This window comes from Crotalus tigris, unplaced genomic scaffold (assembly GCF_016545835.1).
Source record: "Crotalus tigris isolate CLP2741 ecotype Arizona unplaced genomic scaffold, ASM1654583v1 scf7180000017536.10889498, whole genome shotgun sequence".
Lineage (NCBI taxonomy): Eukaryota > Metazoa > Chordata > Lepidosauria > Squamata > Viperidae > Crotalus > Crotalus tigris.
In genome coordinates this window covers 3762701-3868302 of record NW_024096460.1, presented here as the reverse complement: position 1 = coordinate 3868302, position 105602 = coordinate 3762701, and the positions used below count along the sequence as shown (strand labels likewise).

Sequence of the window (105602 nt, the reverse complement as noted above, 5' to 3'; positions counted from 1 at the left end):
AAAGACGCACCACTATCAAACCTCGGAAATTGCAACCGTGGCGTTCTGGCTTGAAACTTCTGACTTGCCGTCAACATTTTCAGAAAGCTTCCGTGGATCAGATCCATAGCTTTAGATATGTCAGCCTACCCAACTTTACAGCTACAGAGCCACCTTTTTTGTTATTTTAGAGCTCTCCTAACGTTTATACCTATCACCAAAGCAAGATTTACAACCGAAATTTTCGAGGGCTGTTCGCCACTTCGTTATCAAACGAAGACGGCTGAATGACTCTGCTACCTTCTAAACTCTATTGTGACAAGAGCGACTTTCCTCTTGGCATTGAGCGTTCTCTCTTCATTATTTATCTCTATGTCCAACTTCGCACCTCCTCTTCCCGGCGTTCAATGCGCGAGAAGGAACAGCTGGCCCGCGAGAGAGTGTTAGGCCGGAGGCCGGGTCGGAATCGGGAGGGCTGACTCGTCTCGGGCCCTCGCTGAGATTCTATGCAGTGTCGGTCGGCTCCAGAGCCGGTGATTGCGCCCGAAATGTCCGGCCGGAGCCATTCCGAGGAGAAAACTTCCGGGGAGGAATCTGACGAAATGACGACGCGGCGCTTGATCCGCCAACAGTACCGAGAACTAATTTCTACCGTTCAGCGTAAGGTTCCTCCCCACCGAACAGGAGAGAAATGGCGCAAATTAATCCGGGATGAGGCCTCCATTGATCCAGGAAACTTGCTTGGTGGCCTCGCATCGGTCGCTGCCGCTTAACTCTGTCTACATGGCGGGGATGATGGGAGGGGGGGATAAAGAGGGAAACTCCTGACTAAGTCTTAGGATCGAGGGTTCCTTGGTGCCCTCTGAGCTTGGTTGTTTTCTTGCAGATGTTTCTTTGCCCAAACTAGGTAACATCATCAGTGTTAGACTGAATGTGCCTTAAGATCGTGCGAGACAGCGGTGCAGTACATAAATATGTGCTCTTCTCCTGTTTTGGGATCCTTTTTCTTGTCTGTGGAGATGATGGATGGGGTGCATTCCAGTCATGCATCTTTTTCATTCCCACTTTGCTGTGACCTGGAGGTGGTGGAGTTTGAAAGCTCCCACCTTTCTGAGATTTCCCTCCCCCCCCCAAACCTTCATTCTTCTAATGAATGAAGTCTAAATACCTCAGTGGGGTGTGTGTGTGTGTGTGTGTGTGTGTGTGACAATCTTTTTTTATTAAAAAAAATGTAAAATGTTTTTAAAATCTAAATCGTAATTGGAATCTTTGGGCATGTTGTGCTTCAAGAAGTGGAACTCTGCCTTGCAGATTGGTGCATATACTGGTTTTAATGAGGTGGCCTTTTTGGTTAGGTATCTCAGTGATTAAATATGTTTTTTCCCCTGTTTTCCTAGAGAACCATGAGCTCATGCTAAGCACCAATAATGATAAATTGACAGAAGCTCTAGAAGATGCTGATAAACTATTTACTGGAGGTAAGATGAGAATTGCCCCAAATACTTACCATTTCTTCAGTGCTTGATTTCTTTCTAGAAATCGCTTCAAATAAAAAAAATACTGCTATTTTCTTTTTTGATTGATAGGCATCAGTGTCATTTTTATTAATACTTCATGTTCGGTGGGCAGTATATATTACATCAAGTGATATAATATGAATATAAAGTGATGAAGTATGAAACTCAGCACTAAGAATAATTCTTATTGTTTTAAGTATTAAGAAAAACCCAAAGCTTGCTTTTACAAGACAATAATGTAATAATGAACATAGTAGTCACCCATAGGATAAGCAAGCAATATGCTAAGTGATATAAATGAAAAAATGTTACCAGGTAATATCAATAAAGAAATAATCTTTGTTGCCTTTTCAGTTACAAATGGCTATATAGTTCTGATTGATAGTGGGCTTTGTTTGGTCCTTTTTGTAATGACACTGTAGTGCACTTTGGAGACAACCCTTAATTTGTAAACCTCAAAGCTTAAGCTTCAAGGAAGGATTTTTATTACTTTCCAAAATATGTGAGGGTTAGGGAATTTAATTTTATTTCTTCTTAAAGTCCAGTACTGAGAAGTAGCTAGCCTCATTAATGTTTGGAGATAGTGTCAGAGACACAAATCTGCAATTTTTCAGAGGCTGTTGAGGCTCTGTAGCTCTATCCCTTAACATTTATTTCATTTGGAGAAAAATGGCAGTTTCTAGTATACCTGCATGCTACTGTTTTTAGCCAGTAGATTACACTGTGTTGCTGATAGAATATTATAAACTTAATTGTGAAATGTAATTTGTAATTCTTGACACTGCTCTCCATTGATTCACTTTGTTAGCTTGAAAGGTTTAAAAATTGAATTTCTGAAGTTTAGGACATTTTCAAAAAATATAGAGCTTGGTGTTTGTGAATCTAAGGCCTTATTCTAATCTTATCTGAGATTTTTTAAACAAATCTTGGTAATGAGTCAATGCCACATTGCCATTGCCATTAAATCATGATTTAAATCACCAGTAAAAAGGCTTGATTTAAATCAACTTGATTTAAATCATAATTTTTAAAGAGCAACTATCATCTCTGTCCTGCAGCGGCTCATCCTCTGACCTGCTGTTGATTCACAACAGTCCCATTCACTTTAATGGGACAGCTGGTAATGTGGCAGTGACACAACAAGGTGAGGGACATGGCAGGCAGCAGGTGAGTGGATGCCCACTAACAGGCGCTGCCATGATGGATCTGAAATGATAGGTGCTCTTTAAATGTAAAGACTCATTCTTGCTGGTAGTTACAATCTATAATATTATTATTTGCAAACAAAATGAAGGTTTCCTATTTAGAATAACAAGCTGTCTGGTTAGTAAAACAGATATCACAACCGATTTTAGGTTAATAGATTAATCACACATACCGTGTTAACCCAAAAATTAGACCTACCCCCAAAATAAGACTTATTCTGATTTTTGGGAATGGGCCTACTCTAAGCCCTATCCCAAAAATAAGCCCTAATTAGGACCCTGCCCACTCCATCCCATCTCATTGTAGCAATGGGGCAGGAGAGTGCATGTTGCACCGCTGCTGCCACAAGGCAAAACAGGTGGAGGGTGGAGTTGCCCCGCACCCGCTTACTTCAACCCCCCCCAGCCAGAGCATTTCTTGATCGGTGACTTTCACTTTCTTGATCGGTGACTTTCACTTTCACTCCCCTTCTGAGCCAGACTACCATGCTATGGAGGATGGGTGGGATAGGCCCAGTCCCCCTCCACCATTTTGGAGCCGGAAGGAGTGATGGTGAAAGGCTCTGCTGCTGCTGTTCGCCGCTGAAGAGGCTTTCTTCATGCTTCTCATCATAGCTCACCTGCCTGGTGGCAGCTGCTGCCTCCTACTCCACCAACTCTCCTACGGCTTGCGCCAAGATGGGGCAGCGCAAGCGTCCCCTGCCGCCTCCCTCCGCCAGCCCTCCCTCGCCACCACTGGAGAGAACGGGGAGGGGAGTGGCTTTGTGCAGTGACGCAGAGCAAAGAAGAGCAGTTGCTTGCCGCCCTGCATTGCCCCGCATCGCCATTCTTTGTTCTGGAAATGGCAGCCTTGTTTCCTGCCGCTTCTCTTCCTGGCGCTGCTGTAGAGTTTGGCGTACCACCATCCAGCTCCTCTTTCTTCCCGGAAGCATTTCTTCACTAACCTGCTTTTCAGCTGTGGCGCGTTTTTCTCCTGCTGCAGGGAAACGGAGTTTGTGGGACTAAAAAAAACTTCGATCAGACCTTCCAACTTCTCGGGGAAAAAAAAAAGATCTCGCAAGAAGTTGGACTGTCTGACTGAACTTTTTTCTTCAAACAATCATACAGTTTGTAGTGTACATAGATTTGAAAAACAATGGGATAAAAGAATATTCCTGAACTTTGTTTTACGATTTATCTCATGGTTACTGTGAAATTATGTAATGCATCAATGCAGTGCATGTTATCTCAGGTTGCAAAGCTTGGATTCATTGAATGAGTTTACCAAAGTGTAAATATTGCAGAATATATAGCCTCATGCTACATAACTAAGCTCTATTTCATGCTGAATAAACTAAATTATTAATGTATCTTAAATAGAAAACTATATTTAGATAGATTTTTACTCCACAAGCATTTTATTAAAATAAATTTGATTTAAAACATCCATTTTTTATTTTTTTTAAAAAGTCATCAATTATTATCCACCCTGCATAGACAACATATTTCTCTCACAAAAATGCACCTTTTCTTCTAGCCCATTACATTGAATTGTTAACTTAATCTTATTTAGTTAACCTAAACAACAGGCATCCATCAGAAGTTGGATATTAATGAAAATTACGTTATTGTGTTCAATTCCCTTTGAATCTAGCAAAATATTTTTCTTCTTTCAAAACAGTGTCCTTTGCAAGGGAGGCCGCTTTGGATGCCCAGTTCCTAGTTTTGGCATCAAATCTAGGAAAAGAAAAAGCAAGCCAGTTACACTCAGATATGACAGTATTTGATCCATCTGCATTTGCTGAAGATTTAGTAAGTTTGCAATGATGAGCTGTATAGTAATATAAGGCTTTTCTGTTTTATTAAATAGAACTTGAAGCTGTATAGTAATATAAGACTTTTCTGTTTTATTAAATAGAACTTGATTATATATACTGTATAATGATCCCATCAACATTTCATGATAGTAACTCATCATGTATTCATTGTTTAAATGGGAAACAAAATATATTTTTAGCAAAGCTACTATCAGTATTTAGAAGTATACTTAAATCTTTCACTCATATAAGCTGAAATACAAGTTTTAGAGACTGAAGCCAAAAAAAGTATGCCGTGCACTTGAGGTCCTGGAGTTCATGAGAACCAGACTATTAGCTTGCTGTTGCATTAATAATATTTTTTAGTAGGAGTTAGAACCCCTTTGCTTATTTTAAATGTAGGCTGTAACTCTTGGGCTATCACGCTCTATAACCTCTTCCCTGGTTTTCTCATTAATTTCAAATTAGTGGATTCTTGCATTATTGAAAATTAAAGTATTCTATATCAAAAATGTAGTGATCTAGATATGCTTTTTTGATCCTGCAGAATTATTTTGCTGTGCTGGGTAGTTAGAATCGTAAGCCATGTGTCACAGTTAATAATTCATTTTTGTTCCATCACCAGTCATGAGCCAAAGAAAATTAAAAATTACTGCTCAGGTTTCTTTAGACTTTCATTTTTTTTAGTTGGCATCACAGACCTGGGTTTTGAAAAAACATATTTGTCTGCTTATCTTGTCTGGAATCACATAGTACAGCGATTCTCAACCTGTTGGTCGCGACCCTTTTGGGGGTCGAACGACGCTTTCACAGAGGTCGCCTAAGACCATCGGAAAACATATTTCCGATGGTCTTAGGAACCAAGACTCTAGTGAGAATTTCTGCTCAAGGCTAGCTCCGCCAGTCAGCTTGGGCAGACAGGAAAGCAGCCGCCTCAGCAGCATGGCGGGGCTGCGCTACCCATTGCAGAGCAGCTACTGCGCGTCGCCACGGCTATGAACCTCCTCCTCGGCATCTTTCAGGTCCTCTTGCCTGGCTTCTGTCTAGGAGAAGCGCAGGGCCAAGGTAAAAAAAAAAAACCTTGCGAAATACTCCCGAGGGGTAGCGTCGATCTGTAGCGGGAGGTGAAGGGGGCGGGTGGGTGGTTGGGGGTCGACCAGAAGGGAACCAGGTCTGATAAGGGCGTCTCTGGCCGCTGCCTTCCCAGTTACCGAGAAAGGGAAAAAAAAGAGCCGTGAGCGAGTTCCCCTTTCTGCCTCGTTGCTGAAAGCTTTTTTTTTTTAAATGACCACCCGTTCAGAACTCCTCGGGGCTTGTTTGCATGAGCTTGTGGCAGATCAGTAAATAAAGGGGTGGGGGAGCCAAACCGTCCAAGGTGTTTGCACCCTAAACATGTGGACGCTGCTTTCAGGACTTGCCACCACCACCCCCTCTCTTCCAACCCTGCTCGGGCAATGCACTGCTGCTGCTGCTGCTGGCTGAGCTGAGCTGAGCTGTGGTGCCGAGCCGGTCCCCACGCCTCCTGGTTGCCCAGCCGCCCTCCACCCCAGCTGCTCTCCGTGCCGTCCCGGAGCCTCCCCGGTGCCACCTGGCCCGCCCCCGTCACCATCTGTGTGTGTCTCCAGACCTTACTGGACTGCCATCCTCAGCAGCCCTAAAAAGCACTGTGGAAGAGTGGGGAATGCTGGGAGTTGCAGTTCATCACCATCTGGAAAAACATGACTCTCCAAAGATCAATCCATCCATCCATCCATCTCCTTCCTTTCCCCTTCAATCTCTCCTTCCTTCCTTCCTTCCTTCCTTCCTTCCTTCCTTCCTTCCTTCCTTCCTTCCTTCCTTCCTTCCTTCCTTCCTTCCTTCCTTCCTTCTTTTCCCCCTCAATCTCCTTCCTTCTCCATCCCCTTCCTTTCCCCTTCAATCTTCCTTCCTTCCATCTCCATCTCCATCTCTTCCCCTTCAATCTCTCTCTCTCCTTCCTTCCTTTCCCCTTCAATCTCCTTCCTTCTCCATCTCCTTCCTTCTCCATCTCCTTCCTTTCCCCTTCAATCTTCCTTCCATCTCCATTCTTTCCACTTCAATCTTTCTCCTTCCTTCCTTCCTTCCTTCCTTCCTTCCTTCCTTCCTTCCTTCCTTCCTTCCTTCCTTCCTTCCTTCCTTCCTTCCTTCCTTCCTTCCCTTTCCCCTTCAATCTCCTTCCTTCTCCATCTCCTTCCTTTCCCCTTCAATCTTCTTTCCTTCCCCTTCCCTCCCTCCCAACATTTTTGAGCAAGGAAGAGTAAGCTTCTCCAGCGAGCATTGCTATATTGTTTTTGTGATTAATCATTATGCTTTATGTTCAATTTGTAACAATGAAAATACACCCTGCATATCAGATATTTACATTACTATTAACAACAGCAGCAAAATTACAGTTATGAAGTAGCAACGAAAATAATTTTATGGTTTGGGGGTCACCACATCATGAGGAACTGTATTAAAGGGTCGCGGCATTAGGAAGGTTGAGAACCACTGTTATACTAGCTAAGACAATTCAAATAGTTCTTTGTATCACTACAAAGAGAAAATTGGCTGCCTCCTCAATTTAAGTTATGTAAATAGTTCTGCATTTTTGGAGAAGGTGGTGAGTGAGGAATGATTTGTGCAAAGGGATAACATATGCCATATATTTTAAACTGAATTTCCTGTTTAAAAAAAAACAAGATAAATTGATTAAGATGTTGTAATTTCAGATCAAAGTTGCAATATACTTTATTTTGAATTATTTAATATGCAATTAGTATCATTCAGTATAGATTTAGACATGAGTGTAACTCCGTAAGCATGATGTTGTGTACCTTAACATATTTCTTCTTGAATTCTAATTTAATATTGTTATGCATTTTGTATAAAAACACAAATTGATACCATAATATATTTCTCCTACAGTTATCACTTATGGGTCTAAATCGTTTGGAAACAGAAGAAAGTGATAGTGAAGAAGAACAGGTTGCTAGTGGATTCTTACCTCATAATGCTTGGCATAAACTTGGTGAAGAAGCAAAAAAATACTTTAGGAGGGCACCAGTTTTCCATTTCATGTGAGTTTATTTGTGGTACCCTTCCATTCAGTCTGGTGTGATATCTTTCACAGGAATTGTGCTACAGATTTATTGTAGATTGGGACTTGAATAGCACAATTAAAGCAGCTTGCACAATATAATTTGAGATGTGTTTCTCTACTGCTGTCTTTGAGCTTTGATAGCAGCACTTGCACTTGCACTTTCTGAGGAGTTGTTGAAGTGAGCAAAATAAACTAAAGACCTTTTATTAAGTTATCATCCCTATATTCCATGTGACATACCTCAAATGGGTTTGGGGCAAGGAGGTTTCTGAATAAAAAATGCTGTTGACCCTAATTTATTCTGTAATTGGAACAAATTCTTCTTACCAACAGTGCTTTAGAGGTCTTCTATAAATGTTTCCTTTTGTTGCTCTTAGGTAATAGTGTTTTAAAATTTGAAATAAGAAATGTGTATAGTTGAGAACAACCAGACTAGGATTTTGCATTCATATGCATTAGTCTGACATGACTCTAAAATTAAAACATTATTAGGTCTGAAGGCATGAAGCTGAAAGAAATTCTAATCTCTCAGCAGTTCAAACACCAGGTTGTTGTTTTTTGAGGCTTATGTTGCTATATCCTTCTAGTTTGTTAGCCATGTTTGCAAAATAGAATTACAGTGTTGTGTTTTCAGATTATTTGGAATGTTACATAAGGAATTTACAATGTTTTCATTGGCTTAGGTTGGGCACATTTACTCCTGATCCTCCTGTTGAAAGGCCACGCGTTGAAAGGCAACGAAAGAAGGCAACTTCAGATGGAAACAGAGTAATGCCTGCACAAGTGAGTTACCTGTGATAAAGCCTAATATTACTTTGGGGATGAGAAACTTTCAACTGAAATTCATAGCACAGTAACAGAAGAGGAAACATAAATAGATTTTTTTGTCATAACAAAGCATGGTGAACAATGATTTTTATGCAGATGTTTGGTTCTGGCTTAATAATCTTCTAATATAAATACATGGAAAAATATTTATTGAATCAGCTGATTTTTGTAATTTGTAAATGGTTCATAAAACTTTAAACTCAATTTTAAAAGCTTGTTTTTCATACCAGTAGATTTATTTCAGCTCAGTACTATTTTTGCACGTTCTCCTATTTTTTAAAAAATACATTTCATTTATCCCAGAAATCAAGTTTACATTGATAAAAGTATTGCTGGTTATGAGGCACCACAATAAAATATGCTTTAAGGAAAACCACAATATTTTTAAAAGAAAATCAGAATATTATAATAGAACAGGAAGACTGCTATAATATTGTCATAAAATATAGCTATATTAATAATAGCTTGTTAAATTAATTCCTTTTTTAGTTAAAGAAAATGGAAGAATCTCATCAAGAAGCTACTGAAAAAGAAGTAGAAAGGATTTTGGGATTCTTACAAGCCTATTATGCAGAAGAGCGTAAGTTAATGGATTTCAGCATTCTCACAGTTGCCTCTGTTTTAAGTATTGTTATGGGGGCTAGGACAGAAAAAGTATGATATTGAGAATGCTATGTAAGAACACAAATATTTGAGCAGAAAAGATCAGTTGAAGTTATAAAGAGATTGTGTGCTTCAAATATTTAGTTGTATTTTTTCTGCAGTTAGCTTAATTTTTAAGGTGATATACTGGAAATGCTCACTTATATTAATTTGATTCCATATGCACATATTTCTCAATCTGATGTTATGATAATACTTCGCTCTAGGAAGAATCATTCAGACAGTATATAAGATTTGTTAAGAAAATTTAGTTTACATTTCTCATTCTGCTGCCAACCATAATTAAATGTCTTTAAATAAAAAAAAATTGAATAGTAAAAATATTAAATATGGGCTTAGGATTTTTTCCATTCATATATGAATGATAGCTAAATGATATTGAACATAGAAAGTAAACTAGAAATAGACTGAATAGCTAAATGAACTTATCAGTATCAAAACTATGTTATTTTTACATTATAGCTGATACACCAATATCTTTCCTTGAGTTTGTGACAGACCCAAATTCTTTTGCACGAACTGTGGAAAACATGTTTCATGTCTCATTCTTAATAAGGGTAAGGAGAAACAATTTGCTCTCTTAATTATAAGCAAAATGTATTGTGTCACAAATATAAGCACAGGATCTGAACCATCCATGTTGAAGGGCTGCTATTGACTAATTCTTATTTCATCACTTATGTAATACAAAGTTTGATGTGTGTTTATAATTTACTAACCCCCTCCCCCTTTTATATACTAGATTTTTGTCCTTTTGACAGTTGTAATAAATTTATTTTGAAACAAGCTTGAGAATTATAAAGAATTTAATATATTTAGGCACTTGAAATATGGATCATGCTTTGTTTTTTTAAAAAAAATCTGATTGTTTTTTCATAATGGAAATAAGTTGGTTTTAAGTCTTATATCTATCTACTGTTTAAAAGATTAAAACTGGAAAATTAATTCCTGAATGACTGGGATTGCTTTTTGTACTAAATCATAACAATCATGGTTTATTTCATATACTATAAATGGCTGTAATCATACAATCCACTTAATCAAAACCAAACAAATAATAGGTAGCTAAATTTGTTTACCATTCTTATCACTTGAATTCAGCTCGGTAAACGTATTTCAGATTTCATAACTTGTTTTTGAAAGGTTTGCTATCTTAGAAGTAAATTGAACTTTTTTTTTTCTAGGATGGACTTGCAAGAATAAAACTGGATCAAGATAAGCTTCCTGTAATAGGTAATGTTGGAATATTTAATACTAGGAATTGTTTTAAATAAATGTCTTTATGTCTTTTAATTTGATATATACTTGAATTTATATTGTTTTAGTGAAATGGTATTTTTGTTTTTTAAATATAACTGTGTGTCCCCAAAATACAATATTTTATTAGAACCTTTACGTCCAGAAGGAGTAGAAAATTATGAGGATACTCACGCACGAAAGCAAGCAGTCATATCAATGAGCTATCAAGAGTGGAAGGTATAATTAAATATTTTATTTCCTGAAGTTATTTTAAATATCTCTGAATTGCGTTTCTGTGCCTAAAATGCTGCAACTAGGATTAGCGCATCTATATTATTCAACTTGTGTATCACAATAAGATGGACTGACTGTTGGTTAAAGTAGTAATGTATTTCATTCATGAATTTTGTACAGTCTCCCATCTTAAAAAAAAATTGCAGCACTTTACCAGAATTTACATTGTAAAAGTATGATAAAAATAAATGCTAGTCAGAAGTTCTGTTAATGTGTAATATACATAACTTCACATTTAACAGCTTAATATTTTAACTAATGCTGATTGAAAAGGTAGATATGTTTATTAATGCACATTTTTATCTATAATACTATGAATTAAAGACATTAATTTTTTATTTTCACATAGAATATTGTGGACATATTTGAAATTTCACAGGCAATGATTCCACCTGCTTCACAGTCACAGACATGAGATGAAGCTGATCTGAATGTAAGGTACTATTTTTTGTTTAATTTCTCTGATATCGTTTTTGTTGTTGATATTCAAGCATAATAAATGCTAGTTTGGACTGATTTGAATTCTATCTATTTTTTGCAGATTTCAATCTCACTCTTTTACACAGGTATCCATAGTTCTGTAAAACCAGACTGATCTTGGAAGGAGAATGGAAACGAGCAAAACTTTCCTGTTTAAGTATTGCATATTTGCTTGAATAAGGGGAGTGCTTCCAGGTTTTCTAAATAACAATGTTGTATTATACAACATAATGTACATTGTTTATTTGCTGTAACAGCAGATTAATCTCAAATTGTTGTAACTTTTATGTTCTGAATGTGCTTTGTCTTATTACAATTCATTTGGTCAACATTATGTTATTTCAATTTGTATTTCACCTTTCCACAAAGCAAAAAGAAGTTAGCTAACAATAAAAACAAAGTATGATTTTCAGTAAAAGAAGACATTTGATCAGTCTTCAGAGGTGGAAAAGAGCGGTGGCTTGCCACCGCTCCCAAGGGTGTTTGCTCTGTATTTTTGGAGTGACCCAAAATGTGCCTTCTTTTATGTGCCTGACAAAGACAACTTTAAAGGTCCTTTAATGATTCATACTGAGAGTCACAAACAGTTGTGCCTGAAACCATTTAGATGTTAAAGGAGTAGAATGGTACTATCCCAGTTCCTTTGGTGTTGCAGCAGTATGTGTTAATTATATTTTAGTTTAGGAGAATATGCACTTTTATAAAGCTTATTTATAGTTCCGTAGCTAAATTAGCTTTTGAACCTCATTATTTGTGAATGATGGTACAGAGAAGAAAAATGGGGAGTGGAAATGCAAGGCCGAGAAGAAAAGTACATTAGGCTGTCTACATCATAGGATGTACTCATCTCATTGAAATACTTTGCTTTCCTCCATTATACTATTTTGGTGTCATTCTGCATTTAACACAAGCATTCAAATGTTTATAGTAGAATGCCTTTGTGAAATGGCATATAAAAACAAAATAGCTTCTATTGTGGATGTCATTCCGTGTTATAGATTATTGAAACTTGGGCAGAAGCATCCATTTGTAATTAAAACACTTTGAAACACTTTTCCAGTGGTTGTATGTTTCAAGATTAATACTTTCAAATGTTTCTGTAGTCATTTTTGAGTTATGCAAATGTGTTAATCTTTAAATAATATAAATATTAAATATAGATAACACGGAAGCTTTGGCTTTGAAAAGACTACTTTTTGGACTAAAGATGCAATCTAGTAGATTCTGGGAAGCTGCCCTGCACCTTATAAATTACTCTTTATAAGTATTTTCTTGGAAAGTTGCACGAGATAACAAAGTATAGGTATTATATACAAAAAATATGTGGAACTGGGTTAGTTGTTAACTTATAAAATTCTATGGTGTTCTTTCACCCCTAGCATATATTATTCTGTCACTGGATTTCTAACAGTAATAAGCATATGGGCATCATACAAATCATACATACTATAAATGCATCAAGGAGATTTGTTTTTCAATCCAAATGATTTTAGACAATTGTAGCCTGACTGCATTAATAAGTGCAGAGAATGCAGTCTTGTCAAACTAAACTATTCAGCTATATAAGGCAGTAATGTAGGATTGTGGGAAAAATAGGAATGATCCCTCCTAGCATGCATGTATGTATACCTACTACAATTATTGGGAGGGGGAATAGGGATGAGAGTCCAGCTAGTCATAACAATAATAACTTAATCGTGGGAACCCAAGGACATTGGGCCCAGAGCTGTTAGTGTTTTGGCGGGCTAGAGAGCTGGGGAGAAAGCCCGCTAATTGGGGAATGTGATTTATGATTGTTTATTGGAGGAGGGAATTGCACTTGGTTACTTTGCATCCAGAGGAGGGGAATTTAGTTTCTGGTTTCAACTATGTAGTGCCGATACTTTGTTTCTCGAATAAAAGATTCTTTAAGGTAAACAATGCCTCGAAGTTCTTTTGAAGAGTTTCATCTATCGGAACTATGACAATTATGTTAAATTCAAGATCATTGCAACAAAAATCTATCAGGTGTATAAATAAAATGATAGATCTATAGAATGATGTACCAATGCTAATGTGTTTCCGGCATCTTTTTTAAAACAATATTTTCTACTGTCTTTCCCCACTGTTAATTATTACCCTTATGTTTTTAATGGATGATTTTTTGTTTTGTTATAGTATAATGTATTACCGTTATATTTTATTTCAGGATATGGATATGTATGGTGCATATTTTCAAATTATATTTTAGCAACTTGCATAACAAAACAATTATAATCTTTGGAAAAAATTAGATCAATTGTTAAATATTATACTTGTGTATAATGTATGTGGTTATACTGCAAATATTAAATGAAAATCTTACACAGGTTCTATACAACCCTTTGTCTATGGCAGGTGAGGACTTGAATCAAGTTTGGCCAATAAAGGATACCTATCCTGCCTAGTTTTAATAGTATGGCTGATTACTTGAAGAATAAATTACTGGAATATACCACAACTATCCCTTAAATATGTTTCAAAATTGTGAATGGCCTACAGTAGAATAGCATTGGTAGTAAGTGGTACCTCTTAGAGGTGCGGTATCATTTCTGTACTGAAACAATTTACAGTGGATTGCCAAATTGCTTTGTGAAACAATTTAAAGTGCTCCCTTTGATGTTCAAATCCTTCTATGACTTAATCCTAAATTATTTGCAAGGCATGCTCTCTGACTTTCAATGGGGCATTTCTGGACATAATTGTGGTGAGATGTGGAGCATAAAATTCTGGATTTTTTTTCAGCAAGAAGGGAACCTTTTTTTTGGAAGACAAAGAGTTGGAGTTTAGGCAGAAAGCCTGATTATAGCTTAGAAATAGACTTGAAATCTTAGTTAGATCTTCTAAAATTCATTTACTGCTGATTTGTAATAATACAAGTGGTCCTCGACATATTAATGGAGCAAGGAATTATGGTCACAAGTTATACTACTTAAGTAGGTCATCACGTGATTGTGCCTGATTTTGTGACCTTTTTTGCATGGTCTTTAAGCAAATGGCTGTTATTTTGTTGGAAACTGGAAGTAAACACAAGTTAACAGCAAAAAATGTTGCAAACTGATCATATGACTGGGATGCTGCAAAGGCGGGCCAATTGTCAAGAATCCAAAATGACCGGAGGGGGGGGAGACAGTCAGAATTTTGAATCGGGTTGTAAGGGGGGGGGGGCTGTGGTAACTTTGGTTGTAAGTCGAGTGCTATCTGTATTGTGCCCAGGTCATTTGGGTTGGGTGATATATAAATTCCATCTCAGTCTTTAGTATAGCTCAGGGGTAGGCAACCCAAAACACTCAAAGAGCCACTTGGACCCGTTTCCCACCAAAAACAAAACACTGGGAGCCGCAAAACCCTTTTGATATCTAAAATGAAGATAACACTGCATATATCCTTTTTTACCTTTATTATAGGTGTGTGTATGTGTGTGTGTGTGTGTGTGTGTGTATGTGTATATGTGTGTGCGCGCACACACACACACACACACACACACATATACACATTAAAAATAAAAGTAAAAATATGACTCTTGGGAATACCCATACTATTAAAACAATGATCACCAAGAGAATGCTTTAAGAGAATAAAATTACATACACACAAAGGTAAAAAAAGGATATATGCAGTGTTATCTTCATTTTAGACGTCAAAAGGGTCTCTCTCTCCCTCCCTCTCTATCTGCCCTTGGTCTGCCACTCCTCTTCTCCCACTCTCTCTCTCCCCCCCCCTCTCTCTTTCTCTCTCTCTCTTTCTCCCCCCCCCCTCCTATCTGCTGCTCACCTGGCAAGCTTCAAGCTGTTGTCCAACAACCTCCGGGGTAGGCAACGTCATCTCTTTTATGACTCATGGACTTCAACTCCCAGAATTCCTGAGTCAGCCTAGCTGGGCTAGCTAGCTCTCTCCTGCCCTTCCTGCTTCCTTCAGAGACGCAGCAAAGGGAGGAGCTCCGCCCAGAAAGCTTTTCAGCTCCTCGGAGAACACTGTGAGTGCACTCTTTTACACATACACACACACACACACAGACACACACACAGAGAGAGAGAAAAGCAGGGAAGTGCAATTGCCTCTCTCTGTCTCTGTCTCTCTCTGCAAAGGCAGAGGAGGCTGGGAGCCACAGGGGAAGGCCCAAAGAGCCGCATGCGGCTCCGGAGCCGCAGGTTGCCGACCTGTGGTATAGCTATTACAACATATTTATTACAACATATTACAGCATCATATGAATTCAAAGTACAAAGAATATTCCATCACCTTTTGTAAATATTGAACACATCTCTTAAATATCTTACTCTGAATCTTCACACCTAGAAAAGTATTTCTCTCTTATAAGTAGAACAATTAAATAAGGACCAAATAATGGATTAACTAAAGGCAAAAATCTGTGTGGTTGTTAAGAATCAACAGCAATTTGATAGCACATAATCAAAAAGCCAGTAATTTTGAAGTACAAGTAGCCCTCACTTAGCACCAAGTGACATGGTTGTTAAATGAAATGTCACATAACTGCTCGACTTAGAGAGGGCAGTTCTGACAATCATTGAATGAATCCCACATGGTTGTTAAGCGAGGACTCACCTGGATCCAAGCCATTCTTAGAAGAAGGGAAAGGACTGCCTCCAATTCTTCTCAGCAACCTATTTTCCCCCTCCATCTCCACACTTTTGGCTTCCTGCCGATCCACCAATTATCCTACCCCCTGGCCGTCGGCTGCACTGCCTATCACTACCACCTGGGTCCTTCTTTTGTGTGCTGGCCAGGGTTTCCTTTCACAACTGGCGCAGCCAGGACTGCCATTTGTACCAGCTCCTTTTGTGCTGGCAGAGCTCGGTTGTTTTGTGAAAGGAAGGCTTGGCAAGTACGTGAAGGATGCCCTGATCAGTAGTTGGATGCGGTACAGCACACACCTGCCTATAGTTCTTACCTGCTGGTCTATAGGACATTTCTACAGCATCTCCCCTTGCGTGGCCAGGATGATGAACTCAGCAAAGACAACAAAGGTCAACTGTGGGAGGATAGTTGTAAACATGGGCAGGACTGAATTTTGTTTACATGACCCCAGGCAATGGCAAAGGCCAGAGCCTAGAGGACTAATCATAAGGCGTTTTGTTCAGTCCCATCATAACTGAATAAGTGCTGAATGAAAGGTAAGCAAGGACTACCTATATATTTCATTCTCTTTGTGTCTATAAACCCATAACTGATTGCATTCTATGACAAATGAGTATGTACATATCCTGCCATATCCAGTTTCTGCAGCATATCTCAGAAGTAAATAATAAAAACTAACAACACATTGGAGTCCGAGTGTCAGGTTCAAATTATATGAATATTAATGCAGTCAGAAAAAAATACAAGGAATCATCTCCCTATGCACACATAACATAGATGTATATAGCAAGAAAACAATGATTTGGGAAATCATTTGAGAAAAATGTTCAACTCCCAGGTTAAAGACCCCAGACACATGTACATGCAAGGTATTCTGGTTTCTTCATTGTTTTTATATGAACAGATATGCTCTGAAAGGATGAAAAAAAAAGTTTAGTGGAAACCAGCAGACAGTACCATTTGATGTGATTTATTGCTGCTGTACTGAAATTGATAATATTGTTAAATTTAAAACAGCAGCAGCACCATATGTCCCATAAAAGTTAATTCATTGTCCTGAAAAGATCTTAAGAAATATATTTAGTGCTGGATGATCTCCCCGCCCCCAAATGCACTTGTACAACAAGGCAATGAATCCTCGACTGTGAGCTGAAGCAGGATGAAGGTTGAGAATGAAGCACATTTACTTTCCTGAATCTGTTGAAAATACAGGAAGAGAATATACAGAAAGTATGGAAAAGCATTTCCTCTGAAGACAGAGAATTAGGCAGTTGGAAGGCAATGACTGTTTATTTCCTAATGCTGAGAGAAGCTCCACAATGGATCTATTTTTATAAGGGTGCAAAAAAGAACCTCCAAATGACCATTCTTCTCTCCTACGTAACAATCAGCAGTGACTATTTGAGCAAGTACCAAGCAATTGTCTCTTGGTTAGCAAATGTAGCCAGAAAGAAAGATGGAAAAGGGTACATTAATTGCCCATCTGTTAGCCAAATTTCTCCTCCAAGGCTTCATTAAAAAAGCCACCCAATGCCCAACAAGACGATCAGCCTTATCAATAAAGAGTGAGTTTAGAGATATGTGCTACCAATCCAAGGGCAGATAAGTTAACATTACAAAAGCACAAACATTATTGCAATATGCTCTGGCTTTATTGATTTAAAATTAGGCTTTTACTAACAGGACAGGGATTTTCAAATGTTCACTTGTAATTTCTGCCTTTAGGATATCCTAACTTTTTTTTTTTTTTTTTTTGGTGTTGGAGGAAGTACAAGAAATGGCATCCCTTCAGAGCATCTTGGCACCCGAAGGAGAAAAGGCCTCAATTTGTTCCTGGTTCCAGTAGAACAGTAACATTACCTTTCATTGTATTTACTTAGCTGAAGATAAAAGTTGACGTACCACAACCCTGCAACATTTTACTTTATGCTCCTTTGAATAGAGGGACCCCGTTATTTCTAAAACACTGCAAAGAAGAAGTAGAAGAATTAGTAGTTCCTGAACTTCTAATATGTATACGTATATAACACTCCTGAATAGATAGACAGACACATTTGAACGTCACATTTTTAAAAATAACCTGCACTTGTTTCTGTGGAATTCTGCCTGTCAGAACGTTTTTGAAGCCAAAGCCCAGTAAGGCAGCTGTATCAATCTGTTGCAGGCTAACACTTTTATTATAGCTTCATCTTGCGGCAAGATGAGCGACAAACAAATTTAATAAATTAATAAATAATAAATAAAACCTGCCTGGTTATCTTGAACAAGGATGCGAATCTTCTGCAGGCTGTCACACCGAAGCATAGGGATAAAAACCAGCCTTTAATGAATTTTCCCCCTTTCTAGCTTCAGGTTTGGCCCCGCAAATGGAAGCTTCGTGCTTTGCCTTTGGCAACCGGAAGATGGGCTTGCAAGTGGGGGCCCTCCACGTCGCTCGATCGAGCCGCCTTCTGCCCTTCGTTAAAATGGCGGCCGCAGACGCCGCTGCTTAGGGCGCTCGAGAGGTCCCTGGCTAGGCTGGCGGACACGAGGTTATCAAAAGGCGGAGGCAGCCGGCCGGGTGACTAAGATGGCGGGAGGAGGATTCTTGAGTATCGTGGAGTACTTGGGGGGAGACGGTGGCTACCGCTGCGGCTATTGCAAGAACGACACCGGCAACTTCTCCCACGGTACGAATCGGATACGGGAACAGAGCAGAACGCAGCGCCGGAGAGGCGAGGAGAGCCGAGCCTTGCCATCTTTTGCCTCAATGGCGAGTCTCTTGTTGCCGTTTGAGGCTGCGATATTCCTTTTAAAGGGTAGGCCGTGGAGGAGTCGGAGCGGGACAAGTTCAGGCCATGTTAGGCTTCAGCCGAGGGCAAAAGGCAGTCGGCGCTCGGTGCCTCCTATAGCCCGTTTCTAGGCGCCTCTCGAAGCTATCCTTTTAAAAACAGTTCACGGAGCGATGTCACAATTCTCAAAAGGTGCCGGGCCCTGCCTGGCCCATCTCTAGTTCGAGCCCTTGGCTGCAATTTAAGTTATCAGAGTGAGAATGAAAAACAGCGAGGGAAACGAAGCACCTGTTTGCTTTTGACAAGGACCACGGTGTCGGTTTTCAGGGCACGAGGTACAAGTTATCTGATGCTTTTCTGTCTTAATTTTGTGCCCGGTTCCTCTCAGTGTAGCCCTTGGCTACCAAAGGACATTCCTGTCCCTGAATTGGAAGAAACTGCCTTGCATAATAAGAATCACAGGGGTGGGAGCCAATACAGCTGGTCCTCAACTTGCAACCATAATTAAGCCCAAAGTTTCTATTGTTAAGTGAGTTATACCCTATTTTTACGATCTTTCTGGTCATAACTGTTAAGTGAATCACTGCAGTTGTTAAGTGAAACTAGCTTCCCCATTGACTTTGCTTGTCACAAATGACTCAGTTGCCAAGCGTCTGAATTTTGATCATGTGACCATGGGGATGCTGCAATAGTCGTAAGTTAGAGAAACAGTCATAAGTCACTTCAGTGTCTGTTATAACTTTGAATTGTCACTGAATGAACTGTTGTAATTGGAGGACTACCTATACTCAGAGTCTAAAAGCACATTTTATAAAAACCCATAAGTCTTTGTAAACCCCAGCACATTTTCTCAGGACATGAGTACAGATATAGAATGGGTTGGGTATGTTTATGAAATATTTGTTGTTATTATTATTAATATAAAGATGCATAACAGAGAGATGGGCAAGAAACCAGTGGAAATTAATAGAAATGTGTAGCATTCCCACCATCCATGGAACTATAAACTAGCCAATCACCAAATGCACTCAGATTGTGTTTATTGTACTTTTGTGTTTCATTGTTTTGTGCAACCCCCAATATTAAAGAGAATAATAGATTTTAAAGAAAGAAATAGAGTTGTATGAATTTGTTGTATGGAAACAAGGTAACAGTAGAATAGAGGATAACAGAATAAATAAACCAGTGACAGATATTTACAATAATATAATTGTTTTAAATCAAATTTAAAGGAGTCAAAGGAGGTCTTGTGGGAAATACTGTTGAAGTAGATGGGGTATTGAGCTGAACTGCATTGTTAGATCCACTGACAGCATCTTCTGCTACATAAGTACTCTTCAGAAATAAGAGCATTAACCCAGATTTTGTAGCAATGTTCATGCTGGTTGGCAAATTCTGGGAGTTAAAACTGTCATAACTGGAAAGTGCTCAGATTCACGAAGGCTTATTTGAGAGCTGTATTTTTGCAGCACACCAAAATCCATGGCATATTTAATAGACCCAATTGCCTGGGTCATCTAACACATTGAATTATAAATTCATTGGCTGAAATCACAGAACATATTTATCTGATGTATTATATGAAGCCAGACATAACAATAAGTAATCTAATGAATGAAAATAAGTACAATGTGATGAGGAAGCCATACATGCTTGTAGCAGAATATAAGGACACATTCCTTTAATGTTAATTATGTATTTTACTTATAATTTTGAAAAGTTTCAATCATACTTTTAAACATTGGGTTATTAAGACATGTATATGGGGAGGTTTCCACAGGGGCAGATTTTTTCATGATTCAAAGTAAAATTCTTTCTATATTTTGTATGAATATTTTCTATATGAATATTTGTACCAGGCATGTGGGCTCATTCACTGACTGTTCAAGACTATCAGGATCTTATAGATCGAGGATGGCGAAGGTAAGTGATTAATTGAATATTCCTGTTCTGATCCTTATTTTGGTCCCAGACTAGTATAAATAACATGGGACCATAACCAATCAAATACTATTTATATCCTATAAAATATATAAAATCACTAAGTACCTCCATATATTTAGACATTACTTGATACCAATTGCCATCTTGCTACATGAAGTAATTTTCCAAATATTATACACGTAATTACAAGAATTTTAGAAGTGCAGTGTAAAATAGAGAGTAAGAAGTTATACCAGCATGTATTTTAAGTATTAACAGTAATATAAACAATTAGCACTCTGGATAGATCCACATGTAATCTACTGCTTCTTATTTGTAGTGTGTTCTAACAGAATGAATATTGGAAAAGGGAATGCTTGATAGATCAACCTGCCCCAGCTCCACAGGCATGGGTATTCCAAATACCGGATCTTCTTAATTGCTGGTTAAATATTTAACCACAACTGGGGGATCCAGGTTCAAGTCTACCTCAGCTATGGAAAATGGACATTCTCTCTGAGCTGAAGAACTTACAAGGTTGTGGCTGAGTTAAAATTGGAGAAGAGAATACTTGTAGATTCCTTTTAGCCACGGCAGGAATGTTGTGATATAAGTCAACCAATGATAAAATTTGGGGACTTTTTAAGATATGATACACTGGCACTTTGTATCTTTGATTATCAGGGAATGGAAGTTTGGAATGGAATCCTATCTAGATTATGAAGTTTATCTCTCTGTATCATATATTTATTGCTTCATTAGAGAGAAAATCTTAAATTCCAAGAAATTTAAGTAAAAGGGAGATAGAATTTGATATGCTGAATTTGTCATCCACATCTTTTTCTATATAAATAGGTAGTCCTTGACTTACAACAGTTCATTTAGTGACCGTTCAAAGTTACAGTGGCACTGAAAAAAGTGATTTATGATCATTTTTCATCTTACGACTGTTGCTGCATCCCTATGGTCACATGATCAAAATTCAGACGCTTGGCAACTGGTTCATATTAATGACAGTTGCAGTATCCTGGGGTTATGAACAAGCTTTTGTGACCTTGTGACAAGCAAAGTCAATGAAGAATCCAGATTCACTTAAAAAACACATTACTAACTAAACAAATGCAGTGGTTCACTTAACAACTATGGCAGGAAACTTCATAAAATGGGGCAAAATTCACTTAACAAATGTTTCACTTGGCAACATACATTTTGGGCTCAATTGGGGTCGTAACTGAAAGATATCTGTAGTTTGGAAAATGTCCATTAGAGTTAGAAGAGCTAAATTGCTCGGGTCTAGGATAACTAGCCAATATTTGTATAGCCATCCAAAATATTATAATATTGTAAAAATATCAGGAAATAAAGATGAAGACATTGTTTTTGCCAGCATCATTTCATCAAAGGGATGATGAGATTGCTTAACATTATAAAGCTCAAAAGATTTATGTGATGTATATTCATGCATGAAAGATTTGAATGGCTTCTGTACAGCTTATACATTTCTTGTATAATTAATTATATAATTGTGATCGTTTATATAAAACTTTTTCATCTCTAAGTATGATGTATATATTTAATTAATATTTATTAAGTATATATTTTAACTTAAGAACACTGTAAGAATTCATTAAAATATGTTCATCTTTTAAATTCACAGGAGTGGAAAGTATGTTTATAAACCCACTATGAATCGGACATGTTGTCCTCAATATACAATAAGGTAAGACATGCACAATACTTAATATTTTTTCTAATTCACTATCTGTGTTGTGCAATTGATAGATTCAAATGTCCATTTAGCATTACGTGTTTAGCAAGTCCCAGCCTAATTTGCCTTCTAAATGAGTCAGCAATTATATAGCAGAATGGTTTCTAATTAATAATTCCCACAGAATGTTGTAAGTAATCGTTACATGAAACTGCTTTAAGAAGCCTCAAATCTTGCAAGATCTTAATATTTTCATTCAAAATACCTGTGAGAGTTTTGTATTCTTAACTAAATATCTGCAAGATTTCAAAGAGGACTAACTGAAATATTGTTAGATTTGGTGATGTTTTGAGATTATATTTGTTTTAATTATTAATAATAAATTTTATTTAAAATTGGGATTCCACAGATTTCATGTTAGAGCACATGTGCCGTGTTAGGCTATGGGATGGTTATCAAAGACTTGCTATACGATGAAAGTTTGCATTAAACTCTTTATAAAGGCAAACATACTGTTGACCTAGCTAGTCAAGAAAAAAATATTTAATTATTTATCAAACTTACTTGCCTCAGAATTTTAAGACTTACATAAAATTAAATGAGTAAAACCAATGCAAAACAAACTACAATAAATCAACTACCATACTAAGTAGCTAATTTAAAAAATTAGAAATAAAAACTGACTTCAGATGGTGCTCAATCTGTCCCCAAGGCTCTCTGGAACAGCATGATCTTTACTACATTCCACTGGGGCCACATTGAGGGAGCTTGTCTAGATATATGGAAGATGTTTCAGAAAAATAGCATTTTTGACCCCTTGATGGAACTCTCTTTTCCAGCCTTGTTATTTTTTTCATATTAATAATTTTCTTACATTTTGCTCGTCTTCGGGAAGATGCTGCACTTTGCCCCCCTTCAACAGTTAATTGCATTGTGATGGTGAGAGCAGAGGAGGGTTATCCATCATCCTGAAGGATGCATGATTTCTATACTAAACCTAAGACAAGATTGGAATATTTTGTACCTCATTTACCAGTTCATTTACTCCTGCTTGTAGTTTCTTTCTATCCACAGAGAACAGATAGAGACATTTACATCAGATTATTCTGTGTATACAGTGTTAATAACGTGCTTAAGTAGCCTTTTGTCAAAATGCTGTGTAAATATTGATAATATTGTACATTAAAAAAACATATTGAGAGACTGCATACTTCACTGGATTTTAATTCCAGAAAAAATGCAGTTGTTTAAACAGGATTCGTAATTCCAATTTATGCAAAGAATAATCACAAGTTTTGACACTAATCATATGACATATATTACTAATAACTATATCTACATAGCTTTATCTACATAAGTGTGCTTAATTATTATATTACTTAGGGCATACCTTGATTGCACTTATTCTTTTTTTCCTTTGAGATGCCAAGTATTACACTTCCAACCTTCCAAATCACAGAAAAAAGTTTTGAAGAAGATGTTAAAATTTTTAATAAAAGGAGAACATTCTAAAGCAGATGTTGAAGGTAATTTTTAGTGTCCTTTAAGTGTTATTTGTTGCTGTATTCTGGAATTTTTTGAAAAAGCAGGTAGTTTTAATTGACTCAATAATATAAATACTGTACAATATTTCTGTATCAGTTTCAAGTTAGAATTTGGGGAACATTTTATAGATTTTTTTCATAATTCTCGTTGTGACTTGTTTCTTTAAAATTTTCGTCCATTTGCAGTTTTTATGTGTTCTGTCTCTGCCATATCTGAGTAACTGTTATTATGTCCCATTAAGTCATTTTCAAGTCCTAGCAACCACATAGATAAATTTTCTCCACGATGATTTATCCCTAATCTGTTGAACATCTTCTGTTATTATTTTATTTATTAATTTTTTTGCAGCCTATCTCACCATGGGGCTACTCTATGCAGCCTTATCTAAGGCATTCATGGCTTTCTATCAAGTATTAATCTCTGGCATATTTCTTGACTGTTTGTTCCTTTACTGCTCATGGTTGATGCTAAGGCAGAAATGATCCACTATTTTGATACTTGCAGTGTGTGTTCTAAATATACACTCTTTAGTAAGTGGAATTGATTTTGTATGAGCATTTTAAATTCTATTTTTTTTTAGAAGATCCCTATCTTTTGGGGTCAGTTTTTATTCTTCCAGCAATTTGTGTGTATAACAATCGTGGTATATTCCCAGTTTTAATGAAATTGTTCTTCATTTATCTTTGGTATACAATTCCATCAATAATTGCCAAAATAGACAAATCATATAATGCTGAAAATGCCTTGAGAGAGAGAAGGAACATTTTATCATGTGTGGTAGACCAGGGATCCCCAACCTATGGACCGTGGCCCACTATTGGCCACCAGGCTGTATGAGGGGCTGGCTGGTGTGTGTGTGTGTCCGTGCACATGAGTGTCATCATTTACAGCCCCACTCATGCAAGCATTGCGAGTGCTCCCAGCCCCACTCATGTGAGTAATGGGTGTTCGTGCGCACACATGCATTTACCCCCCCCCCCAAAAAAAACCCCATCCCTTCTTTCTCCCTTCCCCTTCACTCTGGGCCTCTAACCCCGAAAGATTGAGGAACTCTGTGGTAGACGTGTAACAAAATACTCCTTAAAATATTGGAACAGAATACATAACATTATTCAAAACATTTTAGAAGTCAAATTATAATTGCTTTGACTGGACATAATTCCCAAAACATATTAATTAAAAGATCACATTGTATTAAAATACATATTCAAGGCTGCAAAAATAAATTTAGCACATCATTTGCAAAGAGATATGTTACCAGTGATTGGGAATTTAAACTTGGAGAATATGCTGCAGTGTCAAAATTAACAGGATATATTAGCAACAGAAGCTTAACAAAGTTTAAGCAAGAATGGCTTCCAAATATTTATATATTACACAGCAAAGTGTAATATATGAAGTATTTGTAAGTATAGTTTTTAAAGAGAAAAAAGAACTGCCTAAAGAACTGAAATTAGAAATTATAAAGATTTATAAACTGTAGATTAGTTGAGGTTAGAGTTAGGGGATGTTAGAAACCAGTATTATTGTATATTATTTTAATAGATTATGAGTCAAATCTTTTTTCACATTGTTAAAATAATTTTTATGTTTAATTTCTCATCATTGCCACCATTGTTAAATGAATCACTGCAGTTGTTAAGTTGGTAACCCGGTTGTTAAGTGAAACTATGCTCCCCACTTACTTTGCTTGTCAGAAGGTCACAGAAGATGGTCACATGACCTTGGGACACAGCAATGGTTATAAATATGAACCGGTGGCCAAGTGTCTGAATTTTGATCACATGATCTTGGGGATGCTGCAGAGGTCATAACTGTGAAAAACGGTCATAAGTCCCGTTTTTCAGTGCCATTGTAACTTTGAACAGTCGAACTAAACGGACTCTTGTAAGTTGAGGACTACCTGTATTTCTTGCCAACTATTTTTTTATCTTCATAACAGAAAATATTTCATAATGTAGAAGTTAAGATATCAGCTTATTTTCCCAATTGGGACTTAAAAAGAACTGTTATTGCTTCCTGGTGTTTTTTTTTTTTTTTCCAGAAAATTTGAGTCTTCTTTGCTTTCTCTGTTGCTGTATTCAGATACAGTGGGGCAAAAAAGTATTTAGTCAGCCACCAATTGTGCAAGTTCTCCCACTTAAAAAAATGAGAGAGGCCTATAATTGTCATCATAGGTAGACCTCAACTATGAGAGACAAAATGAGAAAACAAATCCAGACAATCACATTGTCTGATTTGGAAAGAATTTATTTGCAAATTATGGTGGAAAATAAGTATTTGGTCAATATCAAAAGTTCATCTCAATACTTTGTTATATATCCTTTGTTGGCAATGACAGAGGTCAAACATTTTCTGTAAGTCTTCACAAGGTTGGCACACACTGTTGCTGGTATGTTGGCCCATTCCTCCATGCAGATCTCCTCTAGAGCAGTGATGTTTTGGGGCTGTCGCTGGGCAACACGGACTTTCAACTCCCTCCAAAAGTTTTCTATGGGGTTGAGATCTGGAGATTGGCTAGGCCACTCCAGGACCTTGAAATGCTTCTTACGAAGCCACTCCTTCGTTGCCCGGGTGGTGTGTTTGGGATCATTGTCATGCTGAAAGACCCAGCCACGTTTCATCTTCAATGCCCTTGCTGATGGAAGGAGATTTGCACTCACAAGCTCACGATACATGGCCCCATTCATTCTTTCCTGTACACGGATCAGTTGTCCTGGTCCCTTTGCAGAGAAACAGCCCCAAAGCATGATGTTACCACCCCCATGCTTCACAGTAGGTATGTGTTCTTTGGATGCAACTCCGCATTCTCTCTCCTCCAAACACAATGAGTTGTGTTTCTACCAAACAGTTCTACTTTGGTTTCATCTGACCATAGGACATTCTCCCAATCCTCTTCTGGATCATCCAAATGCTCTCTAGCAAACTTCAGACGGGCCCGGACATGTACTGGCTTAAGCAGGGGGTCACGTCTGCTGTACTGGCACTGCAGGATCTGAGTTCCTGGTGGCGTAGTGTGTTACTGATGGTTGCCTTTGTTACGTTGGTCCCAGCTCTCTGCAGGTCATTCACTAGGTCCCCCCATGTGGTTCTGGGATTTTTGCTCACCGTTCTTGTGATCATGTTGACCCCATGGGGTGAGATCTTGCGTGGAGCCTCAGATCGAGGGAGATTATCAGTGGTCTTGTATGTCTTCCATTTTCTAATTATTGCTCCCACAGTTGATTTCTTCACACCAAGCTGCTTGTCTATTGCAGATTCAGTCTTCCCAGCCTGGTGCAGGTCTACAATTTTGTTTCTGGTGTCCTTCGACAGCTCTTTGGTCTTCACCATAGTGGAGTTTGGAGTGTGACTGTTTGAAGTTGTGGACAGGTTTCTTTTATAGTGATAACAAGTTCAAACAGGTGCCATTAATACAGGTAATGAGTGGAGGACAGAGGAGCCTCTTAAAGAAGATGTTACAGGTCTGTGAGAGCCAGAAATCTTGCTTGTTTGTAGGTGACCAAATACTTATTTTCCACCATAATTTGCAAATAAATTCTTTCCAAATCAGACAATGTGATTGTCTGGATTTGTTTTCTCATTTTGTCTCTCATAGTTGAGGTCTACCTATGACAATTACAGGCCTCTCTCATCTTTTTAAGTGGGAGAACTTGCACAATTGGTGGCTGACTAAATACATTTTTGCCCCACTGTAGTTGCCATGTTAAGAAGTCATATATGTTGTTAGAATTCCACTTTAAAGGTAGCTCCTTTGTTACAGCAGGTTGTTGTTCAGTCTCCTAATAAAATGTGTGAGGTGTCACCTAAATCCATTCTGTATATACACTCTGTATGTACATAGCACGGGTGAAATGATTGTACAATTTCTCTTGACAGTAATGTATTTTTCTTAGAATCTTGGGAGTCAGTCGATACATAAATTGAATTAATTTATTTTGAAAGTTCAATTATATTGTGGGATCATTTATGTATGCTAAAATTGCAGTGAAAATTATAATTTGTTCATGTTAAAGTAGAAATATTAATCTTTTATTAAAGTAAAATTTGAATTTCCCTACTTTGTATGTGTGTTTTCTACATTATTATTTACAGTAGATCCCATGGAGTCTCATAACAAAGAAGCTGACGGCTGTAGTTTTCCCTTAAAAAATCCACCTGTCAGAAGCCAATCTGAATTGCAGCCCCTCAATACTGACACCATGGAAGAGGAAGAGATGACAGAAGAAATAAATGTAAAGGAAGTGGACTCAAAAAATTCTGAATTGTGTAATGCAGAACTGAATGCCGATTCTAGCAGGTCATTACAGATAGCAGACATTACTCCCAAGCCAGGTAATGCCTATTTTATGCTGTCTTTTACCTCTTCCAAGACAGTGAGTAAAACAGAGGCTAATAATTGCATGATGAACCCTATCATTTGAACGTTTTTTTTTTCCAATGTTGTCTAAAAGGATGGGCTTAGAAAATCCTCTTTTCCCAAAAGGACATATTGGTATTGTTATTTTACGTGAGTCTTTACCCGGTATTAACTAAGTTAGTTAGAACAGAATTTATTGTAGCTGTCTCTCAGCAAAACATAAGAAAATGTATTTCATCCTTTTATTAATTTTTTTTCTTCTTTTTGCTAGAGAAAAAAAATATTAGAATTAATTGTAGCTGTTTAAACTAACTTAAGCTCTGCTTAACTAAGTTCTAACATTAAATGTGTTATGCCTCTTTTATTTATCAAGAAACTTGCTAAAGATAAAGGTAAAAAAAAGAAAAGTTACAGTATAGCAGGGGTTCTCAACCTTGGCAACTTTAAGACTTGTGGACTTCAACTCCCAGAATTCCTCAGCCAGCAAAGCTGGCTGAGGAATTCTGGGAGTTGAAGTCCACAAGTCTTAAAGTTGCCAAGGTTGAGAACCCCTGCAGTATAGCTTGGCTATCTTCACCATTTCATTAACTCCCTCAGGTAAGGTACTTGTAAGTTTGTTAGTTCACGGTTCTCAGACTTATTTCATTATATTGGATACATAAATTAGCATCTTTGTCTGGGTTCAACAAATAACCTTTGTGTTTTTTACTTGTATTCAGCAGGCATTCTGCCAGAGCAGTGTTTCTCAACGCAGCAGCTTAAAGATATGCAGACTTCAACTCCAGAGCTGGTGGGAAATTCTGAGACTTGAAGTCTGCACATCTTTCAAGGCCAAAATTGAGAATCGCTATACCTGAAAAAGGAGGAAAGTTTTCATTTGCCAAATAATTTTTGCGCCTGCTAAAATATGCCCCAGATGTGCCCATTTCCCTCCCCCAACTAGCACAGAATAACACTGATACCTTTTTTTTAGTTCTTCTGATGGCTGTGGTGTTGCTTCTTTCGATCCCCCCTTTTTTAGGAATATGGATTTTGTTATTCAACAGTTATATAGTTGATCTTGTATATGAATTTTTGGATATAAACCTGACCGTTTAATGAAATAACTTAGAGCAGAAAAAAAATTCTTATCCTCTATCAAGGCTGCAATATAATCTTGATCACAAGATACTTTTTTCTGGATGGAAGGCAAGCTTTCTGTTGTATCAAAGTCATAATCATTATATAGTCCATTTTAGAGTTAGATTGCGTACAGTAGCTTGCAAATATAATAATAAATAAGAGGATACTAGAACCTTAACATTTCCATGGTTAGTGGTATCGCAACAATCAAAGTATTACCGAATGCCTAACTTTTTTTAAAGAAGTGCTTTCTTTGTAGACAGTCATATTAAAAGTAAAATAAAAATAAAAATAAATGAGCGTGACTTCCTTCAATATATGCTTTTCCCATTGAATAATATGTTGGCATTCTAGGCAGAGGAGCTGACTTGAGCAAACCGCCATGTCGTAAAGCAAAAGTCATACGGAAGGAACAAAAATTGCAGAAAAAAAACCTGCAGTGCCAGATGTGGCCAGTTTCACTTGAATCAGGGTCTCAGAGTTTCACCAGTCAGAACTGCCGCCCTAAAACCAACCAACCAAAATCAATCGAAGACTTCATTTTTGCCAGCTTACCTTCCGAAGCTCTGCACCAGATAGAGGTATTAAGATATTTCTATTGCTTATGGCAAAGTATTTTTACATTGTTTGCTAATGCTAAGCAATACAGTCAGCAAAATAGGAAAGTTGTTTGAAATACAAAAGCAGGGAACACTGCAAAGTTTTGAATTAGAAAAACATAAATAGTGTTAACTTGTACAGGTAGTCCTCAACTTACAACCACAAGTGAGTCCCAAATTTCTTTGCTAAGCAAGATGGTTGTTAAGTGAGTTTTGCCCTATTTTACAACCTTTTCTGCCACAATTAAGTGAATCACTGCAGAGTTGTTAAGTTACAGTAGTGACCAAAATTGTGGAAACCTTTTGGGAAAAGTGTACAGTAGAAATGCCATCTTTGATTACGTTTCCACCAATTTTTCTTCTAATTTCTTTATAACTGTAGTCTTGTTCACTTAATAATACTATTTTACATCACTTTCTAGGAAACCAGTCAACTCTTTGCACCATTACTTTAATTTTATTACGTTTTACAAGCTCACTAAATGAAAGAACACAAAAAATCCCAACCAATTTGATAGCGATCACATAATACACTGACAAATGTCCTCCTCTCAGCTTCAATTTATGACAACAATAACTGAATCCTACTGTGATCTGATTGGCTCTCTAAACACTCATGCTCATTGGCTACAATTAGATGAAGGAAAGCTACCTGATACCAACCTAAGCAAATTGTGCTTCCTTTTTCTGGTTATTTGGCTATAACCTTTCATAGAATACAATACAGATAATTGAACAAACTTTGTTGCATTACATTCTTGATTAAATTATCTTTCCATTGATACATAATTTTATGGTACTACTCCAAAAAAAATGGTGTTATTAGCCATCAAACCTCAAAAATACACTTTTCCCGAAAGGTTTCCACAATTTTGGCCACTACTGTAGTAACATGGTTGTTAAGTGAATCTGGCTTCCCCATTGGCTTTGCCTATCAGAAGGTCACAAAGAGGGACACTGCAACTGTCGTAAATATGAGTCAGTTGCCAAGCATCTGAATTTTGATCACATGACTATGGGCATGCTGAATGGTTGTAAGTGTGAAAAAGGATCATAAGTCACTTTTTTCAGTATCTTTGTAAGTTCTAAAGATCACTAAGCGAATTATAAGTCAAGGACTACCTGTACTTGAAAAGTTTCATGTTCTTTGCAGAAACACAAGGGGGTGCTGTGGTTCCATCTAAATGAATGAAATGCTACAGAAGAAAGATATTGATACCTATAACTTTAATAAGAACCTAAAATGTACCATCCTTGGAACAAAATTATAAAAAGTATATTTTCAACCATTTGGTGAAGCCTGGAATGAAACATTTGTCTATGAATGTAGGCAATTTTTAGGTGATAATGTCCTAGCTTAACTAGATGTGTAAAATTCTGTGTATTATATACTGTATCCACTACTTTTGGAGAATTGTTAATCATACTATTGATTTAATTAATTTTGGGTGATGTCCCAAGTTATAACTAGGAGGAAGGTGTTTTGATGGCAGTTTTTTGTTATTTCTTTGAATATCAGAAAAATAATGCTTGTGGGAGAAAGACTTTGCTACTCAAATTGGTGATTTTACCCAAACATAAATATTTGTAAACTTGATAAGAAGAGAACATCTAATTGTAAAGAAAGAAAATTGTAAAGAAAAGAGGTGATCAGTACCTTTAATAATGGAAAATTTCCATTTTTACTAACATGGCAGGCATTTGTTAATGTTAAATATGCTTTACTTAAAGAACTATTTTAAATGAAGTTTTCTTAGCAGTTATGCCAAAGTAGTAAATGTTCAAAGAACATAGTTTAAAAGAGTGTCTTGTTAACTTTCAGTATCAATTTAATGTTTTTTTTTAAAAAAGAAGATATATAGCCACCCATGTTGTGACAGCAACCCTGGGAGGCATAAAAAACATTAAAACCAACTAATCCCCTCAAACCAGAAATTAAATCACATAAAACTCTACAAAAACTCATGGCATCATGTTTACCATGTTGATTATCCTTTATTCCATTTCTAGTCTTCTATTCCTTCCAGGAACTTATTTCTTGCCACATTATTTTCTGACACAATTCCATTACTATGTGCTGCTTCCTGGATTTCACCTAGTCTTGTTATTGTTTATGCTGTCTCTGAACCAAAAAGATGCTTAACCTGAGTTTCTTGATTGCTGCCAAGCATTAATGTGACCTCTGTGTCACTTGCTGTATTGATTTCTATCTGCCAGGACATTGGGACTCACTGTTCAGTGTAGCACATGACAACAACAACATGTTTGCTTGATCTTTTGAATCTTCATTGTCCATAGCCAATGCCATGTTTTCCAGTATCAAAACATTGCTTTTGATAGAGCGAAGATAATCCAAAGGGCACATTGGTTAAATTTTTAAAAGAATATTTAAAATTTTTAAAAACAATATTGTAGAAACAACTGATTCCAAACATGAGGTTTTTTGTGCTTCTAGGACAATAGTCTTCAAACTTGGCCCTTTTATGACTTGTGGACTTCAACTCCCAGAATTCTTCAGCCAATATGCCTGGCTGAGGAATTCTGGGAGTTGGTCCACAAGTCATAAAAGGGCCAAGTTTGAAGATCCATATTCTAGGATAATATAAACTTATGCACATGAATTAGCTAATGCAAGCCTAAACAAATGTATTTTGCTCACCACTTAAGTTTGTGAGGTTTCACATTAAACGTGTTAAGGAATTCACCAATATTGTATTTTAGTACATTCAAACTTTAGTAGGTATCCTTAAAATAATCATCATAAATCTAAAATACAATTAGATTTAAGAAAACCTATAAAAAAGTTGTGTTTCAAAATAGCATGTAAATGTTATTTGACTACCAAAGTCCAAACTAATGCTAATACGATTGTGTGTGTGGTATGTGTGCATGAACATATATGTTACATTTACATTTACTTTACATTTGAACATCGCATGACTGCTTCAGATCAGATTTTGTCTACAATCTTTTGAAAACATTTAAATGAAGGGCAGTGTGGTTGGAACTTGAGCTTTGAATAGTGACACAAAATAAAGCTAAATGTTCTGTTTATGAAAAATATATATACAATGTTGGGTTAAAATATGAACAAGAATAACTGTTTAAATGTTATCTATATTGCTTTCAAACATTTAGATCCATGATGTATATTATTGCAACAACTGTTTTTAATTCTTTGGAAGGTGAGGCTGGTGCGATCATCTCCACAAAGTTCCCAGTTCAAAGCCACATTTCAGGAGTCTTACCAGGTTTATAAACGTTACCAGATGATTATTCACAAGGACCCTCCTGGTAAACCAACCATCAGTCAGGTCAGGCAGCATACTGTTTTAGTCTACTGTGAAAACCAAAAGCTATTTTTTTATGTATCTTAATCATAAAAATTATGAAAATTATCTCAGTTATACTAAATTGAATATCCAGAAAACACAAGCAGCCTTTCAAACCCATGAGTGCCACAAAATACATTTAGAAGGAAAAAGAGAAGCAATTAATTTGTCATAAATGTTAGTAATGCTGTCTAAAGAGGAACTCAAGTGTAGTACACTGTAAATTTTCTAAACAGGGCATCTAAGATTTTCTAGACAGTATTTATGTCGCTACTGTGAACTGGAATTATATTCAAATAATATTAATACGAATGCAGAGTGCTACCATTGGAAAGTTTCCTTGGATTGAACTTGTGATGAAGGTCCTGTTCATAAAGTATATTTCACAGTAAAAGCATTAGACAAAGCAGGGAAGGAATATCTGAAATATTTTCCAGACGAATGTATCCTATTGTTCTTTCTTTCTTTCTTTCTTTCTTTCTTTCTTTCTTTCTTTCTTTCTTTCTTTCTTTCTTTCTTTCTTTCTTTCTTTCTTTCTTCCCTCCCTCCCTCCCTCCCTCCCTCCCTCCCTCCCTCCCTCCCTTTTGCCATCTCAAAGAACTGGCCCTGAGTGGTTAACAACAGTTCGAAAAATAGCAAAAAAAAAAAGTCACAAAAATGCAAAATAAATAGACAGTCGGCAGCTGTGATTAAAAACAGCAACGTACCCAACCACCAATATAAATACAATACAGGTAGTCCTAGACTTAGAACAGTTCATTTAATGACTGTTCAAAGTTACAACGACACTGAATAAAGTGACATATGACCATTTTTCACACTTAGAACCTTTGTAGCATCCCCATGATCGTGTGATCAAAATTCAGATGCTTGGCAATGGTCATACTTGTGACCGTTGCTGTATCCCAAGGTCATGTGATCCCCTTTTGACAATCAAAATCAATGGAGAAGCCAGATTCACTTAACAACCGTGTTACTACCTTAACAATTGGAGTGATTCGCTTAACAACTATGTCAAGAAAAGGTCGTAAAATGGGGCAAAACTCATATAACAAATGTCTCACTTAACAACAGACATTTTGGGCTCAATTGCGGTTGTAAGTTGAGGACTACCAGTGCAGATATTTCAATAAAAGTAATTCACAGGTTCCAGCAAACTTCGACCCCAAGTTCAAGCCCATGTCTTGTGAAAGAGTAAGCGAGTCGGGGACAATCTGATCTCCAGGGCAGGTGCTGTTGAAAGGAAAGGCTTTCTTCCTGGATCCTGCCAGGTAGCTCTCTTTCATAGTATATCTCTTCGGTCAGATTTGATGGAACGGGTAGTCATGTTTGAGGAGAGAAAATCCTACATATAACCTGTTCCCATGTCATGGAGGATTTTGTAGATAACCACCAGGATGTTGAATTTGACTCAGAAAGATACTGGAAATAATGTAACTTATGGAGAAGCATCTATAACTGTCCACACTGCTGCATTATGTACCAACTGAAGCTTCTAGGTATTATATAAGGGCAGCCTTATGTAGAGCACACTGGAGTAGTCCATTTGATAGGAGACTAAGATGTGAGTGATTATTGGGAGAGCCTTCTCGTCTAGAAAAGGGTACAGTTGGTGCACCCTTGATTTTTCTGATTGCCTACTAGGATTTTTCATTCAAATGCTGCTTTGTTAGTTCTTCATGGGTGCTATGAATGTTTCATAAGAGTCACAGATTAAGGCAGGCAAAGAATAGAACCTATAGTTAGTATTCAGTACCTGTAGTCCCTGACTTATAACCATTCCTTTAGTGACCTTTCAAAGTTAACAAAGGAACTGAAAAAGTGACTTATAGACCTTTCCTTGCACTTATGTAACATAGCCACAGTCACATGATCAAAATTTGGATGTTGGCAACTGCAGTGATTTGTTTTACTAGCATGACAAAAAGGTTGTAAAATCAAGTGGGACTCACTTAACAACCCCCTTGGTTAGCAATGGAAATTCTGCTACTATTGTCATAAATTGAGGACTACCTATATTTTTTCTTAAGAATCCTGCTGGTGGTAAATGATGCTGTTTTGTCCATAATGCAGTTTATTATTGTGCTTTCTTTCATTCTTTAACTATTTCTTCTTTTCATCACTTTTCTGTTGTCAGCCCATTTTCATCCTACATTATGCTGTCTCTCTCATGTGACAGAATATGTAGATTCAGTACAGAAAAAAACTTTTAAAAAGTGACCTGGTAAACATTTTATAGCATGCGAAAATTATTTGAGAAAATGTTAGTGCTTTTTAAGGTTAGTTGAATTAAAGCCCTTTTAAGGTAATGATTGGTATTGTGTTAATTGTGTGATAGGCGAGGGTCTGCTAGAATGACTGGTTACTAAAGATGTGTCACAGATTATAGATAACTCCTTTGGCATTAAGAGCATTCATTATCAGCTCTTATTTTGGCACATGAATGGAATAATGGCAGAGGTTCAGAAATTACTAGAAATTGACTCTGACAATTAACATTTGGGTTGCTGCCCCAGCTACGTTCCATATTTTTGCTTATAGCTTGTTCTTACTGTACAGCTCTATAAAATAAGAGAAAGAGATGATTGTGTCTTTTGCTCTCATTTAAAATTATTCATTTTCTTTTGGAAAAAGAAAATTTTTTTTGAGAAAAATTTATGATAGCAGCTTTGATTGTTGGAAAATTTCAGATAATTTCAGTAGCTCAATAGTAGCAGAGTCCTTAAAGGCAGAATCAATTCACGTGTTAGATGTTGTTCCGTGTGTGAACCGGGATATTCCTTAGAACATATTTATCACTCATTGACAGGTAGAGAATACTGATCTCAGTGAATTCACATCACAACTTGAAAACTGAAGTATAAAAGTTAACTGTCACAAAACTTTACAATTTCATCTGTGTACAAATTGTATTTTATTATTTCTGCGTAGTATTTATTTACATTTATAGAGATATTTGTATGCTGCCTGTTCTATGGAGTCTAGGCATAGACTGTATTAACATGGCAGAAACAAGTTAGCATGTAAAATGGGAGGGGGATTTGTGGTCATTGAGGGTTCCTTGTAGGTCTCCGTGGTAGAGGCTTTGAAATGGATCTGAGGAGATGATAGCCTGGCCTACCCTTCAGGAGTGTAAGGACAACTTTAAATAAACTGTTGTACTTTCCATTGCTCTGAAGGTGAGGTTAGTACCAGTTTCTTTTGAGGACCCACAGTTCAGTTCATCTTTTACTCAGTCTGCCACTTTATTTGCCAAGTATCAGATGACCATACACAAGGATACTCCTCTTGAATGTGACGAGGACCAGGTACAGTTTACTGCATGTATTTTTTTGTCCATATTATTAATATTGTCATCAATAAACATAAATGGACTTATTTCCAGTCATTTAGATCGATCCAACCTTTTAAAACAATATTTTTCCCAATCTTGCTTAAACTAAAAACAGGAGCCCAAATAAATCCTGGTATAGAATAAAGTCCACAGAGTTTCCAAGAGTAACAGCATCAGTCCCACCTTGTTGTATCTAATCAGAAATGCTTTGGATAATATCTGGATGGGAGATTGACAGGGAAACCCAGGGTTCAAGTTAGAAAAATAAAGAAAACAATGTCATAGTATTTTCCTTACTGTTACCAATAAAATTTATCGTCTCCATGAAATCATTAGGAGCTGAACTCAGTTTAAGTGATCTTTACCTAAAACAATATATGAAAATATCTGAATTATTTTTGAACAAAACCATCCAATACATGTCATACATCAATAACTGTAAATGTTGAAATCAGTTAAATTAGATATATGCAGCCCTGAATCTGCATGAACGTGACCTAAAGAAGGAAATAAAACAAATATTCAGACTGCAGCTGGGGTAGATCTATTCAAAAGATACCTTGTGGTCCTATGGAATTAATAGAAATTAATTCTGAATAGACATATAGAGAATTGAGGAAAATTGTACTGGCCCAGATGGTTAAAGCAAACAAGTAACTTTGAATAACAATACTAATTGCAAGAAGTAGAATGGTGATTCCTGTGCTCTGTGGTTAGATTCAAATTAAATGAGATGATCTATGATTTCAATAAAATTTATGCAATTGAAGTTAAGTTAATTTTATATTAATTAGACTGCTGTTTAGAAGACCAGATCCTGAAGTTGAAACTCAAGTGCTTTGGCCACCTAATGAGAAGGAAGGACTCACTGGAGAAGAGCCTAATGCTGGGAAAGATTGAGGGCAATAGAAGAAAGGGATGACAGAGAATGAGGTGGCTGGATGGAGTCACTGAAGCAGTAGGCATGAGTTTAAATGGACTCCAGAAGATGGTAGAGGACAGGAAGGCCTGGAGGAACGTTGTCCATGGGGTTGCGATGGATCGGACACGACTTCGCAACTAACAACAAATATTAATTTTAATGGAACTTAAATGTAATTAACTGCATCACTTTTTAGTAAACTGAGACCTGGAAAAATAAGCTGTAAGGATATGATAATCCTATGTGGATTTCACTTGTAACTAAAACAGCTTGAAAATAAATGAATTATTAAAGAAGTTCTACCAGATGGGTGACAATAGATAATGGATGAATGAAAATTGGGCAGCTAATGTGACCATTAGCCCCTGGTATCCTGGACCAAAATTTTTCCCTACAGAATGTCCTTAGTGAGCACAGTTGGGAATGGAATTGGTGTCACTAAGTGATTTTGTCATGGTTCCGACAGATGAAACTCTTCAAAAGAACTTCAAAGCATTGTTTACCTTAAAGAATCTTTTATTCAAGAAACATAGTATCGGCACTGCATAGTTGAAACAAAAAACTAAATTCCCTTCCCCTGGGTACAATGTAACAAAGCACAATTCCCTCCTCCAATAAACAGTCATAAATCACATTCCCCAATTAATTTGAAGCGCGAGCTTTCTCCCCAGCTCTCCAGCCCGCCAAAACTCTATCAACTTAGGGCTCAATGACCTTGGGTTCCCACGGCTGAGTTATTGTTATGACTAGTTGGACTCTCATCCACATTCCCCATCCCAGCATCAACTAATTCTAAAAGCAATAGAGGAAAAATGGCTGCATTTCCATCTGTTGTCAAAGCAAGGACATCCGATGTTAGCAGTGTTGACAGATTCGGTAGAGCGTGACATCATGTGACTATGCTGTTTAGCAATGGAAATTCTGGCACTCCTGGTTGCTGTTAACAAATCATTGTGAGTCATTAAGTGAAAACATCACGTGATCATCATTTGTGATCTCTTGCCAGCTTCCTCATTGATTCTGCTTGTCGGAAGCCAGCAAAGAAGATTGCAGATGGCAATCACATCACTGTGAGGTTGTTGCAGAAGCCAGAACTCTTGAGTACCCATTTGTTCAGCACATTGCAAGTTTGATCACTGAACAAGTAGTCATTGAGCAAGAACTACCTATAATGCAGTTATTTTAAGAACTGACAGCTGAAGACAGATTGTTTTTTATAGATGTTTCATATCATTACTAGAAATTAATTGAATTAATAGAAACAGCTGCATCAGTCGCCTTAACTCAACCCCGAATAGGGACTATAGGGTCGTAAAAAGGGAGGTAATTGAATTAATAGGAACATTTATAAAGTACACATTAACAGCTACAGTACATCAGAATTTTGAAATAGTTCTACTGTTACCTATCCAAATACCTTCCCTGTTTTCTTAGGCAACCCATGCCTGTTTTAGTCACCTGCATGTTGTCCCTAGTCTTTCCCTTCATCGATCTTGGAGTTCACATACTAAGTGAGTATCAGCAAAAACCTTTAGTCTCCTTGGTCAGATCTGTTCTGCAAATAACACAAGAGTTTCTCACAGGCAAACTATTAAACTTTGTTATAGTACTTTGAAGGAATGGGGTTTCCTCTGAGATGGTACTATAAGCAACGCAGGGTTACTTCATGGTGGTCAGTGTTTTTACAGTTATTTACAATTTGTGTTTGAAAGGGTTGTACTGAGTGCTGGGTGCTATACATTTTACCAAAGGTAGGTGTATTGCTCTGCGGTTTACTACTTTACTACTCTGGAATGATTCATTAACACCACAGAGATCCTTTATAGTATAAAAAGAACATTAAGGTTGCATTGCTAGTGTATCATCTGTGATGGACCTCTAGATCAGGCATGTTAAACTGCCGGCCCGTGGGCCGGATATGTCACGCTGAAACTGCGTCGACCCCATTGCCAGCAATGGGGAAAAAGTCCCAATACGTTGTGTGACATCACATGATGTCGCAAGTTTGATATGCCTGCTCTAGATGATGATAATTCATCATAGGCTTTCAAAATATGTTTAAGGTATTTTTGTGCAAATATTGAAGATTTCAGGTATCTGAAATGAGCTCACTTTTCATTCTCTTTCTCCCCGCCCTTTTACTTTTTCAATGAAAATATGATCAAGGAAATAACATTAAAGGGATTGGGTATGTAGAAAGCTTGAATTCTGATTAATACCTTGTTTCCTTTTTTGACACCTTTGTTAATTTTAATATTTATGATCTTAACATTTTAATTTTAACATTTTGCTGTTTTTATAAGCTGCCTCTAGGCAATACGGGTGACATATAAATTTAATAAATAATAATAAAGATATTCCCGTGCAGCTGGACAGTATGACCTTAATTTTAAATGCTGTTTGCTTCATTCTGTCAAGTAAATTGAAAGTTCTGACACCACCAACTACGTTTGTTCCCAGAAAGCCTGACTTCTTATTAAAGAATACTCTACAATTTGCTATGACTGAACTGTTTGTAATTCCATCTTCAGAAAAAACTTTAGCTGGAGCATATAAGCGGAATACATTTAGTATCCATGTTGCTATATTGTAGTGCTGCTTCTTAATGAAACTTTTAATATGGGATGAAAGTTGTGCTACTGCTTGAGTTGATTTAAGTGTGCTGAAAACTTGTATCCAATTACAGATTTTTTTTTAAACCTTAAAATATATTTCTGTCTTCTTTAACTGCATTTGATAATACAGTGTTACTATTTTGGGGCTACCATACACAGCTTCTATAGTATTTCTGGTTATTAAGACCTTTTATGGTGCTCTATGTCTTCTGAATAAACAGGGTAACCAAAGCAAACCAAATGGCAGTTGCACCAGTTAGAAAACATTTCCAGACATGATCATAAGTTGGTGGGTAGTTCTCTTAAATAACCACAGCAAACGATTTTATTGCAATACTTATTTAATGGAGCAAGCATTTTCACCGCCACTTTGGGTATATTTCATAATGACAAGTTTATAGGAAAAAAAATACTATGTAACTCAGTTTCCATTGCAAAACTGGACAAGCTCCTTACCTTGAGCTTAGTCAAATATTTGTTTTGGAGGGAAATTTATTTAAAGACCTGCAAAATATTCTCTGTCCAAAACGCTGTACCAGTGTGACTGAACTGGTTATGAATAGTCCTTTCCTTTCTTCAGTTACTCTTACCCACCCCCACCCCCAACATACAGTTGAGTTTAAAAATATTTAAAATGGGAAATGGAACGTAAAGGAAAAGAAAGCAGTTGGGAGTATGCCGCTCTGCGTAAGAACATATTTTTTCCTCTTCCCCTTTAGGATAGAAATATCTGAAACAAATGTGCATTTTCAAACATGCTTTCTTTGTGAACTATTAGCAATTGGTCCAGATATTTATTTACTATACTTTGATTCTGCTACATTTACAGCAGGTTAATGATAGTATATAAGATACAGTTATATCACAAAACCAATTAATAGGCATTTAGATAAGAAGTTATAGTTAAGGGATCTCTCTTTAGGAGACAGATCTAATTATAGTATTAAATAATTTGTGTGCTCTCAAGAACCATGATTAGATGTTATAACTTTCATATAGTTATCTTAACAATAAATAGTGAAATACTCTTGCAAAAAAGACTGTACTGTATAATCTTGAAGATGAGCAAATATTTAGATAATGTGGTAACATTTATTGAGCAATTGAAATTTAAAATTAAAATCATTGTCTTGTGGAAAAATAAAGCCTTATAAAATATAAGGACTTTTACGAAATTCCAGAGGGTGAAAGAGAGAGATTTTTATTTTTGCGCAAAAAGGTTCAGAAGTGATTTAACAATCAACAAATTTCTGAACAAGGGGGAGGGTCTAAACTAAAGCTTTATAGGTTTCTTTTTCTCAGGAACAAAGGAAGCATAGATGGAATCTTACATTGTATATGGAATCTACTTTGTGTAACATTCAGATAGTTTCTCACAGGTTAGTTCCATTTCTCATGGGAATACAATGAAGGCAGTTTTTTACTTTTATACAATGTTTCTAAATCTGCATTAGGTCATTCATTTACTGTTAATACAGCTTTTGCTAACACAGCTTTCTTTCAGAGATTATGCAGACACATGATTTTTGCTTTTAGTGATTTTTCATTATTATTATTATTTTACTTTATTCTTCTTTATTCTATGTTATTCTATTTCTTTCCCACTTTAATTGGAAGGTCCTCCAGTGTCAAAAATATTTCTAATGGAAAAAATACTATTTAATTACACTGTATTTACAAATTGATTTTATGTATAATTAAGAAATTACCAAGTTTACAGAAAGCCAAGCAGTCAGTTCCTACTATAATAGACTATATCTCAGATCTGAATGGATTTTCAGGAAACTGTTTTAACTATTTTCAAATTCAGGAGTATAATTAGAATAATGAAACCAACAATTTTCTCTTAAGTTTATCATACAGCTTCAATTTATTCGAGCTTTGGAACAGCTTGGTTGTGAATGCATGAAAAAACTACCTGTGGATGCCACATTGTTTCATTGTCTTCAGGACTGATTTAAGTTTATAGAAATCTTCCATTTAATTGCTAAATAGATTGTAAATATTTACTATTCCTTTGTAGATTAATTGTATTTTCTTTGGGTTGCAAGAAGAATAAAAATGGCATCGGAAAGAAATACTGTTCTTGGGAGGATTTGATTCTTTAAAATCTCCCTTTCAATGCAAAAGTAATGGTGGATGCCATGCACTTGTGTCAGTTTCCACTTATTTCATGGCAGTTGGGATTCTTTCAGAAAAAGTGGAGTGGTACCAGAATTTTTGGCCATGTTTGTATCTGTCATTTGGTATATCTTAGGGCAGGGGTAGGCAACCTTGGCTCTTTTATGATTTGTGGACTTCAACTCCCAGAATTCCTGAGCCAGCCATGCTGGGAGTTGAAGTCCATGAGTCATAAAAGAGCCAAGGTTGCTTACCCCTGTCTTACTGGGGAAAAGTATTTATCTGCACAGTTAGGCTTCCTTTGATTTTCTTTTTCCATTCATTTTGTCTGTTTTATATCATGAAGTTAATAGGTAATCTCCTTTTGCTTACCTAGTTACAATTTCTGTAGCATGAAATTGCAAGCGTACCTTGGCTTCATGTGGTTTCTGGCTTCTGCTTACAGTACTGCCATAAAGAGAAGGCCGAGGGGTGACATGATAGCAGTGTTCCAATATCTCAGGGGCTGCCACAAAGAAGAGGGAGTTAAGCTATTTGTCAATGCTGCAAATACTGTATATTCTTGCTTTGACAATATGCAGAACTGTCTGGTATTTTTAGAGTTAATGCATAGCAGAAGAGAGAGGAAGGAAACCTTTGACCTTCACACTAATTGGATAATGTGATATATGACAGCTAATTTAGGGAGGGAACATGCTGATAATTTAATTGCTCAGGGAAAGAGAATTTAGATCTTGGCATATCTCTGTTATGCCTGTGCCGACATTTTGTAACAATAAATGACTTTTAGGAAAATATGCCTGGAAGTTCTTTGAAATGTTTCATTAGCCAGAACCATAACACCATGCCAAGATCTCAAATCCTTTCCAAACAACCTGGGATCCTGAACTCCATTCACTGCCTCTAACCTCGAGAGGAGCTGGTAAAGATTCAGGGGAAGAAAATCTATCATGAAAAAAGGGAGTTTGCTTGAAGACCCAGCAGCTACTGATAATCCAGAGTGGGAAGCAACAGACAGCATGCTGTGGGAAGATGAATTCTGGCAGACCTCCCACCTGGGAGCAAAGACTTCAAAAGCAGATTGGTACAGAGCTAACGAATGGCCTGCTACTCAAACTTTGGGTGAATCACTGGAAAAATATCAAACCCCAGATGTGAAAAGCAGAAATCAATTCCTGCAGAGAGAAACCTACAGCCCCTCCCTCGTAGATCAGACCCCAGGTTCCCCAACCAGGGACTGCAGTCCTGAAGACAGAGGGAATCCCAGACTGAGGCCTCTGCAGCAATGGGCAGATTGGCACCCCCCACAGATAGATGATTAGCAGCAACTGAGCTTGCCACAACTAACAGAGGCCTTGGAACAGCTTGGGGTGGTGCAGAAACCAGGAGATCAGCAGCTAGTGGGAGACCGACCACAGCAGGGAGATTGGCCACAGCCCCTGAATGTGCAACCCCTGGACATAAATCTGCAGCCAGGATGGGCCCAGCAGCAACAGCCTGTAATTGCACCACCTTTCAAAGCAACCTTCGATGGGGACCCAGAGAAGCTGATTTTTTTTCCTCAACCAAGTGCATTCTTACTTGAATCGCTGGGTCTATCTCTATCGGGAACCAGGTGCCATGGTCGATGTCATTGCGTCCAACCTAGAGGGAGAAGCATCTGAATGGCTGAACAATCTATATAGTGAGCAAGCCCCCGAACTGGGAGATCCCCACCTTTTCCTCCTAGGACTGAGAGAAAGATTTGAGGACCCATCCATAGGCCTCAAAGCAGCAGAACAAATCCATAAAATAAAACAAGCCGGCAGGCCTGCCCTGGAGTACATGCGAGAGTTCCGCAAGATAGCAGGCCGAATAGAGGGGTGGCCAGAACAATCCCTGATTCAATACTTCATTGAAAGATTAGACGATCACCTCTCTCAGTCCTGCATCTATCGAGAAGTACCTGATAGGCTACAAGAGTGGTACCAGACAGCAGTGAAGCTAGATGTTAAGCTCTCTCACTATAAAAAGCCTCCCCCACACGAACCCGAGCAGCAACCAGAGCTACCCAGACAGTAATCACCCCAACGAAAGCCTTCAACTGCTGCAATGGCTGAGAGACCCAGGCCACCTACAAGCCCTTCCTTTAAGTGTTTTCGGTGTGGACGAAGGACATCGTGCAGCCACCTGTCCAGTCCTTCTTGTAAGGGGGTCCGGATGTCAACGCTGCAAATACTGTATATTCTTGCTTTGACAATATGCAGAACTGTTTGGTATTTTTAGAGTTAATGCAGAGCAGAAGAGAGAGGAAGGAAACCTTTGACCTTCACACTAATTGGATAATGTGATATATGACAGCTAATTTAGGGAGGGAACATGCTGATAATTTAATTGCTCAGGGGAAGAGAATTTAGATCTTGGCATACCTCCGTTATGCCTGTGCTGACATTTTGTAACAATAAATAACTTTTAGGAAAATATGCCTGGAAGTTCTTTGAAGTGTTTCATTAGCCGGAACCATAACACCATTCTCCAAAGCATCTGAGAGCAGGACAAGAAGCAACAGATGGAAACTAATCAAAGAGAGAAGCAACCTAGAACTAAGGAGAAATTTCCTGACAGTTAGAACAATTAATCAGTAGAACAACCTGCCTCCAGAAGTTGTAAATGCTCCAACACTTGGAAGTTTTTAAGAAAAGATTGGACAACCATTTGTGTGAAATTGTATAGTGTTTCCTGCCTGAGCAGGGGGTTGGACTAAAAGACCTCCAAGGTCCCTTCCAACTTTATCATCATCATCATCATCTTCATCATCATCATCACCACCACCATTATCATTATTATTATTATTATTATTGCATGAATAAACAAGTGGTATTCTTCAGATTTTTTAATTTTTTTCTCTAAAGATGCATCACTATCAGGCAATACAACATTTGAATTGGATATTATTTTTTTCTAACAATATATACAAACAGAAAATTTTTAAGTTATTGCATGTTACATCCTAGTCTTCATGAATGCACATAAGATTTATGGCTGCTATTGTTGGAAAATTTTGTTTGCTGAAGAATTTGTATTCTGCTCTCAAGATTTTGCTGAAATAGCTTTCCTGAATGTATCTGTAAATTCTTCAGAACTATTTCTACATTCCAGTTAAATGTGAAACTCCATCCTTTTTAAAAAGTATGCTTCTGAATGGATTATATTGCTTCTTCTGTCTTGCTTCTGTGTAGAGAGCCACTTTGATCTAGAGCAGGGGTAGGCAACCTTGGCTCTTTTATGACTTGTGGACTTCATCTCTGGCTCAGGAATTCTGGGAGTTGAAGTCCACGAGTCATAAAAGAGCTAAGGCTGCATACCTCTGGTCTAGAGATTAAGGCACCGGGTTAGAGAGCAGAAGACTGTAACTTTAAGTTCACTCTTATCCATAAAAGCCATCTGGGAGACTGTAGACCAATCACTCTCTTTCAGCCCAATCCACCTCACAGGGCTGTTGTGGGGAAAATAGAAGGAGGAATGTATGTTGGATATGTTCACTATCTTGAGTTATTTGTAAAAGTAATAAAGGTGGGATACAAATAAATAAAAACAAGGAAAGCAGGAGCAATAAGCTGTTGAGATCAAGGGAAAGGCATGTTAATTAGTACAGGTAGTCCTCAAATTATGACCAGTTGTTTAATAACCTTCCAAAGTTATGATGGACTTTTAAAGTGCTACTTATGATCCATCTCAAAGTTACAACTGCCCCGCCTACGGTCATGTGATCATGTTTTGGGCAACTAGCTTGCATGTATGACTGATTGCAGTGTTCCATGCTCATATAACAATGGTTTGTGGATCATAAGTAGCATTTTAAGAATGAGGAAAAGGCATGTTATAAATTCCAGGTGTTATTGTGGTAGTAAGTCAAGGCCTATCCATAACATCAGAACTTTGTCTTTCAAGCAAAATATTAAAACTCATTTTCAGCATTACTGGACTATAGAAGCCCACACAGCATTTCATAGAGGATATCTAATAAATATCCTTTTTTGACAATAGTCCTTAAAGGTTTTATGTGGTCCCAGTTTGTTCATCTGATTGCCTCACAGTTTTGAATTTGTAATAATATCATAAAATATTCTTCTGTGCACTGACTGAAATAAAAGCCACTTGAGTGGTTTTAAATGCATTTGTTAAAGTAGAAATACCAAAATATAATCTAGTTCATTGTGCATGAATAAGACAGCAGGCAGCAGTTCCAAAACAATAGATTTTCAAGACCTAAATTTACAAAAATGTTTGTTTGTTTGTTTGTTTTTTTAGCTGCTCATCTGAACAAGTGACTTTTCTTGTTAATATTCAGACAAGAACTGTCTCTCTTATTGGTAATCTGTATTGATAGAAAACTTTGAAATAAATTGTTGATTTATTCTATCAATTCACACAGTTAATAATAGTAGTGCTAGACATCTTTTCAATGATATATAATAATGCATTGCAAACAATATTAACTTATTTTATTCACTTTGTGTCTTTCATTGTTTCATGTTGATCTGACTCTTCTGGTGATTTGGACTTCTGATAAATACACCAATGACAGTTTACGCGATTTCTCTGTGATTCACCACTTGAGGTATGAAATCACCTTTAACACTAAATCTTTATATTATTTAAATACAATAAATAGTTTATTTTCACTATCTTAATGTTTGCTACTATATTTATAATAGAGAAAATGAAATGTTCCCAATTTCATTAATTTAGCATTAAATTAATTTTGTTATTGTTGATTTAATTCTTTGAGTTTCACTTGAAAGAAATTGATGAATTTTATTTTATTTTTGTTTATTTGATGAATACATTACTTAAGGTTGAAGTGCACATTCTTTAGCTTCGTATTTCTGTCTATCTGTGAACAGTTGATGAGCTTTTTAATACTTGACTATTTTATTTTATTTTATTTTACATCCATATTGCTGTCAAACGATTCTGGACAGGTCACAAACATAAACTAGTGATGTGTTAATCTGACTTCAAAGTTAAGCAACATAGGTGATATAGGTGTATAGGTGATTTCTTAGGAACTGTAAACAGAATTCTATGACATGCACAAGGGAGGGAATGTCAAAATGAGTATTACATCAGTGCAATATGACCTGCCCCTTTTGCATTTATATCATAAAATGACAAGCACATTGTCAGATTCTGCAGATTCCTCTAACTGAGGAATCTGATGAATACACGTTCAGTAAATTTTATTTATCTGGAGCTATAATTCGATATAGTCATACTATAATAATATTACAAATTAGCAACAATGGTATATTGGAAGATCTGCAAGAAACACTATTTGCCTGGAAGCAAGAATTGGTGGAATCATAAAACAGACGAAGTAATACAAATATAGAAACCAAAGTGCTCTGGGACTTTAGAATTCAATAAACACCTGCCACATAATACTTCAGACTTAACAGTTATTGCAAAGAAGGACAAAAAAGTTTGAATAGTGGACATTTCAATACCTGGAGAAAATCACAAAATACAAAGATCTACAAATAGAAGTAGAATGAGTGTGGCAAAGTAAAACAAAAATAGTACCAGTAGGCACCATTTTGAATACCATCGGCATTGACAAAATCACCATTACTCAATTGCAAAAAGCAATTTGCACCTTCAAACAACAATATTTGTCTGTACAATTTCCTTAGATACACACACACACACACACACACACACACACACACACTATTTGTCTTCTCTGATCAAATTTAGTCTGTTGTATCTCCACAATTAACGCTAACATGGGTTTGACTGATGTCAGTTTGCTGATCAATCTTATCTGCATAACATTCCTATACAGTTATAAGTGGCTAATTTAAAGTTTGAGAATAAATTGAGCTTCTGAACAAGACATTTCTACTGAAGTCCTGCTAATGATGTTACCTAGTCTAGTAATGAAACATTTGGGAGCTAAATGGCAAGCTGGGAGAGTAAACCAGTGCCAAAATTGAGTTTCTTTCAGCATCAAGACCGTTAATTATTTTTTCAGATATCATTGAATTTTGTTTGTTTGTTTGTTTGTTTCCATTTGACTGCCTCTTGACTCCATCCAACTCTGGCCAGTTCACAACAATAAAAGCATAAAAAGGAGAAAAATATAGAAAATTAGCCAAAACAAGTGTAAAAATTACAAAATAATCACAATCCAGCAATAAAACAGAATGTACATAAAACATCACAAATGTCCCATCCAGCCTAGCCCAGTGACTGGATAAAAAACTAGATTAGCAAGGCTTTCTAGAATATCATTACAATGGGAGTTGAAAGGATATTGGGGACCTCATTCCAGAATGTCACATTACTAAAAGGGAGAGAGAGAGAGAGAGAGAGAGAGAGAGAGAGAGAGAGAAGATCTCCCCAAATTCTGGCTGCATTTTCACTCTGCCAACTGCAGTATCAGCAGCCAAAACTACTAAAATGCAATTCCCCAGGCATTAAAAGGCTGTCTGGCTCTGCTTCAAGGGCAAGTACTGGACTCTGTTTAAAAAGCATTGTAACTTCTTTTACAATATTGTGACCAAAATACATGGAGGCAAAGAATAAAGCAAAGAATAAAGAATAAATAGATTTAGTCTGTTCTATTTTGGAAAAGATAAATCTGAAGTTCACAAAGCAGAACGGAATCTATAAGAAGTCTTATACTTGAGCACTTTTCTTTCTTTTTTTAAAAACACAAATATATAAATCAAAGAAGGCTAACAGTTTCAACATTGTTTTTTGCTTCTTGAAAACAGAGAGCCCAGCCTGGAGAGTTAATGCTAGTTTAAGGTCAAGGCTCCTGATGACTTAATATCTAGTGGTTAAAAGAACTTTTTTGTAGACCTAAAGAGTTAACTACCACATGAGTATAATGAAATTGTCAAGTTACAGTAATTGCACCGGTAATTTGAGATGTTGCATTTTGAATGAAGCCATGTGTGGAGAGTTTGTTGTTTTCCTTTGCTGAATCTATCCTTACCTTTTTCTTTCTTTTTTAATATTTCTCCAAGTTATGAAGGCTAGTCAGAATCATTAGACTTAATAGAAAAAGAGCTTTTATCACCTCGTCAAGTAAAACAGCAGATCCCCATTATTTTCCTTCTTTTGTATAGCTGTAGGGTTGCTTATTTGTACTTGGTTCTATGTGTATTTTTAACTTATGAATCTTGAATTGAATTTTGTGTGGCACTTCTTGCATATGTTTCTGATTAGATGTAACTAAATAAAAAAGGGTTACATATTCAAGGCCATAAAACTTTTGAACAAACTACATATGCCAGTTAAAAAGGGTACATCTCCCTCTTTTTCAGTATAATACATGCATGCAAACACAAAAGCAGCTCTGAAAACTTTGGAGGGTACAGAGTTTAAATGTTAATTTGAGACTCCTTTATATACATCCTATTTTCTTATTGCATTCCCTTTTAGAATCATTGTTTTCAATTATCAGTAGCTCAATTTCAGCAATTAGTTTTCTTACCCTTAATGGAAAAAAAAGGTGAATTCGTGATCATTTCACATTCTGATCTTCTCCAAGTGTGAGATTCAGGGCTGTTTCACATACCTTAGCATTGTTTGGCATGTATAGTTGTATCAATTATACATTTATTGGACAGGAAAGGTTCAAAGTGTAATTAAACTGAAAGGTATTTTTATTGTTCCCCTTCAATTTTAAATGAAAGCTAGTCAAAAATAGTTTTAAATAAACACATATTACTTCTTAAAAATTATCAAGTGCCCAATATAATGTTATGTGTTATAGTCTTGGAAGTAAGTTCTTCAGGATTTCTTAGAGCCTGCATCCAAAGGAAGGTTCACAAAATTTTAGTTAAGACAGGCTAGAGTTTCATTGTTCTGATCGAGATGTAAACATATTTTAATAGGAGATCAAAGGATGAATATCAAAAGAAAGGTAGAAACCTTCTGAGATTAGTGGAGGAAAGGAAGGTTTTGGGTGGACTGAGAACAGTGGACTGGTAGGATATGCTTCTGTCAGTGACTAAGAGTAGGGAGGAAAGGGGCTGAGAAGATTGTATATACTGTGCTAATCAGTTGACAGTTGCTGAGGGAAGGGGAAAAAGCTACTTGGAAGCTTGGATGTGGGTAAGCTGCTGGAATATACTGCCCTGGAAATACATACTAGCCTTGGTTTACATGCCCTGTCCAGATTTTATTTTATATGAAACCTCAGTCAGAATGTTCCCAAGTTTTCCACCAAACCGGCTGACCTGAATGGTTTCTCCAGATTCTGAAAGAAAAAATTTTCTTAAGTCATAAGAGTTATAAAAAGGCAGATTTCAGTTGAACGTTAGGGAAATGTTCTAAAGTTCAAAGCAGTTTGACAGTGAAATCAATTTCCAAGAGAAACTGGTGAGCTCCTCAGTAGCTGGATCATTCAAAGAAATACTGACCACCCATTTGTTGAGATGCCTTAATCTGGATTACTTTGCTAAGTATGGAATTGGACTCAGTGAGTTGGACTCACTGCTTAACTGCCTCCAGTAACTTAACCAGATATAATTTAAATTGTAAAGATATTGCCTGATATAATAAATTAAGGATTTTTTGATTTTTTTTTAAGTGTAATTGGATTTTTAAAAGTTGGAATGGCTTGCAGACCTGCTGATAGTTCTTAAGGGCTCTCTAAAGACAGTGACTCTCTGCAATGAGTAATAGGGGAGGGATAGAGGAATTCAAAGGAGAACTTGACTTTTTTTAAAATTCTCATTGTGTCTTAGTTGGAGGTCTGCAAGAAGCAAGAATCTGGAGAAAAGAATTTCATGTGTTTGTGCCTAAAAATCCCCAGGGGAACTGGAACTAGTACAGTTGTCAGGGTTCATTTAGCCATGTGAGGGATCATTTATTTCTTTTATGTGCTGTTGGCTCAGTAGTGGGTGTTTTTTTATCTGTTCCAATTCTGCAATTCTTACCTCTTTGTTTCCTCAGACTGCTTACGGATTTCTGAGTGCTAGCTTTGGGGCAGATTTGAACCTTATGGAATTTGTTATAATTGAATTCTCTCCAATCCTTATTGTGTTACCTTTTTTTAAAAAGCGCCATTTTTCTACTCTAGTACTGATTGAAGTATCTAGGCTATATAATCCAAGACCACTTAGACCACAAGACCACTTAAAATGGGAGCCATCTACTTAAAAGTTTCTTCCTATGGAAGGAGGATGTCCTATTCTGATACATCCAGATCCTAGGTAAAGGGGCATCTCCTCATATGAGAACAGGTAGTAATATAACTATCTAAAGTGAAACATTTTAACCTGAAGAAGAGCCACATCCAGATAAGCCAGACTTGAGGGCGGTGAGTGTGATTCCCAGGGTGGTTTAGTGTAGGCATCTCTTCTCTTCAACTGGTTTAATTGGCATAATAAACTAATAAACTAAAAGTTTATTATGAACACATTTTTCTGGATTGCTAGCTGTCTTAGAATAAACACATATTTGCCTGGGATGCATCTTTAAGGAGGAGCCAATAGGTACAACAAGTGTGTACCCATATATACCCTGAAGTATGGTTTCTGAAGAACTGCTAATCACTATTTGGTGGCAACCTGAAGCTAAGAAAATTACTTGAATATACTTGCTAAGTTAATTAAATGCAATTAATTAAATGAGCATACTGACTTTTCAACATGGGTCCAATCACAGTACATTCAAAACAGTTTACATAAGCATAATTATTGTATAAATTGGATTCATCATGTTAAGACTCATCAAGTCCATTTAAACCATCAGATCCAACCTCAGTACATAAAGTGATTGCCTTGAATGTTAATTTTTTAAAACAAACGAGAAGTAGCAAAGAAAAGTCAAAAATTGATTCACAGACTGCACTAAGTCAATGCAGGTTCTTCAGTTTTGCCACGTTTATTGTGTGGGGCTCAGTATCAATGAGCAAGACTTGTATGGGATCTTCACATAAATATCCACAGAGGTATAATAGTCCAAGGCTTGACTGGCATTAAAGAATGAATTGGTTTAACTTCATAGCAATTCAGCATATTTTTAACTTTCAGTTAAAATGTGAGGAAAATTACAATTTTCAGCTATAACTGTGTTCTAGACAACATAAATCAAAAGAGCATTTAATCGTGCCATTAATATTTGACAGGTGTTAACAAGTTCAAATTAATTTTTGGGAGTAAAATATTTGATTAAATCTAGTTTTAATAATTCTGTTATAACTAATTGAAAATGTTGTCAGATCTGTTGAGTGAAAAGCTGCTTGTGACAAGATACACACAGTAAAACAACTGATTTGAATACAATTAATTTGTGATGAATACTATAAGACAGGGGTGTCAAACTGCCGGCCCACAGGCCGGTTTCATTATACCAGAGTCGCGCCAACTCCATTGCCGGCAACGGTGAAAAAGCTCCGATACGTTGCGCAATGTCATGTGACATCGTGAGTTTGACATGTCTGCTATAAGATGTAAAGAGTCCATGTGGTCTTAATGGTATCATAGTTTTGTCCTGTATCTTATAGTTAGTTTCCCATTTTACAAGAACAAATTATTTGTGAATAGTACCTGTTATTTTACTGATCTATTCTCCCAAATCTATGGGTAATCAACTCCCATACAGTACTTACAATAACTTAACAGTATTTATTTAAGAACTTCTACTCCACTTTTCATTGTCATCAGAGAAGGTTCCAAAGATGGTTTAAGCAGTATCAGGAAATAAAGGATAATCCCTTCATTTAAACTTACAAACTGAAAACACAAGAAATGTAAGGAAATCAGAATGCAAAGGGAAGAAGGAGGAGGAGGAGGAGGAGGACACCATTTAGTGTAGAAATGGAATTTCAAAATGTGAATTCCTCAGCAGCATACATAAAAGACACTAACCATTTTGCTATGAACAAATTGGCAAGAGAGAAAGTAAAATGTTAATGAGTTCATACTGGTAAACATACTGAATATGTTGTGATCTTTATAACTACAGTATTACTAGATATATTGTTTAGAAATAATGTTTCATCCAATTGTTATTTATCTTGACACTAGCCACTGCTGATAGAACACATTCTCTTCTGCAGCCCCCATTTTCCCTTCAAATCTGCTCTGGAATGTTGAAAGCCCTTTAAAGCATATGTAGGAAAAAATAAGAACAAAAACAGCTTGGGAAAATCCTGTTGTGTGAATGTAAACCATTTGCACAATATTGAATACTGCCTCCATCTCACTATTTCAAATTTTTATCATTTTGCTCCTTGTGGAAGAACTAACTGTAGCCTTTATTGTTGATTAGGAACCTTTTTCTCAATATTTATGTATTTGCCTTTTTAAGTATCATTGTTTTGTTGTGTGATAAATCTTTTTTCCCCTTTTTGCTAACAGCAATTTTAAAAAGTCATACTGAATAAAAACAAGATTTTTCTATTCTGATCTTAACTTCCTAGGCAGAACATTTACCAAATGGTCCAGATTGTGGCTATGGTTCTTTCCACCAGCAATATTGGCTCAAGGCAAAACTAATTGCTGTTGGTGTAATTGACATTCTTCCAAAGTGTGTATCCTCTGTGTATCTCTACTATGATCCTGATTTTTCTTCTCTGTCTTTGGGTGTCTACTCTGCTTTAAGGTAAGGTGATATGTTCAAAATCCTTGCATATTTTTGCATTTAAAAGTATTCAAATCTAATCTAATCTAATGACATATCTAATGCAGGTAGCGTTCATTTAATGATGACAATTGATATTAGCAAATCAGTCGCTAAGAGATGTAGTCACAAAGTGGAAAATCATGTCATAGTGACTATGCTTACAGGTGTACTTCAGCTTTCCTTTGTTTTACAGTGTTAGAACGATACAATCTCAAGCAGTGGGTGAGCCCAAATGGCAGGAAGGTTTCTTGAATTCAACTTAGAGCAAACTGGGTAAAAGGGCACATAACATTTTCCCCCTACTACCCCAGCCTTTGGAATGTTCATCCCAGTGCTGGGACAATTAAGAAGAAGCAAGAAAAAAATTAATGTTTGTATTTATTTTCATTGGAGAGGAAAGGAGAGAGTAAGCAGGCATATAGTGGGGAATACATGTCAAGAGGAATGAAAGGTGTGCAGGACAGAGGGGTTGCAGAAGAAGATCAGGTCAGGAGGATGTGCAAGACACATAGATTGGGAAAGGTACAAGGAGGTTGTGAAATACACAGGTTGGATAGAATGTGCAAGAGCACAGGTTGGGGGAAAAGGCATGAAGAAGCAAGGGAGGCTTGGGGAAGGTACGTGGAGATATTGTACATTCACAGTGTGTGTTTGACTCAGTTATTTTCCTAAAGAAGAAGATACAGCAAAGATTTAAATTTAAATTTAAATCTTATTGAATACAAGTTAAACATCCATAGTTTTATGAATCATAGTAACTTGTTGTTACTATTTTATTATTTTTTAAACTTTTAAAAGTTTCCTATTAATTACTTCACATTTGAGTTTCATACTAGCATCTTGCCAGGACGACATGCAAAACTTTTTTTAAAAGTAAAATATTTGGAATTTTTATGTAGAATTCCTTATTTAAATGTAATAAGTTCTCAACATAAAGCAAAGTTTAGGTCATTTTATTTTATTATATGTATGTTTATTGTAGATCTGTTTGTATCTCTGAAAACAATTTTTATGGTATTATAGTTTGATACATTTTGGATTATTTTTATTTTACAGGGAAATTGCTTTTACCAGGCAACTTCATGAAAAGGCCTCTGATCTAAATTATTATTACATGGGATTTTATATTCATTCATGTCCTAAAATGCGATATAAGGTAAGATACAATTTTAATTATTAGAATTCAGCCTAATTGATTTTTCAATACGATTAGGACAGATTTGTATATTCTCAATGTCTCCTGCTTTGCTTGGTCAAAAAGAATTGTCTGTAAATTGGCTGGTGCTGGGTAAATGGAGAATAAAGACTTATGTTTCCCAAATAGTTGTCCCATGCCATCTATCAAATCTTTTTTTAAAAAAAAATGAGGGAACTTTCAAAACAGATCATAATAATGGATAAGGATATCCTGTTCAAATGAAAAAGAAAAATCATGAACATTACATAGATCTAAACCTTGAGCATACTTAAAATAATTATTTGGATTCTGGATTTGATACTCCTCAGCCTAATCTAACAAGGACATGTTTTTATAAGTAAAATTTGAATGTTGAATAAAGTAAGGATGGCAATTACACTCTTTTATTATTATACTATTTTATATTATTATACTATATTATTATATATATTATTATACTATTTTATATTATTATACTGTTTTCTTTCCCAGATGCTAGTGTTAATGTCCTATGAGAGCTCTTTGGTTTGGCTAAAAAAAGCCCAAATCCTTTTAATGTTAACTGAGCTTTTCTTCAGTTGCTAAAATGCAGTGCTGTTTAAAAATGGGTTAGCATCTGCTGACTGAGACAGAATGTGACCTGACAAAATGGATTTTTAGTGTTCTCTATTCTTTCCATTTACAAATATATTTTTCTGTAATTTTGTGAAGATCTGATGATCCAGTTTTTGGCAAATATTGTTAGTTTGAATATAGTCTTCCTAGTTTTGATATCCATGAGTTTACTGAAATTATTTAAACCAATAAAATATTGGTAAGAAATTGAAATATGGAGCTTATGAAGTCCAAGGGGTTTCTGCTGGATTCCTTACTCTGCAGGAATATGCTTTTAGTAGATTAAACTATTTATCTAACTAGCTCCACATTGATGACTATGTTCTTTAATTCACATATTCATACATATCCTTCCTCAAGTTTTTTTTAAACGTATTTATGACATACTATGCTAGTTCTCAACCTAATTCAGGAATACAAATTTTTTTCTTTAGTGCCTTTTTCTCTTCTTAAATTTTATTTTGTTAATATAATTCAATATATTTAAAGTATTTTAAAACATAAATACTCCCTTGACTTTTTGAAGAACAAATTTTGGGAATTTCAATATCTTGTATTAATAGAAATAATCCATAGGTCTATAATAGAGAAGTGGGCAGATAACAGCCTCCAGTAATTTACACTTTTGTTCATTTAGTTAGAATAGTTATAAAGCAACTTTTGAAAATTAAAAGCCATTTTAAGGATTTTAAATTGGATCTGTGGACAATGACTGTGCAGCATAACATCTACCAGACTATAGATTTTTAAGGTCAAGGAATTTTCCAAGATTTATTGGCATTTTGTACATTTTCATGCAAATACATTTCAGTTTCATTCCCAGTATTGCTTTTGTTTAATCAACTGATTTTATCTTCTTGAAAACTTTTACATTAGGTTTGTATTTTTAGAACAAATGATAGCTTACATGAATATATTTCAGCATTCTTAAAAAAGCAGATTACTTCAATAGAATCTTTTAAAGGAGCTTAATTTAAAATGGCAGAAAGACAATAGAAAATGTAATTAGTTTAACAGATAAGCCCAGGTTATTGTCATGAGATAGCTTGATATCAGATGGCGAGAATAGATTCCAAAAGATTAACAAAGAAATAAAAGGCCAATTCATCTGTGATTAATTATTATATTACTTTGGATAGGCTGTTGTCATAAGCAGAATGTACTTTTTGAACCAATTTTGATCACTTGGGCTTTGGGAGATTCAGCAGCTTGAAAAGTTGTACAAAGGAATTTTAGCAGTTTTAATCTCTTGAGCCCTGGCTCCTTCGTAGTTCCATGAGTTTGGAATTTAGTTAACCTTTTTCGCTAAATTAGCTTTGCTGCCTAAGCAGAAACGGAAAACCACAGCTGAACAGAATCCCTACAGGATGTTGTTTACCTACGACCTCCTGCTCAAACCTATAATTGTGAGCCTGCCATTGTAACACTGAAAAGATTGCAAATCTTTTGCAAGCCCTAACACAATACAGCTTTCATTTTGTATCTTCCCGAAGGATTATTTGGTCAGCATAATTTCATTTTATGTTTTAGCTGATTTAAGATGAAAATCAAATGCTTGGCTCATGCACTGATACGTACTAGCAGTGCCAGAGTCCTGTGGCAGCAATGACCTATTACTGGACTGCACAAGCATTTTTTAATGAAAAGCTACAATAATTGTTTTGGAATCCCTCTTGATCACATAATTGGGTGGTTGAGGCACTCAAATGTACAAATGTTCTGTTGCACAACACAAACGTTACAGACTTAAAAATTACAATTATAAAAAATAAAATGTTAATTACAGCAATGGAACAATATATCAGTGTCCAACTAACTGATAATCTGGGTGTGGGGAAAATGAGTGTGGCCCTGGGGTTTGCCAAAAGTCATTGTTATGAACAGGAAATTATTTTGATAATGCAATAAAATCTGTATTTTGTAATATTTCTTGTATGGATTTTTAGTTAAATGGTTATGATCTGTCCAACTGTAGGAATGCAAGATGAGTCTCATATAAATTGAATAAATAGATAAAGAAACTGTAATCCCAAAGGTGCTGCTCAAAAGGCAACAGTTGGACTCTCTTGTTTTTTGTTTTTTTTACTTAAAAACATTTAGCTTCTCATCCAAGAAGCTTCTTGGATGAGAAGCGAAATGTTTTCAAGGAAAGTACCCCCAAAAAAGTCTTGTTACCTTTTCAATGGCACCTTGAGACAACTGTAAACTGGATGACTGAGAATCTCCATAGAAGGCAAACTGCAGGGTAAGTACAGTAGAAATTTTGCCTGACCTTAAACTGACATGGCTTGAATTCTTTACATATGAGGAATAAATGAAAAGTGATGCTTTCATCTCATAACTTTAGATACAATTGACATATTTTAATACATAAACCAGAAAAATAATCCTTGGAATTAGCCCTTTTGTTACCTGTATTTACTTATCATAATCTTTGCCATTAATTATACAGTTCTGCAAATCATAGATAAGCTTCTAAAGCCCGAATGAGAGAACTTTGTCTCTTCAGTCAGATCCTGACAGTCATTTTTGCTTATTTGAGACAAACATATGCCCTCCTCAGAGTATTCTGTTTTGAGAAAAGGTGGAAGCTGCTTGTAACAGAATGTATGTATGTATGTTGCCTATTAGATGGCATGTAAGGTATAGCATTGCCATGTGGCAATGAAATTTCTTTTTATGCTTCTGATCTCAGCTTATTTTTATTTCGAGTGTTGCAGTCTAAGTTAATAGTAGTGCAAGGTTTAATTTCATGTTCATATGTCTCAAAAAAGCAAGCAAACCTATACCGATAACTTCTCTTGCAAACCCAGACCACTGCATGTTTTTCCTCAGATTTTTATAATATATATATACATACATATATATTTGTTTTCTGAGGTTTTCGCGGGTATTTGTATATAGGTCTTTGGTTGTTCGGGTTTTCTCCCGCGTAAAATTGGAAGTGTCTTGGCAACGTTTCGACGAAGTCACATTCGTCATCTTCAGGCTGGTGTTTTTAGCTTCTTGCTTTGAGCAGCAATGTGTGGTTTTAGCTGTTTCTTCCTTTTAACTGCCAGTGAGGGTATGAACTGATTGGGTGGGAGCTTGGCTGTGTTCTGATTGGGTGGAGGTGTGTTCTGAATGGTTAGGGGCTTGGCTGTGCTCTGATTGGCTGGGGGAGTGTTCTGTTTGGTTGTGCTCAGGTTAGTCTGAGTTGCAGAGGGGTTTAAGATTTTGGGTTAGGGAGTCGTTTGTCAATAAGGGCAGGTTTCCAAATGGCTGGTAGGCGGGAGGTATCATCTCGCTTGTTCATGCTGTGTGGGCGTTTTTCTATCTCGATGGCTTCTCTGATTATTCTGTTATTAAAATGTTCACTTTTGGCAATGGTTCTGGTATTTTTAAAGTCAATTTCATGTCCTGTGGCTTTAAGGTGTTGGACCAGGGAAGATGTTGGTTCCTCTTTTTTGACTGAGTTCTTATGTTCTTCAATGCGTGCACTTATTCTTCTGTTGGTTTGTCCGATGTATGTGGTGGGACAAGTGGTGCATGGGATTTCGTATACTCCTTGATTTTCTAATTCAATTTTATCTTTGGGGTTTCTAAGGATGGTGGATATTTTTCTGTTTGTGCAGAATGCTGTTTTGATGTTGTGTTTATGGAGGATCTTACTGATTCTGTCTGTGGTGCCTTTTATGTATGGGAGGAGGGCTTTGCCGTTTTCTTGTTCTTTGTCTTGGATTTTAGTGGGGGTTTCTTTTTGGATTAGGTTTGTAATCTTATTTCTATGGAATCCATTGGATGTTAGTACATTGGTGAGAGTGTGTAGTTCGGGTTTTAGGTGTTGTTCGTCAGCTAAGCGTTTTGTTCTGGAGATGAGTGTCTTGGCTACAGAGTTGATCTGTGCTGGGTGGTGGTGTGAGAGAGCGTGCAGATAGCGGTTTGTGTGTGTTTTCTTCTGGTAGATGGTGTGTCCTAGGGAGCCATTGGATTTCTTGTAGACTAAGACATCCAGGAAGGGAAGTTGGTTGTTAGCTTCTGTTTCCATGGTGAACTGTATTTTGGGGTGTAGGCTGTTGAGGTGTGTGAGGAAGTTGTCCAGTTTTTCTTTCCCATGTGGCCAGATTATGAAGGTGTCGTCTACATATCTGAGCCAGAGTTTGGGTTTGTGATCCGATTTTTCTAGAGCTTGGGTTTCAAAGTGTTCCATGTAGAGGTTGGCAATGACAGGTGAGAGGGGTGATCCCATGGGTGCTCCTTCTGTTTGTTTGTATTTTTGTCCGTTATAGATGAAGTATGTGTTGGATAGGCAGTGGTTGGTCAGATCTAAGATGTGTTTGGGGGGGTTATATTTGTTTTGAATAGCTGTCAAGGCTTCTTTGATAGGCACTTGGGTGAAGAGGGATATGACTCTGTAGCCAAGACACTCATCTCCAGAACAAAACGCTTAGCTGACGAACAACACCTAAAACCCGAACTACACACTCTCACCAATGTACTAACATCCAATGGATTCCATAGAAATAAGATTACAAACCTAATCCAAAAAGAAACCCCCACTAAAATCCAAGACAAAGAACAAGAAAACGGCAAAGCCCTCCTCCCATACATAAAAGGCACCACAGACAGAATCAGTAAGATCCTCCATAAACACAACATCAAAACAGCATTCTGCACAAACAGAAAAATATCCACCATCCTTAGAAACCCCAAAGATAAAATTGAATTAGAAAATCAAGGAGTATACGAAATCCCATGCACCACTTGTCCCACCACATACATTGGACAAACCAACAGAAGAATAAGTGCACGCATTGACGAACATAAGAACTCAGTCAAAAAAGAGGAACCAACATCTTCCCTGGTCCAACACCTTAAAGCTACAGGACACGAAATTGACTTTAAAAATACCAGAACCATTGCCAAAAGTGAACATTTTAATAACAGAGTAATCAGAGAAGCCATCGAGATAGAAAAACGCCCACACAGCATGAACAAGCGAGATGATACCTCCCGCCTACCAGCCATTTGGAAGCCTGCCCTTATTGACAAACGACTCCCTAACCCCAAAATCTTAAACCCCTCTGCAACTCAGACTAACCTGAGCACAACCAAACAGAACACTCCCCCAGCCAATCAGAGCACAGCCAAGCCCCTAACCATTCAGAACACACCTCCACCCAATCAGAACACAGCCCAGCTCCCATCCAATCAGTTCATACCCTCACTGGCAGTTAAAAGGAAGAAACAGCTAAACCCACCCATTGCTGCTCAAAGCAAGAAGCTAAAAACACCAGCCTGAAGATGACGAATGTGACTTCGTCGAAACGTTGCCAAGACACTTCCAATTTTACGCGGGAGAAAACCCGAACAACCAAAGACCTATATACATATATATATATATATATATATATATATATATATATATATATATATATATATATATTTAATGTGGCCTCCATCTTCTAATCAATATTGGGTGGCTTCCAATCAAGAGTTAAACCAACATATAAAATCATATTAAAACTATAAAACTAAACAGAAACAGCCATGCCAAACCCTCTTCCCAAGGGACTGTACTGCTGGGATGGCTGGCCATGATGCAACCCTTGAGGCAGTACTTGAGAATGGCAGCGCCAGTGTCGCTGGGATTGAAGTAAAAGCTGGGATAGTAGCAGCCGGCCGAGACTGTGGTGAGTGGGTGGAGTTCAAGAGGAGTCAGTCCCTTACTTTACTAAAGATTGGATCTGGAAGGATTAGGTCACGATTGATTTGGATTGGGCTAGGTCCTCACCTAACCAACTGATGAGATTCGGTTAACAATGGCAACCGGGACTGCTGGGATTGCTGTTGGTAAGCAATGTGGTCACATGACATTGTGCTTAACACCTGCATCACTTTTGACAGAAAGTCTAGTCCCAATTACTATTGTTAATTGAAGGCTACTTGTATGTGTCAGAGCTTCTAACATGATAATATTGACTTCTGTCAGAGAATTACAACATTGGAAAGATTATATTCTATTTAAGGCTCATATGTTATTGTTGGATCCTTGAGGATAATAATGCTATTCTCTACTGCATGGGCCATAAGAAACAGCAACTGGACATTGCATTTGGAAGAGTCCATTGTTTTGTAATCATGGCTAATAAAATATCTTGTTATAATATGGAAGAATTCTCAGATATCTGTCATAATTTCATTGTTGAAAATGTTGGGATGAAGTCAAATTTTAAATGTTTGCTTTCTTAAATGTCACCCTTAAACTCATGTAAGATATCTCATGTAATTTTTCTTAGATACAGGTTCTGTATATAATATATAATTCGTGATATTCTAACACAGTAGTCTTGTTCCTATACATGTTCCTTTTCCTGTGGTAAAGTCGAGGTTCTACAAGTCGAGGTTGATTACTGGTGACTTCATATTGTTTATGTCAACAATTGTTAATGGTTGTTGCCTTCTGATATTTAGGGCTTCTCAATCAGACCAACTAATGTGCTAAGAAAATCTTCAGAGGGTTTTCTATATGCGCTATCCATTATAGGTTTGGTGTGGATTTTTTTCACTGTTAGCCTCCAGATTCTGGAATGCCCTCCCTAGTGAAATATGCTTGGAACCAACATTGTCTTTTCGGTATGAAGAAAATATTTGTGTATTCTTTTAGGCCATAAAAACAATAAAATATGTTAAATGCATATGTTACATAGATTATTTTAACTTATTCAGCCACTTATCGTAATATATATATATATATATATATATATATATATATATATATATATATATATATATATATATATATGTATGTGTATATATATATGTATGTGTATATATATATGTATATGTATATATGATTTTATATATGATAAGCTGTCCTTTGAAAGCTTGATTTTGAAAAGTAGTATACTTTGAAAAGTAGTATACTGCAGATACCGTGGTGTACAATTCCCAGAAAATTCAGAAGCATTCCAGTAGTCATAGATTATGAGACTTGCAATCTATAACTTCCAAAGGATTAGCTTGGATACACCTGTCCTAAAAAAGGACATATCCTCTGGGCTGTTGTAATGAATTCTGTGTATGTCCTACATAAGCTCTCTATAATCGTATTTCTAAAAGTGTAAGGGGCAGTGAGGGGGAAAAATGTAATATATAGTGTTTGAACTAGGACTATAGAGATTCATGGTCAGTTTCAGCCATGGAAGCCTAGTGAGTCACTCTGGATCATTCATTATTTCTTAGCCCAACATATGTCTACAGTTGCTTCTGGTTTAATTGTAGAAGTACATGTAAAGCATCTTTTTTTTAAAAAAAAAATATTTTTGAACCAACAAAACAAAACAAAAATATATTTCCCTTGGAAATATATATGCAGTATGTGTATCTGTAGGAACAAAGATCTTAAAATATGATTCTTGCTTGCATGAAAAATCTGTGGCCATATTATTATTCATGTTTTATATGTGAATGTCCTGAGGGTAATATCACTTAAGATGAAAGATAAAGTTAATTGAGAGTGTTTGTATGATGAATATTTCTGGTCTGTGAATGCCTGAACCAAATTCTTGGCAGCTTTGAGTAATATAAGACAAAATATTAGGTCAAAATTGCTTAAGATGGCTTGTTTGGTTGACCTGGAATTATAGAATGAAAACTTCAGTTTTCTGACATTTAGGAATAGAATCTGCGCTACCTTGGGATAGCTTTAAAGAAGACAGAAGTATTTGTCTTCCTTAGAAATATGTCAACATATATTTCTGATTAACCTCAGGAATGTAAATACTGTTTCTATTTTTTCAGCAGACAATACCTGTTTAGGTTAGATTGGACACATCCTTATACAAGTTTACACAATTTACCAAACATCTTTCATTTCAAATGTATAATATTTTCTTAATAGGATAACATAAAATATAGAAATAATAAATTGGCCTTTTATTTTGATCGCTTAAATATTATTTATTTCAAAGTTTGAATTTCAGGGTAATTGAGAGAAAAGCAAAGGAAGTTAACAGCCCCTGATTTGTTATGGGAAATTTGACTACTGCTGTCGAAAAGAGCTGCCAGAAAGATTAATTCCAGATTCACATAACATAGTAGAAATGAACTATTCTAGAATGACACACTAGGGAGACATTTATCACGACTAATTCATGCCCTACTAAACTAAGCTAATCAAGGCAAAATGCAAAGAAGTTAGTTGTGAATTATATCAAAATAGTGAAGACCTGCTATAATGCTTGTGATTGGTATGATTTACATTACTAAAACATGAATAGAGATGATTTCTGGAAACTTGTCATATAGACTATTTTAGCTTTTTTGGAACACCAATTCTGTATGAATGCATGTTTCATTATAGAATCTATTTTCCAAGAAAATGCAAAAAAGATGCAATTTGGTTATTTACTGAGAACTGAACTAATTCTTCATGCTTTCAAATACCTATAGATTTTTTTAGTTGATCCATGATCTTGTAGTTAGTATACAGCTTTTATTAAAGCTGTAATGCACTTCCTTATGAATCTGTTCAATTAAACATTCCCCCTACTTTTATGAAGTAATACTGAGATCAGTTATTTCCAGGCATTGAATGCTTATTGTACTATACCATTGTGCATAATGAAAAAGGTTTCATAATGAAAATACAGGTGGTCCTCCCTAAAATATACAGACCTTTGTTTACAGAGAAAATGATCCTCGCTGAGTTTTACTAATAGGCAGCCTGTAGAGTTGGTTTTGAGTTTGTGGGACATCCTAAAGTAGAATATAGTATCAGAATGTTCTCCAACTGCAGCTTATTAGTCAGATAGCTGAGATCAGTTCTGTTGTCTGCTTATTACAGATGTGTCATTAATATTGGCCAAACTATACCAAGAAGACATTATGCTTTAGAGGACTTGCTAGTAGTTCATAGGTTTAAACATTTAAATTGGATGAAAAAAATTACAATTTTTTGAAATAACATAGAAAGTAGGGAAAAAAGATAATTCTGATATTTTCTGCTTCTCAAATATTAAATATCAAACGTTATAGTATTTGAATTTTTACAGTAATTTGTCATAAATATAAGTAATTGCTTTCTTATTATTTCTCTGGAGAGCTCAATGAAGCCAGAGATCACATGGGAGAATGGGATAAAGTCAGCCCTTTTGGCAATTTAAATTGGGCCACATGCTGAAGTGTTTAATAAGAAAAAGATACTGTCATTTTGATTTACTAATGTGTAGTCTTAATTTAAGATAAAAGTATGATGTTTATCTTAGGGCAGTGTTTCTCAACCTTGGCAATTTTAAGGCATGTGGGCTTCAACTCCCAGAATTCCACAGCCAGCATTGCTGGCTGTGGAATTCTGTGAGTTGAAGTCCACATGCTTAAAATTGTCAAGGTTGAGAAACACTATCTTAGGGAAAGCTGTAGTTACAAATGAGAATAAATAGTGAGCCAGCAGTATCTGTTCTGGCAAAGTAAAACATAGAATTTGTTCTTAACAATTTGGAGTAATGTTACAAATTTCAAAAAACTTATTGTATTGACATTTCCCTTTCGTAGCTTTCTCATCACTCATATAAGAAAGCCTGTGTTATATAATAAAAAATAATTTTATTACCTTAGATAATATGGAAATAGTGCAGCATATAGAATGTATAAATGTAAGAAGTACTGAAAAGGAGACATAAAAGACAAAATTTAGCAATTTGTTTTGCTAAAAATTTATATGCCAGTGTTTTTTAAAGCTCCATTTTCAGAGTCATTAGATTTATTTTGCAATGATGAAAAAAAATAAAAGCAGTTAATAAACATGCAAAATGTTTAGAATAATACTGATTATTTTCCTTTATTTTTGTTATCCATATTTTTTACTATTTGGCTATTTAGAACTGTGTCTATACATGAAATCACTGGGATATTATTATTTTAGTTATAAATAAACATTCAGAGATCTGACCTCAGTAGAAAAACGATAAAACGTACTTCTGTCATCAGCAGTCTGGAGCCAAAGTACAAAAACTGCTGTAGACTAAATAGTATTTATTGGTCTTGAAAGGCTAATTACATAATCTTTTTATTACATTGTTTTAGCATAGGATGAAATACTAAAGAGTCTTCTGAGAGCTCTGACCCTTTTCAGGGCCTTGTAATTCATTCAGTAATGTTTTATGATCATATGATGTGTTGTTTATTATTCTTCCCCAGTGAAATTTCTGAACAATGTTGATAAATTCTCACATTAGAAAATTTTGGAGCATCAGTAAATACTCTTGTCTAAAAAAGTGAGAATCTTCTTGATAGCCAAAAATGTAGTAATCGTTTAGGATTGCTTTCTTCATACTATAGTAGACTTGTAGTTGGAAGGTGTCTTCTGAATTGAATGAACTTAAAACTCAACTGTAGTTAATTATTTCCAACCAGTCTGTGTAGGATAATGGTCAGAACTTAGATTAAAGAACTAAAATGTTCACATGAATTGTAGTTGTAATAATTGCATTAACTGGCTATGAATTTTTTTCTTTGTTATTCCTAACAAGAATTTATGGGACTTGTTCATAGCTAGTTACCTGTTCTTACCTATTACCTAAGGTAAGTTGTACTGCTACCTACTTGAGTAATGAAATGTCTACAACCAAACAAATAAGCTCATAGAGTTCAATCCTCAGCTACATATATTCTCTTCCATGGGAGTTGTATTGAATTCATGCATATGCTGCCTGAGGATTCACTCCTGCAGTTAAATATGCATCTGTAATGAATGAATTATTTATTTTTGTAAAGAATATAATAATCTGCAGCCAATTTTTGTCCTTCCTTGGTTCTATGCTGATTTTTCTAGTGTAGAAAATATGTTTCTGACACTAGAAAATCAGTGTCAGATAACATAAAAGATGTTTTTAAGTGGCACAAAATTAGAAGACATTTTGAAAAATACAATCACCATATGAGAGGTAATTCTTATACTGTTAATTAAAACTAAGGATTTTTACAGAATGTTAAACAAATTCTGTACGCATCATTGCAGTGTCATTTGATTGTTTCGAACTGCCCTCAATCTCTCAAACTCTTCAGGTCCATATGTTCCATAACCATTTCTTTTTGGGGGACACAGTTTTGTTAAAGTCTCTAAGAGAGCCAAGTTCAATGTAGCAGTTGAGGGTGTAAGTTCTAGCCCTGCCTTGGGCACGAAGCCAGCTGGGTGATCTTGGGCCAGTCACTTTCTCTTAGCCCTAGGAAGGGAGCAATGGCAAAACCACTTCTGAAAACTTGCCAAGAAAATTGCAGAGACATGCCCAGCCAGTCTCTTAGAATCAGACACAAATGAGTGGATGAAAACAAAACAACCCCTGCCTCCAAATTTACTGAGATATTGAAAAGAGAAAATGAGAATTTCATTATTATATTCCTATGAAGAAGAGGCCAGTTTAACAGAATCAAAATTAATACCATCTTCTTCAGAATAATAGGTAATAATAGGTAAAAACAAAGTGTATCTTTTAAAAAAAGAATTTAAGGATGCACAATAATTTATCTGGTTCCTAGTTGATAGCCTTTCAACTAACATAACCCGTTTATAATATTATATTCGGTATACTATTTTTGTTTTTCTTTCTTTAAAAGATCTGTAATTAAATCTCCAATCTACCCCCTTCCGCATTTGTAAATATAATCCTTTATCTATGCTGCTATCACAAAGTATTAAAAATATTTTTGACTGATTTATGGATTAGCAAGTGGATGTGTGGGTTAGACTTTTAAAAGTAAATGATGTGAGTAAGGCAACATTGTAATGTAATACTGAACAAATGTCCATATTAATTGTGATAAGTTTATTTCACATTAGACTATATTTTATGTGTGAAATCATACAACATTGTACAACTGCATACATTTCCATTTCTAGCAGATTGGATCTGATAATTTACCATCACCACATTCTGAGCCCTTGTACTCACTGCATGGTGGATTAGAAGTGTGAAAGAAAATTTAATCAAGGAGAGCAGTGGGTTGGACTAGAAGACCTCCAAGGTCTCTTCCAACTCTGTCATTCTGTTATATCTGTTATAACTGTTAGAGACTAGAAATAGACTGGAAGAGAGTAGGCTGAATATTTTTGTCTGCCACTTTTCAAACTTCCACTCTTTTGTGTAGCCATCTGACAACTTGAATTATTTATGCTTTAAAAAGAACTTACCACTTAAAATATTTGAGGTTTTTGAAACAGGAGCTTGGAAAATACCAGAATGTACTAGAAATCTGATTTATATGTTGATGAAGTAGGAATATAGTCAAAGTTGGCCTTTTGGAACTATACAAAGGACTTTCTTCTCTTCCCTTTCAAATGTCTCCTTTTCTTCTTTAGTTGATTGTATGAATTTAGACATTAATGTTAACCAAAGATTAGAGGGTTTAATCTTTAAAGATGGGACTGAGAAGGAACACATATACCTGGGGGGAAGGAAAAAAGGATTCCTATAAATTTCACCTATTGTTTTTAATAAATGTTGATCAATGAGATTTTATAACAGGGAGCATGAAAGCTTGTTATGTCATATACAATTGTTCTGAAGAATTGCACTACAATGAATTACTTGGTCCTATAAGCACTAATGATCAAAATAAAGAAAATGTTTATACACTCTTTTAACAGAGATTGGCAAAATGGTTCCCAATGCCACAATAATCTCAGGATTCCTGCATGGTGCTCAGAGGAATCTTTTGGTAAGCAAACCAGCACCACTGCCAGTAAAGGGGTTGGTTTTTAGTGACTTGTTGCCAAGCTCACTCTTTGAAGTAGTTGTTGGCCTCTGTCTTAATCATAAGTATGTATCTGTATGTATGTGTTTGTATAGAAGTCTATTCTGAAATATTTCACTAGAATGAATATAGTGCTAGCTTTCCAAATCAAAAATGATCAGCAAAAGGATCTGTTCTCATTCCTGATATTTCGAAACAATAAAAACATCCTAAGTCAGTGTTTCTCAACCTTGACAATTTTAAGGCATGTGGACTTCAACTCCCAGAATTCCTGTCCTAAGTCATCAAAATAGAAATACTAGACAGGGTTGTTTTTTTTTTTTTTTTTTGCTGTTCTAGGCCCAAGTTTAAGTGTGCCCGGGCTTTCCAGAAATATATGTTCTGGAATGTTGAATGTGAAGCCAGATACTGTAGCTCTTTTGCTCTTTGACATATGAGAATAAATTATATATAAAATGAGGCTGCAGAATCATACTGGGCCTTGTCCTTAAGACTGCCTAGCACTGTTTCCTAGCATGACTGTATAAGGCATGGGCATCCACAAAGAAGGTCCAGTGCATGCAAACTCTTCCTGCGTTCTGGAACCTTGATCATGCAACAGCCAAGATATACCCAAAATAGTTGGAATTTTTTTTGTTCCTACTTCAGTACTGCTTTACTCTGTGTGATGCTAACTAAGCAGAGTTTGTGAAAACAGAGTTGCTGAACTTAGTTGCAAAGACCTCTCTTGGATGGATAATGCTATCTCTGTTTATGTAATTAAATCAGGGAGCAAGGGTCTGCTGTTGTATTGTGCTGATGGGATTCTGCTGGTGTCCTCTTTCAAGGAAACGGCTGAATTTAATAAACCTTTGGATTGGCTCACATTTTCTCATGCCTTTGCCTTATTACATTGCTGTTGATAATTTTAGGGTATTTTGTTTATGTAATGTTAAAATTCCTCTTTAAAGCAGCTGTCTGGAAACTGAGATGGAGGCCTTAATTCACTTTTAATAAAAGATCAATGGGTTTATTGTGGAAAATAGAACACAGATGTACACTGTACCTGATAAAAGAATTAAATGTGTCTTTAACCTTCTCTGTTTGTTCTGTGCTACTGGTATTTGACCCTCTTTGATTTTTTTGTAACTATTATCTTTCTTTGGTGCTTTTATTTTTCATATTTGGCTTAGTCTGTAAAAACATACCCCACTAACATACCCTCATCTCAAATACTCACCAAATCCCTTAGATTTTCCAAAATATTTTAAAAGTAAATCTTCAGACTTAAGTTTCATTAAAAACTTTGGCCTTGCCTTGGAACAGAAGTCCAGCGATGCTTTTAGCATAGAAAGTAGAATGCAAAGGCTGGCAAAGTGAGAATACTTCAATTAAAGACTCCTTAAGGCAGAACTGCCAAATTTGCTTCCAGAAGTTTCCAATTAAATATCCAGCCTTGTCTGAATGAATGTCATATGTAAGTTTTTCTTTCTTTCAGTCTATCTTTTACAAAAGGAAACTAGTGACAAGAGAGGTTGGTTGAATGTCTTTTTAGATGAAGAAGACTAAAAAAAGAGAAATAAAGGCGAGATCAATTAATTACTATAGCTGAAATTTGCCTCTAGAATAAATCTGTGTGAGATATTCTTCTTCGTCAGGAATATTTTGCCTTCTTTGTCCCATCATAGTGGAATGTGTGGGATGAAACAAAATGTAATACAAATGCTTTGCCTACTTCAAAAGAGCCATTTAGAAAGAGACAACTTTATAGTCAGAGGATATCTCCTAAACAGTAAGATGCACACATTATGCCAGATAATTGTGGAGACATGGTGTTCTGTTTCTGTTCTGCTGCTTGACCACATGATAAGCTATTCCTTCTGCCAAGAGCAGAATTGTGATTTGATGCACCACTATGATTTTCTCTAAGTGAATACATATGGCCTGAGTGGCTCATAAAGAGGAGTTTTATGACTGTCATCACATATTGAAACCATGGCAATGGGCCTTCAGTGTAACATGACTTTATTTTCTATCCTGAAGAAAAAGAATAGCATTATGTGGCTGACCTGTTGTCAGCAAGGCTTCTACCCTGGCCGTTTCCTATAACTTGGTTCAGAGAAGAGGGTTTAATACCTATATGAATTACAGTTCATTGTTGCTGGATGTCAGGCAAACTAATTTTTACTAATTGTGGTTTGTTGAAATAAGCCAGCTGCATAAGCTACTTTTTTACCTCATAGTTGGATGTAATAAGGAGCTATGGTTAATCAAAACATGAATGAGAATTTTTATACTCATTATGGTTTTGTGAGGATGATGAATATAGTCTGTTCTTTTAATAGTAAAACATTGTTTAAATGTTAGTCTCCATGTGAAACTACCTGAATTTTTTTTTCTAAAATGTAGAATGTGAAGTTTTCATTGATCAGGTAAAAATATAATAAATACATTACTGATATTTTTCTTTGAGAAAATAATTTAACAGTTTAATGGGTTTTACATGTGTTAAGTCCACATGATCTTAATATAAAAATCTTAATATAAAAATAGGATGACTGGTAGGTGATAGTTTTCTTCAATTCTTTTTCTTGTTTCTTCCCTACTAGATATGTGGATATGGAATTCAAACCATATGTTAGATCATTGCTTAATATTTGTTTGCATCTGCTGTAAAAATAGCCCGTTCTCCAGGGACAAACCTAAATTAAAACTGTTATAAAATACAGATAGTGATTGACTTATGACTACAGTGGAGCCTGGAATTTTGGTCACAAGTCATTGTAATCAGCAGTTAGGTCATCACATGCCCAGACTCAATTCTGCATGTGTTTTTACGATGGTTGTAAAGTGAGTCACTGCTTTTGTAAAGTGAATTTTGATTGTTGAATGAATATATCCAATGGGCATTTCCTGCCAGAAAATGGCAAAACAGTTGCAAATCTTGGTTACATAACCTCAGCACTCTGCAACTGATCATAAATGCAAGCTGGTTGCCAAATGCCTGAAATGCGGTCGTTGTGACAGTGTTGAGGTGGCAGACATAACTTCAAGGATGGATTGTAAGCTTTTTTTAAAACTCCACACTCATTAAGTGACTAGTCATAAGTCAAGGATTACCTGTAAGTAAAGGTTGCCTTTGATTCACTATACAATCATGAGGTTGACATTTATTCCATATTTATAGTTCTTGTTATAGTTAAGTTTGCTTGCCTGATTTGTCTAGTTTCAGTATCAGTTAGGCTTTTCTGTGCCTAAAGTTGAAATCTTCTGTGCTGAAAGTATGTAATATCACCTAAAATTTGGCATTGTTATGGGTAGTTTGATTTTCTTTAAAATATTTTTTCATACATTCTGTATAAATGATTATCCTGAAATTAGTTATTTGGCTCAAAAATTTCCTCCTCCAGATTCGAATGACTAATCTGATTGGTAAAATATGGGCTATTTCAGATTTTATTTTGTACAAAGAAAAATGCTCCAAATGCTTAACATTGAGATTGCATTGTAGAAAGAGAGCCATGTTGGTCTATGGTAGAAAAAAAATCAGGAGGAGCTTCTTTTTCAGCTAACAAATTTTATTAAAAGGTATAAGCTTTCACGAGCAAATTTTATTAAAAGGTGCCAGTTTCATGACTGTGGTGGGATTCAAATACATGAACAACCAGTTCTCTGTGTGGATGCTGCTTCCGGAAGTCCATTCTGCGCCTGGGCAACAAAAAATTAGCTACCGGTTCTGCCAAAGTGGTGCAAACCAGATGAATCCCACCACTGGCTTCACCTTGCTTCATGCAGTTCATGGAGTAGATAATAATAATAATAAAGTTGGAAGGGACCTTGGAGGTCATCTAGTCCAACCCCCTGCTCAGGCAGGAAACCCTATACTATTTCAGACAAATGGCTGTCCAGTCTCTTCTTAAAAACTTCCAGTGTTGGAGCATCCTCTGCTTCTGGAGGCAGGTTGTTCTACTGGTTAATTGTTCTAACTGTCCGGAAGTTTTTCCTTAGTTCTAGGTTGCTTCTCTCCTTGATTAGTTTCCATGCATTGCTTCTTGTCCTGCCTTCAGGAGCTTTGGAAAATAGCTTGACTCCCTCTTCTTTGTCGGAGCCCCTGATATATTGGAACATTGCTATTATGTCTCCCCTCGTCCTTCTCTTCATTAAAATAGACATACCCAATTCCAGCAACCGTTCCTTATATGTTTTAGCCTCCAGTCCCCTAATCATCTTTGTTGCTCTTCTCTGTACTCTTTCTAGAGTCTCAACATCTTTTTTACATCGTGGTGACCAAAATTGGATGCAGTATTCCAAGTGTGGCCTTACCAAGGCATTATAAAGTAGTATTAATACTTCACGTGATCTTCATTCTATCCCTCTGTTAATGCAGCCCAGCATTGTGTTGGCTTTTTTGGCAGCTGCAGCACACTGCTGGCTGATATTTAAATGATTGTCCACTAGGACTCCGAGATCCCTCTCACAGTTACTACTATTGAGCAAGGTACCCCCTATACTATACCTGTACATTTCGTTTTTCTTGCCTAAATGTAGAACCTTACTTTTTTTCACCATTGAATTTCATTTTGGTAGATAGCGCCCAGTGTTCAAGTCTGTCCAGATCCTCTGGTAGTTCTCCAGTGCTCCAGGATCTTTGAAAAATATAGTTCAGTGGTTCTGAAATCACATGTGCCAGTTCCTTGAGAACCTTGGGATGTAATCCATCTAGTTCTGGTGATTTGAACTCATCTAGGTTGGACAGGTGCTCACTTACCATTTTTTTGCCTATCTTAACTTGTGTTTCTATACTTTTATGGCACTATTTTTGATAGGTCTGTCTGTTTTTTGCCTTTGTGTAAAGACAGATGCAAAAAACGAGTTAAATAGTTCTTTCTCCCTATTGCTTGTCACCTTCTTGGCACTTTCACTCTCTAATGGACCAATCATTTCCTTCACTTTTTTCTTGTTTTTTACATGTTGAAAGAATCTCTTTTTTTGTTTATTTTTGACTTTGGTCGCAAGCCTTAATTCATTATGAGCCTTAGCTTTCTTCACTTCATCTTTGCAGACTTGGGCTCTTTGCTGATATTCTGACTTAGTTACAGTATGTGCCCCTCTTTCCACTTTCTATACTTGTCCTTTTTATCTTTCAATTTGTCAGAGAGTTCTTTATGCAGCCATGCTGATTTCTTTTGAGAACTGTTATTTTTCCTCTTTGTTGGTATTGTGCTAGACTGGGCTTTTATTATCTCATTTTTCAAAATTTACCAAGCTTCTTGAGTTGTTTTCCCCTTGAGGATTCTCATCCATGGAATCCTTCCCAAGCCCTCTCTAAGTTTATTGAAATTAGCTCTCTTGAAGTCCAAGACTCTAGTTTGACTGTGTTCTATTGCTTGTGCTTCCATAATGTTGAATTCCAATATTGCATGATCACTACTTCCCAAGGTTCCTGTGGCTTCAACACCTTCTATCATTTCATCTCTGTTAGTGAGGATTAGATCCAAAATGGCTAATCCCCTAGTTCCCGTCTATACTTTTTGGGGACAAAGTTGTCCACTAGGTTTGTCAGGAATCTGTTTGATCTTCCACTTGATGCAGAATTTGTCTCCCAGTTAATGTCAGGGTAGTTAAAGTCCCCCATTACTATTGTGATGTGCTTCCTACATACCTTAGTTAGCTGACTAACAAAAGTTCATCTATTTCCTCTGTTTGGTTGGGTGGCCTATAGTATACACCTATGGCAATGTCATTTTTTTTCCTCCCTTTTATATTGACCCAAATGCATTCAAGACAGTTTTCATCGTTGTATTCTATTTCTGAAGAGATGTAGTTATTTCTTATATGTAAAGCAACTCCACCTCCTCTTTTATTTGGTCTGTTTCTTTTAAATAATTTAAATCCCTCTAGCTGTATGTTCCATTTGTGGGTTTTATCCCACCATGTTTCTGTAATGGCAACAATATCATATCTGCCTTCATTAACCTGAATTTCTAGTTCACCCTGTTTGTGTTCATACTCTGTGCATTGGTGTATAGACATTTGAGTCCTTTATGACTGACCCTGTGTTTACTTTCTACATAACCTGTGTGGTGCCTGAGTTCCCCTATTGTCTTACCATCTATTTGGTTAGTGTACTTTGTGTGGCACTTGCTATTAAAAGCTTGATTTTGCTTGACAGCAAGGTTGATATTCTTGTCCACACATACATCTATGTTACATGCACTGATAGCCCTATGGTTTTTAGATTGCTGGGGACAGGGATGTTCTGTATCAATTAACTCTTTTAATGCTTTCAATAAATGCTTTTAATAAAATATGTTAATCAGAAAAGCTGCTACTTCATTTTGATTAAAGTGGCAATATCTGTGATGAAACAGATGTGTTGGGAAAGATTTAATTTTACAGAACTGCTTTAAGATTTACTTTCATTGATGGATTATATATCAGTGAGGATGCTAGTTTGTTTCTAGAGAAGTTTGGGCTTTAGTTTTGAAGGGACAGCGTGGTTTTGGAAGAAATAGTAGTCCAGATGTAGCATTTCTCAGCAACTCCTTTCAAAGAAGCTGCCACTTTTCCTAGACATGGTTGTCCTCCATTATTGCAACATCATCCTCAGAGCATTTGATTTAATAAATTCCTTACTTGTGCTAAATCTGGACCTTTGTGAACTCTTAAATAGCCTTTTGCCTTTAAATCCAAAGCAATCCATCATATTAACTTCATTATCTTTACACATCTTGTAAATGACTATGGTTGAAGTAATGTTGATATAAATGATCACTATTTTCATTTTATATAAATATCCTGATTTTTTGTTTGTTGGTTGGTTGTTTTTTTAGCCTTTCAGCTAGAACTTGTTTCCATTTGGTTAAGACAGATGAAGTGAAAGAGCAGATTTGAGAGTTCATTCTCCAAATTTGCTTTCCCCAACTTGATACCCTCCAATTTGGTTGGGGTTGCAAATGCTAGAATTCTCAGAAACTGGTAGAAATTCTGGGACTTGTAGCTTCAAGGTGACAGCTCAATGTGTATTTTATTTAGTATTGGGTTCATTCTGTTTTATCTTCTCAAAACAATAAACTGTCAAACAAATTGTTCTTAATGTGCAGTATATTTCTGCTACAGCAGCAGCCAGCCAAATTAAGATAATTGTAATTACTATTACCTTTGCAATATCAATTTTTTTTTAAAAAAAAGTAAGGAGATGCAGTAAAAGATAAAGAGACCCTCTAATAGTCATATAGATATGCCCATTTTGTCTTCTTTCCAGTGTACATTGCATTCTTCTAAATTGTCTTCTCAGCTCCCCAGTCTAATTTCCCAGGGGATTCCTTATGTTTTCATATCCAAGCACAAACCAAGAATTTTTTTTTAGATTGGCCAAAGTTGGACATCCCAGCAGAAAAGCTACATGCTTAGAGAAATTTACATTTGTCTACATACTGTAGCAGGATTATTTTATTAAGTTTTCATATCTATATTACTCAGGAGACATCTTGGACAAAGAGATATTTGAATTTGATAAATGGCATGCTATATTTTCTTGATTTTGCAGGGACAGTATAGACCTTCTGATTTACTATGTCCAGAGACGTATACTTGGATATCCCTTGAGCAGTGTCTACCTTCTCTTGAGCGTTCAAAATATTCTCGCCTCAATCAAGACTTAAAAATAGGTAGGTACATAACTTTAGTTCATTGGATCCTTTGCATTTTTAAAGAAGATTGTTTAACTAAATAGATCACCTTCAGAGTGTCTGTTATCAGTTTATAATATATAAGGTGACTCTATTCCTTTGGTGTCTTTCACAAGCTATTATGTTACCTAGGAAAGAATCCTATGGTCCTATGGTTCATATATTCACCAGTGTCAGGTGCTGAAATAACTTCATGGTGATTGAATAATGAAACCACACATACATGTACATATAGCTTCAGTGAGTGAACCCTTCCATAGGAAAGCCCTGTGAAATATTTGTATCCTGTGCAATGTGCCATTTTGTGTAAAGGTAAAATATTTGTAAGAGGTAATGTGAGGAAGTAGGAAGAACTTATGCTTTCCACTATTACACTATTTTATTATCTATTGCTGAGGAATGTATGAATTAGGGCACAGTCTCACATTATATGGTATTATAGAACTGAAGAAAAATAGCCTTCTCCAGCACTGGAGATGGATAATCCACCAATGGGTTGAGACTGTATTCCTGCCCAATCAGATCAGTCAGCCAAAGTTGCCACGCCCATCCTGGACCACGAGATTCCCAGTCTTGACTGATCTCGCCCAGGAATCAGACGTGCAACTTTGGCTCCTAGGCAGGTATAGTTCTCTTCCATTGGTGGATTATTTTTCAGATCCCACTTCTGACACCAGGGAGATCTGCCACCGCTTCGGTCTTCCTCAGGTAGACCTATTTGCCTCCCCGTCCAATGCCCAACTGATTCGCTTCTTCTCCCGATTCCCATCCAGGGGAGCAGAACAGACGGATGCGTTACAGAGCTCATGGCCAAGGGGGCTCCTATATGCATTTCCACCCTTACCTCTCCTTCCGGCGGTAGTACGCAAGATTCTGCGGGAACGGGCCGAGGTAATTCTTGTGGCCCCATATTGGCCAAGGAGGCCTTGATTCGCAGATCTGAGGAGTCTCTCTCGCGCAAATCCATGGCGAATCCCTCCGGAGAGGATCTCTCTCAGTCAGGGGGCGATCTCCCACCAAGAACCACAATGGTTACAACTAGCCGTCTGGCACTTGAGCGGTCAATCTTAACTGGGGGGTTTTGCTCACAGGGCGTAATCAGGGTTATACAGGCTTCAAGGCGCCCATCCACGAACTGTATCTACGAGGCCACGTGGAAAAGTTTCCAATCGTGCTCTGAACAAAGATTGCCACTCAAAAAGATTACAATCCCCAACATCCTAGAATTCCTACTAGGCGGTCTAGAGAGGGGCCTAGCGCCAAACACGCTGCGTAGGCAGATCGCCGCCCTCTCAACAATACTTTCGGCCAGCCCTGCTGAACCCTTGGGTAAGCATCCCTTAATCTGCTCCTTCCTCAAAGGGGCTGCGAACATTAGACCACCAACCGTGCACAGATACCCATCGTGGGAGCTACCATGAGTACTGCAAGCTCTCACCAGAGCACCATTCGAACCACTCAAAACATGTGACATCCGCTACTTGACCCACATGGTAGCATTCTTAGTAGCTATCATGTCAGCTCGGCGTATATCCAAGTTAGCTTCTCTTTCAACAAGGAAGGACCTGTGTCACTTTCACAGGGACAGGGTAGTCTTGCGACTAGACCCTTCCTTCATCCCAAAGGTCAACTCCCCTTTTCACAGAACGCAGGAAATAGTCCTACCGGACTTTTGCCCAAACCCAACTCATGCCCTAGAACGACAATGGCATACATTGGACGTACGCAGGGCGCTAGGATATTACATTTCACGTACAGCAGAGTTCCGCCACTCAGAAGCGCTTTTTATATCCTTCCACCCCTCCTCTAGGGGCCAGAAGGTCTCTTCCTCCACCATTGGTAGGTGGATTAGGGTATGCATCACTGGGGCATACCAGGCGGAGGCCTTGCCGGTCCCCAGGCATGTCACGGCTCACTCCACAAGGAGTGCTGCCACATCGGCAGCATGGGCCATGCAAGCTTCCATTGAGGAAGTTTGCAGGGCGGCCACTTGGGCATCGCCTTCTTCATTTATTCGCCACTACAAAATCGACAAATACTCCTCTGCAGAGGCCTCCTTCGGTAGGAGTTCTCCAGCAGGGGTTAGACCAAAGTTCCACACAGGACCAGTCTACTCCCCAACCCGAGGGACAATAGGCTTTGGTATGTCCCATTGGTGGATTATCCATCTCCAGTGCTAGAGAAAGAGTGTTAACTTACCTGAACGCCTTTTCTCAGTTCGGAGATGGATAATCCACACCCACCCTTCTAGACAGGGATAATTAGGGATACTTAGTTCGAGCCAAAACGTCTTACTGTCAGTCAATGGCTTCGCTCGTGTCAAGACTGGGAATTTGTGGTCCAGGATGGGCGTGGCAACTTTGGCTGACTGATCTGATTGGGCAGGAATACAGTCTCAACCCATTGGTGGATTATCCATCTCCGTGCTGAGAAAAGGCGTTCAGGTAAGTCAACGCCCCTTCTCTTTGAAAAGCCCTATTTGTGTCCCACACAATATTTTTATGCTTCTTTAAAATTTGAAACTTTTCCTGGCATTGACCTTTAGGCAAAACCTATTGTTTTCTAAATTATTTAGTTACAGAAGTAAATGATTCTTTATATAAATATTGTTTGTTTCTGAATACTTTATCCAGAAGAAAGTAAATCAATTTATAGTCGGTCAGAGTTGTTTATCATGCTGTTTTCCTTGAACAGTACAGCATATAACGAGGAGCTTTCTGACTTTGGCTGATCTGTAAAGCCTGAATTGATTCTGAGATTAAAACAATGCCAAAACATGCATTGCATGTAACAAGAAGATTACACCACATTATAAATTGAATTCAAGCGAAACCATTTGACTATGAGACAGACAAAATGCTGCTTTGACTAGGTGGTCTAGAAAAGATTGCTAAGATGAAGGAATTAATACCATAATAACAACAATGATCTTAGCTTAAAGAATTTGAACATTTGTACCAATTCTACTTCAAAATAATAAATATAAAAGTCTGCCTCTTTATCCATACTGAATACATAAGTTCAGACACAATGTGAATTCAAGCTTGGATCCTGTGGTTTAAGGAAATTAGAACATAATGCCTGCTGTGAACAAGAGTCATCAAGATTTGTGCAGCTACTGGCATGAAGGAAGCAGTCCACCATTTCAGAGCTTGTCTCCTGCAGAATACCTCCTCCTTTACAGTCATCAGATAAAAAAGGCTTTAATTACTATTTAGTGAATATGAATATCAGGTTAGACAGATAGTGTGGTACGCTCTGTTTCACATGCTATACTTTGCTATAATGATGTGCGTTATAACAGATTTTGATAGACCACCCAATTCGTAAAATAGTTGTCAGAATTGAACAACTAAGAGGACAGAATTTATATTTTCCTATTACCAATAGCTATAAATGACCACCAGATTACTTTGTTTCAGAAATAATGTCTCGTTTACCGAATATGGTGAGATAAAAATATTATTTACTCTAATATTGATACTTGTTAGCTAACTTTGGAAGAATTGTTTAGCAATATTCATTTATTGGTGGTCAGTTCTTCAAACCAATAACACCATAATCTATCATGCCAAAATTTGATTTTACAGATGTGTAACAGTATAGCAATTAGTGATGAACACCTATTGCTATAATGGCTATCAGGAATATCTGACTTTTTTCAGATTGGGAGCTGAGTTGGCTTTTTAGTAGCACATAAGAGCTAGTGAGTGAAACCAAAGTCTCTCTGTCTTTCTCTCTTAAATTAAACTTTTTTAAAATTAAAGATAATTAATACAATAATTCTTTTTTTTTAAACAAAATTTTATTAAATTTATGTAGGTAAGGAAAAATAGGAAAAATACAGGTATGGTAAAGGGAAGGGTAGAAAGGAAAGGGGGAGGGGGAGGAAAAAGGGGATTAGGATAAAATAAGGATAGGTACAATCACATATTCAACAAACAAGCAACTGTCCGGTTCATAATAATGAGTAAGTATCATATTCAACTATTTTTAACAAAGCTTAAACTGTAACATATTAAAAATAATTAGTAAACAAATACGTTAATCTATTAAGTAAACACTACTAATAAAATCACACACAAAAAAGAAATAAAAAAAAATCCTAACAATCAAAAGTAACAAATAAAAATCAGTAAATCAGGAAAAGTGATCGTATCATCCAAATGTTAGTTAGAACTCGATTAAAAATTAGTCATCTATTCTAAAATATTAAATCCTTCAAGTTCTAACCTGTCTCTAACCATTGATAAAATTTTTCCCAAGTTCTAAAATAAATTGAATCATCTTTTTCTTTCATTTCTAATGTTAGTCTATCCATTTCTGCACACTCTAGAATTTTGGTAATAATAATCTGATCAGATGGTAGTCTCATTTTTCCAAAATTGGGCAAATACTATCCTTGCAGCAGTTAAAACATGCAATATCAAATAGTCATTCTCTTTACCATAATTAGGTCTTAATATTCCTAACAAAAACAATTCTGGTTTAAATTCTATTTGTAGTTTCATCATCTTTTCCAGCCATCTATGACTCTTAGACCAATATTTCTTAGCGATAGGGCATGTCCACCAGGCATGGTAATAAGTGCCTGGCTGTTGTTTACGTTTCCAGCAAGTATCCGAAACAGTTTTAAACATTTTCACTAAGCGAACTGGTGTCATATGCCATCTATAGAACATCTTATATAAGTTTTCTTTATATGCTACCGCTTTTGTAAACTTAATGTTTTTATCCCAAAGTTTTTGCAGTCTTCCAAACCTAAGAATATCCAAAATTCTTTGCCCATACTATCATTGTTTCTTTCACTTGTTCTTCTTCCATCTTCCAGTTTAGAAGAAATTTATAGAGTTTTCTAATCAAATTCTCATCTGTTTTTAACAAAATTTTATCCAATGGGGGTCTGTTCTTTATAAAAACCTATTGATTTTATATCTTTTTCGTATCTTGTTTGAATTTGCAAGTAGGACCACCATATCAAATCAATATCTTGTAATTGTAAAAATTGCCTGTCCTTAAGTTTTCCCTCTTTATCTAAAATATCTTTATAACTAACCAGTTTGTCATAATTAATCAAATTTGGATAAGCAAATGCTTTCATTGTTGAAAGCCACTCAGGTATTTTCATGTATATTTTATGTTTAATTTTCTCCCATTCTGAAAGTAGTATGTTTCTTATCGCATGATTCTGAAAGTACTTATGTGCTTTAGAATTCTCATACCATATAAAAGCATGCCAACCTAGCTGAAGGTCATGTCCCTCTAAATAGAACAATCTTTTGTTTCTCAAAACAATCCATTCTTTAAGCCAAAGCAAAATAGCCGCTTGATAGTAAAGTCTCCAATCTGGAAGTCCAAAGCCCCCTCTATCCTTAGATTCTTGTAACAATTTACATTTGATTCTCGCCTTCTTTTTTTGCCATATAAATCTTAAAATCATTGCATTTAAATCATCAAAAAAATTCTTAGTAAGTTTAACAGGCACTATTTGAAATAAGAAAATTAGCTTTGGTAAAATGTCCATCTTAATCATCGCTGTTCTTCCTAAAAGTGATAATTGAAGATTTTCCCATCTTTCCAAGTCCATTTTTATTTGTTTCATTAATTAGACCCTCAAAAGAAAAAGTTGAAAATACAAATGGAACTATTAAAACATAAGTTAAACTTACTTGAGACAAATATAATGGCACAACAGATTAAAAGGTCCAAACAGAATTTTTTTGAAAATGCCAATAAACCTGGGAGATAGTTGGCATACAGACTAAAAAAAGAAAGAGAAAAAAGATTAATAAGTAAGCTACGGGATACGGATGGTGACCTACAGTGTCATAATGACTTAATGAAAAAAATTACGAAGGAATATTATGAGACACTGTATAAGGCGGAGACGGTTTCTAAAGATATAATTCAGGCTTATTTAAAAGAAGCAAATCTCCCAAAGGTTCCTGAGAATATGCGTCAGAGGCTAAACGAGAATGTTTCAATGATGGAGATTACAGAGGCAATAAAAAAGCAAAAGAAAGATAAAACACCAGGACCTGATGGTCTTCCTGCTGAATTCTATGTAGTGTTACAAGATACTATTACTCCAACTCTGAAAGACTTATGTAATGAAGTTTTTATATATACAAAAATACCGGACTCATGGACTGAAGCTAATATTACTAATATTACTTTGATACCTAAAGAAGATACTGATCATACACTAATTAAAAATTACAGACCAATATCGCTATTAAATGTAGATTACAAAATTTTTGCTGCAATAATGGCAGAAAGAATGAAAAAAAAATTGAATGAATTTATACACCCAGACCAAAATGGTTTCCTACCAAAAAGACAGATAAAAAATAACTTGAGGATTATTTTAAACGTCCTGGAGTACTATGAAATCCATCCAGGGAGTCAGATGGCTCTTATATTCCTTGACGCACAAAAAGCCTTTGATAATTTAAATTGGCAATTTATGTTTCAACAACTTCAAGAAATGGACTTTGGTGAAAATTTTAATAAAGCAATTCAAGCAATTTATAAGAAACAAACAGCAAGAATACTTTTAAATGGAGATTACACAGATAGATTTGAGATTTAAAAAGGCACTAGACAGGGATGCCCGTTGTCTCCTCTGTTGTTTATTCTTACTTTAGAAGTTTTGACAAGATACAGAAATTAAAGGCCTGGAGATTAAAGATCAGAAATATAAACTACAGGCTTTTGTGGATGACTTGGTCTTCATTCTGGAGGAGCCATTGCAAACAGCTAATAAACTCTTGCAGAAAATTGAGAAATTTGGAGCAGTGGCTGGTCTAAAAATAAACAGGGAAAAGATTAAAGTAATAACAAAAAATCTAACAGACAAACAGAAAACTCAACTCACTAAAATGACAAATCTTCAAATAGTTAAAAAAGTTAAATATTTGGGTATTTATTTAACCGCGAAATATACTACTAAAAGAAGATAATTATAATACGACAATTCTTCATGTTCATATTGAATAATTAGTTCCATCTATCAAACCAAAACCAACCATCTGGAAATACATTTTAGAGAGTTCTACTTACTTATAATTTTCGGACGTATTATGCAACCCTTGCTCTCAGTATACTTCTTGTTTAAGCAGTTCAAATGCACTTTTCCTTTCTAGTATTAAAATGCCTTTTAAACAGCTACAGTGCTGGGGAAAAATGGAAAGGAGTCTCTCTATAACACAAAGCAAGCATCATCTTCACTGGTTTGGATTTAAACACTAACTATATTAACACAGATGTAGCCAATTGTATATTTATATGTTACTTGTATGTAACGGTGTAGATCTATACCAGTGGTGGTGAACCTATGGCACGGGTGCCAGAGGCAGCACTTAGAGCCCTCTCTGTGGGCATGCGCGCCATCGCCCCAGTCCTAGGTCCTTCAGCTGGGTTTTATAAAACCTTTTCGCTTTAGGCCTCAGCCGCCATGTATAAAAAAAAGATTCAATCAATCAGTCAATTTCAACTTCTCGCGGAAAAAAAAAGATCTTGCAAAGTTGGAATTGAATGATTGAACTTTATAGTCCCACCCAGTCTGCTGTTACCACCACAGCCACGCCCACCAATGGGCCCACACCCACCCAATGGGTCACACCCACCCAACTCCCGATGATGCATAAGTGGGTTTTGGGTTGGAGTTTGGGCACTCGGTCTCTAAAAGGTTCACCATCACTGGTCTGTACATATGTTTTATATTGTATGCGTGTTATGTATGTGTGCTCTTTGACAGCAAGTAACTAAATTTCATTTTTAATGTGTGAAATTGTGCCCACAGTAAAAAAATGACAATAAAAGTTATCTGTCTGTCTATCTATCTATCTATCTATCTATCTATCTATCTATCTATCTATCTATCGGTACCAATTGTATTTTGCTTTTTACTTTGCAAACTGCAAGACACAGATGCATAGAAGCCAAATAAATAAAATAAATAAAATAATCCTGAATACCAATGCAATGCTCCTCAGATTTTTACGATGGAAAAAATTATCATATAGAGGTACTTGACCTTTTAAAGCTTATGTAACTTTGAAATGGACATGATCATACTGAACAAACTGTTCTATATGTTTGCAAAAGATTTTCTGGCATTGTTTTATTTGCTTCCTTTTTGTAAAGAAGCAAATTACACTTTGTCCATTGAAAAGACAATACAGGCTGCATAGTTATTGTAGTTATTGCCAAATAATAAAACACATATGTTTATATATGTTGATATAAGCAGCAAAATTTTACATGGCCTCTAATAAGGCAGGCTCATATCCCAAATTTCTTAAGAATATATTGTAAATAAATTTTATTTTTAATAAACAAGAATGGTTGATACATAAATAATTTTAATGTATATTGATACTGCCTTTGTGATGGAGAGGTTTAAAAGCAACCCTTTGAAAATTGTGAAACAGAATTATTTTCTCATAGTTCTTAGCAAAACCCAGAAGGTTATTGTTCCATGAGTTACAGAAGAGGAAAAATGTGTTGATATATTCCCAGAATTGCTGTAGCTTCTTACATTTTGGATCTTGCATCTGTTCTTAATTAACTTTATAAACACTTGAAGGCATTTAAAGTTCACAATCCAACATGATCCTTGATTGTAAAATATGTTTAAACAGTACAGATAGTGCTAATGAGCTGTATCCAAATTTGTCAACTAAATGTTAGTATATGCAAGGAAACCCTAAAAAGTAGATGGATCACTGATGGTTAAATAATTCTAGCTATGCTGTGATATTAAGAAAAGAGAACATTTTTTCTCAACAAAGAAGGTTTGTTATGTAAGCAATGTTAATGTTTGCTAATAAGTCTTCTCCATATAAATGGAAGCATGTTTATGATGATTATAATTTTATAAGATTTCAGTTTCCCATCAACTAGAAGAAGAAAAATTGGAACTAGTGTTAGAGTAACATTTATTGTGTTCATAGAATGAAGTCTAAAACTATATCTTAGGAAACAAACTATGTGGAAAGTCTAAAGTTCAACATTATGGTGCTATATATTCCATGGGGATGATAGATGACTGACTTCAGCCTAATGCTTCTAATGTGTATGCCTGAAAAGGGATTGTTTAAAGACATATTATACAAAAATAGTACTAGAACTACCTACATTATTGTGTTTTGCATACACATTGCTTATGATTGTGTGGGATGGATTACCCATCAATGCTCTATATATTGCTCCTTGCTGACTTGTTATGAGCCTAATCTGCTATCCAGAGGCTATATCCAATAATGTAGTGCTTGTTATGTATCTATACTTATTAGTTATTCTTTACTTCCAACCGTATTTAAATAGAAGGGATTATGTATTTATTTTATTTATTTATTTATTTATGAAACTTATATACCGCTTTAAGTGCAAGCACTCTCTAAGCGGTGTACACCAGTAAGCAATGTATATATATATATTTACATTGCCCCCAACAATCTGGGTCCTCATTTTACCTACCCCGGAAGGATGGAAGGCTGAGTCAACCTTATAAGAAATCAAAACTTAGCACTCATTGGAAGCAAAGATAATGACACATCATTCAGGCTGATATATCTGTGAAAATATAATATTGGAGAAGGTAGAAGAAACTAAGAAGCTGATAGTTGCAAGAATTGTGTAATGCAGCAAGAGACAGGAGAACTTGAACAACTTATATCCACAGAATCACCACAAATTTACTATAACTTGACAAAACATAACAGCAAGCATACTTCTCTTCATCTAATCTCCTTTCAAAATGGCCACAAATATCTTAAATCCTTTAGCAGCCAGAAAATTGCAATCTTTATATCCTAGCCCGAGTCCACATAGTAAGGCAAGAGACATGAACCAACAACCAAGATCAAAAATCAGCTGAGAATATGTAAAAGCAGACAACAGCAAAGAGTCTGGTCAACAAAGTGAAATACACAAACTGGTTAGGCCCAGAGAAGAGTCCAGAGTTTGAAATAAAATTAAGTAAGGTTTGGAATCAAGGAACAAAATTGTTTCAGGATTTGAGCACCTCCAGACAAAGGCTTAATTGCTGCTAATTCAAATATTGGACTCTTCAGGAGTTACATCCTATAGTACCTTGATCCAAAGGCATTCTTCCAAGCAGTTAAGCATTTCTTTGTTTCTACCCTTTGGCTCGGTATGCAGTAGTGTCAGGGTTCGCCCAAATTGGGGAAACCTTCCTTTACTGTTCCAGCTTGGTAACCTTGGACTATAACTTCTCCAGGATTGGAGAAATGAGGATAGTGGAAGATGATTCTACTGATATCTCAGTGTTAAGCCCTGGTGGCGCTAAATCTTAAGATTCCTTACTCTTTCCCTGTTCTAAATCTTTTCCCCTGGACAGAGATTCATCCAGGCAATGCTAACATTCATATAATTAAAATATAAATATTGACCAAAACGTCTATCATGAAAAATGATTAATCTGAATTTAAAAAGTAGCATAGTATGCTGTGTAAATGCTCCATGGTATGTACTTGTAAAATTGATCCTGATGGATCATTATTATTGCCTGAAAATGCCAGAACCATTTATACTGCAGTCAAGAATAACATTTTTATGTGTCATTCTTTAACAGCTGTAAAAGGTTTTTAGATTCCGTTATATTCAGTTAAAGCCATTCTGTTTAAGGGTTACAATGAACAAAGTGATTTTTTTTTTCTTTCGACTGGCTCTTGGCATTGAAACAATAGCTGAATTCAAACTGACTAAATAACTAGTACTGTTGCTGTGACAGGAACTCTTATTTGCTTTTTTGAGATTACTTTAGTTTATACATAAAGCTACATTAAAAGAGTGTGGGGAGAATTGATAGTATTAATTTAATTTGAGGGGGAGGTTTGGTACTTTTGATCGCATTTTATTCTAAAATTTACAGTTTTTTTTAAAGATGGGCTAGATAGTCTTTTAAAAATGGAATAATCTGTTTAAGTTCTGGATTGTAATTTTTACTTTTGTGTATGTGTAAATTGTCAACTTTGAAAATGAGCATGGCTGCAACCATCTTCCTTATTCATATTCAGTTGTTGAAAGAAGGGCGGAGGGATTGCCAGATGCTTTGCTAGTCAAAATAAACCTTTGTCCTGTGGGAACCAAGGTCATTGACTGCTCCCTGGACTGCAGGCTGGGCATTTCATGAATAGCCCACCAAGAAGATGTGTTGGGGAACGTAGTTGCTTGCATAGACTTAGGGGTGGGATTTCTTAACTTTGTATTGGGGAATTGTTACGTGCGTCTTCAGACTTGGATTCACTTTTGATGTGCCGATACTTGTAACTAATAAACATGTTATTTGAGGAATTTCAAAGCTGCGGAGTTCTGTTTTATTTGTCTCTGTCTATCGGAACCATGGCATATATATGTATATCTACTGACTGCAGACATCTTCCAAAACTTTCATCAACATGATTTCTATTTCTCTCTGGTTTTTTACTATTATGGATCTACTTATTTCTTTTCCTGGAAATTTCAAGATCCAGTAATTAAATTCCAAATGTAACATGAAAGATAAAAAGGACAAGTATACAAAGTGGAAAGAGGGGCACATAGCCCGAGCCTGCAAAGATGAAGTGAGAAAAGCCAAGGCTCAAATGAACTAAGGCTTGCGACCAAAGTCAAAAATAACAAAAAAAGCTTCTTTCAACATGTAAAAAGCAAGAAAAAAGTGAAGGAAATGATTGGTCCATTAGTGGGTGAAAGTGGCAAGAAGGTGACAAGCAACAGGGAGAAAGCAGAACTATTTAACTTGATTTTTGCATCTGTCTTTGCACAAAGGCAAGAAACAGACCAACCTATCAAAAATAGTGCCATAAAAAAGAGAATAGAAACATAAGTTAAGATAGGCAAGAAAATGGTAAATGAGCACCTGTCCAGCCTAGACGAGTTCAAATCGCCAGGACCAGATGGATTACACCCCAGAGTTCTCAAGGAACTGGCAGATGTGATCTCAGAACCACTGAACTATATTTTTCAAAGATCCTGGAGCACAGGGAAACTACCAGAGGACTGGAAAAGAGTTGATGTAGTTCCCATCTTTAAAAAAGGAAAAAAAATGGACCCAGGATATTTCAGACCTATCAGCCTGACTTCAATACCTGGGAAGATTTTGGAAAAGATAATCAAACAACGAATCAATGAACACCTAGAGGCAAACAAAGTCATTAATAAAAGCCAACATGGGTTTGTCAAAAATAGATCATGCCAGACAAATCTTATTGCATTCTTTGACCAAGTGACAAAATTAGTGGATCAGAGGAATGCTGTGGACATAATTTATTTGGACTTCAGTAAAGCATTTGATAAAGTAGATCACAACGTACTACTTGACAAGATAGAAAAATGTGGGGTAGACAGCATCACCACCAGATGGATTCATAGCTAGCTGACTGGCGTACTCAGTGAGTGGTCCTCAATGGAACCGCATCTACATGGAGGGAAGTGTGTAATGGGGTGCCCTAGGGCTCTGTTCTGGGCCCAGTGCTCTTCAACATCTTCATCAACAATTTGGACGAGGGGATAGATGGGGAACTCATCAAATTTGCAGATGACACCAAGCTGGCAGGAATAGCCAACACTCCAGAAGACAGGCTTAAGATACAGGAGGATCTGGACAGACTTGAACACTGGGCACTATCTAACAAAATGAAATTCAGTGGTGAAAAAAGCAAGGTTCTACATTTAGGCAAGAAAAAACAAATGTACAGATATAGTATAGCGGGTACCTTGCTCAATAGTAGTAACTGTGAGAGAGACCTCGGAGTCCTAGTGGACAATCACCTAAATATGAGCCAGCAGTGTGCTGCAACTCCCAAAAAGGCCAACACAGTGCTGGGCTGCATTAACAGAGGGATAGAATCAAGATCACGTGAAGTGATAATACCACTTTATGCCTTGGTAAGGCCACACTTGGATTACTGCATCCAGTTTTGGTCACCACGATGTAAAAAAGATGTTGAGACTCTAGAAAGAGTACAGAGAAAAGAACAAAGATGATTAGGGGACTGGAGGCTAAAGCATATAAGGAACGGTTGCTAGAATTGGGTATGTCTAGTTTAATAAAGAGAAGGATGAGGGGGGACATGATAGCAGTGTTCCAATATCTTGGGCTGCCACAAAGAAGAGGGAGTCAAGCTATTTTCCAAAGCATCTGAAGGCAGGACAAGAAACAACGGGTGGAAACTAATCAAGGAGAGAAGCAACCTAGAACTAAGGAGAAACTTCCTGACAGTTAGAACAATTAACCAGTGGAACAACCTGCCTCCAGAAGTGGTGAATGCTCCAACACTGGAACTTTTTAAGAAGAGACTGTACAGCCATTTGTCTGAAATGGTATAGGGTTTCCTGCCTGAGCAGGGGGTTGGACTAGATGACCTCCAAGGTCCCTTCCAACTTTACTATTATTATTATCAAAGAGGGCAGGACTATATCAAAGGTTGGAAATTCAAACTAACCCATCAATACCTGGGATGACATGATTATGTTTCTTTTAATTTCCTGTAGTACTTTGTTTAGTATAAACCTGAGTAACAGAAAAAGTTAATCAGGTCACCACATAGCTGTGCCTGATTTTACCATCTTTTTTGCAGTAGTGGTTAAGTGAAATCAGCAGTCATTAAATGAATCCATTTTATCCAATGGGTGTTTCTTTTGCCAGAAAAAATAAATAAATGCCAGAAACCTGCAAACAAAAAAGTCATAAATCGCAATCATGTAATTGCAGGACGCAGCAAACAGCCATAAGGAGGAGGCTATTGTATAATTTAAACAGTCACTAAGTAACTGGTTGATAAGCTAGAACTTCCTGTAAGCGATATACACACATAAACAAACAAACAAATGTTGCATTGGGTGTGCTGAATGGAGAACACCACAAATTACTTTTAGAAGTGCACATATCACTCCTGGAACTCTTCAAGGAGAACAGAATGAACTGAGCACAAAATGTTTTGTACATTTCTATTTTTAATGTTTATTTAATATTTTAACTATTATTCACCTATTATAATTGTGGCTTTAACAAAGGATAACTTTGTGAGAGCAGCATAAAACATTTTTAAAAATGAGGTGAGAAGCTATCATTGAGCACATTCTAGTGTGAACTATTTGTGGTCTTACCTACTCTCTGTATGATCTTTATTAAGTGATGGTATTGTACTCAAAAAGTGGCTGCATTTACCCTTAATGCTGACATAATCCTTTAAATTATGGTTGCTGGAACAAACTGTGCTACTAGGACAAACATAATGCAAAGCCACAATGGGGAGCTATTTTAATGAAACCCAAATAAATTGCATCATATAGAAACGGGTTGTGTTATAGTGTAATTGGCCAGTCTGATCCTTTGTGTAGTTGGCCAGTCTCAACTTGAATGGACTTTGCATGGCAGTTCTAGAATTCAGAAAGTGTATCCTGTGGTCATACATAGCCTGCCAATACCTATTGTGTGACTACCGGAGCTCCCACATAATGTTGTGTTTTCCTATATGTTTGGAGTGTATTTTATTCATGAAAGTGTATTTTACTCATGAAATGAGTACACAAAAATGAGTAATTAAAGCGTGCTTCTTAACATAGTACGCAGTCTCATGCAACCCTCCAGATAATGGAAATTTTGACTGCATTCTTAGTTTCTTATTCAATAGCAAGCCTGTTGTATCATTGATGATTATATAGTTGCTTAAATATGACTAATGTGGAGCCATATGGTTAAAGCTCTGGTCTAGTCCCACAGCTATAACTAAATATCTATCTATATCTATATCTACCTACCTACCTACCTACCTATCTACCTACCTACCTACCTACCTATCTACAATACCTATATTATTAACAATAAAGCTATGACTATGTGTGTGTGCCCCTTTATGGATTACTGCCTTGTCATGGCGAAGGGGCTTGTGTAACTCAATGAAGCTATAAGCTATGCCGTGCAGGGTCACCCAAGACAGACAGGTCATAGCAGAGAGTTCTGACAAAATGTGATCCACTGGAGAAGGAAATGGCAAACCACTCCAGTATCTTTGCCATGAAAACCCTATGGACAGTACCAAAAGGCAAAAAGATATGACGCTAGAAGATGAGCCCCTCAGGTCGGAAGGTGTCCAATATGCTACTGGGGAAGAGCAGAGGGCTAGTACTAGTAGCGCCAGAAAGAATGAAGCGACTGGGCCAAAGCCGAAAGGACGCTCAGCTGTGGATATATCTGGTGGTGAACGGAAAGTCCGATGCTGTAAAGATTTTTTCTCCATAGGAACCTGGAATGTAAGATCCATGAATCAAGGCAAGCTAGACGTAGTCAAAAAAGAGATGACAAGAATGAACATCGACATCTTAGGAATCAGCGAACTAAAATGGACAGGAATGGGTGAATTTAACTCAGATGACCATCAGGTATACTACTGTGGGCGAGAATCCTTCAGAAGAAATGGAGTAGCCTTCATAGTCAATAAAAGAATAGGAAAAGCAATACTGGGATACAATCCCCAAAATGACAGAATGATCTCAATTCGAATCCAAGGCAAACCATTCCATATCACAATAATCCAAATCTATGCCCCAACCACTAGTGCTGAAGAGGATGAAATAGACCGGTTCTATGAAGCCCTGCAGCACCTTATAGAATTAATACCAAAAAATGATGTCCTTATCATCATGGGGGATTGGAATGCTAAGGTAGGAAGCCAAAAGATAACTGGAATAACAGGCAAGTTTGGCCTTGGAGTACAAAATGAAGCAGGGCACAGGCTGATAGAATTTTGTCAAGACAATACGATGGTCATAACAAACACTCTTTTCCAACAACCCAAGAGACGGCTCTACACATGGACATCACCAGACGGTCAACATAGAAATCAGATTGACGATGTGCTCTGCAGCCAAAGATGGAGAAGCTCTATACAGTCAGTAAAAACAAGACCAGGAGCTGACTGTGGCTCAGATCATGAGCTTCTCGTTGCAAAATTTAGGCTTAAATTTAAAAAAGTAGGGAAAAGCACTAGGCCACTCAGGTATGAATTAAATCATATTCCTAATGAATATACAGTAGAGGTGACAAATAGATTTAAGGAATTAGATCTGATAGACAGAGTGCCTGAAGAACTATGGATGGAAGTTCACAACATTGTACAAGAGGTAGCAACTAAAACCATCCCAAAGAAAAAGAAATGCAAGCAAGCAAAATGGCTGTCTGAGGAAGCTTTGCAAATAGCTGAGGAAAGAAAGGAAGCGAAAGGCAAAGGAGAAAGAGAAAGATACACCCAATTGAATGCAGAATTCCAGAGAGTAGCTAGAAGAGATAAGAATGCCTTCTTAAATGAACAGTGCAAAGAAATAGAAGAAAACAACAGAATAGGGAGGAACAGAGATCTCTTCAAGAAAATTGGAGATATGAAGGGAATGTTTCATGCAAAGATGGGCATGATAAAGGACCAAAATGGCAGAGACCTAACAGAGGCAGAAGAGATTAAGAAGAGATGGCAAAACTACACAGAAGAACTATACAATAATGAGCTTAACATCCCAGATAACCACAATGAGATGGTCACTGACCTCGAACTAGACATCCTAGAATATGAAGTGAAATGGGCCTTAGAAAATCTGAGCAACAACAAAGCTAGTGGAGGTGACAGTATTCCAGCTGAGCTATTCAAAATCTTAAAAGATGATGCAGTAAAAGTGCTACATTCAATTTGCCAGCAAATTTGGAAAACTCAACAGTGGCCGCAGGATTGGAAAAGGTCAGTTTACATTCCAATTCCAAAGAAAGGCAATGCCAAAGAATGTTCAAACTATCGCACCATTGCACTCATTTCACATGCTAGTAAAGTTATGCTTAAAATCCTACAGGCTAGACTCCAGCAGTATGTGGATTGAGAACTACCAGAAGTACAGGCAGGATTTCGAAGAGGCAGAGGAACTAGAGATCAAATTGCCAACATACCCTGGATCATGGAGAAAGCTAGGGAGTTCCAGAAAAACATCTACTTCTGCTTCATTGACTATGCAAAAGCCTTTGATTGTGTGGATCACAACAAATTGTGGCAAGTTCTTAACGAGATGGGAGTACCAGACCATCTCATTTGTCTCTTGAGAAACCTATATGCGGGTCAAGAAGCAACAGTGAGAACCGAACATGGAACCACTGATTGGTTCAAAATTGGAAAAGGAGTCTGGCAAGGCTGTATACTGTCGCCCTGCCTATTTAACTTATATGCAGAGCACATCATGAGAAAGGCAGGGCTAGATGAATCAAAAGTTGGAATTAATATTGCCGGGAGAAATATCAACAACCTAAGATATGCAGATGATACCACTCTAATGGCAGAAAGTGAAGAGGAACTAAATAGCCTCCTGATGCGGGTGAAGAAGGAGAGTGCAAAAGTTGGCTTGAAACTCAACATTAAGAAAACCAAAATCATGGCATCCGGCCCTCTCAATTCCTGGCAAATAGATGGGGAAGAAATGGAGGTAGTGACAGATTTTATTTTTCTGGGCTCCAAGATCACCTCATATGGGGACTGCAGCCAAGAAATTAAAAGACGCTTGCTCCTGGGGAGGAAAGCTATGGCAAATCTAGACAGCATTCTAAAAAGCAGAGACATCAACCTGCCAACAAAAGTGCGTATAGTCCAGGCCATGGTTTTCCCAGTTGCAATGTATGGCTGTGAAAGTTGGACCATAAGAAAGACTGAGCGCCAAAGAATTGAGGCCTTTGAATTATGGTGCTGGAGAAGACTCCTGCGAGTCCCTTGGACTGCAAGGCGTTCAAACTGGTCAGTCCTAGAAGAGATCAACCCCGACTGCAGACAGGAAGACCTGGAGGAACGCTGTTCATGGGGTCGCGATGGGTCAGACACGACTTCGCAATTAACAACAACAACAATGTGTGTGTGTGTGTGTGTGTGTTTTCGTAGATTTTCACGGGTATAGGTATGTCGGTCTTGGTGTATTCGGGTCTTTTCCCATGTAAGATTGAGAGGTCCTACTCGTCATCTTCAGGCTGGGTCTTTGGCTTCGTGCTTGTGCGAGCAAAGTGTGATCGGAGCTGCTGTCTCTCTCTCTCTCTATATATATATAGGTGGGGGTTTGTGGAGTGCTGGCTTAGTTGCTGTAGGTGGATTGGTTGGCTGTGTAGGAGTTATTGTTTGTGGATTGTCTGGCTGTTTTGTAACATCCTGAGTAGTTGAGGTGCTGGCTGTGTGCCCATTAGTCTTTTGTGTTGTAACAACCTGAGTAATGGGTTGTGTGATGACATCCTGAGATCTAGTGTAGTGATATCCTGAGTTCTGTGTTGCACCATCTTGGGTGGTTGGCTGTGTTGTAACATCCTGAGCTTTGGCGTTGTAGCCTCCTGAGTTCTGTGATGTGATGTCCAGGGCTGAAGGCTGTGAAGTAACATACCGGGCTTTGGTTTGGCTCTGAGTTTGCGATCTAGCTCTGTGTTCATGGTGTGTGTCCGTTTGCTTTGTGTGGAGGTCAGAGGGAGGTGCAGCAGCTGGTGATGTTGTCGTGGTTTGGCTTTTGGATGGTGGTTGCATTTCTTCTGAGGGATGGGTTTGGGCTTGGGTTTGGGTCTGGTGAGGGTGAATGATGGTGGCATACTGTGTTGTTCTGGGTCCGGTGTCAGTTTTCGTGGCTAGGACTCGTTTGTTGATTAGGGCTAGTTTCCAGATGTCTGGTAGGCGGGAGGTATCATCACGTTTATTCATGTTGTGGGGGTGTTTTTCTATTTCGATGGCTTCCACAATTATTCTCTTGTGGTGGTGTTCAGTTTTGGAGATTAGTTTGGTTCCTTCAAAATCAATTTCATGTCCTGTAGCTTTAAGGTGCTAGAAGAGGGAGGAAGTTTTTTCTTCTTTTCTGACTGTGTTCTTGTGTTCTGCGATCCATGCATTTATTCTCCTATTAGTTTGTCCAATGTATGTGGCTGGGCAGATTTTGCATGGTATTTCATAGACTCCTTGGTTTTCTAGCTAGATCGTGTCTTTGGGGTTTCTTAAGATGTTGGCTATGTTTTGGTCGGTGCCGAAGGGTGTCTTGATATTGTGTTTGTGGAGAATTTTGCTGATTTTATCTGTGGTGCCTTTGATGTAGGGGAGGAAGGCGATGTTGTTGTACTGTTCTATGTCTCGGTCCTTGGGGGGTGTTTCCCTTTGGATTAGGTTGGTAATAGTATTTCTGTGGAATCCGTTGGAGATTAATACGTTTGTGAAAGTGTGTAATTCAGTTTTCAGGTGGTCTTTGTCGGCTAGGCGTTTGGTTCTGGAGATGAGGGTCTTGGCTACGGAGTTGATCTGTACAGGGTGGTGGTGGGATTGTGCGTTTAAGCGGCGGTTGGTGTGTGTTTTTTTCCGGTAGATGGTGTGTCCTAGGGAGCCATTGGGTTTTTTGTAGATTAGAATGTCCAGAAAGGGGAGTTGGTTGTTAGCTTCTATTTCCATCATGAATTGTATTTTGGGGTGTAGGCTGTTGAGATGTGTGAGGAAGTTGTCCAGTTTTTCTTTCCCGTGTGGCCAAATTACAAAAGTGTCATCTACATATCTGAGCCAGAGTTTGGGTTTGTGTTCAGATTTGTCTAAAGCGTTGGTTTCGAAGTGTTCCATGTATAGGTGAGAGGGGTGATCCCGTAGGTGCTCCTTCTATCTGTTTGTATCTTTGTCCATTGTGGATGAAGTATGTGTTGATTAGGCAGTGGTTGGTCATATCTAGGATGTGCTTAGGGGGGTTGTATTTGTTTTGGATAGCTGTCAAGGCTTCTTTGATAGGCACTTGGGTGAAGAGGGATGTGACATCGAAGCTCACAAGTAGGTCGCTGAATTGTAGGTTTTGTTTCTTTACTGTTTCTATGAAATGGAGTGAGTTTTGTACGTGTGAGGAGATGGATTCTGTGTAGGGCTGAAGTTGTTTGGTGAGAAATTTGGCAAGATTCTGTAGAGGTGAGCCTATGGAGCTGACTGTGGGTCTGAGTGGTGTTCCTTCTTTGTGAATCTTGGGGAGGCCATAGAGCTTGGGGCATCTGGATGATTTCTCTCTGGGTATGATTCTTTGCTGGATCTCTTCACTGATGGGAGAGGCTTTTATTTTGGATTTGGTGTTTTTTTCCAGGCAGGTGGTGGGATCTATGTTTAGAGGTTTGTAAGCGGGGTCTTGGAGTAGGTTGGATAGTTTGGCTTGGTAGTCTGATGTGTTCATCACTACCGTGGCATTGCCTTTGTCTGCTGGGAGAATGATTATGTTGTTGTCTTTCCTCAGGTTGGTGAGTGCTTTTTGTTCTTCTTTATGTAAGTTGCTTCTAGGTGGATTGCTGGAGAGGAGGATGTTGGTGACTTCAAGTCTGATTTAGTTGGCTTCATCTGGGTTGATATTGGTTACGGTAGCTTCAACTCCGCATATGATGTTTTCAGTGGGGGTACGTTTGGGGGCGACTGCAAAGTTGAATCCTTTGGAAAGGCATTGGTTTCTGCTATGGTGAGAGTCCTGTCTGATATGTTGTGTACTGTTCATTTCATGAGTTGCTGTGGAGGGGGGGTTGGGCTTTTGGCGTTTTTCTAGTCTGTGGAGTTTGTTGGTGTGTGTGTCTGTCTTGTGGGAGGTTTCTGTTTCGGCTCTCCAGAGGGCTAGTTGTTTGGATTTGTCCCAGAATGCTGGGTGGATTTTGTTACTGAGTTTGAGGTGAAGAATGAGTAGGTCCCTATTGGTTTGGTCTAGTACGAATCTTTTCTTGTGGAGTTAGTTTCTGATTAGGGCTAATTCAGTTCTTTTCAGGATCCTTTCAGTGGCTGAGATTTTGGAATGAAATTTTAGTTGGAAGCAAGTGGGGATCACGTTTTTGTCTCGGCAGTTGCGTAGGAATGTGAGGTCACATAAGATGGTGGCTCTTCGGACTTCGAGTTTTTCGTAGGTCCTGGTGAGCAGGAAGATTTCCTCCCCATAGAGGTAAGATATTTGTTTTCTTAAATTTTCACGGGTATAGGTATGTAGGTCCATCGAAATAGAAAAACACCCCCACAATATGAATAAACATGATGATACATCCCACCTACCAGACATCTGGAAACTAGCCCTAATCAACAAACAAGTCCTAGCCACGAAAACTGACACCAGACCCAGAACAACACAGTACACCACCACCATTCACCCTCACCAGACCCAAACCCATGCCCAAACCCATCCCTCAGACGAAATGCAACCACCATCCAGAAGCCAAACCACGACAACATCACCAGCTGCTGCACCTCCCTCCGACCCCACACAAAGCAAACGGACACACGCCATGAACACAGAGCTAGACCGCAAACTCAGAGCCAAACCAAAGCCCAGTATGTTACTTCACAGCCTTCAGCCCTGGACATCACATCACAGAACAATGCCTAAGCTCAGGATGTTACAACACAGCCAACCACCCAAGGTGGTGCAACACAGAACTCAGGATATCACTACACTAGATCTCAGGATGTCATCACACAACCCATTACTCAGGTTGTTACAACACAAAAGACTAATGGGCACACAGCCAGCACCTCAACTACTCAGGATGTTACGAAACAGCCAAACAATCCACAAACAACTACACAGCCAACCAATCCACCTACAGCAACTAAGCCAGCACTCCACACACCCTCACCTATATATAGAGAGAGACAGTAGCTCCGATCACACTTTGCTCGCAGAAGCACGAAGCCAAAGACCCCAGCCTGAAGATGACAAGTGGGACCTCGTCGAAACGTCACCAAGATACTCTCAATCTTACAACAGTACAATAAGTATAAACAATACCTACTCAATACAAAATATCACTAAAATATCTGATAAATATGAGTGGGGTGGAGGGGAGGAATCTACTATTAGTCCATCAACCAACTCTAAGTTCCTTGCTGTTTTTATAGTTATGTTGCTCACTTGACATAGGCTACTAGTTTATATTTATACCCCTTTCTATCTTTGTATGCCATATAAAACCTGGTGATGAAGTATTGAGGTGATTCTTAATTACTGTAAACATGTAAAAAAATGATTGGTCCATTAGTGGGTGAAAGTAGCAAGAAGGTGACAAGCAACAGGGAGAAAGCAGAACTATTTAACTCATTTTTTGCATCTGTCTTTACACAAAGGGAAAAAACAGACCAACCTATCAAAAATAGTGCCATAAAAAAGAGAATAGAAACATAAGTTAAGATAGGCAAGAAAATGGTAAGTGAGCACCTATCCAGCCTAAACGAATTCAAATCACCAGGACCATATGGATTACATCCCAAGGTTCTCAAGGAACTGGCAGATGTGATCTCAGAACCACTAACTATATTTTTCAAAGATCCTAGAGTACTGGGGAACTACCAGAGGACTGGAAAAGAGCTGATGTAGTTCCCATCTTCAAAAAAGGGAAAAAAGTAGATACAGGATATTACAGACCTATCAGCCTGACCTCAATACCTGGGAAGATTCTGGAAAAGATAATCAAACAACGAATCAGCAAACAGGCTTAAGATACAGGAGAATCTGGACAGATTTGAACACTGGGTGTTATCTGACAAAATGAAATTCAGTGGTGAAAAAAACAAGGTTCTACATTTAGGCAAGAAAAACCAAATGCACAGGTACAGTATAGGGGGTACCTTGCTCAATAGTAGTAACTGTGACAGGGATCTCAGAGTCCTAGTGGACAATGACTTAAATATGAGCCAGCAGTGTGCTGCAGTTGCCAAAAAAGCCAACACAGTGCTAGGCTGCATTAACAGAGGGATAGAATCAAGATCACGTGAAGTATTAATACCACTTTACAATGCCTTGGTAAGGCCACACTTTAGTCACCACGATGTAAAAAAGATGTTGAGACTCTAGAAAGAGTACAGAGAAGAGCAACAAAGATGATTAGGGGACTGGAGGCTAAAACATATAAGGAACGGTTGCTGGAATTGGGTATGTCTAGTTTAACAAAGAGAAGGACGAGGGGGGACATGATAGCAGCATTCCAATATCTCAGGGGCTGCCACAACGAAGAGGGAGTCAAGCTATTTTCCAAAGCGCCTGAAGGCAGGACAAGAAGCAATGGATGGAAACTAATCAAGGAGAGAAGCAACCTAGAACTAAGGAGAAACTTCCTGACAGTTAGAACAATTAACCAGTGGAACACCCTGCCTCCAGAAGTTGTGAATGCTCCAACACTGGAACTTTTTAAGAAGAGACTGGACAGCCATTTGTCTAAAATGGTATAGGGTTTCCTGCCTGAGCAGAGGGTTGGACTAGATAACCTCCAAGGTCCCTTCCAACTTTATTATTAATGTTGTTATTTTCAGATAAGCATTTCCTGGCAAAGTCTTGCATGGTCAAATTTAAATAAATAATTCTTACCTTATGCGATTAATGTATATTTGTAATTACCTTGCACATAATCCATAAATAACTTAGACACCTGAACTCAAACTATAATTTGTGCAATTGTAATTTGACACAGTGTTCCTTAGAGGTTGTAATACGCACCACAGGCAGAGAGAGAGAGAGAGAGCTACCTACATAAAAAGCATTTCTTAGGGATTATGGAATGTATAAGTCAGTTTATATTTATATTAACTGCGTATAACAAATTTAATGCATAAATAAAACAATAGCAGATGGAATTGGGGTTAGAGATTTTGCAACTGGATAGTTGTGGTTTGCAGATTATGTCATCTTTGTTCATTTCAATGGTTTTTGTTTTCTTAATTTATTTGATAATACTTATGTAAAAAAATTCTACTTATTATTCAGACAGGTATCTGTAATTTAAAGAAAGTTATGAAAATTGTATGACATATAAACTATAGCTAAATCAAATTTTATTGTAGTAGACATATGATTTTTCTTGTTTCTGATGAAAGGTGAACATGCACAAGGTGTTATGTTCGGTCAGTGACATGCAAGTTTGAAGAACAAATGCAAATTTTAAAAAATAGTTATATGGCAGCATCTAATAAAATCAACAAAATCTGGATCTAGGAAAAATCAAAGTCAGGTAGAAATGGTTCTCCAATCTTAAATTTCAATGTTTAGTAAAAGAAATGGGATTGGAAAATATGAGAGTCTTGAAATAGGGTCTCTTTATGGGTGCTTGTTTAAAGATATGACTTGGTGCCAGAAATATTCAGGTTGCAGCTCATATTTTACCTAAAGTTAAATAACTTCTGTTTCTTTTTAAGAAAAACTCATTTTATGATGAACTTCTATCCCGGAATTGAACTTGAAACTAGAATTCTTTGCCTAATGTCCCCCAGAGTTTTTGACAAGGAGGTTGAAATACATAAACCTGATAGAATGTAAAAAAAATATTGTCTACACAAATGAGTAATGGTTCAAAAAGCCACTAACAAGTTGAGTCAGTGTTGGGAATTTGATTGCATTTGTCAATATTAAAGAAAAGTAAATTTGGGCTTGTTGAAAAACAAGCCTTCGTAACATGGAACCTTATGTTCCTTTATGTTTTATTATGTTTGAAACAAAATGATTAAGTAATGCTTAAGGGATGCTATGCTTTATACATAGATATCTATATCCTGATATTTGGAAACATTCTCAAGGAGAAAGGATTCTCAAATCTTTGTAATATTCTACTGTAATAACGAAGAGGCTAGAGAATGTTGGCATTATTTTGAGACAAAGCTTTTTCTACTGCCAGTTTCCCATAGCAAACTTGCACAATACCTGGAGATTATCAAGTGTTTGGATTCATTCCACTTTCTGTTGATTTGTGTGCTTTTATAAAACATGCCTTAAAAGTAGGAGACCTTTCCATTCCTGCTTTTGCATTTTTGCATCAGTTCAGCATATTTTGTAAAAAATGTGTCCAGATAAATTGTGAAATGAGTTTTAAAGGTCTTAAAGCCCTACCCTAGTTATAATTTGTTTAAAAATCTATTTTTTCCTTAATTGAATATATAAATATATCTTAGTAACAGATGTTTGGTGTTAAATTTAACAATGGACAACATTATGTTTTCAGTTATTGTTTGTTTCTTGAAAGAAATTGGTTGTACAATATTTAAATTTTGTTCTCCATTATAACCTACGCTACAAACAATTGTATAATGGCACCAATACTATGATTATTTTATTCATTAATAATAAATAATTTCTTGACATAAAAAATGGGAGCCTACTATGGTTTTATATGAAAGATAAAATAAGATTAACTTCAAATGGAAAGGTTTTATGTCACAGGGTAATGGGATATGACCCCCTTCAAGGAACTCTAGTCAAGCATTTTTATGTATTTTGTACATATTTTCATGATTCAATTTTTTTCATATCTATAAACTTAATAATATTCTTAAAGAGTATATATCACTTTTTACTCAAGCACAATTTAACTTTTTAAACCTTAGAAAATCTGGTTTGTTTCCTGATATTTATATTAAACATAGCTTACATACTGGTGGTGAAGAAATAAAATCTTTGTAATATGTACTTGGTTTCCTGTATTTAAAACCTGAATAGAAGTAATTCAGAAAAGGCTGTGATAATGCTGCTTATGAAAATTAGGCTTGAAGCTAAAAACTAAAATAAATAAAGTCCAATATTTTAAGTTTCTTCTATATGATGTACTTTCTAAACATAATATTGCTGCCCTGTACAGTTTGATGTCATCTCAAAAAAAAAAATCTAACATGTTCTTTGTTCATTTAGTCATTGCAGTTTGTTAACATTTCTGTTTCCTTTTTCAGCTGATGAAGGGATGATGAAGGAACTTGATAAAGTTCAGGTTCTCCATAAGAGATCGGTTATGCCTTACAGGGTGTATAAGAGAAATCGAAAAGGACCAAGTGATGAAGAAACTGTACAGCAATATGCCGCTCTCGTGGGACAGGCATGCTTGGAGAGGATGTTGCTTTTTCGGAGCTGAATATTTATTCTGTAGATCAGGGGTCCTCAAATTTGGTAACTTTAAGGCTGTGGACTTCAACTCCCAAAGGTGGCTGAGGAATTCTGGGAGTTGAAGTCCACAAGTCTTAAATTTGCCAAGGTTGGAGACCCCTGCTGTAGATGTTCCAGAACGATGTTTTGTCACACCACTGCAAGATTCCATATCTCTGCAGTTTTCTGTTGTTATCCGTATTAAAAAAAATATGTACTGTGTATCCTTTTCTGCCTGGGAATGAACATGTTGACAAACCTTAGAATAAAACATTGGTTTTGAGTCTTTATATTAAGGGTTTGGAAGAATATTACAGTGACTGAGTTCATGAGATTAAAGTCCTTACATTTTCAAATAAGTGAATGGGATGAGTATAAAAGTGAGTGGAACATTTGAAGTAGCATTTTGTAGGTATTTACAGAAGAGAATATTTAAAATCAGCTAGGTGATGAAATATAAGTTGTTGTGAAAACTATAAATATTTCAGAAATTTTATATTTTCTTTAACTACTATCAGATAATTAAATATTTTGTTCTAGTGTTATTTCAGAATTCAGTTAGTCAGATACTTGGAAGTAAGCCAATGTTTTGCACTATGCTTCAGTGTCAAAAACCAGCCACTGACTAGTAGAATTGGTGCCTAGGATTGCTATTATATCAGAGGTTCCCAACCTTTTGGGCATCAGGGACCAGTTCCACCGAGAGAGGTTTTTCCGCGGACCGGAGGGTGCGTGGTTTTGTGTGCTGCCTGCATCCCACAGATGGGGCTTTGCTTGTCTGTGCGGACTGGTTGCTGGCATGCTGCGGCCCAGTACCAGTCCATGGACCAGGGGTTGAGGACCTCTGTATTATATGACATAATATAAAGCCATCTAATGTGTATCTATGCACTGCATCCTTCAAATTATTCACTGCAGTCTTTTAAATGTTTGCTTTAAATAACTTATAATTGTATTGAAATAACCAGGAAGTTTGATGATTTAGATTTTTAGTGGCGTTTTTTTTTTGTTTTTTTTTTTTGTAATTAAATTGACACTTTGGGAAATGTTGGAATTGAAATGTTTATCAAATTACCAAAGAAATTAATTTAAATATGTAGATTAAAACTATATTGAAGTACATCCCATTTTTCTTTTGTTTTATATTCTTAATGTTTATGTCAATTGTAGCATTCAGAGAATTAGTTTTCAACACACCATTAAAAATACCTTACTTGACATAGAACAATGTTTTAATTGGGTATTCAGAACTTTTAATGCTATCCTGTAATTTAAGCTGGAAAATACAAGGCTATGAAATGCAACATTCTGCAGTCAGTTGATATTTTTCAGGCAACTTTGATTAGTCTTTCTCTCATTGTCTAATACAGCAGGATAGCAGAACATAAAAATCCTGTTATGCATCTAGATTTTGGGGTGAAATAATAGTATGCATGGAAATAGCATTTGTTCAGAAATTCTTATATGCATGCAGTAGTGCATATTGTATGTTCATTGAAATGCATACATGTTTAGTTAAATATGCTGATATGTTGTCAGTGTTGTAGTTTTGACATTATCAGCCATTGTTAAGGGGGGGGGGATCACAAATTTTCTTAATTAGTTCTTAATTTTACTCCTGCATCCACACTTGTTTGGCATGACCATTAAACATAGTACCAGCCAGTAACAGTGTGATCCATGAAAATATGGATGTCCTATACAATTATTCTTTCCTTTGAAAATAACATTTCTTTTTTTCTACATAGTTATTTTTATATGTGCAGATTTTACCCAGAATGAATTCCTTTTTATCAGAATGATATTTCTGAGCAATATTTCTTATAATTATTTTGAACGCTTTTCAGTTGTAGCTAAAATAAGATTTTTTAAAAAGTTGGGTCAGACTTAGTCATATGTAGAATAAATTCACTGAAATCAATGCAACATTAATCCCATTGCAGTTTTATTTATACATCACACAATGCAATCTGATAGTATTTGTTCTAGCAGTTTAAATAACATCCTAAACATAAAATATAGGAAGTAAAATACATAGTATTAAGTCCTTAAAGTAGTAACTTCCCCTGGATTAATTTTGCATGGATTTCCTACTCAGAATTTCTAATTGGAAGATTGGCTGTATCTTTATTTGTCCTCAAACAACCAAAGGACCCATGCTTTGGAGAAATTATATAATTACAGTTAGATTGTGTGTTCATTGGCTAGTATTTTTTATCCAATAAAAATAATTAATATTTGATTGCCACTAGGGGGCACATTCCAACTTGAAAATCATTAATGAACTGTTTGTCATTTCAACAATATTCATTATTATTCTACATCTGGTTTCCCTATAGTTTTTTTTTTAAAAAAAAAAATCCTGGAAATCCTGATAAAGAAACTATTATTAGAGTCAACATGTAGTCATAAAATAGTGAAGAGTCAGTAGAATAAAAATATATAATTGATATAAAAACTAAACATTATTTTGTTTAAAACAAAACAACAAAAATATTTGAGCCACCAAAAGAACATTGAATAAAACATGTCAATGTATCTAGGATTCAATGAATATAGTACTTCCATTCTCTTGCTTTGTGTGAGCTTGTTCATTCAAGTATTTGAATTTTGTGCCACAGTAGTTCCCATTGATAAAAAGGAAAGCTGGTTATTTTTTTGCGACATCTCTCTTCTGGTATTAAAGAAATAACACTGAAATGGAAAAAGTATTCTCAGTAGTATCTTTATAAACAGAGATTATACATTAATGTGGTGTTTTGGGTCATTGTTGGTAAATTGGAATTGCTTCTGTAAACATGGAGTGGTGATTTTAAAAACTGCTCCTTACTTATAGGAGAGATTCATGCTGGCTGGGGGTGATAGAAGCTAGTTATAAAGCCATAATAAAGAACAGAATAGTTCTGTTCCAATCCCCAAATAAATAGGCCTGAGGGATTATTTCCACCATTAAGCTGCTGACAACACATACATTTACATCTTGTATTATTTGGAAACTAAAATGAAATAAAGAACTGCTTAATAAACAGGAGTATGTTGGACTGGAGCCAGAATATCTGAAAGACTGCTAATTCTTGTATGAGCCGGCTTGTAAAGTATGTAACACAGGATTATGATTATTCTACTATGAAACTCTTTCTCAAGAAAAAAGTCAGACTTCCTTTTTCCAATATGTTGTAGATTTTTATTAGTTGGTGAGGTACTTTAATTATTACTGTTCCGTGTTTTAATTAAAGTTTTATTTCACTTTAAGTTTATTATATTACTTAAAACTGTGTGAGAGCATGTGTGTTTATGTGAATAGATAGTATGTGGTTGAGGGCCAGTTTAAACAAAATCTATTTTTATCGAACGTTAACAAAAGATACAGGACCTGTCAAGACATTTAAAGAGAAGCTATTTATTTTTACTTCACTTGAACAGAAAGATGAGAACTGTCAGCTAAGTAGTAATTCAATATATAAGGTCACCAATAAATGTTATTTTCCAAAAAGGTGGACAATTAGAAATATCATTTGTGTTTCGTCATTTCCATTAATGTTTTTCAAACAAGATAGGTTACACATTACCCATTAATCAAAGCTATTGCTCAAGTTGCAGTATAACCTTTGTCCATTCTTGCTCTTAAACAGAAAGCTACCCAGTAGACTCAGTTTTTTCGTGAAATTCCAAATATTAAGAAGCCATCAATTTGAAATTTTTGCATAAGCGTTTAATGTGGGCAGCTGTTGATTATGACTAGCATCATTTTCAAATAGGTAAACCTCGAGAGTGAGGATGCCTCAGTATTTTAAAGAAGGTTGCTTCC

At 36.6% G+C, this 105602-nt stretch overlaps 2 protein-coding genes across 10 annotated transcripts; both read left to right on the top strand.

Moving 5' to 3' along the window:
- The first annotated feature begins 356 nt into the window (after nucleotides 1-356).
- NSMCE4A (NSE4 homolog A, SMC5-SMC6 complex component) lies at nucleotides 357-12154 on the top strand. 4 transcript variants are annotated; one of them, XM_039336008.1, is made up of 11 exons: nucleotides 357-639; nucleotides 1377-1457; nucleotides 4362-4492; nucleotides 7423-7574; nucleotides 8281-8380; nucleotides 8915-9005; nucleotides 9551-9645; nucleotides 10273-10321; nucleotides 10476-10564; nucleotides 11001-11054; nucleotides 11163-12154. In XM_039336008.1, the coding sequence occupies exons 1-10, from the start codon at nucleotides 486-488 to the stop codon at nucleotides 11034-11036; spliced, it is 978 nt and encodes a 325-aa protein (XP_039191942.1). In that variant the 5' UTR covers nucleotides 357-485; the 3' UTR covers nucleotides 11037-11054; nucleotides 11163-12154. The 4 variants fall into 4 exon arrangements, with proteins under 4 accessions (XP_039191942.1, XP_039191850.1, XP_039191772.1 ...); XM_039335916.1 differs by having other exon boundaries at nucleotides 11001-11059; XM_039335838.1 differs by having other exon boundaries at nucleotides 359-639; nucleotides 10971-11054.
- Nucleotides 12155-17974: 5820 nt separating this feature from the next.
- ATE1 (arginyltransferase 1) lies at nucleotides 17975-105303 on the top strand. 6 transcript variants are annotated; one of them, XM_039335344.1, is made up of 13 exons: nucleotides 17975-18387; nucleotides 20349-20412; nucleotides 22070-22132; nucleotides 23543-23646; nucleotides 27761-28000; nucleotides 29502-29728; nucleotides 32932-33060; nucleotides 46638-46670; nucleotides 53496-53677; nucleotides 54755-54854; nucleotides 75751-75871; nucleotides 101605-101824; nucleotides 101874-105303. In XM_039335344.1, exons 1-12 carry the CDS (start codon nucleotides 18288-18290, stop codon nucleotides 101781-101783), a joined length of 1542 nt encoding a protein of 513 aa, XP_039191278.1. In that variant the 5' UTR covers nucleotides 17975-18287; the 3' UTR covers nucleotides 101784-101824; nucleotides 101874-105303. The 6 variants fall into 6 exon arrangements, with proteins under 6 accessions (XP_039191278.1, XP_039191434.1, XP_039191351.1 ...); XM_039335500.1 differs by having other exon boundaries at nucleotides 27764-28000; nucleotides 101605-105303; XM_039335417.1 differs by lacking the exon at nucleotides 32932-33060 and adding an exon at nucleotides 36258-36386 and having other exon boundaries at nucleotides 101605-105303.
- Nucleotides 105304-105602: the final 299 nt, after the last annotated feature.

What these genes read in the sequence shown, in the direction of transcription:
- NSMCE4A (XM_039335838.1), top strand. Translation starts at nt 486, where the DNA reads ATGCAGTGTCGGTCGGCTCCAGAGCCGGTGATTGCGCCCGAAATGTCC. An exon ending in CTGCATTTGCTGAAGATTTA is followed by an intron (nt 4,493 to 7,422) that starts GTAAGTTTGCAA and finishes TTTCTCCTACAG; the next exon opens with TTATCACTTATGGGTCTAAA. An exon ending in AGATAAGCTTCCTGTAATAG is followed by an intron (nt 10,322 to 10,475) that starts GTAATGTTGGAA and finishes ATATTTTATTAG; the next exon opens with AACCTTTACGTCCAGAAGGA.
- ATE1 (XM_039335417.1), top strand. Translation starts at nt 18,288, where the DNA reads ATGGCGGGAGGAGGATTCTTGAGTATCGTGGAGTACTTGGGGGGAGAC. An exon ending in CACCGGCAACTTCTCCCACG is followed by an intron (nt 18,388 to 20,348) that starts GTACGAATCGGA and finishes TATTTGTACCAG; the next exon opens with GCATGTGGGCTCATTCACTG. An exon ending in AAGCTCTGCACCAGATAGAG is followed by an intron (nt 29,729 to 36,257) that starts GTATTAAGATAT and finishes ATTGCTCTGAAG; the next exon opens with GTGAGGTTAGTACCAGTTTC.